This window comes from Chlamydotis macqueenii, chromosome 6 (assembly GCF_036417535.1).
Source record: "Chlamydotis macqueenii isolate bChlMac1 chromosome 6, bChlMac1.mat, whole genome shotgun sequence".
Classification (NCBI taxonomy): domain Eukaryota; kingdom Metazoa; phylum Chordata; class Aves; order Otidiformes; family Otididae; genus Chlamydotis; species Chlamydotis macqueenii.
Window position 1 is genome coordinate 34,236,654 of NC_141561.1, and position 127,946 is coordinate 34,364,599.

The 127,946-nt window shown below is 39.2% G+C and overlaps 3 protein-coding genes across 9 annotated transcripts; 2 read left to right on the forward strand and 1 right to left on the reverse strand.

The window, feature by feature from the left end:
- The first annotated feature begins 6,715 nt into the window (after nt 1-6,715).
- On the forward strand, nt 6,716-54,209 carry HIBCH (3-hydroxyisobutyryl-CoA hydrolase). Its single transcript, XM_086750473.1, has 14 exons — nt 6,716-6,765; nt 7,722-7,764; nt 8,515-8,655; nt 10,086-10,170; nt 11,080-11,160; nt 13,230-13,282; nt 30,852-30,930; nt 35,613-35,758; nt 36,685-36,771; nt 38,768-38,826; nt 39,599-39,680; nt 45,483-45,602; nt 46,821-46,854; nt 51,891-54,209. Exons 1-14 carry the CDS (start codon nt 6,734-6,736, stop codon nt 52,004-52,006), a joined length of 1,158 nt encoding a protein of 385 aa, XP_086606599.1. The 5' UTR covers nt 6,716-6,733; the 3' UTR covers nt 52,007-54,209.
- Nucleotides 54,210-57,561: 3,352 nt separating this feature from the next.
- AKAP19 (A-kinase anchoring protein 19) lies at nt 57,562-90,869 on the reverse strand. 7 transcript variants are annotated; one of them, XM_086750474.1, is made up of 8 exons: nt 90,742-90,859; nt 87,467-87,515; nt 79,509-79,585; nt 73,141-73,180; nt 71,115-71,189; nt 62,285-62,357; nt 61,587-61,663; nt 57,562-58,083 (listed from the first exon to the last, which is right to left on the reverse strand). In XM_086750474.1, exon 8 carries the CDS (start codon nt 57,915-57,917, stop codon nt 57,657-57,659), a length of 261 nt encoding a protein of 86 aa, XP_086606600.1. In that variant the 5' UTR covers nt 57,918-58,083; nt 61,587-61,663; nt 62,285-62,357; nt 71,115-71,189; nt 73,141-73,180; nt 79,509-79,585; nt 87,467-87,515; nt 90,742-90,859; the 3' UTR covers nt 57,562-57,656. The 7 variants fall into 7 exon arrangements, with proteins under 7 accessions (XP_086606600.1, XP_086606603.1, XP_086606604.1 ...); XM_086750477.1 differs by lacking the exon at nt 87,467-87,515 and having other exon boundaries at nt 90,742-90,869; XM_086750478.1 differs by lacking the exons at nt 79,509-79,585; nt 87,467-87,515; nt 90,742-90,859 and adding an exon at nt 75,978-76,081.
- MSTN (myostatin) lies at nt 90,603-98,332 on the forward strand. The gene is made up of 3 exons (XM_010130065.2): nt 90,603-91,081; nt 93,549-93,922; nt 96,170-98,332. The coding sequence occupies exons 1-3, from the start codon at nt 90,709-90,711 to the stop codon at nt 96,548-96,550; spliced, it is 1,128 nt and encodes a 375-aa protein (XP_010128367.1). The 5' UTR covers nt 90,603-90,708; the 3' UTR covers nt 96,551-98,332.
- The last annotated feature ends 29,614 nt before the right edge of the window (nt 98,333-127,946 follow it).

Here is a 127,946-nt window from a genome sequence, read left to right on the forward strand (position 1 = left end):
AAAGCTACTAATTAGCATCAAATGCTTTTGTGCTTAATTCACTATGATTTTGACTGAAACAAATTGAGGTAGCTAGGTGTTCACTACAACCCCTGGGAAGGAAATGTTCATATCAGATGGTTCAAGACCAAAGTGTGTGCCATTCCAGCTGAACAACAGAAAACAGGGAGGCCAACAGGAACGTTGCATACAGGACTGAGCTCCTAAAATAAAGTTTTAATGATTCTAAATGTTTGGGTTTTGTTTTTTTTTTTTCCCTGCATCTGGAATAATATCATTCCAGCACAATAGATCATATGAGGAAAATTTCAGGCTAACAGCAGTTGGCAAGGTAAGCATATAATCTGCATTTAAAATCTGATGTGTATTCATTGATATAAAAGGTATGAAAAGCACTACCTTTAAAATTAACTGAACCAATGCTAAATGCGAGGTAGAATTACAAGCGGGCCAATAGCGCTTCAAAATGCTACTGACAAAGGAATTACTGCAATGTTTTAAAGTAAATCAGTCAAGTGACATGAACTTACTATTTGGAATATTGTTCCTCCCTCAGGGTGGGTATGTAATTCCAGTAGATGATAATTATGAGTTACATAAGATTCAGTGGAAGGTTATAATGATATATTTAAAATATTAATCACCATTCAGAAATAAGACTTCTAAAACATCAAGATAATTAGTTCCATTAAGGTTGCATCTCCATTGATACTGCTCTAGCTCTTGCTAACAGAAGTCCATCAGCTGATCTTTCTGTTGTGTCACATGCAAATGTATTAATTAGGCTTATTCATAACTTCCTTTGTTTCTGAGCTGATCGGTGTAAGGAATTATGCCTACATTTCTCATTCCTACTCTAGGGTAAAATCTCCAAAGCTACAAGAGACAGATAGGCTGGCAGGGGGTAGGGAGTGAAGTCAGTGAGCCCAGTTCCCTACTGCATTGTACCTGTGCAGTCCTGGACTGTGAAATGGGTCTGGCAAACCGCTATGCCTCGACTGGAAGGTAAGTTGTGTTGTGACAGGATTTCACACTCCAGTGTGCACTCCTTTGCCATGAAGAAAGTCACTTCACAGGGCTAAAACCATTTAAATATCAGGTTTGAGGTTTCTACAACTGGGAGAAATTTACATGCCCTATGCTATATCTTTTAAAAATCTCCTATACTTTGAGGGTCAAATTTCATTAATTGGCTGTTACTGCATCTCTTTGAATTATTCAAACCACATCCTGATAAAAGATTCTGTATCAGTAATATAAATGGAAAGTCTGATGCTGGTGAGAAATCTAGTCAAAATCAATTTATGGGTAGAGTTTTGGATTGAGAAGAATGCATGTAACTAAGTCAAGTTAGGACAAATTTTATCAGGATTATATATTGTAAAACCTGTATTCCAGATAGCTAAGTCAAACCAAGTTAGAACCTGAAAGCTGCTCTGCACCCTTGGTTCTTGGAGTCTATCAGATATATTTCTTAAAAAACAGCAGTACCACTTTGCACTCTATACCACTACTCTTACAATTCTATTTTCCTATACTAGTTTCACTGCTATTTTCATGTAATACCAGCAAAGCACCTCAAAAAAACCATCCCGTTAACATAAATAAGCTTGGATTTAATTCCTTATAGAAGCACAAATTTAGAGTAAATCTTGAATTAACTGATATTCTGGGATAGTGCTATTTCAAGAGGTTCAACAGGGATGGTATTTTGCAACACGGACCCACACTGTGTGAAAACCAGAGCCTTTTTCTCTTCCTACATAAGGCAGCTCTGACTCTCACAGAATAAAGCACAAACATAATGAGCAGAACAAGAGACACAATGACACAATGGGATGCAATATTATTTGCTAGCAGACTCCTGAAGTCTTGTAGGCAAGCTTCCTTGAGTGAGGAGTGCTGGCTGCCACTGTACCATCACTTGCACTACCAGGGGAAAAGAAATTCAGTTTCATTCTTTCTAGACCTGGGAAACTCAACCTTAAGAATTAATGATACACCCAAAGACATCCTCAGCAGTAAGATATCCCAGGGTTTTTTTTTTTGGTCCACTAGAAGTAACTGTCCTACCAACAGAAAATTCACTTTCCTCTGGCCCCGTTCCCACACATACTCCCTACAGTTATTTCCACCCACGCTACAGCTCTTTTTAACTGTGTCTGAAAAGCTGAGAGAGAGAGAGAAATGTGCTGCTGCTGCTAGTGCTCCTCCTCCTCAGGTGGGCGGGTTGGTAGCTGGTCAGTTTTCTGCAGCATTTCTCATTGCTGGATGCGTGGGAGGCCGAGAGCAGGAAGGGAAAGAAGCGGTGCTCTTAGGAAGGGAGGCATATCAAAGCAAGTGGGAAGCAAACAGCCCCTTCCCACTTGCACATGTGCAATTAGATGGAAATGAAAAACTAACACAATAGATCTGCAAGCAGAGCTTTTCAAGTGGTGGTCCTAAAAGGTATCAAACAGCTTGGGTCTCAAAGCCAAACTCAGGGGTGACCAGATCTCTAGAAAGACAGCATTTTTCGCCCACGAGGAACAGACCTGTGGGGAGGGAAAGGGGACGGGAAGAGGGCGTTCCTTACAGTTATGGTTTTGTACGTAGGTGGAGGGTGGTTCAAGGGGAGGAGTGACAGATTGCTTGTAGCAGCAGGGAAGAAAGATGTAGGAGGGTGTTTGCCCAGGGTCCTGTCTAACCTAGGGGGTACTGGGAGTGTATATGCAGCGTGAGTGGTATGTCTAAGCCAGGCTGGTGGGAGGAGAGCAACCCACTGGTGGATGGACCTTGCTTGAAGCCTCTTCTGGCCTCATCAACACGGCAGCATCTGCAGCAGCACCCAGCCACCCCCACACTTTCCCTGGTGCCCTCTGAGGCCAAAAGAAAATGGAAGCTACTTCAGTCACACTGTTTCATTATGGATTTGCTGTCATCCTTTTCCAAACACTTCAAGTTCCCCACTGATAAGCTGCAAAGTAACTGATAAAAAAAGAACAAAAAAAGTGGGTTTTTCCCCCCGCCCCCCTCACACACTTTCTTGTTACAGGAGAAATTCACTACTGCATGCCATTAGCTGTGCCCCCATCCCAAATCTAAGACTTCAGGTGTTACATGGATGTGTTAATCTGAAAAGTCTCTGACTAAAAGCCCTGGGGAAGGCACTCTGTTCCCATGGGATTACTCACATTACAGACAAAAGGAAAAATTTGCTTCTCCATATTACATCTGTATTTCCTGTGTTTCAGGCCTTCCCTGCACTGGCCTATTGTTCGAGAGTGGAGAAACAGATTAGTTTCCCACTTGTTCTAAGTCTACTTCTACTCTCACTGAGGTCAAAGGAAGACTCTCCACTGCAGTACTAGATGTCCACGTTGGAGCAAGCAAATTTGAACCCGTGTCATCTGTGGAGGTGTTTTAGAATATTGTCAACTGACACTGGACTAAGAAAAAGCAATTTGAGGACTACTTGTCAGTACAGTAATAACCAGTTAGCAGTGATGAACTGGAAAATTTCCTATTCTGTTCCTCAAGCCTTCATAGACTGCCTTTTCCTTACCTTCACACACTGTAAGGATGCACTTACTACTCACACAAAGAGAAATCAGCTGCTACCTGTTAGACCAGCAGAGGAGAAGATTAATTTTACAGAAAGCCTGGACACGGGAGCACAGGACATGATGCAATACATGTACCATTTATTATCTGATTTTGGTGAACTATACTGGGAGCTCTCAGAGGCAAGTAAGTGAGACATACAAATTAATGATAAATTAGAGGTATATAAATTACAGGTATATAAGTGGCATATAGAATACAGCTGAACTGCTCTTGGAATCCTTCTTGGGAGCACAAGCTCCCACATCCCAAAGTTATATGTTTTTCTGGAAAAGAAACCAAAAAACCCCAGAAACAAAACCTGAAAACATCTGCTCAACTCTAAAGTCCTCCTACAGTCTTAATTTTTTCTGTCTTTCTAAACTTGCTGAACATACTGCCAGGAAATTTCTCCAAGGGGAGGAATTACAACCTGCCTATCCTTCTGGCTATTGCACTTACACTCCCTGAGTTCCTGCCTTGGTTACTAGGGGGGCTGCTCATCCCTAGTATATCCAGTCTCTCTTTGCTAATAGTAATATCATCAATAAACTCCCAGGCTAAAGGTCATCTAATTCCACTTATTCTGATGCAACTCCATTATTTTCACCTTTTCCCTACTTCTACTTATAGAAGTATTTTATTTACTTTTTAGAAAACATTTTCACTTTGATATTCCACTCTGCAGAAAATCGGGTGTGCAGGAGGACTATTAAAAACCAAGATGATATCCGAGTTACTTTTTGGACTGTCTTTTGGTCACTAAATGGCTGTCTGTGAGAAAATGACAGTTTTCTAACACCTACGACTCCCTCACCCTCACCAAACTATAGGTAAATTAAAGCCATCACCAGCATGTTTTAAAATGAAGTGGAATGCTAGGCTGAAGGAAGATGGCTCTTCTGTCACCACTCCTTCTTCTTGAAACCAACTTAAAAAAAATGGAGGGTGGGACGAATTTAAACATTAAGCATAAATTCAGTGTCAGCATTGTGGAAAGAAATCAGTAGCTGTTGCAAGACAATGCTTGCTGTTACTTCTTTATTTACAAATTAGCAGGCCACACTCTTGTTCTATGGGTCTACACCGTTATTTATACTGAAGCTGGGGGGAATAGATGGGGAGGAACAGATTAAAATCAGCATAAGTAAAAGATGAACCAGACCACTGACTTCTATTTTGGACTCTAGAAACAGACATCCTATGTAATCATGTCCCGGTCACAGCCTTGCCCATGTGTACCACGTGCAGGTAGAATTTATTAATATTTCCAGGGGTTTCAAACAGCCTCCACCTGCTTTTACCCAAGGTTAGCTTCCACACGCAGATTTCTTCATTTCCACAATGACACTAACAAAAAGATTACCCTACAGTAAGGTTCTGTTCATATTCGAGTGAGAAATGTATAGACTTTCAGACATAGGATACAAAGTACAGAAGTATAATCCAATGTCTGGATAAGAGATGCAGTTATCTCATCCCCAGAAATAATAATTAGAAAGAAATAATCTAAGTAAGGGTCCAGATTTGGCAGCTGTGATAATTTGGTGTCATTTAGACTCGTTTAGATTTAATTGCATGGTACTTGCTGTAAAACAGCATATAGGGCTGTATATACTCAAGATGACACTAATAGGCGGCATCTTCGATGATAATCTGCAGGTAAAAGTTTGATAGTCTGGATTGCCTAATGAATTCTGCAATTAATTAGTTCACAGTAGGCAGTCTCCCAATGCCTGCAAAAGCATGTCATGTCCTGTTCTCAGTTATTTTTTGGTGACAGTGTACAAGACTGAAAACTGCATAATACAGAAACGTTCTGTCTTTTTTGTGTCTATTTAGTTTGATTAAGATTTTTACAACCAAACTTAATATACCCTGAGGGTTACTGCAGCGGAAATGCCAATACAGATGATGCTGCTATAAGCAGGAGCTGAATCATTTATTGAAATGAAGAGCAAGGTTGCCCTCTGGGGACTCGTCTAGAAATGCTTCTGAGAACTGGTTTTTTTTTGTTCTAGCTACAAGGTTTTAAGATTTTTTTTTTTAAAAATACAAATGTCAATCAAGACAGCCAGTGCTAAGAACTTGCTACATTGAGAGGAGATGAAGCTACATTTCTACCTAATGCCCTGTATTGTCATGTACTCCATGGTTCATTACACTTTTTGGTGTCAGTCTCATGCTGGTACGTGTCAGCCTAAAAAATGCATGGAATACTGTGACTTAGTTACTGAAATAAAAGTGAATTTAGTACTATGGACTCCTAATGTGATGGCAATAAATTCTCAAGTGCCTTAGACTTCTATTTTTTTTTTTTAAAGGCTATTTTCCCAGTTGCAATTTCTGAGTATTTACACTGAACACATGCCACATTTGAGCTCACAGTTCAGGTCCTAGCTACTGTCAGGGCAGTAACCTGGGGCAGTTAGGTGCTTAATACCTGTATTTACCTTCTAGGATAAGCAGGTTTTGGTGGGATGTTACATCAGAGCAGCTCCTTAACCCCAGCTCACTAATCTGTGTGTGCGAGGCCAGCACAGGTGTGGCTACAGGTGTAAGGGATTATGAGAAACAAGATTAGAAATTAAGAAACCAGCTTTGCTGCTGAAAACAATACGTGGTCAAGATGCAGTTTCAGTCCACAAAGTTTGGCTTGTAATTTGGAAATGCTGCTTTCTCCACCTTGGACGGCAACTAGTGTGGCTTATGTTATCGTTACATATGGCATCATTTGCTTCAAGGATGAAGGAACCGCCTCACCTCACGTCCTCACACCTCCTGGCCTCATCCGGGATGAGGGAGCAGCACCCCTTCGGCCCAGATCCTGTCAAGGTAAGGAAAACCCTTCACGCCACGACCCTGCAAAGGGCCTGCAGCCTTGCTTACAAACCCCTCGCCGGCGTCCAGCTGACCTTCTGCCTTTTGTTAGTCGCTACGTTGACTGGAAGAGGGGCTGTTTGAAGGGGGGAGGCCTGGGGGCGAGCAGGCCGCCGGGGCGCGACGGGCCGCTTTCCCGCACCGGGCCGGTTGAAGGGAAAATGGAGCCCGCGCATGCGCTCTACCCCCCCCCCCCCCCCCCCCCCCCCAAGCTCTCGGCTGACACCCCACCGTACCGGTTTACCCGATGACGGCGATCGACCGCGCCGTCATGGCGGCCCGGGTGCTGTGGCCGCTGCCCAGGTAACGGGAAAGCCTTTTCCCTGTACACCTCCCCCCGCTCCCCGTCCTCCGCCTCTGAGCCGCTTTAAATGGCGGCGGGGCGGCCGCGCCCGCAGCAGGGAGCGATGCGGCTGGAAGGGCCTCTAATGCCGGGGTCTGTAACCCCCTGGGACCGGTATAAAATATAATTTAGGCCGAGATTAGCCAGGCCTAGATTAGCTTTTCCACTTTAAAACGTACTTAAAAGCGATTTTAGGACACCGGGATGTTAGCATGTAACGTTAATTGGGTGTGTTTTGTGCTCTTAAGTAGCTGAAAGAGAAAAGTTGCTCATTAACGCTGTCACAAGCGAGCTGTTTGAAGTCCAGCAAATGCTGCTAACTGCCTTCCTCAACAGAGTACAGTAGCAATTAATAAACCGCAGCCTCGTGGCTTAAATTGAGTCACAATTCACAAAATGTCGCAGCATGGGTATCTCCTCTGAGCCCTGTCCAAGCTGTTACACAAACCCTATGTAAATATACATACACACAAGGACATGAGAGCAGGTTTGGACATGATGGAAGCTTTGGAAATGCACAGGTTTTTTATGAGATAATTAAAAAAAAAATGCCAGTATTTAAATGTCCAGAAAAAGGCAGTAAATCCGTAAAAGACACGCACTGCTAAGTATCAAACATATCCCTCCAAACTCTGTGTCTTATTATTTCCAGGTTCTTCTAACTTGAAGTTGAACACATAGAAAACATTAGTAGTTGGCATTGGTATCTGCTGTCTATTTACTAGTAAGGAAAAAAGTTTCCAACTGTTTTGATATAAAGATCGTACTCTAATTTTACTTGATTTTAAAAGGGAGAGTGTAAAACAATTGTGTTCAGAAATTTTTCTGACAAAGCTTTACTTAATTCAGCAGTCATATTTGGGGATTATGTAGCTGGCTTATGGTTTTAGCTATCTTCTTAATATTTCTTTTTCAGGCTGAAGCCATTTAACAGACTGCAAGTAATATTACAACATCTGGTAAGAACAGCATCTCGTTTGACTGACTTGGAAGCTTTTAGGACTCTTAACTCCCCTGAGACAGACAGTACATGTGACTTCTAATGTGTCTGCTCACAGTGGTTCTGAATGTCATCATTTATTGCTCAGGCATAACATTGCCCATGTCTTTGAGCACTTTGTTACAAATTTCTATTATACTGTAGTTTAAAGTTTAGTTATTTTGGCCTTATCTACTTTTACAGTTAGTTTCTATGTTAGTGTCTCTATATTCCTTAAATATCATTCAACTGTGAGTTTGAAACCAACCTGAAAATAGTTTAGTGATTTGTTCTCTACTGTTAAAAAGTTACTTACAAAGCAATGGGTATGTTTGGTTTTACAGTGTAAAACTGCCAGTAGGGACACATGGAACTGTCATTGTTGTAATTGTTGCAGGTATTTTCAGAATGTCAAGTCTTAAAGAACTATGGTTTTGTGTTTTCTTTAAAATGAACTCAAATGTCATTGTCAAAGAATGTGCGGCTCAAAAACTTGTCTGAAGGTTATTACTCTGAAAGACTCAAACAAAGTAGTTCCAAAAGAACTGTTTAGGAAATGTAAATAAATCTTGAAGTACAGTGAGAAAGCCTTCGCATACAATTCCAAAACCCATGTTTTATGTTTTTAGTGTGTTTTAAGAATATATTTTCATAATTACTCTTGTAAGTGTGTTACTCAAGGTATCTAACTGATGACACTTGCTTTGTTTATTTGTTTTTGCATGTACAGAAAATGTCTAAGCATACAGATTCAACAGCTGAAGTGTTGTTGGAAAAGAGAGGAGGTGCAGGAATAATAACTTTGAATAGACCCAAGGCTCTCAATGCACTAACTTTTTCTATGATCCAACAAATTTATCCACAAATAAAGGTTAGTAGCTCTGCTTCTACCCATCCACTATACTTACATTATCCAAACCCCATTTTAAAATTCAGTGTGACTCTTCTTAGTGTATCAATTTAAAAAGAGTGAAAGTCTGCGTGAGTGCATTTGCCAATCAGCCCAGATTTATAGCATGGGAAGAAACAGACAGTTTTGAGCACGTTTGACGTGTCTTCTCCTCTTTCTAAGAAACAAGCTGTCAGACAAAGTTAAGTTCAGCATCTGGATAGATAAGAGAGACCCATATTGCAGCCAGGACTGAATTACAACCAAACAATTCTCAGAGTTTATATGTTCCTTTTGGCAACTGGTCAGTTGGCATGCACGAATTCCAAGCTATACAGTGGTGTTGCCACTTGATTGGGTGCATGTTTTGCAGAGAGGCTGTGTGGCTGAAATAAAAGGTACAAGTCATTAGGAAGCAAAGTGTCAGTTCTTAAAGAAGGTGGCATTTCAGTGTCATTCCTTAAAGAACTTTATGGATTTGCAAGCATTGTTTCTACAAGCTAGTGAAGTAATGTGAAATTTTAAGCATGCAAATAGTCTTTTTTTAACGTTTATCATAGGCACAAAGTCAAACTTATTAGATGCCAGTCTTTCTTGGATAGTTGCCTGCCTTTTGGTATTTTGGTAGGCAGTTGTGTTGCAAATTTATGCATTCTCTGAAGAACAGTTAATGAAAAAAAAAAAATTTGCAGTGCTGAGTACCAGGCTTTATTTGAAGCACAACCTTTAAAGGTAGCGTAATTTTAAGTGCAGTTGCTGGTATACAGAAATGACTTGTCTCTCTTTTGTCTGGGTACTCTTACTTAAATAAGGAATACATAAGCGTAGTTTAAGGTGAAAAACAAAGCCTGCAAAAGGCAACATTTTCTCAATGTGGTTGCACCACTGCTGGAGTCTTGTACTAGTGTCTCCAGTCTTTGTACCTAGCAAAACATCTGTGCACAAATTGATTTGATGTAGTCCTTGACTAGCATTGGTTGCAGTCATTTTGACAAAATCCATCAATAATTTAAATGCTGTTTTTCTTGCCATGCATCTTAGCTTTACACTTTTATGATTTTATGTTGTTATATCTTCCCTATTGCCAGCTTTCTGCCCCAGCATTGTGTTCCCATTGAGGTTTGTTTCAGGCCCCGTTCTAGGGAGTGCTACCTTCAGAGACTGGGAGCTCTGTGCAGGCATTTTTCTGAAGTACGTGAGGCAGCTTTGCTGATCTCTGGTGTTAAGATTGAATAGGACACAGGACTGGCAGGAAGGCATTTAACTCTGAAACTTCAGTTTAAGACAAACTATTTTAAGTATGATTTTATTTGCTTTTTTGAAAAAGTAAAATAAGAACTTTATACAGGATACAGAGAAAGCACTTTTTGCACAGACTTTAGTCTTATATGGAAACATTTACTTCTTTTTAGACTTGGGAGCAAGATCCTGAAACTTTTCTAATAATTATAAAGGGAACTGGAGGAAAAGCTTTTTGTGCTGGGGGTGACATCAGAGGTAAGGACGGTAGTCACTTAAACATTTGACATACCCTTGGCAGTTATTACTTTGTGCTAATTTCCTTTATTTACAGTGACTCAGGTAAATGGAGGTTTGCTACACAACAGTTGAGAGATCAGTTGTTTTGACTTCTTCTAACACCTTGATGTGCAGATGCTGTGTGAGTTTTTTGTCAGGAGACAGCTTCTGAAACATTATATAAAAGAGTAAAAATTGATTTTTTTGTGAATAACTCGTAATAGCAGCTAGTTATTCCTGGGAAGAAAGCATTCTTGTCTCTACCACTTTCTTCCCAGATTTTCATTACTGGCAACTTCCTTACAAGAAATTGGAAAGGTCCTAATAGGTAGCTCTGTTACTACTGGGTAATTTGTGTCTGATGTTGGAGATGGCTAGATACAGAGCTGACAATGATGATCAGTGTATCTGTGATTATTTTGTAACTATAAATTGTAGGAAGTCTCCAAACTGTGAAAATTAGCAGTTGTTTTAAATTTTAGGTAAACAGGGAGCACAGACTATTGTTAAATTATGCCCTAATTGGCTTCTTATTTTTAGTATTCAGAGTCTTCAGTACAGTCAGTTTTAAGTGGCTGTTCATATATCAATATGAAATATCACAAACAAGACTACTAGACATTAGGAGGGGTTCCATAGTGTAGAAAATGGACTGCACTCTCTCAAGAAGTGTGTGACAAAGTATCCAGCATAATAGAATTTACTCAAATTTGAAATTTTGTATTCCTATTTAAGTTTGAGCAAGTTTTCTTAAATAAAATGAAGCAGAATTAAGATGCTGTTTGATTGCTGAAGGAAAAGAACTGTTATCACGTGATATTAAATTTTTTACCTGTTATTGTATTTTCTATTGAACTTGTTATCTTTGGAATTTTTATTTGTCTTAAGTCATTGCAGATGCAGGAAAAGTTGGAGATAAACTGACAAAAGATTTCTTCAGAGAAGAATATATCCTGAACAATGCGATTGGTATGTTTTAATAGCAAGTTCTGAAGTCATACGGTTTTCGTAATAGTGGCTTTGAATGTAAATTCACTTTCTTTCTTTGCTAATATATAAAAGACTGCAATAACATAATAGAAGTAGTAATTTTTTTTTTTTAACCAGGTTCAATACCAGTAGTGTAACGTATTTAATTTTTATACCTTGCATGCAGAATTTGTTTCTTTAGTTTAAGCTGTTACAATAGCTACCTTATCCTATCCCATTGTTCTGGGTAGTTAGATTTGTGCTATGGGTTAATTACATTGATGCAGTTCTGCACTAAGTATCATTGAGCTACCTCAAAGGGGACCCGAGATAAAAATAGATGCACATAAAATCATTAATATTTAGTCAGAAAGCAGAAAATCAACTTATGTTAAAGCTTTGCATTTAAATAAGCTGCATAAATGAATACTCAGGCTAGGAGTTAACTGCCTTAGTTCATTGCAAAGAACCTGGGAGTATGTGGTCTTAAAGTAAATAACAGCAGAGACACCGAGTAAAATTTACTAGGGTAAAGGGTATTAACAAGGGATATTAATTCTTTAGGGTGAAAGTCAAGAGTTGAATGTTTTGGTGAGAAGAAACTTCTTCAAACATACTTTGATTGAACACAGTTTGAGTTTTTAGACAAAGTATCCAATGTTAGTCACTACAAGAGGAGAGGTAAACCTGTTGTGTATCAACCTAGGTTGACAGAAGAGCATAGTTATTAGAGTAAGAGTAATTTCTGAAAAGTTGTTTTTACTTTGTTTGACAGGGTTTCCAGTTTTAGTATGTTTGCCATGTACCTTTCTTGCCTTCATCAAGAAAAATAACTTAAGGTTTCATGTACTTGAAAAAAATAGTATTACTGCGACAGTTGAACTAGATGATCGTTGTAGGTCCCTTCCAACCAACAATTCTAGTATATTCAAATATTGCAAGGGTATACACTTTAAATGTTTGAGTTTTCTTTAATTATTACAGTGTTCTATGTCTATAATGCATCTAATTACAAAACCTGGATTTTTCATATCTTCAGTATGATTGTATTAATTTAAGCCTGAGATTTCTGCCAAAAAGATCTATTTATTTCTTATATCTTAAATTTTACAACTTAAAAATACACAGAGGGGCTGCTTTCACAGCATTTGCTATTGATTGGAAAAGCATGCTCCTAGAGAAATTCAGTGCAAAGGCTAGCATCTAAAGCTCATGCATTAGCTTATATGTTAATGTAAGAACAAAGTTAAAAATGCAATTCTGTTGTATTTTCTGACTACTACTTTGAAGGGTTGAACCACCTTTTAAAATAGTTCTTTTTTTAAACAAGGATCTATAGTTGCTGCAGAAAAGCTAGCAACATGGTTGCAGCAGATGCCTCTGGCAGCAATCTGACTGAACTTTTATGTCTGACATGAAAACACTGAGTGTGAGGCAGCTGTTTCACAGTGAACTTCTGAATCTTTCCATGAATGGTAATTGAAAGTATCATGCCTCCTGAAGGCCCCAACAGATAAAATTGACAGGTAAAACTGCGGTGCTCTAGGACATTATGATCTCGACCTACTTGAGCCACATTCAGCATTGCAAAATGCAACGGAGTTGGCAAGACAGAACAAGTTTGCATTGCAGTAGTTTATAGTCACATTTTGGCTGAAACCTATCAATGCATCTTTTTAGTAAAGTACTGGAGCGCTGGTACACACTCTGTGCTATTAATCCACGTTGTGTTAATCCAAAGGGAAACTGTTACATTCTAACATCCTACAAAGCTGTTTATAATAGCCAGATGTGGCTAAATTGTCAGGTACACGCAAAGCAAACAACCTGACATTTGATGGTTGTTTAATGTTCTTTTACAACACTCAGAATGCAGTAAGTCAGTAACTAGCCTTTCTTTTCATTGCTTAAGAATTACATGAAATACCTCCATTATAAGTTAATATTTTACCATTTCTTTTCTGTTGCTCTTGCTAAAGACAGACATGGAGAAATGTGTCATCTATACCGTTAGTTACAGGTCTGGTTTTTTTGAATAACATGTACAATTTTTTTAATGTTTCTTACAGGCACTTGCAAGAAGCCATATGTGGCACTTATTGATGGCATTACAATGGGAGGGGTAGGTTCAATACCTTGGTGTGATACCTCATGTAATTTGTTTTAAAGTAATGTAATATTCTGTACTTGAGTTGAGTGAAGTGCACACATGGCATTTCAGGCATTTCAACTCAAAAACATCATAATCTTACTTGTCATGGTAGATTACTAATCTTCTTAGTGCTTCTGCTGTTCTTTGATAGCTAGTGCAACTGCTTTCTCTGAGGGTCTGGCAATTGTGTTAAGAAAAAAGAGCAGAATCCTGTCACTGTAGGAAACACCCCTCACAAAGGTTTTCAGAATACTGAAGTGTGAGTTTGTAGATCGTACAAGAGTTGAAAAGAATTTTCAACTCAAATTGTATTAAAAAATAGAACGATATAAAAATACAATTAAAGGACAACTCTCTGAAAAATTGCAGAAATAGAATTCTAAGCTATAGTTTAACAGACATTCATGAGTTCTGTTTTTTTTTTTTTTCCAACAAATAATCTAGAAAATCATTTACTTTCTCACCTCTGCAGTACTCCTAAAACGTAAGCTATAAGATCCCGATTCTCTCCTGCTCCCCTAAGGCTGCACCTTATTACTAAAGCAACATGGAGAAGACTCCAGCACATTGCTAGTTATACTCAGTGCTAATAATTGTTTCAGCGTTTGTTGGCTCTCAGCACCACGGGTAGGTGGTTAAAAGGGCAATACCATGCTTTTCTACATACTAAAACACTATTCTCTTCAGTTTGACATCTGTTGGATATATTTGCATCATATCAGGGAGTAGAATGCAATAATCTTTAGTTATTTTGCGCAATGAGTTTGACAGTGAAGTCGGTCTGCCATATTGTTATTTAGATGTATATTGTTTTCTTGCACGTCAGTGTAATATGGGTGTACAGTCTATTTAAATTAAGTCAAAGACAGGATGCAAGAAGTTGGACACTTCATGATCCATCACCTGTCATGACTCTTTTCCATCTTCCCTTGCACATTTCATCTGTTTTGGTTGTGGTTGTTTTCAGCTTGTGATCAAAACATGTGATAGCTCTCTTCCCTATTGCTTCTCTGCTATCAGGCCCCAAAGATCTCTGCTAGATTACCATCTCCTCCCGCCCCAGTCTAATAGATATAAATTGTTTCCAGCATAAAGAGGACTAAGTTTGTGGCTCTTCTTGCAGAACAAGGTTTTTGTTGAACATAGGAGACCTGAAGGTTTGTGGATAACAGACAGGGAGTCCATTTATTTTAGGGAGTTTTGAATAATAGCATGGATAGCTACGCCCAGCAGCTGATGTCTTTTTAGAGATCTTACAGATTGCTCATAATAATTCTGGCCTAAGCAGGCATAGAATTTTGTTCTTTGAAAGGAAAGTATGTTTTTGGACTGAGAAGAGCATAATGAAGTCACATGATCCTGCATTACTAAGATTCTTTATTAGTTCCTTTTCTTCTAAAGAGCTTTTAAAAGACAGCAGTTACCGAAACTTTAGTTGGATACGCAAATTTTAGTATAGGATACCCAAATTTCAGCAGGACCCTAACAGAGTTTAACAGCCATTAGAATTTGAATGACAACTTGCTTGCTTGTACTCAGATGATACTAGTAGCAGTTATCTTTAGCTGGGGGTAGAGGACTAGATTTTGATAGAGCAAGTATGCAACCTAACTTAGGGGAACAAGCAGGTAGGTCTCAAGCTTCAGACTACTTTTAAACTTTTTTTTTTTAACCTTGAGTGCTGTTTAATTTGCACTTGTTAATACAGCTGCAGTTTACTCTTGAGATAATGTCCTTCCTACAGGAGCGCGTGTTTTCATCAACACTTTTTTTTTTTTTTCCTCTCTCTCATTGGCAGTACATGGAAATATCCACTGCTGATTTAACACAGGAAGTCAGCAGTACTTTTACTCAACATTGATTAATTTTTGTGTATGAGTTTTGTGTTAGTTTTGAGTTGTCTTCTATGCTCTTCCATTCAGCCACCTCCCCTGTCTGTAAGATTTGTTTTGATTCCTCCAAATAGACCAGTGCTTACATAGGAAAAGTGCCTTAGCTGTCATCTTTCCCCCACCCTCTTCTCTCACCATTTGCAGCACTGAGAGCCCTATCACAACTGACCTTAACCAAAGTTAAGGCTTGTAGCAGCTGTTTTTTATTTCTAATTTCTATTTAGTTTCTATCGAACAAATAGGTTCACTGCAGTGGGATTTTATAGTGTAAAACCACTACAAGAGCCCTTGAACTTGTCATGGTCATATAGTTATCTTTTTCCGCTTGCTGTATGGACGTACTCTGTGCTACTGTAATTATTCACTAGACCTGCATTCATACAAAGGAATTATTCTATTAATGGTATAATTAGATGCTTTGTTTTAAATCACTCAGATGCTAGGACCTATGTTTTTCACACTATCAGGCCGTATTTAATCTATATCATATGCTCAAGATCTGGCTATCTTAGTCCCTACCAATGGGAGCTAGAAACATTTGTCACTTAAAAACTACAGTAAATACCTTTACAAAAAATTTACATTCAAGCCCTTGGGTTTAGAAGCAAGTGGTTTTATCTTGGGCTTAAAAATGAAGGGATCCCTCTTAAACACTGCAATTTCACTATAGAATGAAAATGCAAGCAACTCAATCTCAACCTTGCTCAAAAAAGCAGCACTAGTCACGTGGAATGCTCTGTTATTCTAATTTAAAATAAATTAAAAATCGCACAGTGTATTAGAAACTCAGTTATTATGCGCTTAGGTAGTAAAAGTTGCTCCTGATGCACAAGTACCAGATTTGTGATGGTAAAACTTGGGTTTGTATCAAAAAAATGAAATGGTTCCACTTCAGCATTGTTGGCTGAAGGCTGGTAGATGCCTTTATTCAGAGCTTAATTAGCCAACAGATGGGGCTGTGGAGCTTGTTTTCTGCACCACCTTCTGTATACTCTTGTAGTCTATCCAAAACTGACACTCAATACAAATGTATCTTTTCATCTTTTTGTACTTATTCAGAGCAGTGGGTTCAAGTGACAATTATGTCTGATGAAGCAAAAATGACTGCATTTTATTAAAAAATAGTGGAACAAGTTACAAATACCACATTCACTGCTAGAGGGTGTATACTGCTGAAGGCCACACTGGGCACATACTCTCGTGTTGGTAGAAAGTGCTATATAATTTATTTTAGTTGACTTCTGTCCATAGATTTTTATTTCCTTGAAATTAAATACCTGAACTGTAGACAAGAAATGCAGAGTATTTAAATGTACTATTATTTTTTTTAAATATTATTGTCTGTAAATGAGGTCCTAAACTAGGACTTCTTGGTTCTAGAAAAATCCCAATCTTTTCCTGAGTTCTTTGGAGATGCATAGAAGTATGTTTTATAAGCTCTGTCTAAAGCTATGGCTTTAAATAGGGCTTTGGCACAAAATGTGTTACAGTGCCAGATATTCTCCCTGACAGACTAAAAGGATTAATAAAAACGTATTTTAAACATGTTTCAGAGCCAAATAAAGTACACTAGACAGATTTAAGTAGTGAATTTCAGATTATTTGACTTAGAATTCAAGGTGAATCATAGAATAGAATCATAGAATGGTTAGGGTTGGAAGGGACCTTCAAAGGTCATCTAGTCCAACCCCCCTGCAAGGAGCAGGGACATCCCTGACTAGATCAGGTTGCTCAGAGCCTCATCCAACCTGGCCTTGAATGTTTCCAGAGATGGGGCCTCCACCACCTTTCTGGGCAACCTGTTCCAGTGTTCTATAACTCGCATCGTAAAAAATTTTTTCCTAATTTCTAATCTAAATCTACCCCCCTCTATTTTAAAACCATTACCTCTCGTCCTATTGCAACAGGCCCTACTAAACAGCCTCTCCCCATCTTTCTTGTAGGCCCCCTTGAGGTACTGGAAGACCGCTATCAGGTCTCCCCAGAGCCTCCTCTTCTCCAGGCTGAACAGCCCCAACTCTCTCAGCCTGGCCTCATAAGAGAGGTGCTCCAGCCCTCTGATCATCTTCGTGGCCCTCCTCTCCAACTGGTCCATGTCCTTCTTGTGTTGGGGGCTCCAGAACTGGACACAGTACTCCAGGTGGGGTCTCACCAGGGCAGAGTAGAGGGATAGAACAGATAACAGCATATTGGACAGCAAAAAAGAAAAGGAATACAGGGCATAGACTTTGGAAATTAATGATGTAGTCCACTACGCTAACTTTGTGTAAAGCGTACTTAGAACTTTAGTGGCATATTGCCAAAGCAGAAGTATATCCTTTTCAGGATCCAAAGGCCATTGCTTTTAGTTTAGGGAGGAATCTGCAATAGCACGTACAAAGTACTGTCTTGCTTAGTATCACATCCTAGAGCATGCATAATTTAGAAGCTTCCTGAGCTAGGCTTTTTTTTCCAGAACCACTGTGCTTTATTTCAGAACCATCCCTTGGATTCTAGGGCCCAGTCTGTCAGAGCAATAGCAGTATGCAGTACTGACTGCTTCATTCTCTCCTCAGTAGAGAGGGACCTCGGGTATACGTCCCGGGAGTATAAGAAGACAACCTGTTAATTGGGTCTTTAGGTTCTTGAGTGGTTTTCCGTTAGTTTTATCAACACGCCTAACAGTACAGCTTTTTAGGCAAAAGATTTTACTTAAACTGAGAGTCTATGTCTAAGTTACTTATGTAGAGTATCTTTAAGGTGAGTATTAGAGAGCAGAATTTTTTAAAGTACCGTTTGAGTCTCTGTTAGTCACTCACGTAGTAATGTCAAAGATGTTAAGATTTAGACTTACAGAAGCATAGAACCAAGAGGAGCCTCAGGATTATTCTTTTGCACTTGAAGTAGGGTTAATATGGCTAGATGATTGCTTAGCAGATTTTCACCTAATGCATTCAGAACTCTCCAACATCAGGAATTCTGTTTTTTTTTTCTAGATATCTCACCTGAGTGCTTAATTATTCTTTCAAGTTAAGATTCCCTAGTTACTAATTTAAGTCTTTAGTATGTGTAATCAATATATTCCTATCTTAGAGAGCTGTGGCTAAGACCATTTTGAGATACTTGCATTCCTTGCTCCCAGCCATCTCTCTTTAATGGGGATAAGGATAGTTATTCAGGCTTTACTATAGATTAAGTCTCTCGGTCTTCTTACAGTCCTCTGGAATCTCTCCAGTTTGCCTACTTTATAGTTCATTACCAGAGATAAGACAATATTTCAGCTGGAGGACTCATCAGCACCAAGTAGAGCAGAATAATTATCCCCCCTATATTTCACAGCTATTCTGTCACAAATAGCTCATGTAAATAGCAGCCTCTCAAAGCATCAGGTGCTAGGAGGCCACCACTTCTAGTTATTTTTAAAGCTATTACTCTTACCTCTTTTCTCCTTGCATAACATAAACTTTCATTGTGGTACATGTCTGTATCACTTACCTTTTATCAATTTTTAAAATCTTCTTCCTTGAACAGAACTTGTTTGTCAAAGAGTTTGAAGTGTTTGTCTTGTGAAGCTACCCTTCTCCTCAAAGACTACAAAAAATATTACTCATTTCCTCCTTGAAGAGACCTGAGTGCCCTATGAGCTGGCATTGCCTTTATAGCTCCCCCACAGCACTCTGATTAGGCTTCCCATGTGTATCAAATCTAGGCTGAGTGGGTATGCGTCAGCCCCTTGGTGCCTGCTGTAGCCTGATACCTTAAGTACTTCTTTTTACCACAGCATTGCATTATTATTTGTATTAAGTTCATGGTTGCTATAAACGCCTGAAAAATGTATAGACATTTATTCCATAGAAAACATACTTGTAATCTGTGCACTTTTTCTTGAGTGTAGTTCTTTTCATTTCATTAGTTTCTATCCGATCTCCAAAGTGAGATGGTTTTGAATTCTGATCTTGACCTTCAAAGCATTTGCCTTCCCAAAAAGTAATCTGTAAATTATAGAAATTCTTGTTATTTCATCATCCAAGCAGATAATGAAAATACCAAATAAAACGTCATTAATGATTGGCTTCTGTATGACTTTGGCTAGGGTGCCCTGAGAGCAGTTTGATTGCAATCTGCTGGTAACTCTTTGTATACTTGCTGATGATTGTACCCTCCATTTCATAGCAATATTGTCGAGGCTATGTTTCCCTTGTTTGTTCATGAGAGGAAATGATGCTGTGTATGGGGAAGCATCAGAGACATCGCAGTTCAAATCGGGGGGCTATGGTAGGGGTTCCAGAGAAACAGATGCAGCCAAATTCCAGAACCTACTCTATGGTTCGACATATTCTTTCTCTTGACGGTGTTTCCTTTCTGCACGACAGATTCAGACTTCCTGTGTCTTTTTATGTTGCAGTAGAAGAGTGACCTGAGTACCCACCATTTAGCTTTACTTCTTTTTTCTGTGTGTGTTAATATCACCTCATTTTCAGCAAAAGATTCCAGAGGCTGACATTTTTAGAAGAATCTGACTTTCCTTGTAAATCAGATCTCAGGACCTGATATGTAGGTCTTTAAGGCAGAAATTTGCTTAGCTGAAGTTTGCATCTTTCTTCTGTAATTATTCTCTGTTTTGTCATGTAAAGTCCATTTGTCTTAGTAAGGGTTTAAGAAGAACTTGACTTTTGGGGAAGGATGGCATTTTAACCCTCTTCAGGAAAAAGTGGAGCACTGCTTTGTTTTTAGCTTTTACTCTGCTTTGATCAATAAAGACTTGCCAAAATGTTAATTCTTAATTCTTTGGAAGGAGTGTGCAGTGTTTTATTTCGATTTTAATCTGGCATATTTGTGAAATTTTGCCTCACAACATTCTGAAAATGTTTTATGATTATAAAAGTTTGTTCAGTAATGTTTTGTACATTTCCAGTGTTAACTCTTTGTAATGACATTCTGAGAGCTATGGGGAAAGACTTGATAGGGATTTACATCAGATGTGTATTTTTTCTTGGTAGCAAACTTCTTCAGTAGGTGAAAGTAAATGCCTGACATGCAAAAATATTAGATTAACTGCAAGTGCTAATGAAATCAATCAGCAGTTTTTAAAAACAGTTTATAGAAAATGGTCCCTTGTGCTTTTATGTGTGTTTAGAGATGTTTGCTGCCAAGAAATGCATGTTGGCATGTCACAGTAGGAGTTGGCCTGCTTCCCATGGTTGCTCTGTATGGAAAAAAACATATTCACTTTTTTCTTAGCTGTTTGAGGTTCTTGTGTGGAATAAATAGCTAAAAGCTGTGAAGGAGTTTGCTCCAAAAGTATCATAGAAAGTTGTTGTCTTTTTTCAGGAATCAGTATTTTTAATAGAAATCATTCTCAATCACAGAAATAAGAAGAATTATGTGAAAAGAAGGCCAGTTCCTAAAATGAAGGAATTTCTTACAAGAACTGGTGAAGTCAATTTTCAGGAGTATTTATTTTCAGGAGTCTTTTTACACTTTGTACTGCTTGCATATAATTTAAGCTGTAATTTTTTTTTCTAATGCTTATTTTAATAGAAAAAACATCTCAAAAGTTTTCCAATTCAATATTCAAAATATCAGCTGCATCTCTCATTTTTCTAAACTACTTAAATTCAAATGTTATCGAGGGGAAGATGTTCAATCAATATTTTGTTTACTTAATGTATTGTTTATTTGTTCACATGTCTGTATATTACCTTACGTTACATATGGCCTATATGTGAGTGGTCTGGCAGATCTGGACCACATTCATCAAAGAAAATGAGGGCTTAGATATACAGTACAAGTTTTAAGAGAGTTTACTGAGACTAAAAAAGTAATTTACAGTGAACACTTTACAACAGCTAACTTAATATGATGTTTTCTTGAACAGTGTTGTTAGAGGCTTGCTACAGGTACCATGGGGATTCTACCAATATAGTTACAAATGTCTGAAGTTAACACCTTAGCAGTTCTTATTACATTGATATTTCTTATCAAGTAAATTGGTAGTGATGTCATAAACGGCCTGTGTGTTATACATTTTAGTCAATAGAATTTCAGTACACAAAGGAGCTGGCGTTGAGCAATAGCTGTCCTTATCCTGTCCCATTTTTATCCAGATTGTATGGCTATAATTTCGCTACCAACATATATGTAAAATTTCTGGTATACATCTGCAAATAACGTATTTTTTTCCTTATTTCTTCCAAAACATGTTTTAAAAAGTGAACATCACTGTTGAATTTAAATTACATATTTGTAAAATGGATTTATTTGGGTTTTTGATTGCCTGATATTCTGTAGTCAGGACCAAAGCAGCATAAGGAGAACCACACTTTTCTTACTGCTGCAGATAAAAAACACAAATAAAAATCTTTATTCCCAGGCTTCACAAGTTAGGCTCCAAGTTACAACTAGCTGGACTGCTGCAGTAGGTGGGAGGAGGAAAGGGAGAGAACGTCTTAAAGATTCAGTGGTCCGCAGCCTGAATCTGCCTACTACCAAAACCAGATCCCAGTGATGTAAAAGCAGAAGAGAAGGGTCTCCTGTTGCTCTCTGTACCATTTATCAGCGTGGACATCTGCGTAGACAGAGTGTTTCTTTCTGAGCAACTTGCGTGGCATTGCTATATTCTCTTGCAGGCTAGTGAAACAAAATCATTGTGAACGTAACACTTGATGTTCGCCTATTCTTTTCCATTAAAAAAAAGTATTTAAATAGAAGTTGTGAACCTTTATCTAAAACCAAAGTTAAAATCTTGTAAACCATTGAATATTGGCATTTCAATATGTTTATTTGAAGTGACTGAAGCCTGAAAGAGGAAGGTGGGAAGTGTAAAGACAACCAACTGCTTTAGTTCCTCATGATCTCACTTGAACTATGAGCTGTTAATAGAGAATCTGTGAAAAAAGAAGCCGGACAAATAATATAGCCTGCAGCAATTGCAGCTGCTATGTAAATGTTTAAAATAGGTCTCTTCTGATATTCCTCAGCATATAAAATACAATGTGGGGGGAACTCCTCATTTTCCTCCACATTGTAATGTGTCTTTCCATCTGGTTTTAAAAATTATTTATTTATTTGCTTTTAGGATGTATTAATATAAATTCTGTGCATATAGCTTTTATACAGAGGTGTAGGCAGCAGCATTTGAGGCTAACATTAAAAAACTAGGAAACACTAGAATTAACCATATCTGTAAAATCTCACATTTTTTGCCCACTTGTGATACAATTTTTAATTAGAGGAATGTTCAGTCATGAAGTGCACAGGTGGATATTGCTCACACAACAAACAGCTATTCATTTGTTGTTTAATGTGTGGTGCAAAATTTATTGCAAACTATAGAAATTATGCTTATTAGTTATTAATATACCTATATACATACGTGCTTTGGGTGACTAACTGCAGCATGTAAAAGTTAACAAAAAACTATTATTTTGCATAGCACAGCTGTTCTATAATGTAATTGACATTATTACCCCTTTAACCTTTTTTTATAGCTAGGAAACTGGAACTTAGACATGTAAGTGCTTCTTGGGACCTCTCCTGATTCTTCTTTTCTTCCTTTTTGTAAATATGTCATGCCTCTTGTCAGTCGTCGTGCTCTGAAACTTGAACATCTTTGGGTTTGTTTTAATTTATGCTCTAAAATCTGCTCTGAAGTAAAAGTAATTGTCATACTAAACCTAGATAAGCTGCTTTCCGATTCTCTCTCTTCCTGTCCCCCCTCTCTCCCTCCCTCCCTCTGGAAACTCAAGCCTGCGTACCACATAGAAGCTTGTGGCCCATTTTGTTGCCAGTTCTTCAAAGCTGAAGGCAGCGTTTACTGTAAAATAGAATACAGATTTTGCAAGTAGTTATTTATTGTACTTTGAAACAAATCTTTGAGATTGACTTGTGTACCACTTAGCTGTTGTATACAGGATGTGGAAAACAATGCTGAGGCAGTACTAAGAAAGCATTCCCTGTTTGCTGATATTTACCATCTGGCAAGCTGGTCTGCAGGCTAAGCTCCTGCGTATGATCCTAGGGACAAATGGTGCACTTCATTTTGTAGCTAATCGGACTATAATATCAGCAGCTCTTGACATAAAAAAAAATAACCACTGAATGTTCAATGATTTGCATGTGATCTTATTCCCCAAAGGGCTTATCATAAAGCACTGTCTTGAAAACAAGTACTTTAAATTACAGGTCAGTACTGGTGTAGTAAGTAAAACTCTTTTCCCCTCTGTCTCCCAAATCTACAATGACTGGGTTGTTTAATGTACGTTACGGAAAGGAATAGATGACAGTATTTTACACCCAGAAAAGAAAGGCAGACTTCCTTAACATACATTTTACAGACGTCGGTATTATAAAATCATACTGCGTTTAGTATTTTAGAATGACAGAATAAGTGTTTGCCTTTCTGTGCGATGTAATGACATACAGATCACATCCTAAAGCAAACATCACTTGTCTGCTCTGAGACTGAAGTTGAAGTTTTAAGTTTTACTTTCCAGATTTTTTTTTTTTTTTTCTGAAACCTGGGTATGTTTAAAGGAGGTTTTGTTTGTGGCTTTATGGAAAGCTTTCCTACCCCTGCAGTATTGGCTGTCATTGCAGAGATTTTTGCAAGCTTCTGCACCGATTTGTTTTTTCCATTTAACATCAGACTCTTTCTTGTTAAAAGTTCCACTATTTTTCTCTAATTCTGGACCTTCATGTAGATGCCTAGTCTCATACTGAGAGTTATCTCATCATTTTCCTCCTCTTCCCTTTATTATAGATCAAGGAAAAAAGTTCTGAAGAGAATGATCTTTGCCTGCTTCTCCATCCTTTCATATTTCTACTATTTCTTCTCATTTCCAGAAGAATTTGAATGCTCATTTTCTCCTTGAGTTAGTCTTAATCTGTTTTATACTTTTAAAGCATTTTTTCCTGAGAAATAGAACATCATTACAAAATCCCCTCAATTCACTCCTGTCATCCCAAATAACCATGCCCCTGTTTAAATAAACTTCTGTTGCATGGGCTGGTCTTTAAGAACCAGAAGTTCTTAAAGTTGAGTTCTTGAGTTTAAGAAAAAACTCAAAAGCTTAGTTATGTGTTGATGCAAGTTGCTGAAATGGGTTCCCTCCCACTTGCCTGCCTTCCCTTCAGCCATTAAGATATGGTGAGTTGGACATACAATTTTCTCACAGTAGCTGTATTTTTGGGTAATAGAGAGGGACAAAGGGACAGAGCTTGTCTTCCAGAATTTTAGAAATAATAAAACTCCCACGATTATTGTCCTTTCCTGAACATAGAATCATTTAGGCTGGAAAAGACCCTTAAGATCACTGAGTCCAACCATAAACCTGGCACTGCCCAGTCCACCACTAAAACATGTCCCTAAGTGCCACATCTACACATCTTTTAAGTACCTCCAGGGATGGTGACTCAACCACTTCCCTGGGCAGCCTGTTCCAGTGGTGCTTGACAAGTCTTTCGGTGAAGAATTTTTGCCTAATATCCAATCTAAACCTCTCCTGGTGCAACTTGAGGCCATTTTCTCTTGTCCTATTGCTTGTTACTGACTGACACCCAGCTCGCTACAGCCTCCTGTAGTGGTAGTGTTAGAGAGCGATAAGGTCTCAGCCTCAGCCTCCTTTTCTCCAGGCTAAACAACCCCAGTTCCTTCAGCCACTCCTCATAAGACTTGTGCTCTAGACCCTTCACCAGCTTCGTTGCCCTTCCTTGGACACGCTCCAGCACCTCAATGTCTGTTTTGTAGCAAGGGGCTCAAAACTGAACACAGTATTCAAGGTGTGGCCTCACCAGTGCCGATTAAAGGGGGACGATCACTTCCCTAGTCCTGCTGGCCACACTATTTCTGACGCATATGTATGTGTAGGGAAACACTGGGGAACAACACTGGGGAAAAAAGAATGCTTTCTATTTAACACAAGAAAAGTTTAATTGGCTAGTAACTAATTACTGTTGCTATATGCTTTTCAGATCTAAGTCCTCTTACATCTTATCTTTTCTTTTTGTTGCAGCAGAAGTCTTTGTGTCCATGAAAAGTTCTGCTTCCTCTGACATGAGAGAGTATTTGATAACAAATGTAGCTGACTCTTGCAGCCAGGAAGTTTTGTAGGCTTACTAAATGTGAGTCTTAGAAAGTACTTTTACAGTAGTGAAAAAAACCCGAAGAAAACATTCTTAATTCTGAAAATAAGTGATTTCAGAAAATTCTGAGTAATTAGAAGCAATCCTTGGTTGAAGTTTTTATGTTTGTGTCATGGTTGTCAAGCCACAGTGTCTGTGTGCCAGACTGGAGCATGAGACCAAACCGTTCAACCTGCTGCTTTTTGCCTTGGAGAAGCCAACATATATGGAAAGGGAGGACATGAAACTGCAGGCACTCAATCCCTGCTGCAGAGGCACGTGTTTAACTGCCACGGCAGCTTCTGTATGGCCCACCACTCATATGGGTGCTCACCATCAGAATACTGGATCAGTCTCTGCAGATTATGCAGGGAAAAAATATGGCTCTTGCAGATAACTACCCCAATAAAAATGGCTTGAAATAATTTAAAAGTTTTGGCTAGTGGTAGAAAAATCAAAACAGGGCTTTAAAAAGTTAAATTCAAATTCTGTTGAAAAAGGACACTCATTGTAGCAGCATTGGTAGACAGAGTGGTCTATGTAATTTTTTTTCCAAGATCCAATTTAAGAAGAACCTGACCTAAATGAATACTGTTAATATATTTGGATCAAATTTGTTTAAATAATTAGGGGTCAGGAGAACAGGTAATGCTGGTAGTTCATCAAATAAGATTTTCAGAAATTGGTGTTTTTAATATTATGTTTGACTCTATGGTGAAGATAGAAGTATACTTTTGAAAACATGACTGGAATGGGCTGTGTCACTGATTTGTGCCACAAAGCATCAGAGTATTCATCAAATATTGGTCATTAATCATAGCACAAGCTTTCTTGCATTTTTGGCACTAGGCTGTAAGGAAAATACTTAACATCAGGCATTATTACAGATAATATATCTCCAGTCAGCTCGTTGTGCTTCTGTATGTGTGTTGAAATTTAGACTGTGAATCTCTAATATGTAATCAGTATGTGAAAATTAATATTTTATATTTAAATTATATTACATTAATATTTTGTGTTTTAAAATGCCATACCAAATGATTGAAAAGTTCACAAAAAGCACTAGGTTTTTAATAATATTTTTTAAAATAGTTCTATAAAGTTGTCTATATGTCATCAGTCCAAATTGATCTGTTGTGCTGCATTGATCTGGTTCACTAAGTCATCTTGGCTGTTAGTATCTACAGATAAAAATGGATGATACTCTTTGCAGTGGTCCATAACATTAATGATAAACAAAGATTAATTTTGATTCAGTTTAAGATTTGCTGTGTCTGGATGCAGGGGGCAATGCTCTTACATCAGTGATTTTTGATCTAACATAGCTGTAAACTCCTGCTGCTTCCTGAATAATTCCACTTGCTTACTTTGCCAACTAATTCCTTTGAGAACATTTTTGCTGCACCTTGGCCATTTTTACACATTTGTATTCAGATATATTTGCCCCTTATTGTGTTATGCTCAGTTTGTTGATTGCCACATTTCTTTTGTGGTTCTAGCCCTACCAAGAACTGTATTCTCATGCAGTTAAAAATGAGTGTAATTATTGGGTGTGAACTGTTACAACAGGACTTCCACTGCAGACAATATTAATATTGATATTATCATAAAATTGCTGGCTTGAACAGCTAAAAATTCTTTATCAGCTTAGTGAAGATGATACAAGCAACATTCCTGGAGGGCCTTTTCTGGTTGCATTTCTTTTATTCTGTGAGTTATGCTTTCCTAGGCAGCGATTCCTTTACAGTCTGAGTTAGGTTATTTAGTAAATAGACAAGTGTGATTTGTGGTTTTGCTGTGACACAGATCTACTTTTCTGTATGTGGACAGATGTTCACGTATGTCATTCAGAACCAGAATTTTTATTTTACTCTGTATGGTTCTCTGTTGTGATGGCCCTTAATAACTCCCCTAGAGGTGATGACTTCTCTGATTTACTAATATGGGTCATTCTCAATTTAAGATAATACAGCCTCCTGGCTACAGCTTAACTTTTAAGATTTATAGTAGCTGTATTCCATTTCTCCATCTATCAGTAATTTGCACATTGTTTTTCAGTAGAAGAATACTTTTAGTAAGGTTCTGTATTCATTGTGAGGAAAAAAAAATGAAAATCAATGATAAATTTTCTCTACACAGTCACATAATGACTTTTCAAATACAGCATTGAGCAGGAAATCATGTGTATGGGAAGTAAAATTCATATTCTCTACTGGCTTTTTCCGAAGCTTGTAGATAAATTCAGACCAAATTGCCTATAATATTATGTGTTGTGCTGAGTCTAATAGTCAAGTTGTAACACGCTGTTTTTAAGATTAATATCTTAATACCCATGTAGTAAAAAAATCTGTAATTTGTAACAAAACATCTTCATAGCCAATCTGGGTGCAGTAATATGTTGTCAGACCACCATTTCTGCTCTTATCTATGTTTTTGATTAATTCCTAGATAAAGCCTACAGAAAGATTGTTTAAGTTGATTGCTTGTTAATTTCTTAACTCTGTAATTTCTAGTCTCTTTCTTTAAGTATCCTTTACAAAATTCAGATATCCAGCTGTCAATGGAAAAAAAAAGTATCATGCCAGTATTAAGATAAACTGTCTGAATTAAAAACCAAGCCTGATTCACCATAGAAATTTATTATCCTGGAAAAGTCTGAAGGAAGACATTAGCTTTATATATATTTGAAGATCATCAAAGGTAGGGTTCTGACAGTGCCGGATATAGTGTATTTTAATAAAGGACATTATAACATCAAGACTTGTTTGTGTAAATGCTGCGACTATGTGGTGAAGTGAACACAGCCCAACTGCAGATATTTTAATAGTGTGAAGGGCCTCTTAGGTGGGACTCTAGCTATGTAAGATTAAGTTAAATTAAAAAAAAAAAAACAAAACTAAATCCAGAAATGGAGGAGGAATGCATTTAGACTTCTGGCTGGAAGAGTTTGTTCTGTACAGAGGACACTATTAAACTGACAAGCATCTGTCCCCTATATTAGATGGAGAAGGTTAAACACATACAGCTAGTGTGCTAAAATAACCATTTGGGAGGTTACAAATAAACATACGAAAGCATATGATCAGCAGTTTGATAAATTACTGGGGTTTGTACCTTCAAGGTGTTAACTCATTTTTTTCTCCTAATTTTATCTTAGTGTTGGATTATTTAGAAATTATCTTCAAAGAAGCAAGGACATATTTGCACCATTTTCTTCATAACGGATAAGAAGAAAATACAGTTTTAGTCTCTTAAATATACATCTGAAATTAAGCTCTTATCTGTACTATAAAAGTTGAAGGCTATCTAGAAAACAAATCCAATTATGGTTTAAGCACTTGAGAAAGTGAAATCTGATTTAATTATTTCTTCCAAAAGAAAATTACCTCTTTCAACTTTTTATTATTAAAACGCTATGGTTATTTTTATCATTTGAAAAAAGAACAAGCTTGGAAGAGAAGCTCTCTCCATGGAGTTCACACTCGAGTCTTTGTTACTTAACACTCAAGCTGAAAATTTGATAGTATTTGTATTCTTAGATATGGGATTAGAAAAAAATTAATTTAAGCATTAGAAAGAACAAAATGGGTATGATTTTTAAAAAATTTTGTTATGTTTATAAAAAGGTCATTATTGCAGAACATGCATAAAAATAACAGCAGAAATATTGTGCTTTGTCTTACTGTAGGAAAGGCTTTGCCCAATGCAGTGAAAATATGCTGTTATGATATTAAAAAAAAGTTGGAAGTGATGAAGTCACATTTCCATTTAACTTAAGAGTTCTAGAGCTGGTTTAGGAGTGAACGTAGCTTTACATGTTGTTTTGCATTTGCAACAGAACTAAATAGAGGGCCATTGCCCTTGCTGCTGCTCAGATGAGATCTACAGCCTCTGACCAGTCCTCAAGTGAAAAGACTGAAGGACAGATAAGGGAAAAGACATAAGATTGTACTCTATGCAGATAAAGTTCAGGTATTTGCTCAGATCCCATTTGCCTCCTTGAAACAGCAATACTTCATGTGTATAAATTTGTCTTAGTCTCTGGATATAAAATCAAGTATGATAACCAGTTCCCTTAAGTGTTCATTTCTCAAGAAATTAGATTGGAAACTTAAAAACTTCATACATCTGTATTAAAACCTGAGACTGGCAGATACTCATTTTACAGAAAAAAACTTGAAGATATTTTCAAATTTAGTCATGTATCACCCTAATGGAATAAGCAGTGACAATTAATTTCTTGCTGGGCAAGACATTTCTGAAGATGTTTCTGAAGACTTGTAGCCTTAGTTGGGTAAAATGCCATTTTTCTAGTATCTAAATAACTAGAAACGTTATTTAAAAATCTATTACGTCTTCGTTAGACACTGACTTCTGTTGGCCAATGATATTTAAGATTTCTTGGTATTAATAGAAAAATTTGATGGATAGGAGGACTAAACAAAATGAAATTTAATATTGAGGAAAGTAAGCAAGCTAAACAGTGGAAAGGAAGAGCGAAAATATTTGAATGAAAAAACTTGTTCTGAAATATTCAGTAGAGGGTTTTGTCTCCAGGTAGGATCTAACACGCATTGACATGTATCATCTAGATAAGCTCTGAGAAGTGAGACTTCTTTACCCAGTAAAATTGTACCCAGTAATCCAAATATTCTTGGATTACTTCAAATATTATTAGTAATTTTGTCAGATATCTACTTCTTTTACAATTTGTCAGTTTGCTTATTGAACATTTCTTTACATTAAATTAATTTTGTGTGAACTGAAAATGTGTATTTTGGGGGGGTGGGAGGGGTGCGTGCTGCTGCTCACTGCCTAGATCAGAAAATACGTGATAAGACAACACCAGGAGCTCTCCTGCTCTCAAGGGAAGTGTCTCATCAGGAAGGACTGCTAGAGAAGAGGGCTAGATACTTAGAAGCGTGAATTCTATTTCTGACTTGGAGAACAAAAGTCCTCAGGTTAAATAAGTGAGTTTCTAACTACATGCTTTGAATTTTAATCAATAATGCTGAAGGCTTTTCCTGCTTAAAATACTTCTGTGTATTGTTAAAGTAGGTAATTATCGCATTCTAAGAGTAGTTTATTACTTTTAAAAGTCCTATAATTACAACTTTGTGCAATTCCTGTGTATTCCAGAAGTACTGGCTTTTTTTTTTGTTGGTTGTTTGAAGTATATGCAAAAATAATACTTGGGGTAACATTAGCAAAAGGATGTCAGCTCCCTTAGTAGTCTAATGGAGAAAATGGGGTAACTTGTTTCTATTCTTGCTGTCACTCATGGGGTTTTTGAAGTTAATCTCCGTATGACTCATCAATGTTTTAAAGCATAGAATGCTATTTCAGCCAAATCATAAAGGTAATATGATGCTTTATTAGTGTTTGAACCATAAAAGGCCTTTTAATATTTTGTTGAGATGTGCATGGTAAATCTAACACTATTTCATTGTAAAGCAAAGCAAGAGGTATGTTATATAGGATTATGGTTGTGGTTATTTTTACCAGTAATTTTATAACTGTGTCCTTTGCTTGTGCTCCATGCATAGGGAGTTGGCGTCTCAGTCCATGGACATTTCCGAGTTGCTACAGAAAAGACACTTTTTGCAATGCCGGAAACAGCAATAGGTAAGTATTTTAACAGCTTATCACACGTTAACACGTTTAAAGTTACACTGTGTAATCAGGATGAAATGTCTTTGAAAGCAGTGGCGGTAATGAAAGAAAATCTTTAAAAAAGGAATTGGAGATGACCATATATGCAAAGTATTCTGTATTAAATTAATTGAAACTTATCTGTATTCAGGGAAGTTGATCATTGAGGTTCTTAACCTGGGGTTTACTGTGGAGACTGACACAAAGACTGTCAGGAAGTGGATCTGAGGATTTAATTCTTTGCTACAGATGTAAGCAGATAAAGTGTGAAGATCCCAGTGCAGTATGTCAGCTTTACATTTGGAAGTCAGTGAGTCAAACTGGCTGTACTACAAGCTGATCTGCCATGTTAATGAGACAGATTTGGAAATTTCAGCTTTTCTTGTAGATTATTAATGTAGACTCATTACGATTGTGTACAGATTGTGTGCGGGCAAGATCAGAGTATCATCTTTTTTTTTTTTTTAATGGCAAGGCAGCTGAAGGATGATTGCAGTTGTTCTTACCTCTATGTCCTCAAGCAGGGAGCTGAGGCTAGTCTGTCATATGCGGGCCTGTTGAACACATTTGTTCACAATAGAGAACCTTCTCTGGTGGTTAAAGAGTTTTAATGGCACCAGATATGGTGCTATTAGGTTCAGTCTTAGTTTCACCTCAAAGAAGTAGTTGTAAAGAGTAATGACCATTATTTTCTTAAAATAATTTCCAAACAGTTACATATGTTGCCACTAAGAAATAATGTAAAAAAAAAGCAAGACTCAGTTCTGAAAATAAAATAAAAGTTGTAATATTCTGCTTTTGTTGAGAGTATTTTAAGTACAATAATGTCATTACAACTGCAGTTAAAATGCACGCTTAGCTAATGATTGGGTTTTTGTAGTGCCCTCTGTTAGTAATGCTTAGAAGGTCTAGCATTTTTCATATTTTTAAAGGTGTCTTACACATACTATCTATTGTTATTGCTATCCAGCCTGTATGAAACATTTCATAAGACTTATTCTGAAATTCTTAAAATATTAAATGAGCTGTGAGTGTTAAGTCAAGTAAAAAATATTAAACTCCCCAAGTATAAGCAAGCTCATTATCATTTTAACTCCTGAAAAAAATATTGGATCAATTCTTGCTAGCTGATAAACGTCATGTAATTTTTCTTAACAAATAAGTTTCGGATGAGAAAAACAAAACTATTACAGCCCTCCAAATGTTTTTCTCTGCTGAAAGAAAACTTAGTAAACTAAATAGCTCAAGCATTAATACAACCTGAATTTCCTAATCTCCTGAAGTTCATAATCAGTTGTTGTACAAGAAAACCATTTGCAGGAAACTTTTTTAAAATTAAACTAAATAGAGATGTTCTCTGGCATATGAAATTATTCAAATAATAAAGACACCTTCTTTGCTTTCTTCTTCAAAGGTAAATATATGTATAATCTTACATTAACAAAAATTATGTACTTTCCGTACATTTCTTGTGTTGACAAGGACTTAGTTAAACCAAAATAGACTGTGAAGACATGTAAAGGAAAAGCTTAGAGGTTGCTTAGGAAAGAAAGTAATTAAAACCCTTTTAGGATCAATTAGAAATAAAAACACTGTAATCTGTTTGGATTTAAGGGCTTAGCTGTTTTGATCTCTGTGGTGTCTAGCTGTCTAGATATTGTATTAATTGGCTTTTTCATATGTTCACTTATTTCAGTAGGCATTACACCTTTTCTGTGAAATGAAAACAAAGCGTTCATTCAGCTGCTACATTTTCACACAATTATTCTGCCTTTATACACCACCATAAATAAAAGGATATAGATAGATATGCCACTTTGCAAATAGAAATAAAAGGCAGTTCTAGATTGTAGGAGTTTGAAGCTGACATAGATAAGATAAAGCCCTGGAAAGCAGCTTAGGTGTAGGAGGGTATGGAAAAATCACTGGTGAGAACAAAAGATGAAAGTATATTGTAAGAGGTGGGCTTTAAGGTGATGTTGTAATAATAATGGACACTTTCTTGTATATCCCTTTAAGTTTTTGCTTTTTGTAAGTCATTTACTAATAAATCTCCAACCACCTCTGCAAGATAAGGTAGGAATGGAGAAGTGCTACCTTTATCTTGTGCTTGGCAACTGCAGAGTTTCACAGTTGGGATTACAGCGAAGTGTGCTGCATCTGTCTCGGAGCACAAACTGCAAGTCAGCATAGGCTTTTAACCTGATCAGCCCAGCAGACATTCAATTCTTCTCTTATTTAAGTATAGATTTGAGAAATAATTGGTAAATTCTATCAAAATGGAAAAAAAATTAGTATATGGAATACGTTAAGAGATATCCAGTAGCAAGCAGAAACATATGGGAAGCATTATTGAGAAAATTAAGAGGAATATGTAGAACGGGGATTAGAGAAGTAAAATTATAAGAAGAACGGAAGACAGGGATCTTGAAAAGGATACAATAGAAGATATAGCAGACTATGTTTATGCAACCAAGTAAATTTAAAATGGATTAGTTACACCTTCCGTAGTCCTGTTTGCAAATTCCGTAATAATTAAAGAAACCTTCATTCAGTTTAGTTTTATTCACCTTTAAGCAACTTAAGCTAATGAACTTCAGTTTATTTAGAACCAGTTTCCCTGTGTATGGCCATGTGGAAGGGCCAGAAAGATCCCAATAGGAAGATGACTTTTCCTCTGGAAACTTACTGGAGCATGGGGAGAATAGTACTTCAGCATCGGTATTTTAAGTACAGCAAAGAGGAAAAGGTTGTTGCTGTTGCAGTCCTGGTGGATGGGGAGAATAATGTAATTGTCTTTTTTCTTTGGAGGGCATTTGTAAGAGAAGTTTCATTTTTAAACGAGAGGGTTTTTTTGCAGTAGTAGGAAATCTAAGGGGAGACAGATGAATAGAAACATAAAACTAAGTGACAGTCCTGGCATCAACATTGCAGATAGGATGGCTCAAACTGAGAAAGTAAAATGCAGAGTAGACTATTCAGAATTTGAGTACAGATGAAAAAGAAGATAAGTGATGAATTGGGGTTAATACAGCTTAGGGCTTTTAAAGGGGGCCAACAAGACCTTCAGCATTTTGGGACAAGAGCGGTATGTCTCAGTAGCCTGTGGGATGAGGAATAAATCAGTTAATGGCAACACACACGTCAGCGAGAATGGGACTAGAATATTACAACTATAACTCTTAGCAAGTGGTTCCTAAAACAACTTGTGATGTATTAGAGGCAGCAGAACTAAGGGAGGACCAAGAGGGAACTAGAGGAGAAGCTAAGACATGGCTGAGAACATAACGCAATGATGAACTTTAAACATTATTGAGGAGAGGAAAACACTGAAGAGGAGAACACTTTCTTTCTGAAAGACACATCCCCTTGATTTAATCCAATGGAGAGGAATATTCAGGGACCACTAATTTCCCACATCTTAAAATACTCATAATAGGGTCTTTCTATAATATATACATTGACTCTTTTGTGACTGAAAGCAATTACTTGTGAATGAAAAGTTACCACCTTCTATCAGAATCCCGTTTAAACTCCTTACGTACATCTTAATATTCCCAGTTAATATCTCTGATTTGGCAAGAGTTTTCCGAGTTTCTTATTGGTCATTTGTAATCTTTTAAGTGTATTTTCATGTTTCATTATTCTCTCAAAATGAAAAAAAACCAACACCAAACCTTTACCTTCTTCAAAAGACCTTCCGTTTCATGAGTGCCCCATTGGTGATTATTTCAAAGTAGTAACTGGATGCTGCTTCTTTCCATTTCTGAGATTGATACCAGCTAAGCTTAAGTTTTCTTAAGCTTAAGTATGTTAAAAGTTACAAAACATGTTTGAATTTATTCTGTAGGTAATTAGTGTATATATAACAGAATAAGGTACATATTGACAAAGCAATTACTTTAAATATTTAAACTTTGACAAAAGTACTTTTGTGTTTTTCAATTACCACTTTAAAAAGTCTTACAAATTTTATTCACAGCTTTGAATTTTTAAAATTATCGTACTCTGTAGATTTAAAAACAATATAATTGTAAGACAGTCACTAAACTGGAAAGTTTTCTCATTTTTTTTTTAATTACATAGTTAGTCATAGTCCTATCAAAGAGCCAGATATTAGGTCAGCATCTTGTGCCTCCACTTTCAGGAAGACCCTGACAATATTGTTGATCTCTTAATGAATTCTCAGCCTCAAAATTTGTTCAAACTTAGGTGTGCAAGAGGCACTTCATCATTGTTTGATGTTTTTATTGTAATAAGAGATTTCAGAGAAAAAGCAGCAGAATTTGAACAAATTATTTCACGGTTCTTTTTGTCTCTTCTGTTTTCTGCTGAGAGCACGCTTGATTCTTCAGGCATCTAAAAATGTCTCAAGTTGTTGGCAAATAGAATGAACACTATTGTCTGGTATATGTTTGTAAATTATGTGCCAGTGGAAAGGATACAATTTGGAAGGTGTTCAAGAGTTTGCTTTTAGGAAAGGTTTTGATGACAGAGGAATGTCAAACCAAGTCAAGATGAAACCTGGGCAAGAGAGCTGTGCCTAAAGTGAGGGAGATGGAAGCGAGATAAGAAGAAATAGTTACTAAGTTACATGCATGATTAGGACAAGTTCTTCTCCCTTCACAGTTTTTGTTTTGTTTTGTTTATTACAGGCCTTTTTCCTGATGTAGGTGGAGGATATTTCTTGCCAAGACTATCAGGAAAGATTGGTTATTACCTTGCACTAACAGGATTTAGGCTGAAAGGAAGAGATGTACTGAAAGCTGGCATCGCTACACATTTTGTAGACTCAGAAAAGGTAAGCTGCTAACCAGTGCTAGCAAGAGCGCAGCCTACAACCGTAATGACAAGTCTGAGCTGTGTAGCACGCCAATATACTCTGGGAAACCTGAGTGCGTGCAGAGGCGCAGTTGTATTAGCTGGCCATGCACTGTGAACAGGGATCGTAAGATACTCTCAAGCTGTCGTTGTAACACTTGCCAGCTAGTGACAGCTTTGCTTGGAAGAGGGAGCAAATGTTGCTGTTTTCATGATTCTGCTGTTGAAGGGCATGATTTACTGAGAATAATTGATGTTGCTTGAAAAATTTTACAATTTAGACAATGGTGTCGGAAATCAGAGACTATTCATACAACTGGAAAGTTTTTAATCTAAGTCACACCCAATTAATGTGTTCTTTGTCAGTCTCCTTAACAGATATCCTATTTGTTTCTTACAGTGGCTGTAAGAAAGTGTAAAAATTAGTGTATTTTATAAAGACAGAGTCATAACGTTCCAGTAACTTGCATGGACTTCAGTGAAGGAAAAACAATGACTTGCTTTCCTTTTCGGTGTGAAGACCCATGACTGTCATTGTGGAACTGGTTAGATACTATTTTGAGCATAGCATGGTTGCCAGGCTCCTGCTCTTTCCTCTCAGACTGTTGTAGGCTGGCTTTACCTGCTGCAGCTGCAGCGCTGCACTGGGGGTCTGCTTAGGAAGCAGAATTCTTTGCTGATCACAGCAGACATAGTTAAATCCAGATGGTTCAACACTGAAAAGTGAACTCTGGCTCCTTCCATTGTTTGCTTGGTAGCTCTTTAAGATCTGTTTGAAAGTTGAGGGGTGGGGGCTAGGGGAGTATTTACATACATATATACTATATAGTGCTATTACCATAGCAGTAATAATTCAAGAAGTACATTTTATTTTACGTACTTTTAATTAAATCTTATTTTTAATAGCTACCTGCCTTAGAGAAAGACCTGATAGCACTGAAATCTCCTTCAACAGAAAACATTGCAGACTTGTTGAACTCTTACCACATGAAGGTAATCTGATCAGTGACTGCAATCAAGCAGAATTGTTAAATATATGTAAATACAAGTTCTTTTTTATCCATGCTATTGATCATTTGTTTTATGGTTAAAAAATAATGAGTTTCCAAACTCTTTGTACTCTAGAAAATACTAATTTGTAGCACTAATGCCTACAGTGGTCAAAATTAAAATTTAAAAGTCTTTCTTCACTTTTTATTCATTTTGAATACCCCTCAAATTCCTATTGTGATCAGCTCTCTCTCTTTCTATGTGTGTATGGAAGTTTCCAGCCAGTAGCATGTTCATGCAGAAAATACATTGCTGCTTAATTTTTCCCCTGTTACTCTTGGATTTCTAACATGCTTTGCAGAAGGCAAAATAGACAGCCACTAGCAGACTGGGAGTTGTACGCGATAGCAAGTGCAGTCTGGGGAGTTAGCCTGGAATTCAGGGATTCTGACAAACACAAAAGACAAGAATAGAACTGCTGGCCTAGTCCAGAGGCTGCAGAAGTTATAGTACCAGTTGTTTAATGCTACACTGCTCACTTGGAAGTGGATGTTATATTTCCATCCCAGAAGCTTTATCGACCTGAAGAAATATTTTGCTAGCTTGATGCATTTGATGTAAATTTTAGCATTATTTTGATGCAGACCACCTGCAGTCCAGATTTGAAGCCTGAATGTAAAGCCTCGGGTTGTTGTCTTAATTTCTTAAATATTTTATATGTTTGTAACCTTGAAATAATTGAAATACTGTGAATAAGCACAGCAGTTATCAATAGGATAAGTACTATCAGAGAGCAGATACGTTGTAGGGAAAGCACCTGAGGACTTAAAGCAGGATTTTCAAGGGGAGAAAGGTGCTGTTCTTCCAGTGGACAAACCCATAGTTCTCTGGTGATTTTGGAGGTGAATATAACCATATTGAGAACACATAATTAGTATTTGTATTAGCCCCTGTCTTACAGTGGGCATGAAAATAAAAGGTTTTGGCTTTACATTCAGTTTATTCAGGGCTATTTTGGCTGTTTTGATGAGCATTGTAATTTTATTTCGAAAGAAAGGAAACTTCCGGAGTCAAACCAGGATTCACTGTATTCAGCCAATCCAAGTATTACTCCCCAGTTGTTTGGCTTTAAGATGAGTAGTGTCTGCTCCTGTTATTTCTGTTTTGGAACACCTATGTTTATATATAAAGAGTAATTAGAAAAACAAATGTGATAAGCTAGTTTACATAGTAGCACTGAATATTTTGGCAAAATAGAAAGCTATGAAATAGGAGTGATTATATGTTGCAGTGTACTGTTTTACAAGATGACATTGAATGGGACAGGAAGCTGTGTATTTTTAGTTCCCAGAACTGAAATGACAGCAAACCTTTCTCTGCTTCAGCTGCTGTTACTGAAACATCTGCTTATCCTCTAAATCCCTTAATGCCAGAAGATGTGAAACGTTTGACAGCCTTTCCACATAAGGCCAATAGATCTTTCACACTCTTCAGTTGTGTAAATGAAATTTTGTAAAATGACAGAGAAAAGATAAGGAAGAAAAATGCTTTTTTGTTTTGTTTGTTTAAAAAAAAAAAAGCCATATACATACCTGTATATTTTTTAAGAAAAATCAAACTTTTTTTTTTAATTAAGCATTCTCAGGTTTTTGAGTAGATTTATCTACACTGGCAGTCTTAGTGTCTTTGATAGAAGTGTGTTGATAGAATAGTCATGATTACTTGTGTGTAAGATCACCATCCCGTGAAATATGCATACGTAGTAGCTCAGAGCAAGCACTGCGTTATGAGGTACATCTTTTACATTCACAAGATACAGTGATGTGTTCATTCATACATACTGCAAAATTGTAATTCCTTAAAAGGGTCACTGTCTTATGAATATTAAGTGCTCATTTATGACACTATATTTCTGTAACGCAAGTCACTGAAATTTTTCAGTATTAATAAGCTTTTCAGTCTAGAATAACCAAATAAAATATATTTACTTTTTTAATAGAGCAAAGTTGATCAAGAAAAGGAGTTTGTACTTGATGAACATATGGAGAAGATTAACAGGTATTCAGCAGTCTTTCTTTTTTATTCTTTTAAATAGAAAACATGAAGTTAAATCCAGTAACAGTATCAGTGTTCCACAAATAAGGTGATAGAAATGACATTCAAGTCAGTAATTGAAACTTTTTTGTCTTTAGGGAGCTTTATCTGAAGCTCATTAAATATTTCACTCATCACTATACTAAGTACTTGAGCATATTTGCCCTATTCATACACTATTCTATTAAGCAACTATGGCACATTAAAATAAACAGTTTCTATAGAAGTTGGATGGTGATTCCTTAGAGTAATTGTTCAGTTGTGCAGGAAACATTATGTAGTGCATTTATACTCATTGGTATAAGGCCATTTCAAAGATTGTTTGGAACTTCTGTGTATCAGAAAGGGAAGGAGAAGTAAGTGAGAGTGGTAAGAAGCAGCTAAGAATCTTGGAAAAGGGATGGCAGTAACTAAATTTAGAGATGAAAGAGGTTGACACCAGCTATCAGCTCCATTCTATGGTTTGAAGATTTGATGCGTTATAAAAATACAGATAAGCCTGATGGTACTCTGGATAAATATCAGAGTTTGTAAGTGAGGTTTATTGAAGTGTTTGAGATTTATAAGGGAAGAGATGTCTGATAGCTGAGTTAAAACTGAAGAACAGGGAACACATTCCTAAGAAAAGCAAAATCACCCACTTATGGTCTGTTTCCAATTTCTGTGTTACTAGCACATCACAGGGAAGAGGGAGGCTGAAGCAGTTCATTCATTTATTATGTTTTTTTCCTTTTAGTCTTTTTTCAGCAAATAGTATGGAAGAAATTGTTAAAAAATTAAAGCAAGATGGTTCTCCTTTTGCCATTAAGCAGCTAGAGGTAATGTCCTTTATGTTATTTTTGTTAGAGATTTTAAGTCTAGATCTGTACTTTCTTATCACAGGGCAGATTTTTGTCAGTTTATTAACATAAGTAATACTATCTAACACCAGTAGGACACTGCACTGAGATCCTCAGGTTCTCACATATAGTCCTGTGGGATTGTCAGTAGTTCTGCTCAGATAAGAATATTCCTCTGTAAAACCACAGAGTGTGAATACTATCATATGTTGCATACAATTATAATCCAGTAAAAAACCAAAACCACACAACATCAAACTCCCTTTCCCCTTCTCCATGATCAGAGGGTTGTTGGTGACAAAGGTTCTTTTTATAGCTTCTCATTTTATTGCCAAAGCTTGTAATAAAACAGTGACAGATAAGGGTTGTTCATTTTCTTCAATTCCACATATCTCATTTGGGTAAAGAGCAAGCAATTTATCATCACAAACTTTTTTTTTTTAATCTTTTTAATGCATTTCTGAGTGTTGGGTGTAGTCTCTACTCAAAAAGTGTACAGTAATACTACACGTAACACACGCCTCAGCCTCAAAAGCAAGCAGAAACTTACATTCATTTATAAGTAATGTGTGTACTTTCTCTTTTTCCTTTGAAGTATCTGTATTCAGGTGCCTTGTAGAAGTTTGTCTTAGAGTTATTCAAGTATTACTTATAATTGGATCAAACCAACAAAAGGTTATTTTAATTTGGTTACAGCTCACAGAAGAAATCCTGCTCTTCTAATAAAATATCCATAATCTTTGGACTTCCATTTGAGCAGAAGGAATGTAATTTTATAATGTAGTGTCATTAACATTAGGCATCCTGTCCCAGATACACAGCTACATTTTTGGGTTTAGCTTCTAATGAAAGATTTTGTCACTGTAACTCCTTTTTGAGAAAGGAAGATTTAAAATTATCTTTGTGTTGACTAGCGTGCCTAGTACATTGCAAGAAGTTTAGCATATATATTACAAGAGGAAAATTGAATTAAAGAGCAATCAACTTTTTTTTTCTCCTCACTTGTATTCAAGTTTCATTGAATAAAGTAGTCAAATAAACTAGTACCAGAATAATGATTTTATATGTTTGTAGACCTGAATTCTACCATAGGCTACCATCATGGTAAGGCATTTATGTACAGCTTTTCCCAAGTTAATTTCATACCATTTTGTGGCACCTTAAAACATAATCAGACCTAGGGGAACTTTTAAAAATAGCATAGAGCCTTTAAAGGGTGCTTTGTTCAAAATACAATTTCTGCTACAAAAGATGCAAAGAGTCTGTAAACACTTTGTCACTGAAATAGATTAACTACATAGTTTGTTCTGCTACATTTGCTCTGCTTACCCAAACCTGCTCGACTTGCTTCCTTCGTCTGCAGCCTCAGAACTCAGATTTCCTGTATTTTTTTTTAAAGTGACATTAATCTTTGTTGTTTAGGGGGTATATTTGTTTAATATTTTAATTTTAGAACTTAAAACTATGTCATCTAGTTTAAAGTTAGTTTTTGTGTAACTGATTTTTTTTTTTAATTCCTGAAGGAAAAAAAAAGGATCTTTTGTGGCTTCTTCAATTTTTTCATTTCATGTCTTTAATAGGACTTTATAGCAGCTTTTTTTCTTTCACATGATTAGTAAATGAATAACTGTCCTTGGAGTTGACAGAAGTTCCTGAGCAGTTGTCTGTTCTGTTCAAGAGATGAGACTGTGTTAATTTGAGTTGCTTCTGTCCATACAGAAATTTGTGGGAAAAAAAACCCTCCCACCTAACATGTTCTAGCAGGTGCAAGGCTTATTACTGTGAACAAGTACATACGTTTCAGATAAGTTTCTGACAGCACACATTCCGTGCTAAGCAGTAGGATTAAGTAAGCTTGTAGGATCAGATACTTAATTTCTTCTGTGAAAGACCCACAAAACTGAAGAAAACACATTTGTGGGAGAAAAAAAAGTTTAAAAGGGATTCAGGTGTAAATCTGGCTTTCTTGAGGAAATGCTTGCCAGTTAAACTGGAGGTTTTGTTTTACTAGGGAAGCAGAACTGTAATTAAACTTAATTGAAGCTGGAGGAAGAATGGTAGCTTGCACCCTAGTAGCTGAACATTTTACAACACCTGCAGACAGAGTACTGGCCTACTGGCACATTGCTCAGAGAAGCAGAGTTCAAAGAACTGGTTAGAGCAGGGAACACGTAGCAAAACTGTGACAGTCTAAGACTATCAGACATTATTCTTGATAGTTTGCTGACTTGTGTGACGCAAGTCATTTTCCTCATCGGTAGTATCCTAAGTGTACCAAGAGTACATCCCTAGAGGATGGTTTCCTGTCACTTTGTGAAACCAAGGTTTAGTGTCCAGGTACACAAAAAAGAGCATATTCTAATGATGAATACAGAAACTGTGAAGGGTTCAGTAACAGCAATGTGTACACTTATTTTCTTTGTTTTGCTGTATATTTATTATGATATGTATTAGTAAGCTTATGGAATAAGCCTTAATGAAAGTCTAATACAAATACCTTGGTACACCCACACCTTGGATGTACAGCTACCTTTTAGTGTTAATAAAACAGAACTACTAGTTCTGCTGTAATCCAAGCTGTGAGCCACGCTGTCCTAGGTGTCCTGTTCTGCTCAATCAACAGTACTTTCACATGAAAGCCTGCCAAGCACACATGTTTTATCTGATATTGAAGTGGTTTGCATGAATAAGAAGAATGTGAAGTTGTTAAAATTCTACTGGAGAATGGCTTAATTATTTAAGTCACGTTTTGAATCTAGTTACAAAGAGGTAGAAAGCTAGAGTACTAACACACTTTCTGAACTCATAGTTAAATATTTTTTTTTAAAAAAATCTTTTACTTTATATCATTACTTTGTTTTCAGTATTTACACAAGCCAAAAAGCTTTTATCTGAGTGAAAGAAGTACCACTTCTAATTGGATGAAGTAAGCATGTGGGGTCAAAACCTGAAAAGCATCCAGTGTTTGACTTTGTTTTCACATCGTGCTTTCTTACAGCTTTTTTTTTTTGTCAGGACAGTGCACCTTCTGGGCACTGATACTTCATAATTTAATAGCCTTCATTGATACTGAATGAATTCCAGTGTAGTGTGCAGGACACTGCAGAAACTAAGAATTACAAGACACCTTGTCCAGATCTACTGGTCAGGCTGGGATGCAGACACTAGCTCCTGAAACTTTAAATGGGTTTGCAACAAGTGGGTGAGACAGATTACAGGAGTGAAGCTGGATGGTATCTCTGTAGTGTTTACTTCAAGTAAAGATGCATTCTAAAACTCTGTTAACAGACCAGGAAGAAAGATATATCTGTCCTTAAGCAGCTTTCCAGTGATGCTTTGGCTAGATGCTGCTATTTTGTCAAAGCTCATCCAGAACCATTGTTCCATGCAGACAAACAAATGCTTTGGTGTCTCAGAAAGTAAGTGATGGGTGTCTCCATCTATTGCAAGGGAAGTGATACACTGCACCTCTGGGAGGGTTTTGGGGTTTTTTTTGGTTTTGTTTTTTTGGTTTTTTTTGTTTTTTTTTTTGTTTGTTTGTTTGTTTTAACTTAAAGAAAGCCTCCCTCAAGGACCTTAAGCAGCTCAGGTCAGAAACTTTAGTCTGCAAGAGATGCAGCCACTATTCCAACTGTTACTCTTGTAGGGTGCTCCACTGAGTCAGGGCTACTTAATTTGGTCACTTTCTGGTAATTACTGTATTGGAATTCAGACCTATTGCAAATTCAGCTTGTAGCTTTCAGGATCAATCATTATGTTGAAATCAAGATGGTCTCAAAGATACTGGAATACATCAAGTACTTCTATGAAGACTTCTTGCGTTTTAGTACTCCCCACTTCAGCCTATCCTATCTCCTTTTCAGGCTTGTTCCCTAGCACCAATCCCCTCCTCCTCTTTGTACAGAGAAATTATTTATAGATACACTGGTGACTCATTTTTCTGCAATTACACCTACCCATTTTCTTTCCTTGTTCCTCTTCCTTCAGCCTGATTTATGGCAGTGCCTCCTCCACCTTCAGCCTCATTGATATGCCAAGATAAGGCAGCTGCTGGATGCACTAGACTAAATAAGTTTTCAGATCTTCCCCATTTCAGTGCTTTCTTTGACCAGAAAGAACTTGCCATTACTATTTCACCTGGGGAACCATCTGGTTGTGCTGTGCATACTGTTTAAACCTGGTCTGAGCAAAGACTTTCTAATCGAGATGACAGAATGTGAAACTGAGAAGGGAAAAGGTCCAGTCAAAGGTAAAGCCGGCAAGAGCACATTACGGCAAGTAAGGCTACAGTTCAGAGTTGTTCCCCATCTCAGACCTACATAGTGATGTAATTAGAGGTATAGCTGGTTTCTTTATCTGCTGAAAGGCAGCTCGTTGAAACTCAGAAACCTTGACAGTTTGAGCCAGCGTTAGTTCTTTCTAAACCAGCTTCTCTCTGAAGCAAAGTGGTCAACATGCACATAACAGAATGACAAAACCAGTGCTTTTAAGGTACAATTGCACAGCCTCCTGCTTGTGTAGCAGTTTCATGTTTTCTAGCTTAACTAAGCAAAATGGGTCACTGCTGTATCAGCTGGTGTCTGGAGAGGGATGAAGAGTATTTGAGAGCCAGAAAAAAATGTTAGTGTTGATGGCTGGAAACCTGCCGTTTCAGTCTGGGTAGGGAATCTAATGTCTGCAATGAAAATAATGTAAAGAGGCAAATCTTACCATCTGCTGCTTTTCAGTAGTGGTAAAAATGTCCTAATTAACACAAAATATCTATTGTACTGTGAATAATACAGAGCTTTTAGTTGGGTTTACAGGGAAAGAAGAGTCTTGTTTAGAGTTAAGAAAAAAAGATCACCAACAGCAAGACTTAGCTTCTTTCCCACACAACCCTGAAAGCTTTGAAGCTCAGTTCTGTTTTCTTGACTATGTTTTTGTCTTTCTCCCCACCTCCCCGTACTGTTTCCTGGCATGCTGCTAATTGAACAATAGTCACGAGAGCCAGATTTACAGCATTTATTTGTGTGCCTTAAACAGAGCCTGTCTGTTGCATAATATTTATAGCCTGTAGCTCTGTCAAAAGGAGGCAGGCAAGACCTCCAGGCAGGCAAGACCTCAGAAGAGCAGTGTAGGGCTAAATTACTGCAGTATCTGTTGATCCCAGACAAGAAGCCTGGACAAATATGCATTCATGTTTGATTTCTTTTAATATTTTTTTCTTCCACAATTTTCTTCTTAGTATATTATCTAATCTTTGCAGATGATCATAAAGCAACTACTTAAAGTTTGTTGCTAATCTCGCTATTATTACCTTACTACTCTGACTATTGTGCCAAATAAAACTTAAATGCTATACAATACTAATGTCAGCTACAATATCAGTAACATCTTGGAGCAATTCAGACTATATATTTATATATAGTATTAAAAAAAATGAAGTACAATTGCTTGTAACACTCACCCTCACTTCTCGAAAGAATCTGTTTGTGAATGGCTTTCAGATTCTCTGGCTAGTAGTAATTTGATAATAGATGATGTGACCATAGGAGTTCTAGGCTTTCCACAAGTGATGGCATACATCCCAGAGATCTCGCTGATAAAAACGTATGCAAGTAAGTTCATTTAGTGTGACAGCATGGTGGGAGGGAGCAGGAGGAATAGGTATCACAAGTGAGCTCAGGGAGAAGAGTGCCGTCGTTTACTTCATAAAGTTTTTTGCATAAAAATGCAAAAGACAGACTTACAAATGTATCTCAATTGAAGAGTAAAAATAATTGTTAATGTCTTCCTCAGACTATTAGTAAGATGTCACCCACATCCTTAAAGATAACTCTCAGACAGCTCAGAGAAGGAGCTTCCATGAGCTTACAAGACGTACTCACAATGGAATACAGACTGAGCCAGGCGTGCATGGTAAGCAAGCAGCTGAGCCCCTTGTCTCTTTCCAGCCACAGAAGGGTAGCAAGTCTGTCAAAGACTAGATTTTATATAAGCTACATCAAGGGCTCACAATGTATAGGTTTTAATTTTCAGTATCTTCATTGTGTGTTTCTTAGGCTGTCACTTTCTTTTTTGCAGTTCCATGTCTTTATGTGCAACTTGAAGGAGACTACAGTAATGGTGGTCAGATGGGAATGGTACAGGGCTGTTAAGAAAACTCTGCTAGTGTTACAGTGTGGAGAGTTTTGTATTTGGACAATAAGTTTAAAACTCCAGTGTTTTAAACAGACTTCCTATTTCAATTACTTAGTCCTCAGTGCCTCAGCAGAAGGATGCGAATAATTATATAATATCACTGGCTTTCAGGAGTGCTGTGATAAATTTCTTAAAGAAAACAAGATATTTTAGTACTATTTGTAGTAAGAGCTGAGTACTTGAATAACATATGAGGAAGCGATCCTTTCGGTAGAACAGTTGCTAACTGAATTATCTGAACAAATTCCTCAAACCTTCTCCACGACATCCTTATTATTTTAAAATGAGATTTTGTGTATCTGATTAAGTTATTTGTGATAGTTGAAGTAAATGCTTTTAAAAAAAAACAAATTAAAAAAACACAAAACTATGAGTGAAAAATGTATCTACTTCTGATATGTTGTAGTGCCTGATGGTATCCTTGCCATGTCTTTCCTGAAACTAGTATTGTTGCTCCATGGCTAGTGAAGCATCCTGAGGGATTTAAATGCTATGTTTATCTCTATTAAAAAAAAAACAAAAAACAACAAAACCAAAACAACTGGATGTTTCCAGAACTCCATTTAACTGCAAAGTGCTCCATGTATGCAGAATATATCAGAGTTCCTGAAAACTGGCCTTTCTCTGAAGAATTTCAAATCCTACACACCTTAGCCCCCATCATGCAAAACTCTAGAAAATATCTAGGAGATGTAACACAGAGAAAGGGCTAGCACTGCATAAAAGTTGGCTGATGAACTACAGTTCAGACTGATTTTATGAGCTGTGGCTGCATGTAAGCAAGAGGATATAGAGCTCTTTAATAAGTAAAAGGTGAGAACAGTACAAGTGGGATTTAACCAAATCTTAAGAAATTGCATTTCAAGCAGAAGTGGGATGGGCAAAGATGGGATAAATAGAATCTGTCATGTTACAGCTTGGTTTTTTGTCTTTCAGAGAGGCCGTGACTTCTACGAAGGGGTTCGAGCAGGTAAGCATGCACACCAGAAGCATTTCTCCAACTCAATAATATGCAAACTCACTGTCCTGTTGCTTTCCTGGAGGTTAAGAAAAGTGCATGTAGCAACATCCCAGAGAACATGTCCCAGCTTGCTACAGTTTTTGCTTATTGGACTCCTGGTATGGCCAACATTTATTATTTGTTTGAAAGCGTAACAGCCATGTTGTTTCCTTTATGTAATCTCAGTTTCCTAAGGTTATCTATCCACCTGGTGATACAGCACCATGGAACAGTTTCACTAGTTCAGTGCAAAAGTTCAAAATACATTTAATGCTGACAGTAGTGAGTAGCTACGTGTGTCATTTCTGTGTCCAGATTTAGTGTTGCCACATGGCTGGTTCTGCCAGCTATAAGATGTTTTAAGACTCAAAGTCAAGAAAAACTATTTGCCTAGAATATTCTTAGAATGGAGACTACTTTCACCCATGTCCAAAATGTCTCTGTATAAATGTGTTTTACTACTAAAAAACTATAAATGTAAACTTAATGTTAAATAATTCAGTATTTTAAGGCAATAGTCAAGACAGGTAGTGGTAAAAGCAGAGCAGCAGCTCAGCAAGTTCATCTAGGGGACAGACTTAGATTCTGTCCTTGATTCTACTGCTGATTCACTATGCAGTTTGTCAAACCCAATGTCACATCTGTTAGAAACTGTGGTAATTATTTATGTACTGTTCAGCACAAGATGAAACAAAGCAGAGGCATTTTCTTTTTCCAGGGAGCTTACGGTACAAGACATTTGTATGAATAACACTTTGGGGCTGAGGGAACCTGGTTTTTAATTCACACAGTTATGTACTCGAGTACGTATTATCACTTATTCCTCATTTTTTTCCATCTGTCTTTATAAAGTACTTTAAAATCCACTTGAGTAGTGGATATTAGTTTGAGTGTTCACTATTAGTAATACTCTATTAGATAGCCTGGGGTGAGAGATGCAAAGTTTGTTTGTACAGCATGGGAAGAGTTTCTGATTATGATTAATTAATCTTCAGTACTTACTAGCAGAGACCCCTTTGAGGAGTTTACCACACATGTTGAGAAGTACATGGTTTTCATTGTGTTGGTAATGGGGACAAAGTCACCTTAAAAAGAATATTCCTAGAATATATTCTGAATCACCATATAAACTGCTGAAATGTAGTTATTCAGGAAGTGACAAACTCAAAGTCTGAGAGTCAAATGAACGCCAAACCAAATTCTCACTTGTAACTCACAAGGCCATTAAACCATCTGGGGATGCGGTAGAGGACAAAGGCACATCACTTGTCAGTATGGCCAGTAAATTACACAAACAAACTGCTTGTAAAGAAAGAGGCTGCAAGAACAGCAGTTGGGAAGCTTCTTTTACTTAGGATGATGTAGCAAAGGCTTAACTCTGTCAAGGGTAGAAAAAACCCACCAGAGATCCAGCTGCACCAAGGGGATTGCTAAAAATAATAATTTGTTCTTGAAGCACTTTTGCTCTCTGCTTACTGCATATATCATGTTCTCAGATTTGTCTTCTTAAAATTGTTTAAAAGTGGTGCAGAATCTGACTCAAAATCATTTTTGTAGTTGTGTCTAATCTCAAAATCATTATCCAACAATGTGCTGAGCATCCTTTTTAATGGGAACTAAGATTAAGTACTTCATAGGATCAACCGTAGCAAATGAAAATGAAAATTATAAAACTGTTAATTCAAGTATTAGCTTTTTCTTTATTAAAACATTACATCTCAAGCATTTAAGAGTCAGCTGTTGACCGTGTCTACCGCAAGAGGATCTACCACAAAGTAAAGTTAGATACAATAATCAGATTTTAGGTTTTGAAGATTTTTTTTTTTTCCCCAGCAGCAATGGCCATTGGTCAGGTTTTAATAACAGCTTTTATCTGCTTCAAACCATCATTTTAATAGGCATGCTAGGGAAGTATTTTGTTTAAAAGCTTTTTAAACCTACTTTGACCTAAGGTCAAGATTTCATTTTTCTTTTAGCCAGTTTTCTTTCAACTGGACTAAAAATCTGCTGGCAAACAGTCTTCCCTGTTTGACTTTTGTGATCGGAGCCAAAAAGCCAAAACCCTTAAAGCATAAAAGAGATCATATTTCATCAACATTTTCCCATATAATGGTAAATATGGTCTTTGAACACTTCCGGTATCCATTTTTAACCTTAGTGTATAGAATAATACATAAACTAAGAAAGGCACAGCTCTGGGTAATTTCCAAGAACTTTGGTTTTTAATTCTTACTGCATAAAAGAAGTGGTCATTTTGGAGTCAGTGCTCAAACACATCCAGGTAGACTACAATCTCAGCAGTATCAGGGGCTAAAAATCTGTTAAATTAGCCTCCTAAGTATTTGTGCAGGAATATACACTTCAAATGGAATTGTAAAGGCCTCCTACATCTTGCTGATCCTGCAAAGATCTTATTTCTGCGTGGCTTCTGCCCTCTCTCCTGCAGTGCTAGCAGCTGGCAGGTGTGAGCCTTACCCTGGGCGCTCAGACCCCCTGCAGTCAGTGACTGGGTAGAGATTTCATTGCAGCTAACAGAATTCCAGCTGCTTGGAAGTATCAGCGTTTTGACTCTGCTCAGTGAAACTAAGCAATAGAACGATAACTGAAGTCTGGTAAAGTCACTGCCACTGGACAGAGGAGTTTTGGAATTTTTTTTTAAAAGGTAGAAACCACAAGAACAAACCCTTAACACAATGTCTATGTTCAGTTACTTTTATCTTAATGAATTTCCCTTGGCCTACCTTAGAAGTCTTCAGAATTTTATTCTGTTCTTGTAGTGATCGATGCTCAAGCTGGAGAAATACAAAATGCAGAGAAGTTAATGCAGATATTTTCACCAGACTATTAGAAAATAAGTATTTTAACTCATACAAGATGAAAGATGTCATTGGAGAGCCCAATGTGATAATTCAATTTATCCACCAGAGTAAAACTAGTCACAGATCCAAACAGAAAAATTAAGTTGATTACACAGTAGTGCCATAGAGTGGAGAATTAGTAGCAATTACTACTGTATTTCAGAGTTGAAGCTGTAGTAGCATACGCATGGACTTCCCCCCCCCCCCCATTTAAAGCATCTCTAGTCAGTCTCTTGTCTTTTGTGACTAACAGTTAAGGTCATTTGGGCCAGACTGTGAACTTCAACTGAACTTGAAGAAAATCATAAGTACTACTACGATGGAGTAAATGTTACTGATTTGGGACAATTATGTATTTTAACCCAAACATTTAAAAATAACTTGCAAGATCATAACTTTCAGTAAGTTACTCAAGTAAGCTAGTAAAATCAATCTTTTACACACATTTATTAGCACATTTATTTTAAAGAATTGCCCACATAGATTCTGCTCTCTGTGGAATTGCGGCTTGTATCTATATAATGGGTTCCTTTTCAAGATTAGTGTTTATTTGTATCCAAGGAGTCCTTAGTCCTGTATTTGCAGGTAAATGGATGCAGGGCTCTGATTCTCCTTTGTCCTTGGAGATGCAAGCTAAAGAGTTGCGGTGCCTGTAAACCTTCAGCTATGGAAATATTAATTAGTACACTAGTCATTTGAAAGGGAAAAGTTAAAAAGAAGTTTTCAAGTCAGATTTTTTTTTTACCACAAACTGCCATAATACCTGTCTTTTGATAAGACACAATCTTTAGGTGGGCATTCTTTGCACTGAACTTAAAATCGAACTCCTTTGCACATTTCTTACTCTGGATGGTTCTAGTTTGGTCACCAAGAGTGACATCTGTTCAGAAAGATACAACAACTTACCAAAAAACCCAGCTGTTATTCTTCAAAATATCTGATTTCTGTGGGTGTCTTCTGTCCACACCTTCAGAATCATCCTACTCCAGAGTTTTTATCAGAAAGAAAGAACAAACAAACAAATTCTGTTCTCAGCAGAAGAACTCAAAAGGTGCTTCCTGCCTGCCCTCCCTTATGTGCAGTGAGCCGTGTTGGTTGGGAGATCTGCCAGGACACAGGTGCACCTCCAGATCAGGTGCTGACACCACACATCTGAAGGGAATGTGTGTTGACGAGGGATGTTGGGTAGTCAGTGCGTCCTAGAGAGCCACAGTTACTACAGCTGTCCTTTTTTAAATGATAAAAATGTCATGTTTTGAATAGTACCTTTATGGATTTTTTTGGGGTCAGAAATGTGCTCGGAAGGATGCTCTGGAATTCCATTCATATTGGTAATTTTTACACACAAATAAACTCTCTTGTCTTATTATTGTTTGCTAGTGCAGCTGTTCTTGCTGACATGCCTTCAACATTCCTGTGATACTAGGAATGCTTTTTGAGAATTGATATTTTCTTGCTACACTTCTACATGCGATTCATTCACTGGTGATTTTTTTTATCTTCAGTGATGTGTGTTTCCCAGGATACAACGTAAGATATACACACTAAGATTATACAAATCTTCACAGTCCAATCTACATAGGTCTGCAGTATCTGTCAGTATTTACAAATAAATATTATTGATTTTCCCACAAAGATACTCTGCTTTACTCTTTCCTCATTAGCTATTTCATTGTTAGATTATATGATGTGTTTAAATTAGCTCTAGGCATTTAACGCCTACTTTGAGTCATCTCGTATACTCTACAAAGGGTCAGATTTTGCACAGAGACGTGAAAGCCCTTGTCCAAAAGGAGCATCACACATACCCTTCCCAGTTTTGCATGAAAAAGCAGAAGACAGGCAAGATCGTGGGTCTAACAGAAAGCACTAATTTCAGGTCTGTTCCTTCAAAGCTTGGGCTGCTTCTGAAGTGATCCACCATTCCTTGTATCACCAGGCAGCTCCTAGATATGTCTCTAGACAAGTCACAACTCTGGAATTTTTATTAGAGTAGAAATGTTTATGTTACAAAACCTCCATCTTCTCCAGAGCATATTGATTTTTCACCCCCATGTATTCACTGTAGTTGTCTTCTTGTAATTGGAAGTCATCTTAATTACAGAAAGTTTACAAGTAACTTTTATGTTTTTTTACTCCACCTGACAGTGCTGATTGACAAAGACCAGTCCCCCAGATGGAAGCCAGCTGCCCTAGAAGAAGTCAGTGATGAATTTGTGGACGATTGTTTTAAGCCGTTGGGAAACAATGATCTTAAGTTGTGAAGATCAAGCCTATTGACATCTTACACATCTGTGTAATTCTCTGATACAAAAATTAATAGTAGTGTGAGAAAGTTTGCGACTCTTTTAGCTAGCCTGAGATTTGTAAGTCTAATTTTTTGCATTCAGGAACATTCTCTTTTGTTATGCTGCCATAATGACAAAATAATAATCTCTCTGGTTATTAAGGAGAAAATTACTTCAAAGGAAATTGTTATTTTTACTGCTTTACACAATGACTAACGTAATTTTTTGCATCAGCTCTTAGTTTAGGAGGAACCTTTGGGGGAGACAGCATAGTTAAGGGATGACCTAAGAAGCAAGAAGTCAGGAGACCTTTATGTTCTTGGCTCTGTCACTGATACGTTAAGTTGGGATTGTGCCTCAGATTTTTCTCTATACAATGAAAATAAAATATACTTACCACTTTAAAACAGTCAGAGCTCCAAGGGAAAATGCCAAACATGCTAAATCCATGGTGTTAAGTAGTCTTTTAAATAAAAGGTCAGACTGACACATTATTAGTGTGAGAGCAAGAAATTGTTCTATTGATTTAACATCTGGTCAGTATTCAGTCTTGCTATGCGATGGAGACGTTGTGTCATACGTCATGATGTTGCCGGAGCCTAGAGCACACTTCTGTTTGCTTGTAAAACCAAGTTTTAAAATGCCTTTAAATTGGATTGAACTGCATAATTAGTTTTTCATTATTTCAGAAATTGCTAGTTTTTCCTGGTCTTACCGAAATAGCCGTCTCAGACCTCCTTCTGCACGCCAAGCAGCACATTTCCTGTTGATGTTAGTGATTGTCTTGTGATTGTAGTGGTAGAGGTCGGGCTGGCCCTAATACTGCGCGTGGGCTGGAGTTTATCCATACCCACGAGTCTGGGTTCCCCTTTGCTTATGACCATGGACATCCTGTCTGCTGGGTGGAAAATTTGTGAAAAGCAGGGGGAAGACAGCTGTATGTACTAAAGATAACAAACAGGGGAAAACATGAAGTGTCTGCTGCTACATGGATTGTATCGGTTTTTAACACAATAGCCTAACAAATGTACGTATTGGGATCAAAATTTAAATATACATCCAAAAAACTGGTTGTATGTGCATTAAAGGTTGCTGGTTTCTGATACTAATAATATTTGAAGTTATATTACGTAACCAGAGCCCTTTGATAACAGTATTTTTGGGGGGTTAAAATTAATTTTTCTGTTGTGCATGCAACACATAGCTACTGATCTTTGTTCAGCATTAAGACTGCTTGCTTTTTTGTGGTTATTCAAATCATATATCCGTATCTCTTCCTACTTGGTTCCACAGTTACAGGCAGGTCACAAATACACAATTTGGCTTCTCTGAAGATGAAACACTGAAACTAAAGGAAGAAAACTTTCGTTCAGATAACATAGCCAGTAATCAGTACTGGGGAATCAAAAAGTCAGAGCTACCGCAGAACTGTTACCCAGTTTTCAACACTGAGCGGTTTTTATTAACAACAATAATGGTCTGCACGGGCTTCAGGCTCCTTCCTTCCTAGAAGCTGGTACCTGGAAACTAAGTCCAGGAGATTCAGGCATCAAGGTGAACTGCTAGACTGACTTTCAGAGAATTACAGGTGAGCAAAGTGGACTGCAAAATCAAGAAGAAATGGCACCTTTGTCAGTAGAATGTTTAAGATAAAGTTGTGAAATTTTCAGCTGCCAGTTAATGTTACCATGTATATATTTGTTATGAGACAGTCCCAGAGTTTATTTTCAAAAGTAGTTGAGAGATTTCATTATAACTTTTAGAGTAACTTCTGAAAATATGACTTGAATTTCTACCTCATGCTGATTCTGTAAGAAATGTAAACTTACCCCCTTCTTTTTAAAATTTTGTATATGTTTTAGATTCTTAAATAATGGCAATTTTTAAATTTTTTTTTTTAAACTGGTTTCATTCCATCATTTTTGTTCAAAGGAGCATTCTTCAGCAACTACATTTGATGAAAAAAACAGAGTAATCTCCAGGGAGTAGGGATCATGCCTTCTCTGATTGAAAAGGACTTACAACATTTTAGCAAGAGTATACTTCTGAATCCGTAAACTTTGACTTGCATAATCATTTGCTTCCAAAATTCCTATGAACAGGAATTATCCCAAGCTCATGGTAACAAGACCCTGTCCAATCTATGCATTTTTAATCAAATAAAAGTCTTACAAGCAGACGGTAAGTTTAATTTTATTTGGTCCACAAGAAAATATTTTCCAGAAAAAAAAAATATTGTAAAAATATATTGTAGTGCGTTTTATTTGGGAATATTGATGTGTCTTACTCCAGAAGTGTCTGTTTTACAAAGCTGTGCTGCAGTTAATGTGTTTTGAACCATTATTAGAATATCAATATTAGAATTAGTCACATAGTACCCACTCAGACTATACTTACGCTTCCTAGAGAAAATATAAAGCAGATGTATTTTTAACTCCTAAATAGAAGTAAATGGTTTTGCGGAGTATGCCAGTCCCATACTGGGGTGCCTTCATTATACAAAATCACGTCAAAGAACCAGTGGCAACTTAGCTGGAAAGCCACTCTAAGTGGCTGTATAAGACTATAGCATAGTTTAGAGTAAACAAATGTGATTTTATTTAGGTAAAGAAGCCTTTGTTTTTGTTATTATTATATATTAATAGTGTACCTATTAAAAATACAGCCAAATTCTGGAGAGAGAGCTCCTTTGATCTCTCACCAGACTGTAGTATTGAACAGATTTTTTTTTAATTTTTATTAAGGGTAAGTGCATTATTTATTAAGTGTCCTGTAGAAGAGATTCTTTTTCTGGTGAGAAGCTGTCTCCCTGTTGTTTGTAAGCTTGTTTGCTTTCCATTTGCTGCGTGCTTTCCCCCAAAGTGCCAATGTCATAGAAAGCACCATAAACCAGCTGGAATTGCACTTCGGGCCGTATTGAAGCTGCTGTGATCTGCAAGCAGGAACGAGGGCAGACGTGCTTTGTGGCTGCAGGTAAGCGACTGCTTGGACGTAACACGCAGCAGGCGATCCAGTCGCTGTCGCGTTATGGGTGACACCCCGGGCAAGCAGTGCAGCCGGCCCACGCAGCCAGCGCTCCAAGTAGCAGCTCGCTGTGATGCACGTTTAATTATACCCTGGTAACTTTCTCTTTGAGGAAATTTTGAGCGCTTATCAGTTCAGATGCTACGACTTCGCTTTAGGCTATTTTCCCTTATAATTCTGCCTGCTGTTGGATTGTGCAGTGGCAGCCTGCCACTGGAGAAGCTGCTTCCAAAAGTGCATCTGATATTCCGGCTCCAGAAGATTATCAGATGCTAAGGCTGTATCTAAAGAAAGGATTTGAGAAGTTGCAACAGCAAGGACTGCAGGACCTGACTCCCCACGGCAGCCACCACGGTTCAAGGTACAAGGCAGATCTACCTCAACGCCCTCTTTCAGCGAGTGCAGTTTTGTATCTGGCGCTCACCTACACCCACCTCACTGACAAATAACGTCCATGCAGCCTGGGCCTTTTGGTTTTTAATTACTGTCTTTGGCAGCGTTAACATTCTTGAGCCAAGACTAATGTTACAAAAGGTTGGCCTTTTTGTAATAAAGCATTATTTTATCTATAATAAGAATAGGAATCTTTTTTAATACTGTGGTGGAAGCAATATCCAATTAATATGTACTGATCTGCTCAGCGTTCTGTTTTGCTTTTTTAATTCACCCTAGTGTATGGCATGGAGTGTTTTTAGGGCAAATTTAGGGTATGACCTAATGTTTTACATGTTTTAGACCTTCAAGGAATGTCACTGTTAGCAGCAGAATTTAAATGGGCCGTAATACCTTAGTCCCACTTTACATATGGCTTCAGAGAAGAGTACGTTACTTCAAAGACTACGACATTACAACAGAGGCAGATTTTGTTCCCTTTTTCAGCAAATGCCCGAGAACACTCTTAGTAGCAAGGTCTGGTCTGGTCAGTGTGAATTAATGGCAAGCTTGGCGCTGTGCTACAAAAAAAGCATTTTTCACCTTTTGCTCTTGATACAACCACTTCCCCGATAAGGTGAATTTCAAATAACTGAGTTTGTGTCACAATGTCTGCAAAACAGCTCAATTCATAGACTGTCGTATGTCTGAGAATAAGCTAAAAATAACGATTGACATGGGCCTCTTTCTACTTGCTTACCATTACTTGAAAATCATGTTTTGTTTCATTTACTAGAACGACATGTTCCTTTTAAAAATAGTAACAGTTTTGCCAGTATGGAAAGCATTTTTCTACGAAATGAAAACATAAAATGGAAAGCACTTTTATCTAGGAATAAAGCCTACGTCTTTTAAACCAGCTGTAACAGAAAAAGGAACAAGCCCATGCTAAAACCCCAAGCTTTAAGATGACTACGATTAATTCACCCCCTTCTTGATCTCTCAAATGCTAGTTATGAGTACAGCAGGTCAGGCTGCAAGTCCTGGAGACGCAGGCTGCAGCGTGTGGATACGTGCTAGATAAAATCAGTGAAGAACGTAGCCCCTTCGCTTCGGGCCTATGGCTTATTCAGTGCTCTGCTCAGACTTCAGGTTCCTGCAGCTCATACTTGCATTGCCATACATATTTGACCGACGGGTAAGCGATAACCCTACAGAAGCTGAAGGAAGGCGTGTTAATTTGGAGTGAAATTTTAATGTAATGCTGCCATAGTTCCCATGAAACAAATAGTCTTAAAATGTTCCTGCACCTTTGAAGGTTCATTCCACTAGTTAGCATCAGTAGTTTTTGGACATCTGTCTGGGTTACAGTAAAAAAAATGAAAACTCCCCGAAACCAGCACCCTAACACACCCCAAAAAACCAAATAGCTTTGGTCTGAACGCAGTGATCAGATGTAATCTAACTGTTGCACTGTAGGATCTGAGAGTAGCCTTCATGCATTTACAGAAGCCAGAGAATCTGTTAATTAGAATGGACTGTTTATCGCTATTGTCATGTTTCTCACTGGTTCACTTCAGAACGGAAGGTGAATGGTGTCATAATCCACATGGTTCCCTGAATACTGCTTGGTTTTATAAAACGCTTCTCATCACCTTCATTATTTTGTGGTTTACAGATTTCGTCAGGTCAAAGAATCAAAGGTAAAACGTACGACAGCAGTTACCTTTGCTAAACGTAGACCTTGGTTTCACTTAAGCAAAACGTGGACAAATTTACGAAGCATCGAGAGTTCTTCTCTTTTCACCTGCAAACAGGCCGCTGATTTTTTTTTTTTATGCAGTACATAAAAATAATCCATCCTTTGTTGTTAAGCATCTTTGGAGCCTCTGTGGCAGTGCTGGTACAGTTGCAGGGCCGCCACATTGTTCTCATCCTCTTTTTTTAACACCGATTTCTGATCACATTCAACACATACAGAGAGAGAATGTACTCAACATACGGCTGATAACAAATGACACTTGATTAGTAGATTCTACCGTAATCCAGTTAAGTTTCTGAGCAATACAGATTAAAACGCAAATTTTTTCAGCCTCTCCTTGCAAACACATTCATACAGTGGCATTATGCTGAGGTCACAGCTCATTTTACTTTATTTGCACTAGTACCACATACAGACTGCTCAGCAGGCAGGGCGCTCACTGTGAGGACCGTCCTTGCCAGCCAGGGCTCAGGGCACATCACTTTCAATAAAAGGGATGTCGCTATATTTGCTTTCAGTCACTGCCCACTGTTTCACCGCCTGATCAAGAATCTCACGGGAGAGACGGTGTGCATAGTCTAGCACGGTGCTTGATGGACCCTTCTCATCCGCCTTCCCTGCTATCAGTGGTGATTTCTCCCCAGTGCATCCTTTGTCGCCTGCCTGGATCTTTTCATCCTGGATAGCATTTGAACCTCGTAAGGCATCCTTGGATTTGACGCATCCCATGGTACATTTGAAAACGCAGCTGCAAAATTCAGTTCAACAGCATGTTTTGATAACTTGGAAATGGTTTCCTTGTTTGATGCACAGTGTTGCTGCTTCTTGCCAGTGGTTCCAGTGATGTTCAAAGAACAGAAGGTCTCCCTTGGTGCTTCTTTACTTCTGAAGGAATCTGTCAAAACAGTGTTTCATATAAACGCAATAAATAGTTTGCCATTCTCAGTGAGCTGAAAGGAAGGCTCAATTCACTACAGACACTTGTAGAAGCAACTTTAATAAATCTCTGCATAGCGTGCGTAAAATGTTTCTATCAGTAACATCCATCTACTACAAGCAGGCAAAGTTTGACCTGAATTCAAGCTGCCTTTGAATGCAATTCCCGGTGCGTGATGTCAACCAGCTAGGAATGTCTTGGGGGGAGGGAATCTGTTTCTTCCAGAAGGACAATTGCAGTGCTATTTTCCTGAATCGGTAAACAAATACAGTTTAACTCCAGTGCCTGCTGCTACTAAAAAAAATAAAACCCCAAACCACCCCACAGAAGCACCACACAGCCACCACCTAACCAGAGCCTTGTGTCATGGCTGGTGTACACCCTTTGGGCAGGAGTGACGCTAACTCTTGGTGTCATTCTGCGGTTGCTCAAGGAGGCTTGAGCATGCAGTCACAAGAAGTTATTTATGAGAAACAAGAGCTGCTTTTTGGTTTTTCCTCCTCAAGAGGTTAGAGAAAGCAGCAGCAGACTGCTGTGCTCAAGGCTGGTCCGACAGAGCTAGAGCACCATTCCTCCTAAAGCAGGATGGCGCTAGATCTAGAGAAAGGCGAGTGAGGAACAGAACACCTGGCAGGGTCCTTTTGTCAAGAATCAGACTTGGCCAGCCCCAAATTCTGGTATATGTTGTTTATTAGCCTACAAAGCTGTTTCTCAGGCTACTTTCTCTATATAGGCACAGCGCAACCTCATGATGCGCCTGACTTTGCTTGGCATGAACTTACCCACTTAACGGAGTTAACAGACTGCCAGCCAAAATAAAGACTGTGCCGCACAGAAACCAACTGTTCCCTACAGCTTCCCCCGATGACGTTGTACTAAGGTCAGCCAAAGTTAAAGATTTTTTTTTGTAAATAGCCTTTGAAAACATAATCATGGGAAAGATGCTAAGCCTTATTTATTTGCTTTATATACTGGGGGAAAGAGGGGCTCCAGTCCAGTAACCTGATCTTAGGCAAATATTTGCAGAGGAAATAAACCCCATTTCCAGGCAGATGGTGCTTCACAGGTAGGATGGGACTTCCCCAGACCAGCAGCTGCCTCATGAGAACCAGGTTCACGGTGCTAAGCTGCTCTCCTCTTTCTGCTAGTTCATAAAAAACATCACTACCTGTTCAGAAAACAGCCTGTAGGACTGGAGTGCCAGCACTCAGAAGTGGTGGTTGGTGTTCCTGGCAGAAAGTCAGACCTAAAGGGCTTTGAAACCACAAAGTACACACAAACATTTTCATACCTTCAGCTTTGTAGCTGAACATTTCAGTGTTTTAGAGAAATGTTTGTAAATCATGTTAATAACATTCAGTACGCTTCTTTTGTGCGTAATGACACGCTGGAGCATGTCCCAGTGTATTTTAAGAGTAGGCAGTATAGTTAACGAGCCTGTGACATAAACCCTTACCCAACACAGAGGAGAGCTAAGCTATCTGTGAGATTTTTATTGTAACAACTTGTTATTAAAGGAGTAAAAGGAAGGATTCCCTTCACTGCACAAGAAACCACATTTATCCCTACAGAGGTTTATGAAAAGCCCGTGAGCTTCATACCCATGTCTATCAGCTACATGCTCTGATGAAAGTTACAACGCTTACAGAACACGCGTACAGACCACAGGCCGAGGAGATGCCCGAAAGCAATTCAGACAGCTGAATAATTCAGAACTTTCTAATAGTAATATCTTGTGCGTGTCTAGTTTCAATATTTACCATTAATAAAACATTAATAAAAACAGTTTCCACTTGCTCTTCTGGACAAATGGACAGCTCGAAGTATCGATTATGGCAAAGAACAACTAATGGCATCTGTAACCCAGCAGGTTCGGGTGCCACCCGAACGCTGCGGCCTTTACGCCACCAAGGCAATACACAAGCTTCACTGGCAGGCACGCAGGTATGCTGTCTAATCCCTTCTCACTACACTACTGGTAACAATTACAAGTTTTAGATTAGATCTCTGGCCTCATTAGGCTTAGCCAGAACTGTAAACATTGTAGATTTAAACCTCAGATTCCCCAACCATACAAAGGCTCTACGTCACAGTTGATACAACAATGTATTTTATCAGCATTTCATCCCTGACGCTTATATTTAATGACTATTCAGATTTGGATTTTTTTTTAATCTAAGTTTGCAGCCATATTCTTTTACATGCTATCCTTTTTTTTCACTTTTAAAAAGTCTCTTAAATGGCAGCCAGCTTTAATTAGTATTTTATCATTGTTTTAAGATGTTTCTATCCTACAGCTGGAGATTTCCTTTCCTCTTCTGTTCGGGGGCACCAACAGATGAGCTAGTGCCTAGCAGAAAGGAGGGAACGTGAGCAGAGGGAGGACAAACATCCCCTAAAGCATGTAGGGAGAAACTCCCTAGGTCAGCATCTTCCTCTGTGAGATCTGCCTCTGTTCCCATCTTCTTACGTCAGGCTAAATCAAATGTTTGTCTGACTATCCTACACAGAGGGAGGGGCGGGCTATAAAACTTCTGGATAGCAAGGCATGCATGACAACTAAATTGTTCCAAATTGATTACTAGTTGAGCTTAAAAGCAAAGTTATTGACCCCAGTTTAAATTCTTGACACTTGCTCATTTCATTATTGACAGAGCGCAGTACTTTCCAAGTCACTGCAGTAAGTTTTGTAGTTTGCCCGCTCTACTTGAGTTAATAATTGTTGGCATATAAATGTTCGCAAACAAAGCTGCCCTCAACCTTCTGGCTGCTTTCTTGTTTTTCTGACAACCATTACTTGCACATACATGGTGAAGCGCTGTTTAAATCCTCTCCAGAGTGTTAAGTTCTGGCAGGGATTTTAACATCTCTAGCTTTCCTCACAATGCTCACACACTCAGAGGGTCGCGAGGGGAAGCTCATTTTGCTCCCAACACGACGTTTCATTCAGTAACTGTACCAGGCAAAACCGTCTGGTAGGAGCCTGTTTCTTCCAGTGTCCAAGCTCTCAGCTGTTGCCAGTTTTGCCTCAGAAACCACTGCATAGATGGTTCGAGGCTCAGGCCAAAACCTCCGCAGATGCCGTTCCCCACGGGACAAGCTGCCGTGCTTCACTGCGGGGAGAAGTTAGGGAGCTGCAATCTGCTCCGTTACGCTGTCAACCTGGAGTTAAAACAGCACCATCACAAACTTTAACGTATCTTCTCTTCTTAAAGACTGATTTTACAGTTAGTGAAATGTTGATTGAATTAATCTTAAGAATACGGATTCCTCGTTGTGCTCTATTTCAATGGACACATGGTCAATGTGCCCTCAAATACCTCACTCACCTTCAATGATGTACATGCTGTGCATTGTTTTAAGAACAGTCCTGAAAAGAACTGATTCCCTTCCATATCCCTGGAACTGGAAGTTCAGAGAGAGATGACATTGAGGGAGTCACACCACACAGCTGAACTCACCTTGCCTGAGAGGGCCAAGCCGCCTCTTTGCCAGCCTGGCCAGCTGTATCCTGCCAGGGTCAGTTAACTTCTGATCACTGAAGGAAACAAAACAATGCCTGCAATTCACTAGTATACTTCATAAAATACAGGAAAAAAACATTAATAGCATAACTGCAATTTTATTTAGATAAGTAAGACTTCTTAAGGTATTAAAAATAGCAATAAGAAATAATAATAAGAAATAATAATAATAAGAAGAAATAATTACAGAAGGATTCATGCAAGCTATCCAGAAATAAGGGGTTTCATATGCCTCTCTGGAATACGTCTTCATCATATGAAGACAGGCATAAGAGCAAAAGCGTTGCTGTTAGGCAACATCTCTAGCTACCAGTTCCTGCCCCCGTTTGAACGATTTCCATCCACAAGACCTCTGAAAAAGTCTCCTTGAAGTTCAATGCTATACTGCAAGGAATCACTTTCTATCACTCCCTGCTATAACAGTCACTGGATTAAAAATAAGTCATGCTTTTCAAAATAGCTTAGTGCAGCTTTGCCCAGTTGAACACAGCAGGTAATTTCTGCTGTGACAGAGCCAGGCTCCTCACCTTCCAAACCTTTAGGTTCAAATACGACTCCTCAAAACCCTCCTCCAGCCAGGGATGCTTTTAGTTTTTTCCTCAGTATCCACGACGGAAGCTCAGTATGCTACTTACCAAGAACGTCTCTGCTTTTAGCTAGTTGTCCCAGTTGTCCCAGTATGGCACAGACAGCTTCACAACTGGGACTCTGCAAAGGGAACCAATAAATAAAACTTGGCACTTGTGACGATCTCAAAGTTACATATTACCACCAAGTGAGATGAATGTTGTAGTGCTGGCCTCGCAGAAGTCTGCTTGCCTGTTCTCCCGCAGTGTTTGACTTTGCCAAAGGTAAAAGGATGATACAGCACTAAAGAAATCAGATAGAATGGCAGGCCATAACAATTTATGTGCCGCACCAAATCCTGGGTGTACGACAGGGCCACTGCTTGGGCAAGCGGCTCCGGTACTCTATGCAGAATGCCAGCCTCCTTCCACAGCAAGTCCAGTTAAGGAAGATTTCAGCAAGGACACAGGAACGGTAACAAACCAGCATCTGGAGCGCCCCATCTTTTGCCTAAGCTTAAAACTTTGCCCCCGTTTTCCCTTCTCCCTCTCAGAGCTTCTGCTGAGACCTGGACCTTTATCATCCGAGCGCACATGGAGAACAGTCAGATAATCACAGTGCCGTCATTATCCTGGAAACAATACACATTACTCTGTAACAAAGACATTCAAACTCAAGGCAGGTGACCCAACTGATGTAACAGCAGAGGTAAACGAAACAGCATTTGGGCATCTGGACTTCTGAACTGCGCCTAATCGCGTTCAGTATTTACACCCTCTGTGTAATAATGGAGAGAAACAGAAACCCAGAACATCCTATGCCTGCCTTTCCCCTCCCTAACAAGGTGGGATGTTATTCAGGAGGACACATGATATTATGCTTATGCATGTTCTGCGGCTTGAACAGAGCAGCGGCACATCAGAGGGATGAATCATTCACTCGGCGCACAGCATCACCTCCATCGCTGCAGGGCTCGGAGGCTCGCCGTGCAGAGCAGCCCCAGGCAGGGGCTCTCAAAGCAGTCCGGTCCACCAGTTTTAATTCCTGCCTCTCTCAACATCCAGTTTTCTGCAAATCCTACAGAGGAGATGCGCTGTAGTAACATTTATTATAAAGTCTCCTAATCACAGGAAAAGGAAGTTTTAAAAACCTAGTGTTACTTTAAGACAAGCACGATGCCCAAGATCCAGTTACCCCGGGCAATCACTGAAATACCTGAATACCCCAAAACAACTCGGGCAATGAAGAACAAAATTGGAGCCCTCGTTCCTTGCAGAGCCATCCTCTCCCTCTCCTGTTGCTTTCTGCCAACGAGAGATAAGAGCTACAGACTGGGAAGGGCTGGATGCAGGAACCACAAACAACTGCTGTGCAGGATTAGCATGCAAGTGAAAGTCTCCTGATTATCTGTCTCAGGGTACCCGCTGGAATTTCAAAGCCCTGGGTTTCTCCCTGCCATGGCCAGAACTGATAAAACTTTTGCAGGCTTCTAAGCCAGTTTGTAACTGAATGGGCAAACAACACACTCACTTCCAGAACCCAGCAGGACCTCTAGCTTACTCTAAGCTAGGAAACCTCTAGCTTACTTTAAAAGGCTTTGCGGTAAGAGGACAATTGATGTAGGAAGCAAAGGTGAAGCACGGCAAGGAACCTATAGGTGAAAATACCGGTAGTTCAGAACACAGCAGTGCCGGCAGGTAGAGTCCTCAGCCACAAGGTTAGTTTTCCTCCAGGAAAAAATGTCTTGTTAAAAGCAAAGAATGCTTGTGTGCTTGGTAGCTGTCTGATTTCATGAAAGTAAAAACTGTACCCAGTCAGCCTGTCCTGAAATCCTCCCTCCAGTACAGTGGTTTATTTACCAGAATCACACGCAGCTTGAAGAGCAGCCTGAAAGCAAGAGGGGACTTCTTGCTGAGGACTTCCTACAGGTTCTGCGCTCATTTTAACTTTGGTTGTCCAAGCCAAGTGTACGTGCTACTATTTTCTCCAAATTTGGACAGAAATATGTACAACATATTAATTCTGCTTGATTTTTCAATGCCTGGTGGTTTTTTCCCCCAACATCCCAGAAGACAAGTAAGCAAACTCTTACTTAAGACTCCCTGCCAGACCACGGACGAGGGAGAACATTAACTTAACCTACTCCCACACAAGCAAGAGTGGGATGCCTACTGTTGATCAAAGCCTGTTTTCTAGGTGAGTAACAGTGGACCAACGCAATTTCCTTAGCAAGTGAGGCCCCAGAGCAAGGCTGTAGAAGAAAGGGCACGAAGAAGATGCAGATCTTCTCAGAAACTCCATCTGCAGGAAGTTTAACCAAGGTTTAAGGAACCCAGTGACAGAAATTACAGAGGAACGCCTTTGTTCAGAGGAAGGAAAAGCTAATGGTCGTAGAGGAGATCTGAAACTCCAAGAACCCAAATGCAAAATAATGCTCAAAACTGTTGAGTGAACAGAAACAAAATATAAGAAATGGATATAAAGCTTATAACGCAGGTGTACACCTGTTTCCTTGCTCTGCGTAACATGGAAAGATATGGGTTCAACACATCTTTCAGCAAAGCCCACAGTTCTTGCAATTTTCAGCCCAGCTGAAGAGCTGCAAATCTATAGCTTGAAGAAGACCTCCACAAACCTTTTCCCCACAGCAGCGGAAAATACAAGGCATTCTACCAAAGGGTGTCAGAGACACTGGCCAAGTCCCATAATACCAGGGTTAGACTGCTCTAAAGCACGGCACTGAGTTCAAACCAAGCAGCTTGTTGGTTTCTTACAATGCCATGACACTGTTTTGAATGAATTAGAGCGGAAACTGGTATTTTCCTGTATATACCACAAAACTTCCATCCCAACAAGTCAATCATGAAGTCACACCCCACCTATTAACAGCCCACATTCAGGAACACGTTTAAAACATCAAGCTGCTTATGCTCGTGCTAAAGCTTGGGATCTAGCCTTGTTTATGAAGGTGTATCACTGTCCTCTGCGGGTGCCAGCCAAAGATAGGCTGCTGCAGACAATGAATGGGGATGCACGAATCTTCACGAGCAAGAAAGTCCCTGCTGCTGTTATCCCTGGCTGCTGCCCAGCCCGGGGATCCTGCCAGCGAGAACTGATGAGCAGCAGCAGGTAAAACAGTGGATCAGTATCTCAGTCTGACAGGGTCGCGTTTTATTGTGGTATCTATCACAAGATCCAACTGCGAACACATGGAGCCGCAGATCACAAGGTACGAATGAGGTACGTTGGTTTGCTTTGCGATGTCCTTACGAAGGCAAAGGCCCCACTGGAGTAACACAAACGAAAGTCAGAGGGAAGGAGATGGCCAGGATCTGCCTAAAATCAACCAGAGAAGAGTACAGGAAAAGCACCACACAACTCCATTCTGTTCTTTACTCTCCCTATACAGAAGCCAATTGTAAAACTGGGAATCAGAATTAGGGATGCAACAGAAGACCCATTTTTCCACGGCTTACATAGGAATACGCAGGAAAACACAGCCCCACGTTCTAAAATCACAATTGCGTTACTAATGCTTGGCAGAAATCAGCTGAGGAGTAAGAGAACAAAGTGAGGAGTTAACGACCAGATGCTCCAGCTCCACGAAAGCTGCCCAGAATTGCAACGAAGAACTGCGTCAGCCTTAAAAAATCACTCTGTCTCACGGCTCTCCCCCAGTATTTGTTTTGCTGAATTTCATCCCTCCCAGCGTGCCAGCTCCTACTTCTAACGGAGCTGCTGCCTTCACACCCGAGAAGCGGGGCGGCCAGCAGCCAGGCGAGGCAGCCGTGCCCCACGCAGCCTGGCAGCACTGCCTGCTGTCCCCCCTCAAGACCCTGCCCACGGAACCACCTCGGCCCCAGACACACAAGCGTCGCAAGGCTCTACCCAACCCCCTGCGCGACGTGTATAAACCAAAGTGATTTTAAGGAAGAAATTTTCTCAGCAGAACATCGTGTTCACAAGAAAACTAATTTGTATGTACTTGAAGGTTAAAAATGCCACTTTGCTAAGACTATAGTATAAATCCCTGTATTTTTTCCTTTTTTTTTAAATGACTATATTTAGAAACCTAATTTGGACTCCTAGTTCCTGAACTACGAGAAAGCATGAGATGTTTTTAAATGTTTTACAATTTTTGCCATGGCTGATCTTACACTCCTAAACCTGTATTTCACCATGTGCTAGACCAAGGTAACCTTCCCCGGATGGGTTTGTGCTGAAGCTGGGAGAAGGTACCCATGGCAGAGCAGGGGCAGATGAGGAACCCTCCCGCCACCTTGGCCAGCACATCCAGTGGTCTCACGCCTTCCCCACACAACTTACGGAGAAGCAGCCACGCCGTTTACCTTCCCCCTCGGCATCACTCACATCGCTTTACACGGTACTACCCCTTCCCAGGCGATCCCACAGGCTGCCCAGCCGGAGCAGCACCTCTGTTTTGAAGACTCTGTTGCTCGCAACCTTGATTGGAATCATGGAATCATAGAACTGTTCGGGTTGGAAGGGACCTGTAAAGGCCATCAGTCCAACCCCCCTGCAAGGAGCAGGGACATCTCCAACCAGATCAGGTTGCTCAGAGCCTCGTCCAGCCTGGCCTTGAACGTTTCCAGGGATGGGGCATCCACCACCTCTCTGGGCAACCTGTTCCAGTGCTCCACCACCCTCAGTGTTAAAAATTTTTTCCTAATATCTAATCTGAATCTACCTCCCTCTGTTTTCACACCATTACCCCTTGCACTGTCACAACAGGCCCTGCTAAAGAGTTTCTCCCCGTCCTTCCTGTAGGCCCCCCCTAGGTACTGGATGGCCGCTATAAGGTCTCCCCAAAAGAGTAAAGGTGTCACCACCGCCTCTTCTGAACCACCCCACCTCACAGCCCAGCTCTTCCTCCTCTCCTCCTCAGCATGAGCCTACGATGCTGAAGTCCACTCCAGCACACAGCCACGGCTAACCCCACGCGTGACCACGCAGTGCGAGCGGACACAGCCCGTCCCCTCCCCGAACACGGCAGCCAGACACGCCCCACCCCGACCTACCGGCTCGGTGAGGGCCGTTCGGGTGCGAAGGGCCACGTCGCGAGGGCGACCCCGCCGCCGTCCGTGCTCCCGCACAGGGGTGCTGCTCCTTCCCCCGGCGCTGCCTGCTCAGCCCGGCCCTCGTCCCACCGCATCCGGACCCCTGCGTGCCCGCAGGGCGCGAAAACACCCTCACGTTTCGCCCTGACTCCGCTTCGGGCACACGACCCCCGGCGCCCGCCCCTCCGCCCCGCACCGCCATCCCCCGCTCCCTCCCCCGCCCCGGCCCAGCCCCGCGGCGCCGGCACAGGTAACGGCCGGGGAAGGGGAGGGGCCCCGCCGCCGCCGCCGCCACTCACGCCGCTTCCCCGCCGCGCCGCTCCGCGCCGCTCCGCCGCTCTCCGCCCTCCCCGCGGCGGCGCTGGCGCTCCCGAGCGGGGCGGGGCGGGGAGGTGCGGGCCCCCTCCCCGCAACCGCCTGCCCCGCCCCCGCCGGGACCCCCCCGGCCTCAGCGGCGGGGTGCGGCCTCCTACTGAAAATACTTAAAAAAAAAAAAAAAAAAAAAAAAAAAAAGCGAAAAAAGGCAAATCACGCACCCAGGAAACTCACCTCTCACGGGCTTCTCTTGCTTTTAACCGAGGGGACGCGTTTCGCAGGGCAGAGCCGCCCCAGAACACTGAGGGGTGTGGGCACCCCGCGTTCCCCCAAACAGCCACCTGCCGCCGGAGGGGCACCGGGGGTGCTGCGGGGTGACCCCCGCGAGGGAAGCGCTGGGCGCGGCCCGGGGCGAGGCCTGGGCGGTGTTTCTCTTATTTCATCCTGCATCACGCACGGCTACAGGAAAATATTAATTATAGCAAAGCTTTTGAAAAAAATGCCCCCACCCCAAAAGAGAGCTTCTGGAGTGAAGGGGCTGAGCAAACAAAAACTACGTTTTTAATTCTTCTCCACTAAAAGTGATGCTAAAACTGAAAAATACTTCTCAACAGAGGCTGAGCAGAGGCCTCGGGCCGCGCGTCCCTGCCCTCGGGGACCCCGGGACCCCAGCCCTCTCCGGGTGCCGGGCCCGGTGCTGCAGGACGCGGGGGTTGCGCTGGACCCTGGCTTCTCCCTGCGCGTTTAGACAACAGTTTTGCTGTGAGGTAGGCTCCCAAGATATTTCCAGTTAGGCATCGGCCGGCCAAGGAATTCACGGCAACGTTGTCAAAGCCAAGGAAAACACCACCCCGGTAATATTAGTCCAGGAAAACGCTGGTATGGCTGGGGCTGCTGGGTCACGGTCCTTCCATTGCGCTGCGGATACCGAGGCCCAGAGGGGCCGGGAGAGCCGGGGCGAGGCGGGCGCAGGAAAACGCACACCGCATCCCTCTGGCCTCCACCACCCACTCTGTGAGTGGGAAAAGCAAACCTTAGACACAGACATCGGCTCCTGTTCCTCGCACGGAGGACTGGAAAGGCATGGTTGCCTTGCAGGAGAACAGTGGTTTTACTACAATGGTGATTTTAAAACTGTGTACAAACCATTTAAAATAAGAATTTCGTAACTAAATTATTAATATCTTTGTAGCGGTGGCTATTCCAGCCTGGTTTCTAACGCAAGGCTCCACTTTTCACTTCAGCTTTGAGCGCCGTTCCCACCGAGTGACTCTGAGACGTGGGGTGGACACTTTGCAGGCTGCCTTCCCCTGCGTGGCACAGGCTGCAAGAACACCCCCGGCGCCCAATTTCATCACTTCATTACATCGCAACAGGTAATAACCGGGCGGCACTCGCGCACCACTCGCCTCGCCACATCAGGACCCAACAACAAAGTGTTCTGTCTGGGCGGCGGCACGTCGGTGTGATGCAGAGGGGGACAGGGAGTTAAGGAGAGGGAGATCCGTGTGATGGGGATTTCGAGCTGGTATTTATTTCTGGGTGCCAAAACGTGTTTAATATTTTATTAGCTGTGGAGTATGCAAGACAGCTTATTATGCTTGGCTCCAGCAAAGCAGTCAGTCCTTTTAAATGCGGATCATCCCTTTGAAATGGCTACCACTAGGCACGGACCAGGCAGTCGATAAAATATTTAGCTCTTAAAGCATTCAGTGCAAAAGGCTGGGGCTGGACACAGGTGCTGTGATGTTGAAAACCACAATGCCCGAATCTGAAGTACCCCAGCCTCAGCACGGCGGCCTCAGAGGTGCAGCACTCACCTGGAGAGCAAGGCCGTGGGGGATGGATGGTACCCAACCCCCTGCTGGGGCGCAGGAGCCCATGCTGTACACTGAGCCATTTGGGAGGACACAGGCACCAAAGCCTTTCCTGGGACTCAGTTTCCCAGCTCGTGCTGCCTCTTGCACCCCTCTCCCCAGTTTGTGCGTCTGAAAACAAAAAGCAGTGCATGCTCTGGAGTTGACTTGGCACTGCCCAGATAGCTGGGCCATCAGTCCTGCACTCCAGCAAACGCCGGCTCAGACTTTCCCCGCCTTTCTTTCAGAAAGCAAAGGAAAAAACAATTATTTTTCCCAAGCGGTGCTTAAGTTAATATAAGAACCCACTGACGTGGGATGTGGCATTCAGAAAGGGCTACAAGATGCCATGGAGGAGTGATGGGTCTGTCCACATCCAACCACCAACTCGGTCCCTAGTCATCCGTTGCTGGCTGAACCACTTCCTACGTGCTCCATTTCTCAATTTTTTTTTTTTTTAAATATTTATGCATAGACCTGTATTAAAGAGGGTATTACCGAGGCACATATTTCTAATTCAGTTGAACAGTTCAAGAAGGGAAGATGTGACAAGTCGTCTTTGCCACAGCAGCTTCCCTCCCCACATGCCCGCGGTCACGTGGTGACTTTACAAAATCTATTTATACGTGCAGTATTCCACTAACTGTATGGGCTGGAAAATGTTACGCAGTCTGAAAAGAATCAATATAGGGTCTGAAGAGCTAAAAAACTCCAAAGTTTTCTCATCGACTAAAATCTCCTAATAATCCAAAAGCCTTAAAGTTTTACCTGACATGCTCTGGTTGCTTTGCAAGAAGATACTTTGGTAGAGTTTCAAAACAACCCATGATACAAAGGTCTGCTTCACTACAACAACCAGTTTTATAGGCTAAGTAACCGCCTTCTAAATAAATGCTCTATTTTCAAAAACTTCATTGATGGGAAAGATGTTCCCACCCTCAGCTACGGATTTCTCCTCTCTTTTTAAACTAATTCTTTATGCATTGCTCTCATATTCTGCGCACAGCTGAGATTTACCAAAGCCTTTTCTCAGAGCTCATATTTTCTGAAAATATTTCCTTGATGTCTGCAACCAGATTGATTAAAAGGAAGGACAAGTATGATTAGAGTGTGCCCAAGCACAGGCCACAGAAATCACTCAGGGCTGTCCTAGTTTTCAACTCAGTTACTACAAAAGTACATTGCTGTGGCGATTGCACGTTTGCTCCAAACCTTAGGGCACAACATTGATTTCTAGATCACGATTATTTTTGGAACATCCCATCCTCCTGCTGTCAAAAAAGGGTTTGATAGTTTTTAACTTTTAAGTTTAGAACATAAATGTAAACTCTAATTCCACTTTCTTTTAAGAAGAGATCCTGAATATTTAAAATATAATGTTTAACCCATTGCTATTAGTTTGATTTTTTTTTTTTTGTGCATATACTGCTAGGGCTCAAATGAGAAAAGCAACAGGAACCATCAGTGTATTCACTGAACTCCATACACGTTAACGCATCGCCGGCACTATGTGAGAATAGCTGACTGTTACTATCAGTCTTTGTAATGATCACAGAGACCTGGTTTCTCCAAAAAAAAAAAATGTGTGAAATACCCTGTTCAGCAGCAGAACTTGAAGGATGTGTGCTCAGTTTCACTCACGTACTTACACATCAGGGTGTGCAGCAGCACTTCAGTGGGTAGGGGCTGAGTTGCAGTGATTAATTTCATCCAGTCACCAACACCTGTATGAAAACATTTGGAGCTATTTAAGCCACCATAGTTGCCAACTTTTCTGTGATGGAACAACATTATTTACTTAGAATTTGTCTGGATACTTACAAATGTGCTGAAAAGTTAACGATGACAGATTGTTACACTACAAAGGCACTCTGCCCAATTAAAATGAGATGTAATGTATGGGTATTAATTCTTTTCTCCCATATAACGACTGTACTTATCAGTAATAAAGAAGAAGAAGAGATGTGATAAAATAAAGGACATGTTTCTATACAGCACAATTTTTTAGCCAATTGAATGTAATACTTGTTGGATTCTTTTGTTTCAATGGGCAGTAGCCTTTAATCTAGAAATTAATAGAAGGTTTGCAGTGAAAGTCTATTTGGGCAATTTTAGGAATCTTTAAAACAAAATTTAATTCACTAAATGCATCTTGGCTGTTTGATAAAACCTGTAATATTGTCAAGAAGTTATATCATGCCGCATCTCGTTGAAATACTGCTAAAAGGACCCCATTAGGAAAACGTGCTGGTGTTTTTTGTAGAACAGAGAGCACAAAGTTGGCAAGAAAACATTAAGTCAGAAGGGGCCTGTGGAAGCTTTTATCCGCTGTTTTCTGCAAGGTAAGTCCTGAAAATGCTTTCCTTATTTCTGTTTTTAAGTCAGAAACCTGATGCATGTTTGTAGTAAATCTCCTCTTGCCCATTCTCCATCAGTTTTGTACATCTCTCATCTTATACCTTTGTTTAGCACATTTATCAAGAAACATTGATAAGACAGAGTAAATATTAAACGCTGAAAAACGTAGCTATCTACCACAGGTTCCATCTTTTTTAGAATCGTTACAATAGAAAAAGACACTTTCAAGGTAGCCCACATGTAGTGAGGTAAAAGCAGGACCCAAGTCTGGCCTAAGGTTACAGAGGAAAAAGACTTTAGGACTGAAGGAGGACACTGTATAGAACGTTAACTCTGTAAGAGAAAGAATGGGATTAATTGACATTTGGATTATTAGTCACACCAGATACAAGTGCATCTTTCCTTGCTTCCTTCCAAAACCTGAGATACCTTTGTAACATGGACCCTTATTTTATATGCACCATACTCTACAAGCATAACTAGAAGAAAAAAATGTTTTTAAGCTAAAACAACAAAAATTACTAAAAATTCAATACTTTTGTGACTGATATGAAGTAGTTTCACCTTGCTGGATTCTCCTGGCTTGCTCTAAAGCTCAAAGATAGTTATATTTTAAGAGCCTAATGCTCCTGGGGCTCTTCAAGTTGCATGTCCTTCAACAGGGAGCAGCGCTGACTCCCTGGGATGCTCTAAATTACCCCCACTCCCCAAGGGCGGTGCAGTCAGTGTCACTGAGTAAAGGCAGAGCAAAGACACCTGAGGAATTCAGAAGCAGCCAAGAAATCTTTAAAAACAATTCTGAGTATTAATTCTCATTCGAGATGACAATTTTCCAGACTAGTAGAATTTCTTCCAGTGGGAGGATGTTGACCGTTTCAGCTAATGAAGACTCGTGGGCTGTGAGCCCTGACCTGGGCTTTGTGCTAGCAGAGGAGCAAACCCAGGGAGTTACAGACGCTGACCTCGAGTCCATGGCTCCTCTTGGTGCCACAGCAATGACCGGGAATTTTTTAAGAAACCTTTCTAAATGACGGCTCCTTCTGTGGTGCATCACCAAAGCAGCACTGCATGTTCATCATGAAGGAAAACTGAAATGACAGCAATAAAAACTTCCCGGGAGCTTTGGGGAAAGAGGCAGCTATACCTTTTGCTTCAGTCTATATATGAAACCAGAGATTGTGTTTGGCAGAAAGTCAGCAGTGAGTCCGAACATACGCTGTCCATGAGAGGCAGCGTGGACACACGGCTTCAGCCATCCTGCTGTCTGGCGGCAGCGCAGGCGTGGTTTGCAAGCAGCCTGTGCAGCCAGGCACTTACCTCCTTGTCAACGGAGACCATCCTGACCCCATCTGCAGTACTACAAAACAAAACAGAAAAATAGTAAACACCAAATACTATTTACATTTTTGCTAATAAAGCAGTATATGAGTCAGAAAAATACTCATAATTTATGTGCAAGTCCTCTTTTCTTTATGATTTTCTCTATATCAGCAGTAAAACACGAGGCACAGGAGGACAGGCAAACCGCAGCCATGAAAGCACCAGGCAGCAGCGCGGCGAGGGGATTAACCAAACATGAGGCATTAGAATATTGCAAAGAGGATCAAAAGAGATTTGCGACTGAAAAGCCACCCACCAGAATTACAGTCAGCTGAGAAGCTAGGCAGACAGAAAGTGAGTAAATCTTTTAAATTTAGATCTCTCCTAGAATAAACTCCAATTTTGGGATGCGCACTGCAATACATCTCATCAGGCTTCTCTGAGACACGAGGCTGCAAACAACGCCATCTTCTTTCTAAACTGGAAATTATAGCTTTGTGACAGTCAAATATTATCTGGCAAAAAAGCAAAATCACATTGAATATGATCACTGATATGCCAAATACTAAGACCCCTGACGATGGCAAGAAAGCGGGAGCCATACAAAAACTGCCACATGAGGGGAAATACTACAGAGAAACAACAGGAATTTGAGGACCCACTCTTAGAATCACAGAACAGTTTGGGTTGGAAGGGACCCTAAAGATCATCACGTTCCAACCCTCTGTCGTGAGCAGGGACACCTTCCTATAACATTCCTTTTTCCAAAATAAAAAACGCTCCCAGGATTCCAAATACACAAGATATTAAAATAAAAGATTAAATGGGAAATTGATTCTAAGCAGACATAAAGACACACATCGCTGCAGATGCAGCTGTGGATCTGCAGAGCAGCGACATGCTAAGACCCTGCTCCTCCCAATCTTGCAAGATCTGTAAATTGTCTTTCCTTCAACCCTAAGCCTCCCCGCCTTCCTTCTATCTTCTCCAGATGCAGCAGGAGCCCATCAGGAGGCCGCCAAAGACTCACCCTGCGGTGCAGTCTGAACTGGGCAGTGCTAATGAATGAACTGGGCAGGAAAACTGGCTCCTTTTGAGCACAGAGCAAATGGATTTTCAAATAGGAAATGAGCCAGAGGATGCCTTAAAAAAAGGCTGGGTACATCCCTCAGAGTCTGTGCTAGGGCAAAGACAAAGAACTGAAGGATACGGATGCTGAGGACGCGCATCCCTCAGGGAGATTTATGGGTGACTGAATCAGAGCTATTGCTGCTGAAGACTCTTTCGTTTCCCTAAATTGCCTTGCTGGCCAAGACCAAACTCTATGTAGTTTCTCTCCTACACCAACGTCACCTTTTGCAGCACAAATGTCAAATAAATTTTTTTTAAAGTCACAAAATGACTTCAGCTGTCACTGAAATGAGAAGATAAATTTGAAATTAATTTTCAAAAGAGTCTAATTTACTGACAAAGAACTGTCATAATGTTTACCTCACATAATAAATATTTTGATATCTACAGATATTATCCAATATCGTCTTATCTGGGCTACTATCCAATATTAGATATCCTTTCCACTGTATCAAGAGATTTTCGGCTGCATAATCCTAAAATCTGAACTCTTGTACACAGTGAAATTTATGGCAGTACATAGATCAAACGGCAAGATGCAATAAACATTTTTTTTGGAGGTAATAAATAGAAGTACTATCTATAACCACACTATGGCAAAGGAGAAAATAAGAAAATTAATTTAATTCATAGTATGTTTAGACCCCAATACCCTAACTTTGCAGTTTGATTTCAGGAGGAAAAATTAACTTTCAACATGGTACAAGTAATTTGTCTTGGAGAAAAAAAAAAAAAGACTGTCTTGAGGACATCATGAGCAGCGCACAACAACTCAGTTGAAATAAACGTTAGTTCTGAATGGCTTGTATAACAGTTACTCTGCACTGAGAGATTCAACAGAGCATGGGCGCATGTTACAGGGGCACTTTGAGGATATGGACTAGTGTTCTGCTTTCAAGCCTCAGTTTTCCCAGTTTCTAGTTAATGTGATATCCATTCCTACCTTAAATATAGCAGTGGAAAGAACATTTTAGTTGGAAGACCAAGTTAGACACCATAAGGTTGCTACACATTTATTTCATTAAAGAAGGGCTTTGAAATAAAGCTAATTTTGATCGCATGTAGAAAGGTTTTTAAGTCTGGAAAGACTCAAAATATTTGATCTGATAAAATGCATGATTTGAAACAACCCATTGAAGCTTATGATCAGCTACTGCTCAAAAAATTAACAATTGAGCTGCTATGCCACCAGCATATGATTTGATCTAGTAAAGATTTTGTAGAATAAAAGTTGGGACAGGATAAATCCAGGATTAAGTGGTCAGTGTTAATTCAGATCTTGTGTTCACCTCAGATGGGTGGTGGGTAGGCTTTTAAGTTCAGGACTGGCAGGGACTGCTGGGCTGAGCTAGGGCCTGAGCTCAGGGAAAGACAGATGGCAGAGCAAAAATTCATGTCCAGAAGTACACTGCCAAAATGCACTGAGAGGCGATGCCTAAGCATTGGCCTACAAATAGGGTTTAGACTGGAAAAAACTTGGGCAAAATCAAATTTATTGTGGCCTACCAAAAAACCCCCAAAGCTAGAGATTTCGCCACTGGAAGTTTGATGGTGGTAGTTCCAATCTCCGGCCATTTCCCAGTAAGTGTTGGCTTGCAAAACTGCACATCGCAGTTGGCATTAACTGATGCTGCCTTTGATCTCTGAGAAGAAACGTGCATGAGAAAAACCGTCATAAAGTAGTATGAGAGAATTAAACCTACCTGGCTCAGCCTTTGGCTGTTATAGAGCACGTTTTTCAGGAAGCATCAGACATCCTGTATCACGTCAGTTTGGGATGTAGTCCCAAGTTTCAACAAGGTATCATACGTAGATGGATAACTTTGTACATGCACACACATATATATAGTTTTGTACACAAATAATCTGCAATGATCCAATAGCTCATAAGCCTAAGAGTTGCCTTGCACTTAGTTTCAGCACAACGTTATATGGTTAAGTTTTCTGATTTGATCAAGTAGTTGATACAGGAAAGGCCATGTAATCTCAGGGAGACAAATAGATCACCAAAAATCCAGCACGGCCATCCTATCCAAGTGGTCTGACAACAAAACTACAGCTTAATATTGGAAATTCCCTCCTACTCATTTGAGTAACTTTTCATTCTCCTTCTGGCTCTCCTTTCTTCCCCTCGCCCCCAGATCTGCTTTTTGATGTCTGAATTAAACATTGTTCATCTCACATAGTTCAAAGTTCAAGATCCTGCTTGTATGCAACCCAGCATCTTACTAGCTGGAAAAATGTAGTCAAATACAGATGCTGTGATGAGAAGCCAACAACTGGATGTGATTTCCACAGCAAAACATGTGTCACTTAGCTCCAAAACAAGCCTGCATTTAGTGAACTAAAGGAGTCGTTCAGTGCCTCGGCCGAGAGCTCACAAACACACACGGCCTGACAAATTCTTTTCAGCGAGCGTCAGTAGTACCCACAGACAGACGGGCATTTCAAGCCTCAGTTCTTCTGAATCAGAGAGGATGAATCAGGATGAACAGTTCCAGCCAAACAAGAATATTGAGTATTTTTGTCTATCTGATCTATGAACAGCATTCACTTAGTATCAGTAATTAAGCAACTGATTAATGTCTGTAACCTGTGTCTTAACACAGCATCGCTTTGCGAGGTGCAGGCAATTGGGCAGGTAAATAGCTGCTTGCATCAGCAGAAAGAATAAGGTCTCTTATTTAACAATTAGTCCTCTTGCTGCTATTGGTATTGGATGAGAAATTGATTTGTCCAAGGTCACCCAAGCAACCTGGAGAATAGAAAAAGCTCCTTCCGTTTGTCATAGTCACTCCTTACAGCAAGATTTTGTATAATGAAGAGGTGAATTAATATCTGCATGCGTGAGTGACAGAATTACCACTTACTTCAGGACAGCCAAGACCTAAGTTTTAAGATTTTGAAACCAAATGTTTCCTCATTGCCCAAACTGACTCTTTCAGCTTTGCCAGTCATGGTTTTCTACGCTGAAAGAATGATCTCTCTATTATTTTTAATAACCCATAAAAAAGAGGGGTTTAAGATTATTTTTTTCTAAAGTCTTTTGACACAGTTGATTTAAAATACACTAGATAGAAAGCTACTATAAGTACAAATAACTTCAATTGAAGATGGAGCTGGTGAATTTACTTCCAAAATTCCCTGCACACTTAAAATTCAAACACCCTATTTCAAACACACTGACGGCAGCGATAAATTAATTACCTGTATTAGCAAATACAATGTATTATTTCATGGCTATCATACACACTTTTATCACATCATACTGTCATGATATTTTTTTGATGTTCATATAATGACATAGTTCAGCACCTTTTTAACTTGAGGAAAAATTGAGAAACATCCCTGGCTTGGAAGATGCTTGTTTGGAAATAATTTTGCAACACTACCCCTCTCAGGAGAGGCAGCAAAAATATCTCTTCTATCGTCTTACAAGAGTAGCCTGTGAGCCACGTTAATCATCTCAGACTGAAATTTATAACAACATATGGAAGACTTGCTTCACTATTATTAGAAGTTGCAAATTTCATGTGTGTTCTTCAACTAACGTACGGTTCACTTCTGCTTTGAACGTCATACCCCAAGCAATAAGTGCTATAACGGGTCATTTGCATTCAGGAAATTATTTTTGGAAGAAGCTCCTGCCTGATGCAAAAGGGCAAAGGCCACTGGAATGTAAAGTCAAGAATGGACTTCTCTTAGGGCTTGATCCACACAGCCAGTCTGTATGATCTTTTAAATCAGTTTCAAAGGACTGTGACATGCTGCCTTTGGAATATTTGGTCTTTGGTGATATTTTGCCAGGGTTTATTAGTATGTGCTCATGGCTTTGTGCATGGGCTTGTTAGAGAATGGAACTGCACAGAAGATTTGGTTTCTTCAGCCAGCACTGTGACTTTTTTTGGGTCTTTATTATGCTTCAAATTTAGTATAGTTATTTCATTCTTTGAAAGTAGAAAGGTACTTCATGCTATAAAATCTCTGCATTTGACTCTGTCAGTATTATAGGTATGAATAAATAATATTATTTAAAAAATTACATCTCTTTGGATATTGATGCAACTTCTTTGTTCTCCCTTGCAGAAAAGTGGAAGTAAGATTTTGCTGCTTTATTTTTTTTTCCCCTATGGATCCATGGTGTTAGAAATGTTTACATGGGCAAGTTGATAAACGTTGCACTGCAAGTCACCACAATAGCATCCACACCCCCCCCCCCGCATCCCCAGAATGAAGACTCCAAAGACTCAGCGCTGCAGCGGTCATGAAAACACACTTTGGAAGATTCTCAGCCGCTTCTCAGAGTCGTCACAGAGTGTTAAGTCAAGTGAACAAAGTCTGTTTATTTAAGCTCTGAAACTTTTTTTCTCTTTTTCTTTAAATATACTTCTGCTGCTCCTACACTCATGCATACAGCAGATGGAAAGTAAATTTATTCTAACTTGGTTCCTGAATGCTGAGCTATGTAGCAGGCAGGATCAGAGGCAGCGATGCATACACTGGGTGTATTCTACACCACTGGGTAGTAGTACAAATAATGTTAGCTTGTCCTTTTACCTTGTAAGGAAAGGTAGATTTACGATCTCACCTAGAAAATCAAAGTCTATGTGATACAATCTCACCTTTGAGAAGTTTTGGGTTCTTACATTTGAGGAATGTAACTGATTAAAGTATTCGGTATTGTAATTATCACCCCAGTAAACTCAAGTGCAGTATTTAAAACTATTGTATGATTTAAAAAAACTTAATAATACATTGCTTAGGCAAATTTAACCTGTGCAAATTTCTTTTTGTATGCAGGAAACTTCCACGTCATGGAAGTAGCCAGAATCACCCAAAGTGGAACAATTTAGTGTTGCTTTTAAGAGCCACAGTTCTCATGAGGTTTGACCATATCTAAACTGGAAGTGCTTTGGGAAAAATACTTTCATTTCACCTTCCAGGCAGACATATAGAGCAAACAAATCCATTGGGATTACTGAACACACAGTCAGCCAGAAGGAAGAACTGAATTACTTGCAAAGCTTATAGAGTTTTATGTTTATTATACTTTTAAATTTTTATTTTTTTATTTATTTTTTTTTTTTAGTTTTAGGAGTGCCACAGTGAATAGCTCAATTAAAAACTTCTGTTCAACGTGCAGGTGGTTTTTGTAACTTACAAGTACTGCTGTGCAGAATGGGTAAATATAAGACAACTATAGTTTATCTACAGCTGTGTAATTGATATGTTACCTTGCCTGAAGTATTGTAGACATGTGCAGGATATCATTGATCAGTCCATCTTAAAACAAACTCCTCACAGAGTAAGCCTAGAGAAGGGAAACAAAAATGATACAGGGCTGAAATACTATTATTGAAAAAGTGGAACTATTTACTATAGAAAAGAAAGAACATGATAAATTAACTAAAATTATGTATGGAACAGAGGAGGCAGATAAGAAATTGCTGTTTTCTAGTTCTCATAGAAAAAGTACAATAGACAATACAAAGAGAAATAAAGAAGGAAATGCCATAGTGATAAAAAAAAGAAAAAAAAAAAGAAATATCTTTACACAATACATAATTGGCCCACAGGAGATGCTACCTTCATAATGGATTCAGAACACCTAGAATTACTGAAATGCGCACCTGAAAGTTTGGAAAGGATTTTTGATCTCGCGCTTTGACACTGAAGCTAGTCCTTAGCAGAGTTCAAGGTGGAGAGCTGTGAGGTGCAGGTCATTTTGCAGGCTTCCTGAGATTTCTTGGGGATTATAAAATTTCCTAGTGCCCACAATTTTGGTAAAGAAAGGGAATTTTACAGCAGACATGAAGGACCTGGTTATATGTTAAATATATGCATGTTATGGCTGATTTCACAGCCTCAACCAAAACTGTTGGATTATTAATTAAACAGGAGAAACCAGAAAAGGACATATTTCACAGAAGACACAGCTTAATGTCAGTTTCACTGAAAAATGAAAGAAATTGGTGAAAACCAGAGGAGAGAACGGAAAGACAAGTGGGTGGAACAGGGATTCAAGAAACACAGTTTGCATTCCCTGTAGCTGCCTTTCCCTTTACACCTCTGGGTACAGCCATGTGAAGGTGATGAAAAGGATACCCATAAACATTAAGGAACCAGCTATTACTAAGCACAGAAAGAGAAATTAACTGACTGTTAATGCTTAGGATGCTGAATGGCTGAATTAGATCCAAGAATATAACCCTGAGAGTCAACAACGAAGAATATTTAGAAGATATTTGCATTATGTCTTTACAACAGCAGAGAAAGCTTACCAGGCTTGTTTGAATTGGAACGAAAATAACCCGAATTCCTGGGTCCTGACTGATATTGTCATGTGGATGCAAAACCTGCTCTGGAGGCGTGCAGCTCCCTCTGACATGCACAGAACTGTCCCGAGCCCCATTAGCTTTCTTATTGATTACTGCTCGTTAACCAGAGTTGTGTTTTATTGTGGTTCCCTATTAAAACACCCGCTCTTCCTCTCATCATTTGTAGAATGCCAAAAGCAGCTTTCCAAAAAAACCCCAAACCGAACCCTCAAACCCACACTATTTTATAACGACTGCTGCTACGGCAATTTGAGAACAGAAGATCTGGATGCAAACTGTGACAGATATTTCAACTTTGCTGTGGGAGGCAAAGGAATCAGCAAAGTGGCTCCCAAGGCAAAGTGCAGACCTGTACCTCATCACAGGAGGAAATCTGTCCTGTCTCAAATTAAAGCTTGAATAACACAATTCAGGCTCGGGCCATTGCTGGAAGACTGAGAAATATTTGTTTACCATCACCACAGTCTGTGGCTGGGAGAAGAGGAGCCACCGTTCCTGTACTAATATCCCTGGAAACATTCAAGGCCAGGTTGGACAGGGCTCTGAGCAACCTGATCTGGTTGGAGATGTCCCCGCTCCTTGCAGGGGGGGTTGGACTGGATGGCCTTTACAGGTCCCTTCCCACCCAAACCATTCCATGATTCTGTTTCAAAACATGTTTGTTTGTGTATTCAATATCACTCACACTAGAGGCTACGAAACTGGCTATCAGTTTTCCTCTTTTTGTTACACTTTAGTAGTGCTGAATGGCTGAAAGAGAAAACTAAATTTAACCTGATATAGTAATGCTCAGATAATAAGCTGCTAATTTGATTGATGATTTCAATAATCTAATTAATAGATTCGATTATTAATTTATATAAATATCAGCTGACACCAAATCTTAACCCAAAGTGCAAGAAGATAGATCTGTCGCTAAATAATTAGCATTTCCTAGTGCAACATTCTTCCTATATGAACCACAAATACACATTTCATAGAGTTCCAAATACATACTGAAGTAAGTAATTCCTTCTTATTATTCTGTTAGATCTTATTTCTGATAAGAAACGTGTACCATCCGTCGTGTAGCACAATTCTGGAGAGCATTTATTGACATTGTGGTCCTCCTAGCTAATGCCTGATTGATTGACGTGAGGGAAGGGCTATACAGGCAGGCAGGCTCTTTCATTAAGCCAACCAGCGTAGTAAGTAACAATGAGCAAGCTTTTGAGCAGAGAACCTACTCTTTTGGTTGAATGTCTAATTAAAACCTTTATACATATGTACACACACCCCTCCATTAATACATACATACAAACACAGTATTTTTAACACAATTTAGGATCCAGTGAAGCGATTTCTCTCTACAAAGTTATTACCACACTCCTTTCTCAGAGTTATTGATATAAATCATTAGTTACATCAATCAAACTTTAGAATTAGCCAACTGTACAATTCAATAGTTATTAATTCATTTTCCTTTGTTCTAGACGCTTTGGATAAAATGACAAAATACTTCAATTTCTTAACATTGAGCTACTTTGATAATTTATAGAAAGTATAACAAAGTTATTTGATACAGTCAATTTTATTTCCATTTTGCTTAGCATTCCTAATTGTACCACACAACTCTTAATCAATGTGTGCTAGAAAGCCTTAAAGGTTTGGTCAAACTATTGTATTTTTAATTGATCATAAACTTGGGTGTTGTATGCAGCAAGACACTTTTTTTCCCTACTTGTTAAAACTTCGGAAGCAGTCGTGAACTACTGCATGAAGTTCCTCAGATTTGTGTACTCAGAATATCCTGGTACAAAGTTCACTTGACATAGAGAAAGCTTTGTGTAGTTATCGCAAAATCAGTAGCATACAAATAACTCTACGTCTGTTAATCTGGGTATCCTAGGAATATTTTTTCTATTAACTCTTCCAGATGTACTCAGTAAAAGGCATTTTCTAGCTGTCGTTAACAAAAGCTAACATTATCCCAAAACATTATACCTTAAAACTAAACTCTGAAGCAACATCTGCTGTAATATTTCAGATCTATTATATGAATTATGTTTTGCGAGCATCCTTGCAATTATTTGCATAGTCAATAAAGAATATGAAATCTGTACATCATTTCCATGAGTATAGGCCCATCGATACAATGATAGTCAGGCTCTTTGCTACTAGACTACAAAGAGTTAATTCCTAAGTGGTTTTATATATCTGTAGAATGATAGATGGGGTTTGAAAGTCTTCTGCTGAAAGTAAAGGAAAAAAAAGTCAGTCAATTCTTCTGTGGTTTATCCTTGTTTCTCATCAATCAGTTGGCTGATGCTGCCAATTAGCAGGCTCATGGGAGAGAAAAGCTCGCAAGTCTCAAGAAAAAAAAAAGGCAATACAAAAGCAAACTTGTAAATTTTTAAAGCATCAGCCTTTAAATTGTGAGGAACTGGAAGTGTCTGCTAAAGGAGCCAGAGACAATTCCCAAGAGGAAAGGGCAGTAAAGCTAATGCTTTAGCCAGTGTAGGCTGCTTTCCTTCAGTTGATGCTCTTATGCGATGCTTCATAATGGAGCTCATAAATACGAAACATCTTTATTACATTGAACAGGAGCAAACAACAAATAAAGACATATATATATATATATATAAAAAGGAGGAGTAAAAGCTGTGTTTCTTCTTCCCTTGGATGCCCCAACACCGTTGAACGGTTGCATTAGTTATGTGAAAATCCTCTAAAGGTACCTCATTTATTACAATACTTATCATTTATGTTGTTCTTCTCCAAATGAGAGTCAAAACCATTGAGAAGTTTTACTCAGTCTCTGGTCTGCTCTTCATCTTCTAAAAACCTACAGCAGCTCATATGATCTCCTGTCTCTGCATTAGTTTTCACAGGGTTTTCACAGATACCACCTGATTCTTTGGGGGCCTTACTTTAATAGAAGAAGCTTCATCAGAAGCTACATCCTTTTGTGCCTGCTTTTTTGCCATTATACACTTCTGTTATTAAATGACTTTGAAAGCTTTAATATGTTATATGTTATAATCAAAAGTTACTTGTTTTGGTTAGAGTATTTACAAGAAATGTCTTACAAATTCCGGAGCTGTTCTGACTTTTGAAATCTTTGTGAAATAATGACATTGTATTATTATCAGAAGTATTACAGTGTGACTGATTATGTCCCACCTTAAAAGGAGTTCAGTATATGTGTTGCCACTGGAGATGCACACTGCAGGAACAATGTGCCAGGCTTGCAATCCCAAAAAACTGGTTTTATTTTAACCATTAGAATTCAATGTATTTATGAATTCACTGTCCCAAATGCTAAGAGTTCTAGAAGACTTTACTTAAAAGCTAGCTCCTCCACTTACAAAAATCAGAAGAGGAAAGAGCAGCTGTTCTTACCCCTGCACATCATGATATTGCTGTGATTTTTCTTATCGCTGATTGAGAAGTGGGTACCAGGGGCCACAGGTCGCTCCCACTCAGCCTGTATCTATATTCAGTAGAGGCAAAACCACGGAGCAGGACGAAAGCAAAGGAGGCACACGGGCCGTAAGGAGGGCAGCAGAGGGATAGCTTGAGATGAGGAGCCAAATCTATCCTGCATATAGCTATCTTTTGATCAAAAAAGTTAATTAGTGCAGTCCATTATAGCACGGAGCAAGATTAAGCAGAGTCAAATGCACTGCATTTTACAAAACTGCATTATTTCTGGTTTTGTCAAGAATATCTGTTAAACTCATCATGTACTTAAAATTAAAAAAAAAAAAAAAAAAAAAAAAGAAAAAAAAAAGAAAAGAAGGGGAAAAAAGAAAAAGACTCTTGGAGCTGCGGCCCTCCTTTCCCAGCGGATGCCGTTCCCGAACAACCCAGCAGAGGACAGGCGGCTCATACCAAATGACTGACCTCAGGCTGCAAATCCCCTTCCAAGAGCCGTGCCTTGGAGAAAATATAAGCATTCTCCTAGCTAGGAATACCCAGATGAAGTATTTGGGTGTTTCAAGCGCTTTGATTGTGCAAATGCAGAAGGGAAACCTCTCCAAATACAGTAACAGCTCCTTAGAGGAATTCCAGGTTTCCCATCAGCGATGCTGCGTCTGACACAGCTATTTTAAAAGATGTTGGAGATGAGTGTCAGGAATTCTGAGTAAGAGCATAAAAGCTAGAACTGTAAAGAAAAAAACCACCATCCTGTAACAAGGGTAGAGCCCTTAGAATTAAACAAGTATTTAACAGGGCTCTTTTCTAAGATTTATTTTATAGACACCATAGCGAAGGCTGAAGAATAAAATTCTGACTTCAAAAGAACTCAAAAAACTGGCAGCTTTCACTATAATTGCATCTTTCCTTAAATGTGTTTAAGGAGCCTAATGGAAATACATTTACCTGTTTCTAATGTTAATTTCCATTAGTGTATCTGGTTGGTTCTGCAGTAACATGTACTGGAATACATAGGAGAGGAAAAAAGCCATGGGGCATTGGTGGCCTGCTCCACACGTACAGTTATGCAGAGCAACATAAAAGCTGCATGCAGGAAAGAGGTGCCAGAAGGGCAAGGGTAACCCAGAAGCTGAAGGGGACCCCGTATGACTTCCCTGAAGCCTACATGCAGCAGCATCTCCTGGGGAAGCCGAGAGGTGCATCATGGTCTGAAATGGCTACAGCAACTGTTTTGCCACCAGTTTTTCCTGTTTCACCCATTTTATCCATCACATGCTCACATACCATGGCTTGTGAGAAGCTCCTTAGCTGTCTCCCACAGCTCCTGAGTGGAGGAAATCCTCTGCCAGACAGAGTGATGTTTTGTCCTGGAACTCAAACTGCAGGCACAGACCCGAGTACACCTTGGGTGAGATCTCTCAAAATCCCAAATCCCCGAACATTGTGGTTTTCCTGGGAAAACAACCTGACAGCAGGAGTCGAGAAGGAGTTGCGGCATACTCCACGCAGACGCCGGTGTACCAGCACATCCATACCCTGCACCGTGCATGCTCTTCTCCTATGTGAAATTTGCTCTCCAATAGCTGGAACTCAAAACTGGTGAAAACAAGACAAACTTATTTCTTTTTTTTGGGAAGTGGAAGGAATTAAATGTATGTACCATCAAGATAAAGAAACAAAGTTGGCTTCCAGTAGCTGATACAGCATTATGTCCTGAAGGTTACGTATGACTACTTTTGCATGAAAAAAAAAAGTTTCTTAGAGGACAAACTGTTTCAGGGCATTAGTTACAGAGCAAGAATTCATCCTACTTACAGCCTTCATATTTTAGTTCATGGTAATGAATTTAATTTTAAAAGCAGTTACTTTTGCCTTACAGTATCTGCAGCTTTAGCTTACATAACTTGATTGAGATGATATTTTCGTAGGCTTTTTGTTATTGCAAGATTTCTTTCCAGGTGTTTTATAGATATGACCTTATATCTACTTTGAGGTTCAAAGTCATGCATTTGTCTTGCGATTCAGGTGAGTTAAGACAGCTGAGCTCACAGTTAAGCACTTGAAACACCCTAACTCCATTGCATTCAATTATATGCCTGAATTTTTCTATTAAAACTTAACTGTTCCTACCAAAATTACTTCACAAACATTATTCCTAGCTTATTGCAGCTAAGTTTAGAGATTACTCCGGTCCAAAAATATTTTAAATGGAATCTTCTATCCCTTTCAACATGCTATTCCAGAAATCAGGCTTTCTGCTGACAAAAGTGAGAGAAAAGGTGACTCAAAGAATATCTGCCCTGGCGGCTCAGGAGAAATGTTGTATCTTCCTTATAAGACAGACCAGGGAGAGAAGCCAGCTTGTTCAGAGGTAGGACTTGGCATCAATGTAAACAGCAATCGCAGATTTACAGTGCATTTTACACCACCTGTTTTTTTTTTTCTTCAAGTTCTACCTTCTGAAGTGAATAAATTCTGGGAACTATTTCACTTAACTTAAACAGCAGAAAAAAAGAAGAGCTAATTTCTGGTCCTGTAGGCTGTAAGGAAGTGTTTGGAAATGCTGCCCACAACAGGATGAAAGTGTCCGATTTCTGGTAGGGTTATAACCCGCGTCCCTCTCCTTCCCTGCCACGAGAGCAGCTCCTTCGTACCCTGGTAACTCTCCCTTTTCTCAGAAATGTCCTGGTTCCCTTCCACGTCCACTTGGTCCACTCCCAAAAACCAGCTCAAATCCCATCCTGCTCACTGTCTATTTTTTCTGGGTTGCTGGCCTGGCAGGGGCTGACACACTGTAGACAGTCCAAAGCTATCAGAGTGCTGACTAACGAGGAGGAAGCACAAGCTGATTGGCTCATTAGAGGCTGCCAAAAAGGATGGGTAATGGTTGGGCTCCGTTTGCCTTCTCCTCAGGGAGGGCATTAGTAATCTCCTTTTCCTCCACACAGTCACTGTTTTTCCATAAAACTCACAGTAACACATTGTCTTTGAAACCTCTATATCTGTCAGATTTGTAGGGGGTGGGTTTGGGATTGTTTTCCTTTTTTTTTTTTTTTTTTTTTTAATTGGTTTTCCAATGAGTGCAAAAGCTCCTGGTGGAAGGGAGAAAGGAGAGGAGAAATTGACAGGTAGACAGATGTGTGTCTTTTTCCTTTAGAAAGGAACATTCTCACATTGCTTGATTTTGGGGGCCTGAGCCATGATCTTTGAATAGTTAGGATTGGGAATATTATTCACTATTGGCAGGCACAGCGGGTAGAATGACACAAATCCCAAAGATAATATTAAAATGCCATAAAGTTCACTAAGATGTGCATTTCATTTTTAACTCTTCTTTAGTTTTGCTGGTGGTAATATGTTACGGGGTTTTTTTTAATTATTTTTTTCCAAATAAATTCTTGGAACAACTTTTAGCTGATCATGTTATCACTTACTTTTCTCACCTCTGTCACCTGCTTCTGTAGTCATCACTTTCCAAAAATACTACAATGAAAGTCAGAAAGAAAAATAATTTGCATATTATATTATTATTATTATTAAAGAAATTAGATACTTCAACAGCTCCCGATCAAGCACAACACTTTAAGCTCTCTTAAAATTTTTCCAGTCTCATAGAAAAGAGACAGACAGCAACAACAAAAGAAGAGGAGAAAGGTATTCTACTAACAGCCTAGAGTTATTCAGAGTCAGTGGATTTAAAATGCATTTTATGAGGGAAATGGAAAAATATTGCTCTTTGTTACGCAGTTGCTGGTGAATTCTGGGTCCCTTTTCTCACCCTTGGTGGGCAACCCCTGTGCCACCACGTCAGCAGCCATTGCTGCTTCCTACTTCTAAAGAATGAGCAGAGGCACGGCGCTCAGCAGGATCTGTTTGCCCCTACGTGTCACCTTGGGGGCTGAGAGCAAGCTCAGCTCTTGCCTGGAGCTCTCTGGGGTTTCAGGCTTACAAGAGAGGACTTTGGTCCTGCACTCAAACAAATGCCTTATGGAGGGGAATAATGGGGCCCTTTTTTTTTTTGCAGATTAATGGAGTTGTTGCAGAAGATTGGAAAAAAGAAAATAATTGAAGCTCTGCAGGCTCATGGCAGGCCATGGTCAGAGTGGGAAGACCTTGGTGGAGGAGGAGCAGGCCAGGTACCAGTGTGGCCACTGAGCACAGGGCAAGCTGCTGCAGAGCCCATTCAGAGGAGTCACGGTGCTGGGGGCATTGCTTTGCCGAGCACTTGTCTTGTCCCCTCTCCAACACGAGTGGCTTGCAGCTGTGGTCTGCCAGAGCATATAATTACTCTGATATTAATGACTGCATCATTATTTCCACCTGTTCACTGATGGATCATTATTCTCTTTAAAACTGTCTCTAGTGTCAACCTGGTACCTAGCAAGGCTTCCACGCAGGGGTAGATTCCCTTTTATATCAAACTGGTTACATCATTCTGGTTGAAAATAAAAAAATAATAAATTATTGCTTTATAATGACATTCACTGTCACAACAGTAAACAAACAAACAAAAATCCCCCAACCTAAACCCCAACAAAATTCACCAAGAGGGTCAGTGCTTTTCAGAAAGCTTCTTACTGTGAATCATCCTATGCATCTTCCATAAAAAAAAATACATTTCCAGCACTTGAAGTGCACTAAATTCTGTTTAAAATCTGGTACAGGCATGGCAGGCAGGCTCCACTGCAAACTCAGATCTTTCCTGACTTCCAGCTCCAGTGAACCACGAGCCCATTTGTGCGACCACATGTTGAGCGTAGCTACACCAGTATCTGGTGTAAATAGCTACAGAGGCAAACTGCTTGCCCTAAACGCGGATTGTGGCTGAAATCAGAATGCCAGGGTCTGACCCAAAAGCCATAGGCCTGGACTGTGCAATTGTGATACTTCTATCACTTGCATCCAATTTACACCAGGGCAGGACAATGAATTTCAATTGAATACTCACGATTTACGTCACTGGTCATGAGCTGAACATTAGATTCAGTTCTGTGCTATGCAATGAATTTGCATGCCCTGGAGAGGTGGTACAAAATAATATGAGTGACCAGACAGGAAAAACAAGCTCTTTGAAAGTTCTGTCCCACATCTTTCCATATACCAATGTTTTTCCTACATGAACATATGCAAAAAAACCCTGTTTGCCACATTTTAAAGTGTGCTCAGAATGGAAAAAGAAGAGAAACTCAGTGAAAAACTGACAATTCAGTCTTAACTTAGATAGGCAAACTTTGGCATATTGCATGAAATTCCAGGATTTCCCTTTGCTGTAATATACAGATTCCAAACATACAAATGTGTACTATACGCACAAATGGCAGGGTTTCTCTTTGCTGTAATATACAGCCTATGCTGACCAGTAGCCCCCAGCGCCCCCACCTCCCCAGCTAAGTGTGAATTCCATAACTCTTACTAACAGCACACCAAATGTGAACTACATGGCTGTAAGATTTTATAAGCCATACCCTGTAAGTATAAAATCACATGTAGATTTATCTCTCTTATGCAGAAAGCATATTAAAACTCCAATATTAAAGATATAAGCAGGATATAGAGAACTTACAAGTATTTTAGTAGAAAGCAACATAAAGGACAGAAAGGTATCACTTAAGCTGGCATAATAGACACATTTTGAACAGAAATAAAAGATTACATGGAAAAAGAAGGTATATTCAGAGCAGAGATTTAAATGTTTTAAGTCTTTTAATGCTCTCACTAATAATGGAAAAAGCAAGCTGGACTATTCCTGTGTAATATTAGAGCGATTAGCTAAAGATATTCCTTAAAAATACCTTTGCTGCTGAAGTTCTCTTGATATTTAATTTACTGCCCAGGATTCAGCTCAGCTGGTGACAGTATGAAGAGGGGACAGACTCATTTTTCATAACTGATTGTTAATTCAGTAAAGGATTTGTTCTGTGGCTTTTGATACATACTAAAGGGACAAACAAATAAGATGGGCATTTACACAGAGTCATATATGCACAAAATCTTCATTACTGCTTTAGCTAGTACCTAGCAGGCAAACCCATTAAGGATTTCCGAGATATGAACTGCTGAATGTATTTTAGTTGTTGAATAACATCAATTAGTGCTGTTTGCAATGCATTTCTAAAGTATTTTTTTCCTTTCTGCTAACTGTAATCCCTCTGGGATTTTATTTTAAATAGCACGAACTTTCAAGTCAAAAAGACCGGTAGAAGCCTAAAGCAAGTTTAGAGGGAGGTCTGTCGTGATTCATAGTACAAGCACACGGTTGGTATATGTTTCAGAATGACAGTGCTGTCTTTCAGAACTGCTGCCCGCAATACTTGGAAATATATCCTTTCAGTACGCCAAGGCATATCCTCTGCGAAGCACCCAGATAAATCAGTTCACCCTTGGCTGTAACTAAACGCTGTCTAGTGACTTGTGATCGACAGGGCTTTACCCTCTGACAGCCAGATTCATTGTTGGGACAGCAACCAATCGTCGGGTTTGACGACATGAGCCTAATCAAAGTTGGAGTATAAAAAGCCCCCTTGGAATATATAAGGTACACCAGTGTGGCAAGCTGTCTCTCAGATTGCATTTCTTTCACGGATCTGTTTAGTACTAAAAGGAAAAGGGAAAGGGGGAGGGGGGGAAGAAAAAAAAAAAAAAAAAAAGGGAAAAAAGCTGCACTGAATGCGAGATCATGCAAAAGCTAGCGATCTATGTTTATATTTACCTGGTCATGCTGATTTCAGTTGATCTGGTGGCTCTTGATGATAGAGGTCAGCCTTCAGAGAACGCTGAAAAAGATGGACTGTGCAATGCTTGTATGTGGAGACAGAATACAAAATCTTCCAGAATAGAAGCCATAAAAATTCAAATCCTCAGCAAACTGCGTCTGGAACAAGCTCCTAACATTAGCAGGGATGTTATTAAACAACTTTTACCCAAAGCTCCTCCACTACAGGAACTGATTGATCAGTACGACGTCCAGAGAGACGACAGTAGCGATGGCTCTTTGGAAGATGATGACTATCATGCCACCACCGAAACGATTATCACAATGCCTACGGAGTGTAAGTAACCCTGCTGCTTTCGCCTCCCACCGCTCCTCCGAGAGAGTTGTCTCCCCGCTGTAGAGCCACGCAACTCCTCCTCGGGTTCTCCCAACAGGCTGCTGGCTGAAGTCTGCTAGAGGGAGGGAGGAGAGCGTTATTTCTAAAGAATGCGAGCCAGGTTCAGATGACCGTGTGGCGATCCTTTGTTTTATGGTTCGCTTTTCGGCTCCTTATAACCTGTACGCCCTGTAGCGCTTAGGATTTGCCCGTTGCCTTAGAAAGCGAAGGGAGACCTGCAGTTTACCGGAGTCCGGTATCTGCGGTACTCAGGGCGCTGCCTATCACAAATACGAGGTACAAGTGCAGAGAACGAGATAACTGTATTTTTCTGAGGGAGATTTTGCTGCCCAGTATTTTTAGAAGCAATAGCAATCAGCAGAAATACAGCTCGGAGCACTAGACCTACCGAACTGCAACATGTTATAGCAAGTATAGAGTTAAATTCTTGCTCCTTTGCTGATCCCATAAACTAGCACCACCCACCTCTGAGTTAAAACTATATATTTAAAGGGAATATGCGTGTAACGGATTTAAGTGTTAAAATGTCCATGCTATAGCAATCAGCCCCAGTAGTCATGCCAAGGAAGAATACAGGCATTTACTGAATGAGAAGATTCTGAGTTATCTTCCGAGTGCTAAACATCTGCTACGGCTCCTATCAAGTATCTTTTGCACGGCTAATACTATAGTATCTTATGTTCTTCATCAGCTAAAGTATTTGGCTATGGCAGCTGTTTTTTTTAAATAACACTTACCAATATGATGTCAAAAAGGAAAAAGATGTCAGGACATATAAGGCATGTTAGCAGCTACAGATATCGTTACAATACATGCACTGGAATAACATATCAGCTGCTCTAGCCAGCTAAAAATGTACGTGTCGATGAAAAAGTAGCTTTATCTGTAGAATTTTTTCACTTACTTATTAATAAAAGATGCATACTTAATAGCACTGTATTGTAGCAGCCTTATCACAAAGTTGAGGTCTGCCAACAGTTTTATTCCAGCCTATTATGACCAAGGCTTTATAACTATTTTTCATTAAACTGTTAATATAATTACAATGACTGAAGAAAAGCCATTGCACTTCATTGATCTGAATTCATTTCCTGCTTTTTATGAAAAGCCCTTGAACTATTTCAAATGCACTAAGGAGACAGGTATCTTAAGTGGAGAGATTTATGAATGCCAAAGCCCCGCACCGCTGAAGATCAGTGTTACCCATTTTATCCTGGCATGGAAAGACACAGCCATGACTAGGTGTGACAGCTGCATCATAGGCTGTCAATAGCAGGAAGGAGGAACGAGGCACTGCACGTGACTTTCCTATAATATTGTTCAAACAAAAAGAAAACAAAATTAACCTTAGATTAATACCCTTTTGGTTATTTGTTTGTTTTTTTTTTCCACTGAAAAAAGAAAGTAAAGTGTTCATGTAGTTTGCCCAGGGCTATGTCTGTCTGTACAACGTGTAGGACACTAAGCTTGTTGAGTAAATCAGAAATGATTGGATCACGACATAGAGGACAAAGGGTAATGGTTTCAAAATAGAGGGAGATAGATTTAGATTAGATATTAGGAAAAAATTTTCTACATCAAGTGTGGTGGAGCACTGGAACAGGTTGCCCAGAGAGGTGGTGGATGCCCCATCCCTGGAAATGTTCAAGGCCAGGTTGGACGGGGCTCTGAGCAACCTGAACTGGTTGGAGATGTCCCTGCTCTTTGCAGGGGACTTGGAGTGGATGGCCTTTACAGGTCCCTTCCAACCCTAACCATTCTATGATTCTGTGACTCTATACAGGCTGCATCAGCTTACGCAAAGTTGCTGTTCTGCGTGCCTTATGAGGGTCCTCAGGAGCTGAGGAGCAGAAGCAAGTTGGCAGTAGTTACTGAGAAGTGGAATAGGCTGCACCCTCTCCCCAGGTGGTTTTTGTTTGAGGAAAAGTCTGTTTTGCAGCTGTGCAGGTCAGCCCACAGCTCTGGTATTAACAGTCAGCACCCCAAGCACACAGAGAACCACAAAGGTCCTTCACAGCCTGCATTTCTGCTGATTGCCTGTCATTTCCAAATTTCAGCCTGAGCACACCTCCACTCTCCTTGGCCTAGGGAGCACAAGGCACCAGCTAGAGTTATTCAGAAAATGATGAGCCAGACCACATTTTAGCCTGTTTACAAATAGTCATCTGTTCTGTGTCACATGATGCTGGTTGAGGTGATAGAATAATGATTTTGTTGACATCCTTAAATTTGCTGTAAAGCGTAAAACACAGAAAATTAATTAAGTTACATCCACTTTGTTACTGTTTATAACATTGTAAGACTTCTTACACGGTCAAAAAAATAAATTTTTTTAAAAATCGGGTTTATATATGCATATTTCTTTTTGTTCCCTGTTCAGTAATCTATTCTTTCCATTCATTTATAGCTGATTTTCTTGTACAAATGGAGGGAAAACCAAAATGTTGCTTCTTTAAGTTTAGCTCTAAAATACAATATAACAAAGTAGTAAAGGCACAATTGTGGATATACTTGAGGCAAGTCCAAAAACCTACAACAGTGTTTGTGCAGATCCTGAGACTTATTAAACCCATGAAAGACGGTACAAGATACACTGGAATTCGATCTTTGAAACTTGACATGAACCCAGGCACTGGTATTTGGCAGAGTATTGATGTGAAGACAGTGTTGCAAAATTGGCTCAAACAGCCTGAATCGAATTTAGGCATCGAAATAAAAGCTTTTGATGAGAATGGACGAGATCTTGCTGTAACTTTCCCAGGACCAGGTGAAGATGGATTGGTAAGTTTATTTAGAAAAATGCCATTTAATTATCTTACATTTTATTGGGAAGCATTTAAGTTGTGTTTTAAGGATAAAATGGAAGCATTTTTTAGGAAAGATAAGAGTTCTGTATAGCCAATTCTTTCTCTGCTCTCCGATTGTGTCAAAATCAATATCATTCCTGTGCCTCTGTTTCCCTATTTGAAAAATTGAAACAAATTGCAGTACTTCAGAGGGATGTTGAGAGGCATTAACTGGAAAACGTTTCAGTAATTATTGATGGATGGTACTATAAAAGCAGCATTGTTTTCAAATTTGAGAGCAAACACTGCTTAATAAGCAGTTATTTTACATAAAGCTAAAAGAATAGTTGTTAGATTCTTTCATTGACAGGAAAGTTGCCTCTGATATTGCTGAGAAAGTGAGGGAGTTTCTCCCCGTTCTGTATACCTGTATTTTCTATTAACAACAGCAAGACTTATCTATGTTTATGAAGGTGAGAACAAATCTTCATAATGTTAAACTGTGTATGTGATAAAGTGCATCAATCCACTTACTAGAAATGTTTGAATAGAGAAATTCTGCTTGATTCAAAAAATGGGTCATAGTGAAGATAACGAATAAAATAACTATCTGGTTTATTTTTGCAAGTATAGATGAACAAGTTAAGTCTGAAGTGTATTGGTTAAACTACAGTATTCTGCTTGTTATTTGTTTTTGCAAATCACTGATCATCTACAACCTATAAAAACTCCTGAACTTATCACAGCTGAAACAATCACAACCAAGAAATCTCTCCTTTTGAATAAATAATATTATTTTGCTTTTACTCCTATGCAGTAAATCAATGTTTATGTAGCTACGTAACATTTAACTTCATAGTAGTATAATGCACTTAAAAGAACTTAAAGAAAAAACTCTTGATATCTTAATTGTAGAAACGGTATAGATGTGTATCTCAAAATACTTTGATCAGCCCAGCTGGATATTGCGATATGGAATGTCCTCACCACCTGCATCCATTCAAGTACCCAACACTGCATTTTCACATGTGGATAACCCTTGGTTGTCATCATCTGTAAAAACAAACCAATTCAGCAGCAGGGCACGGTTAGATGCATGGCTGATAACGGGAGAGGAAATTTCTCTTCCCTTGGGCTCCTCTCCTGCAGCTCCCGGTACAGGGATGCTCCTCTCACCAAGCCCCTCCTCATATAGTTTACCTTTGGGAGGAGCATCTCCAGCAGCTGGACAATTTGCAGCCCTAAAGGTGGGCCTCTTGGAGGGGACAAACCCATGTAACAAAGTTGGCCGGGCAGTTATTTACTCCTAAAGAACGGTCTTCCTTCTTGGGATAGCCTGGTCAGTGCCAAACCGACACACGAGTCTGAAATCACTGCATGGAAGAGGGGAAACCTCCAGAAACTTTTTCAAACTTGTGACTGCAAATGTTGCAATTTCTTTCTATTCTCAGTTAGTGACCACGGAAACACACCTTTGAGAGGAGGCATGTGGCTCGGAGGCCTGCCAAAAATACATTCCTGGCCACAGGACTCTTTACGGAGTCAAAATATTAGCTGCCCCTCCAAATTCAGTATGGCAAGTTCAGCTCTCTGGCAGAGGGGAAAGCTGTGAAGCACAAGTAACCTGTCCCAGCAGATGAAACACCCATTTCTACTGCTGTTGCAGTCATTCAAGAACAACAGCAATTGCGGAGCAAATTTTGTCCAGTCCTTGGACTGGACAAGAAGCCTTCCTTGATATCCAGAAAGCCTGCACTGAATATGATTTTAATGGAGGGAATTTTAGAAGGACTCGCAAAGAGGAGACCAACACCAGTCGGTCCTCCCCTTTGAAAGTTTCTAGAGTTCTTCTATGGAAAAAAAAGTAGCTCTTATTGTGGGGTTTAGTACAAAGAGACAAACCCCACAGCTAAAGTAAAAATCCACCATCCTGAAAATTTCTGAATCATTCTTTTAGCAGTTAACAGAAATGATGCTAGCACTAAGATGATGGTGATTTCAGGAAATGCTGGTCCTCAGCATGAAAAAGAGGAATAACCCTTGAGCAGGGTTCAAACATAGCAGAGATTTGGAGGAGGACAAAGTTCTCCAAAGGGTGTAACCTCAGAAACACTTGCAAATATTATTTGAGAATATTGACTTGATACAATACAGCTATGTCTGAAATATTATATATTTGCATGGTTTTACTGGACTTAGGCTTATCTTGGTAACACTTCTGATTCCTTTTCTCTCCTCACAGAACCCATTTTTAGAGGTCAGAGTAACAGACACACCTAAACGGTCCCGCAGAGATTTTGGCCTCGACTGTGATGAGCACTCAACAGAATCCCGATGCTGTCGCTACCCACTGACAGTGGATTTTGAAGCTTTTGGATGGGACTGGATTATCGCACCTAAAAGATACAAAGCCAATTACTGCTCTGGAGAATGTGAATTTGTATTTTTACAAAAATACCCGCACACTCACCTCGTACACCAAGCAAACCCCAGAGGTTCAGCAGGCCCTTGCTGCACGCCCACCAAAATGTCCCCCATAAACATGTTGTACTTCAACGGGAAAGAACAAATAATATACGGCAAGATACCGGCTATGGTTGTAGATCGCTGCGGGTGCTCATGAGATCGCCGTGAGATCCACCGCTTCGTAAATTGTGGAAGCTACCAAAAAAAAAAAAAGTTATACCCCCTCACCAGTCTTTGAAACTGTGAAGTTATGTACACTAGGCATTGCCGACATCCTATATGCTGTATGATAGGCTATCGCACAGATTTAGTGCTGCACCAACTACAGAACGTGAACTAAAGGACGATACGGTTACCTAACGGCTGGCTTTGAGCCAGCGAAAAAGAAAAGCTACAATCAAAATCACTGGATTTAATACATGAAGTTCTTACATTGTGAGGGAATCAATATTCAGTCATGCAGATGCAAATTTATATGCAGATTTCAATACACTTGGTAATCAAAAGCAAGCTCCTTCCCATCTGAGGATGGAAGGAGCTGGCTTTTCTTCACAGCTTCACTTAACATTGTATCTACAGGAAAATATATACTGGTAACATATACACCACTACTCAACACCACTAGAATCATCCTTAAACACTTGAATATATAGTGCAGAATTGTGAAACGTATCAGAAGAAATTCCACAGAAATGGACAAATCCTGAAATTAGGGATGGCATATTGTATTTAGCGTGTTTCCATTCCTTTTTCTCATTAGTGTGTTAGTAATCAATGGCAATGGTGCTACGTAAGCAAGCTGAGTAAATAGAGAGATAGTTATCTAAGTGAAAGAATTTAGAAGAATAATGAATTTGTCCTATCCTCAGGTACACTATTCAACATTCGCAAGAAATAGCTATTTTTTAAATGAAAGGGAATAGTTTTCTAGATGTAGTAAAACAAAAGGCAGCAGAGAAAGCTAACATTCAAATCATAATCCCACATTATAACCTGCCTTTGCAACATTACCGTTTGCACTATGATAAACCAATGCAAATAGTTGGTTGCTACAGATGTTGTTTAAAAAACCACTTTGATATAACTGACTTGTGTAATATGTATGCATCAATATTTTGTAAATAAATGTTTATTTTTTAATCGCTGTTGGTATATGTTCATCGCAAGAAAAGAATTACTTTAACCTGTACTTTAGTTTAATAAATAAAACCAATATTCTCTTCAGAATATAATTCCCTGGATTTTAACACAAATAACATGTAGGAACAATGCAACAATGTAAACCATATGTTGATAATTATACTACATTTTATATGTTTTTTACATTGGTATGAGCCATCTGTGACAAATGGTGGGTGTTGACATGTTTATAAGGTTCTTTGGGTTACTGTTTTTATGGTCATTTTGATCCACAACTGAATTTCTGTATTTTGAATGTTATGTCCATAAATAGTGATGATACCAGTAAAGATTGCTATTAAATGCATTTTATTATATTTAAAAGTTTGTAGCAAAGTATTATCTTTATTTGAGTAAACATAATACATGGATTCCCACACAAATTCTGTATCTTTTCGTTATGGTAAAAAATTGTTAATTGAAATTAAAACCAATCTGTTTACTATAAAGTCTATTTCACTGCACATGTGAAATACAAGTGATAAAACTGGTGTTTGTCACAACACCACAATCACTGTTAAAACATCTTCATGTTAGTATGATACACATCTTTGTTATATTCCAGAACTCAGTTTTGAATTTTCCTTTGTGTAAAACCACTCTAGAATTGCAAAAATGCTTTATTTTCTTTCCCTTTCTCTTTTATATATTTTCTGCCTAGATAGTAGTATTTTGTATTGAGTTTTCTAATTTTTTTATTTGTATGTAAGGACATTAAAATTTAAAGTTTGAGCAATGAGGTTTGAAACTTAAAGGCAAACCTATTTCCTACAATTCCTTTTGAATGATTAGGAGTTCTGCTAAAGCTGCGCCTGACCATCAAGCAGATGTTCAGCTTCTCCTGACAGAGTTCATCAGAGCAGGTCTCTGGGGCCCTTAAATACACACTTCAATTTAGTTTCCCACAAAACATAACCAGAGTAAATAACAGATAATTTAAAAACTCTTAGAATACGGAGTCTTGGTGTAGCAACAAGAAGTAAAAATGCAATGCAATTCCTTCCTCTCCAAAAACCAAGGTTACAGAATTCAGGGAGAAATCCCCAGTTCGTTGAAGTTAACAGCAAAGCTTCCACTGGCTTTTAAGGCACACCAGCATTTCGCCCTTTGACTTTTAACTCGTGACATTCAGGCACCAGATAGTCCCATCCTGCTCGTATGAACTATCAATAGTATCTCTCTGCACGAGGCATACCAAAAGCCTCTTACACTTTTCGGAGACTTCAAATGAGCGCCCCTCGTATACCGTGCAGTCAGACCTTTGCTGCCTTTAACGGTGTCAGTTCGTATAGCAACAGCCACAGAGACGCAGCAGCATAGATGGCAAACAAAATATATTCCCAGTCTGCACCAAAGTCCTGTTATGACACCTGCATGATTAATTTTACTTCTGATAGCTAAACTAAAGGTAATGCAAATTCAGTTACCCCCATTATAAGTTACACCATTGGCTCCCTACTAATGACTGTACCCTGCACAAATGGGATGCACAAATGATGGAGTTTTTTTTTGCTGGTATCTGGGGGGGGGGAACCAAACAACAAACCAAACAAAAACAAACCAAAAAACGAAATAATAAGAATTCCCAGAAGAATCTACTCCAATCAGCATTCCATCCTGATGTTCAGATAAATTTTATTCCGTGGACATTTAATGCAGCATGCGCCCTTCATATTTTGCCAAACTTGAAATTATTGTAGAGCAGTCCTGGCTCCCATGTTTTTGATACTGACCTCGCAGCTGCTCAAGAAACATGCACCACTCTTTGGTCTTGTTGATTTTAGCTGATGAAAGATTCATAATAATGAGTTTATTGGCAATCAATTTGAGATGTCAATGATTCATTCAGTTCTTATTGTTACATCCTTACCTTTCCAACGCTCAGGTCCTAGACAGATCCTAGACATTTCAGCAGCATCTGTGAGTGCTTCATGCGTCACTCAAATCTCACTGTTAAGCTTCGAAGCTCCGTACCCAGAAAGATGAAAATAGGCAGCAAGGGATAATTTCTGGGAAATAACCAGCCCCATTTCCTTCCCTGGTATTGTAAGAACCCCATGGGAACAACACAGGTAGAATTCAGCTTCCCAAGGTAGCGTTCAAGTGCCCTGAGATGCATGCACATGCCTACAACGGGGCAGTCCCAATTTTGCTTCAGCTCTTCCTCTTGGCACTACCACTCAGCCCCTCCCCTCCCAACATGAGCCAGTTCCTCTGCCAGTGCTACTCCACCTCTACCTCTTACCCAGTTCCAGTACACTGCGGTTCAAGCAGTGCTTCCCCTCCCTTTTTCATGGCATCTCCCACTCCACCCCAGCCCATGTCCATCCCCAGCTCCAGGCAGGCTCCACGTTCTGCCCCGCGGCGCCTTTGGCAGGGGGAGCAGCCCCTCTGCCAAATTGCCCTCCTGCCCCTTAGCCAGGTCCAACGCATCCTGCTTCTGCTGAATGCTACAGGGGAAGCCTTCCAATATGCTTAAATGGAGCCTTTGGGGAATTTAACAGCTGACGCAGAAGTCATCACCACTAAGCATATGTGAACCAAAATTTTTGACAGATGTACTGTTTTGCTAAATATGAGCAGATTTCCAAGGAACAACTAAAGGCCAAATCCGTTCACAGCTTCAGGTAGCTTTTCCTCAATTCTGTAAAGTTCAGGTTTGGTTTTTGTGGTTGTTCATTGGTCTTTTGGGGTTTTTTGGTAGGTTTTTTTGGGTGGTTTCTTTTTTAATCAAGGAGATTATTGAATTGACTCATTCTTGGATGTGAATGAGCTCTTTTGGCTAAATATCTCAAAAAAGAAATCAGCCTGAGAATAGGCTTGGACAGTTCAGTCCAGGCAGTCACATTATGTTAAAGTTACAGCAAGACAAAGCAGGGTATTTTAATGTGAAAAACTGGATGGACCAAGTTAAAAACCAAATGATCGCACCTCTGCTTATAAATTTAGTGAATAATAATTCAAAAAAGTTAGGAAACAGTATGTTACAGAAGGCACTAACTAGAAGCTTTACACGACAAATTTGTTTCAAAACAACACTGTACCTATGTAATTCAGCAAAAATGTCAGGAAGAAACTTAGTTATCCATTTTAACTGACCCAAGTCAGCCGTGTGCTTGCACTTCAGCTTCATCCCAACAATGTTTTCTACAGTATGTAGATATCTATACATTGATTTTATACCAAGGCACAGGGCAAAGAACCACTCAGTAAATTACTAATGTGACTGCATCTGCTTCTCTATGTAATCTTGCCCTGTAAGCAGTAAGACCGTAACTCTCCCTTGAAATGCACATGTAGTATGCTTCAGTCCATAAAAATAAGATGTTAACAAGCTCTGTAAACATGAAGGGGCCAATTCTCTCTCCTGTTTAGTTTATAAAAGCCCTGACGAGAAAGGATCTAGGGCTACAGGCCAACTTCTGCATCTGAATAGGCAAGAAGTACAGCTCTGTTCGCTCTTGGCTATTTCTAAATAATCACAAAATAAGTGATAGTGCCAGCACCCACTGAAGCAATGTTATGAGGGGAAAAAAAAAAAAAAAGCAATGGAGAAGTGCAAACGTTCAGTTCATTCAACAGTGAACTACTGCAAATAATTACTAGGTGTATTGATAAATGAAGCAGAATCATTGTCTTTGGTGGTGGGTGAACTTGAGGTATGAAGAACCATTACAATGGATATTCTACTGTCTGTTTCTCAGTACTCCCAAAATATAGATGACAACAAGCCTTGAACCACTCTGTAGATGAGGTGACAAGATCAGCAATGAGCTTTGCAGCATTTTGTGTGTAAATCTGGCTGACCTTCACCTGCCTTGACTGCTAAGGCTTTCTGAGGCTACAGGGAAGACCGTTCCTTTTCTTTAGGAGTGGACATAATTCACACAGTCCGTGCTTTCAAAATAGTAGTTTTCAGAGAAAATAAAATAGCTTAGCGTCCACGAGTCAACCTGTGATGCATCAGTTCTTAACCTAGAGGCTATTTGCACTCTAAATCTAATTGTGCATCCAGAGTAACCAGTGACCCTAAAAGCTATTACCTTTTCTCCTCACAGAAATGCCTTTCAGTACAAGTCAAAAATCAAATTTAATTTCAAGCCTGTCACTTTTCCATTATATTTACTGTACTACCTTGAATCCTTAATAGTAAAGCCATTCCCTCTTCAAAATTTGAAAGGATTCAGCTCGAATGAAACCTTCCTGCGGAAAGGCAGAGGGACAAGCCCTGGACCAGCACTGTCTGCTACTCCTGATGAGTGCTGTATGACCTTTGGGTGAGAGCTGGTTAGGATCTCTGGTTAGGAAAGCATAATAATGTTCGTTTTTGGCAGGAAATGCATCTTATATTCCATGTTTCACCAGTAAAATTAACAAGAGCCCTTAAAGATTATGATGGTATGGGCGAGAGTATCCAGGAAAGCATTATGGAGGCATTACTCAGTAGACATCTTCCAAAAAACTTTAAAAAGGCAGTTTGGGAGATAACTGCAATACAAACAGAACAATATACTGAAATTATGTAAGGTGTAACATTCATTGTAAAGCAGTCATGTGCAAAGGGTGGTCTGCTTCTATGTATTTCAAGGAACTGAGCATAACGTAAAAATTGGTATTTAAGGAGCTAAATAATTTGATGGGATATAACCAAGACATCTTCCCAAATCCAGGACGATACTGGAGGCATTTGCTAAACTTTGATTTCTCCTACTACAAGAATGCTTAAACTGAAAAGGTCTGATCTTTGCTAAGATTAAAAGATGTTTTAAAGCAAATCTAACTTAATCATAATCTGTTGCATCATAGTCTGAATATGGAGCAATCCAAAACATAATTACTCAAATCTTGGCTAATAGCTTGCAGTTAAGATTGTTCGATTCATGTACTCTTCTTGCAGAAGTACAGTCAAAATTTTTATTTTCCTCAATAAGCAATTACCTTCCCAACCAAGCAAAAGCATTAGGGAGGTAGCGCTGCAAATTGAATGCCATAGAACGCTCTGAAATAACGCTCTTTCTTAAGCATCACACACAACAGCCTGCAGCAAGGACTTTCTTTGTGCTTTAGCATCTGCACCTTTGAATTAGAGGTTCATTCTGATTTCAGTCAAACAGCAGTCTGCCCTCCTACTGACATTTTTGTCATCACTTTTCATGTTGTTATTAATCAAGTTCGGTAAAGGCTGACATATGAAACAGCAAAACTGAACACCTGGCTGTCACACATTATAGCATCGGGTTGCAGCTTTGCCTCGCGCGTGGCGCCAGGTGGTCGCCGCAGCGGAGGAGCAGGAGGCACGTCAAACGCATGCCTTCGGGCTGAGCTCAGCTGCCTACTGTATGCTGCTGTCATGTGGGCTAGCACAGCCTAGGTGCTAGTCCAGGGAACAAAAAAAAAAAAAAAAAAAAAGAATAATAAAGGCCATTGCTTTGCTGCTCTAGGTGACACCTAGCACAATACGCCAAAGCTTCACCTGACTAGGTGGGCAGTTGTATTGCTCGCCTGTCGCAGTATGGAACAATAAATCCCATAGGATTCCAGTAATGATCACTGTATGCCCACAGGTACCCAACAGCACAGGTTACTCCAACTAACAACAGCATAACTTCATCATAATGGAGTATTTTCCTTCTAGACAGGAATTATTCTAAGGACACATTAGAACAGGGCTCTTCCCCAGTGCAGAAGCATTCCTCAGAAGCTATATCACAATACGCAGACACAGCATCAGGATTTTATATGCTGGCTTGCAGTCACATCTCATGGATTTGAGTCCTTACAACGTTATGTATCAACAGTTTCTAAAAAAATTCAATAAATCATACAAATCAAATCTATTTAAGTTGGGCTTTTTTTTTTTTTTTTTTCCTACCTGGCAGATAGGTTCTATTCAGATAGAACATCACCTTTATAAAGATGCTATTTCCCTAGGGAGACAGAAAAGGCAGTGACCTCTTTTGAGCCCACTGTGTTGTCTCTGAAAAATTCTCAGGCTACTCTCCTCACCTGTTAGTTGTTAGCTTTTATGTACAACTTGTGGCTTACTCATCTATTAATCCACTCTTTTGTACCAATGTCTTCATTTCAGTTTTCAAATATCTTATCAAAACTGGAAATGTTATCAAAGCATCCTCACAGATTTCTCTTCTGATTTCTAAGCAGATTTTACCTTTCTCGTTCCCAAACAACCATCTCAACTTTCCTTATCAACCAACTCAGATCTCAAGTTGTAGTTATCACAAAAATGTAGTCGCCTTTGGGCTTAACATCATCTTAGGTTTCTTTGCATGTCAAAAATTTTATCTGCTAATCGAACCCTCTTCTTCCTTAAGCTCCATCTTTGCTCATGGAAACATTCATAGTAGAGTTAAAAAAAGTGCAGAGAAATTTTCAGATTCCAGGGAAAAAAGTATTCAGAAAAACCCCTAGCCTTTTTTTTTTTCTTAGTCTATGTTTAAAAATAGCAGTCTTAGGAACATTGCAGGGAAAAAAATGGTATTTTTCAGTAAAAGACGTTTTCCATATTAACCACTGGTGAATAAGATATTTATTGGTGACTTTTTTATTACCTATTCTGTCATCATATGTAATGAGCAATAGTGAATTACTTTCTACTGTTTCTTATTTCAGAACACAAGTTTTAGGCAGCAAGATATGGGTCTAGTAAGAAATTCTACACAGACCTGTGCCTTTTACCACCATTTTCTTCTGGTGACAGTGATATTCCTTACTTTTATCTGTGTACTTGTATTAAGACCACTGGCCTCTACCAAACGCCTCAGAAATCTCTAGCAGTCCATGATGCCCACTTCTTTACATCTCCCACCTCAATTGTACAAGATCTCATTTGACTACATCTGCATTAATTGTTACTACCACATAATCATATGTGCCAGTCCTCTTTCTTTTTTTTTTTCTTTTTTTTTTGAGTGGATCTCAAAACAAACTATGCCTACAGAAGGCACAGCACAGGCCTCGGTATCTGTTGTTTGGATTAGATATTGCTAAACTTCAGATCTTTAGCTGAAAAAGAACCAAAAATTGGTTCCACAGATTTCTCTCAACTGTGATTGAAAAGGAGCTTAGTTAGAACAAAATGCGATTACTCGGTTTTGGCCATGCAGCCCTCATGAGGCATTTCCAGATCCGCTCCCACGGACCCTAACTCTGGTTCGGAAGCCAATTGTTCCTTGGCAGCATTGCCATGGATGTCACACAGAGATTTAGCAACACCTTCTCCACCAGCTTACAGCAAACACCGATGCCTTCAGTACACCCACAGCCTCCTTACACCACAATTTGTAAGTTATCCTTGTTAGATCCTGCCCATTACAATGACAGGAAGGGTGGGGATGCTGTGTCAGTTGAGACTGAGTGCTTCTAACCATACCCGATCATGTATTTTCACAATAAAAAGTTAAAGCTTCTTGTAAGTCGAATATGCAGTTACAGATTAGATATACATACCTGAGCTAGGCAAAATCTACATGATGCAAGAGCAATAGTCAAGATGCAGCAGCAAAGAGTTGGATGTACGCCTGAAAGTCAGCTGCCCAGGATGAAGCACGTGAGCTTCTCTCACTAGAGCTGGTGAGGTTGAATCCGCCTGGGCTGATCTGACACCACTCCACAAGCCTCACAGTTTTTTCTTTCTATTTGTTCACAGAGATACAAAACTATCCCTGTTGTAGAAGGCACAGTACCAAAGGCAAGACAACATGGTTAGTACTTTAGCAGCAAGGAAGCCAGGTCTCAAAAGCCATCTTCATGCCCAGATGTGCCATCATGTGCAGACAAGGACCTGACATCCCCATATGTATTTGACCTATGTAGTTTCTGCACAGTTCTAGAAGTGACACCAACTCCTACATGGTTTATTAAAAAAAAATAATTAAAGTTTCATTTAAACAGTTAAAGACAACTGTATTTGTACAAGGCTTATACATGCAGAACAAAGCTCTCTTCTGACAGGGAGAAGTAGCAAGCATGCTGTAAACGACTGAGGCTCCGCAGCTGACTGCACGGCTGGTTGCAGGCAAGGCTTTGGTTGCTGTGACGACAGGACCCTCTTAGAGGGCAAGCACTACTGGGGAGAGGTCTATCTGACAAAGCAGCCAAGAGCATCTTTGCCCACAGGCTCGCAAACCAGTAAGCAGAGTTTTAAACAGGTTATTCGAAGGGTGCAGCCCAAGCCCCTAGTGAGTGTGGGAACAGGGGAAGCACGCAGGGGTGGTACTGCCCTCGAGCAAGCTGCAGAACCCTCAAGTCCATCTCTAGTGCCCAGACACAACACCATACGGGAAACAGGCAGGAGGATTAGGATTCTCCAAGTATTTGCAGAGCCACTGAGATTAAAGAGATGTCTCCCTTGTTGGGAGACATCATGGTGGGTGTCTGCTATGGAACATCTAATCACGAAATGAGGAAGACTCTTTTAAAGAACTAGATGAAACTGCATGGTCACAGGTTAACACAGGGCCTTTAACCACCCCAGCACCTGCTAGAAGGGCAACACAGCACGGCACCAGCCATCCTAGGGATTTCTGGAGGGTGTTGGAGACAGGTGTGGGATGGGCTGCATGAGAGTGACTCTCTGCTGACTCTGCTACTCACACCTAGATAGGAATGTGCTGACTGAGGATACCTGATGTAGCAACTACAAGACGCTGGGGCAAGGGAAATGAGAGAGGCAAAATAACAGAAGAGCAGCCATGGGCTTCTGGCTTGTTTCAGCAGCTGGAAGGTGGGGTCTTGGTGGAAAGCTTCCCTGAAAGGCAAAGGGGTCAAGGAGAGCTCACCGATCCCCAAGGACAACCTCTGTACAACCTGGGAATGGTCCCACCTGATGTGCAGAAAGGGACGTTTCCTTTAGATAAGAGACACTAGTATCTGTGCAGATAGCAAAAAAAGAAGATAACCACATAAAGTAAAAGTTGACTTAACATTTTGACAGCTGTTTCTTTAGCTGCAACCTTTCTCAGTCCTTTTTGCAAACTCAAGGAGGCAGAACTGATGTTTCAAGTCAGCAAAATGACTTAAAACCTTTTCTTTCAGAGTATTGTTTTATGTGTGCATCACCTGTTCAAGAATGCTATACAAATTGAAACATCATAAAACTGGAAAATTGAAATAGAAACAGATAAGCTCAAAGGGAATTATTTCAAGAATGATCTTCTGTCCCTTTCTTGAGGCAAAGCATTGAGTTTTCATGTCTAGAGCAGTTACTATCCATCTACGCAAGTATGACACAATGACAACAGAAAGCCAAAATCAGGCAGTTGTCATTCTGTGAAAGCACCCCTTGCACTTCACGGTGTTGCCTCTATAACCTTTACCGCTATCAGACCTTTTATTTCACATTTGGTCAATAACAGTACCAACATTAGATATATTTCACTGAAGAGAATTTCAGTAAATGTTTCCAAAGTTACTGAAGATATGTAGGCATCCATAGCCAAGGTCAAATTTTATTCTATAAAAGCCAAATACTTATCATAACAAAATGAAAAACCAAAAAACAACCAAATCACACACCAAAACCCGAAGCAAAGCACAGCTTCATCAACCCTTGCTTTCCTAAAAGCTTGTGAATCTTTGGCAAAAATCAAGGTTGTGTGGTATTAACATGAAAATAAGAGTCAAATACCTTGAATTGCCAATGTTTTTTATTATTACTGAAATGATGACAGAAAAGTAAGAGTTTACTGTATCTGAGAAGCCCCTGTTCCACTGATAGTCCTACTGTGCTCAAGGCATCTGCCTCCAAAGTTCTTGCATTCAATAGAGTAAAACATTTTACATTCTATACAAAATGCAAGTTTTCAAATATCCTACAGATAGTATCCAGAAGGTCATGTGAAAAAAAAGTATAATAAATTCATGAGATAACTGATTGCCATCTTACACTTAAAATTACTGTTTCTCCAAGATCAGGCAAACACTATCTCAAACACAATGTTATTTTGGAGAATAAGTAACTTGGTAACTATTCCTCTGTGACTTGAGAAGGTGACATATTCATGGATCAGAATCTTCAAAAGTCTTCTGGCATTAATATTCTCTCTCTACTGTAAATTACAGGAGAGGGATACAGTGGATTAATATTTTACAGAAGACATGCCTGAAAATCCCTTTTCAACCCAAACTTTGACAACCTGACAACATTTAAAGAGTAAATTAAAAATAGACATTTTATACAGTAAAGTCTAACACACAGGTGCCACTCACAAGCATCTACTTTTCTGTGTCAGGATCCACAACTGCCTAAGTCTTGTTAACCCTAACACCAAATCTGTCCTACAAAGATACAACTACATAACACAAAATTATTTTGTTTCTCCTTCCCTTTCACCTAACTGCATTGTGCTGCCGCTGTTTTTTGGATGGTTTTTTTTTGTTGTTTGTTTGGTTTTTTTTGGATGGGGGGTTGGTGGCTTGGTTTTTTTTTTGTGGTGGGTTTTTCTGTTGTTTGTTTTGTGTGTGTGTTTGGTTTTTTTTTAAACACAGGGGAAGCCTTCTAAATTCTGTGTTTCTTTTCTCCTGGATGAATGCGCTCTCAAGCTATAAGATAATTCTGCTAAAGCACTACTACCTAACATGCAATAAGCAATTATATATTACATGGGGCAAGAAGAGAATGGTATAGAATCATTCACCAGGTGAGAGGAGGAATAATATTTTCATTCTTTGCTCCAGTCAATTTTTAAGTCTTCTCTCACTGTTCATCGGTGGTCTAGGTCATGAGACTTCCAACAAGACCCCACTCTGTGAGCTGTGTGGGCTTAAGATAGTAAAGAATGTTTTGTAATTTTGTTTTAATTTTTTTTAACTCTTCTAGTGAATTTTTTTTAAGTTTAATTATCTTCTTTAGTGATTTTTAAAAAAAATTTTTATGTTTTACAATAATGCTTGGCCAGCATGAATAACTGGAAGAGTTATTGTCATTATTATAAAAAAAAAGTCATTCTTTCTTTTGTCTGTCCAGATGGTCGTACTTAAGCAAACAGTAAAACAATGAATAAAACCCCTTTGGACTCAATGACAAAATCACAGACTGGAATCTGAACTTCATGACCATTATTTCATAAGTGAGATGAAAGTCTTCAATTCCAGATTTCAGTTGTGCTAAAATACTCAAGCTATCTTTATTCTAGACACGTGGAAAGAATGTAAAAGCATATTGCCATTACAGGGGCTTGCTTTAGCGCACTACAGAGATTACTAGAAATAAACGTATTTCATCCCAGGAGTTTAGTGGGGAATACCAAGAAATCTACATGGGTAATTGAACGGAAACACACTAACATTTATTTGACCTGCTATTCAGAAACCAGGAGTCTAGATTTCTCGTTTGAGTTCTTTGTATACCTGTTCTCCGCCAGCTTTCCTTTGGCCTTGGGTACACTTGTTAACAAAAAATGAAGTTTCATTCACTCTTGCTGTCAATAAGATAGTGGAATTTGGCTGTTAAAAGTTGAGATTTCTAGTTGGATATTTTAAATGCTTTTTTATATTTCAAATATTTGGAATTAAAGGGAAGTCTGACTGCACATAAACCTCAGGGCGGGGAAGTGGTTTTAGCATGAAACTTCAACTTCAGCATTATTCCATAGTCTCCTTCCAGCTTAAGAGTTCAACCAAGAGTAAGCTATAACTTATATTAAATTTTTCTTAGAGAGCAAAATTCTATCGGTTTTACTCTTGCGATGTTCAATGCACTAAGAGACCTTATTCTGAGATTGTTGACCAAGCACCCCTCAAGAACTACAGAAGATTTTTCTCAGCTACTGCGCAGCCTCATTCATCAGTGCAGGGCTTGCTCTAAAAGTGGAAGAATAATGAACTCATGTTCACATTTCCCTGAATAGCTCTATACCAATGGAAAAATTAGAAAGACTCATTTTAGAGTTGAAATAGGTATTGTGAGATAATTATGATAATGTATATTTGTCACTCAAGTCACATTTGCACTAAAACTGTATATCATATAGTAGAACAATTACTCCAGTTGCATATTTCAAGGATATATTTTTTATATCATTGTGAGCATGACCTCCCATTGCCACAGACCAGGTTACACATGCACTTTGACCGAAGGGACACGATACTCTGTTGTCTTCTGTGCCACTGTTCAAAAACTCCAGACTACTGCCAGATGCTAAAAGCAGACTTCATGCTCTGTACTAGTGATCATAGAGCCACATGAAGTTTGGTGCAAGGAAACAGACACAATTTCAGATAATTCACAGATGATTTAACAGTATTATTCTCTCTACCAGCAATAGTTCTAATAATTTCCTCACTGAAAACTAAAACCACTAGATACCCAGATTCTGATACATATCTAGAATATTTGTAAATTACTTATTTATAAACTCCATCCTTTCTAAATACGTCATATACAAATGTGTCATCATCACAAGATGGCACTAATGAAAAGAACCTTAATGAACAAGTGAATTGTAAAAGAGCTTGTCTTTCCAGCTGAAGATTTCAGAATGAAATTATAACAGTTCTATAGCAACAGCACAGTCACTTAAAAAGTCATACTGAAGATTTTTCCATTCATCTCATGAGGACACCCTGCATGAAATGCTGAGGTCTGGAAACGTACCTCTGGCTACGGTAGCTGTTCTTAACCCCATCATTAACATTAATTAGAAGCGGCATTAATTAGAAGCGGTGTGTTACTCTAATTCACACTTGGATTCCCAGCTAACTTTTAAAATAAAACCATGCAAAAATCTACCTTCAAGATTAAATCATATAAACATTTGAAACTATCATGCCCATAGGATGGTGAAAGGTAGGTTAAAAGCTAATACATGCTCTAGACTTAATTTTTTAGAGTGACATGCTTTTGGGCGACTGTGACACAAACAGCCTCTCACCTTCCTGCAGTTTCTGGTGATACACACAATAGGTTTCCCAGGATAACTGTACCTCCTCTTGCCCTGCAACAGGTAAGTCAGTAATCACTCCTAAAACTAAAGAAAACATTTGTGCATACAGAAGATTCTGTGCTAATTAACTACATCCCAAAACATTACCACTCCTGTTGGTACACGGTAAAATGAAGAAGCAATATAAAGGAAGATTGAGAAAAGTTACTTTGAATAGATTTGAAAACCATTAAGCAGTGTCAGCAAAACCTAACTACTACTGAGCTGTCTTATCTTCAGGAGAGTGGAGAACAGACAACAAAGAAATTATCCTTCCAGAATGCATTAAAATATTGGTGCTGAAAAAATGCCATCAAGAAGTGCATACAGCTTTTAAAGCTTGTGTGATAGTAGGTATGTGCACATATGTGAACATTTCAGAGCAAAGAAGTTGTAAACTGCAGCACAGTGACTTAAACATCTTAGGAACGTATCTGCAATGCCAGTTATGATATAACTTCATAATACTGCAAAGTTATGAAAACGCTAAAGAAATAAAAATGAAGTTTCCCAGCTTTTAATGTACATCCTACAGCATATTTAAGATTCGTCAGCTTTGACTGGCTCTGTGCTCCTTGACTAACTTAGGTTCCCTGCTGAATGCACATACTGCTGTCGCAGAATGCTCCTACATTGCTGGATGCCTTTGAGAAAAAAGAAAATCCCTACCATAGAACTGAGTGAGAAACTTAAAAAATCTTAAGCATATCAGTGAGGATACACCAATAATGGAAATACAATGTTTGCTTTTGAAAATACTATTCCAGAAGGTGAATTGGCTCCAAGAGCAGTAGGAAACTGCAATACTCTAAAACAATTTTTTTTTCCTCCTCCCTCCACATCAATATAGTTTACAATAGCGTACCTATTCCACAGGGGCAAAGTATCGGTGTGCAATGGGGACCCCATCTGTGGAAGTCCAATTTCGAATCAAGTAACCTGAACTAAGTCAGAACTGGGGCAAGCCCAATACTTCACCTCGAAGCAACACATCTACTCTGCACATACCAGTGCAAAGATTCCCCCAGGAATTTCACTGTCTCTAAACATTCCTTTGCCATTTAGATAAAAACCTGCCAGGGTGTTTTCTCTGAGACTTCACATCACCCCAAAGGAATGCTGTCGACACCTAATCTCGTGGCACGGAGCGCCAAACATTTTACAATCTGTCTGTTTCTCTGAAGCTGTTTGTCACCAAGCGATTACTATCCTATATTCAACTGGAAATTCAATTTCCATCCCCAGAGCTAAAAACTCTCAAGTACTAAAAAAAATCCCACTGCTTCAAGAGCATCGTCACAAGCGGCTTACTAATAGCAGAGGTTTAGAGCTACTTGTCAAGACAACAAATTGCAAATGCTCCTTCAGAATAAAACATCACTGAAGGGCTATTCCAGAATGACCTCTGCAGGTGGACACTTGTTTTTAGGACAAAATGCACTTTAATTCTGGAAGAATTAATCCTCTCAAATGTAACATACAGAAGAAAGGGGAAAATACCTAGAAAATATGAATCACTCCTTGACAGGAGAAGAATGGATAACACATCATCGTAATCATCAACCCCATGACCTACAGAAAGAGGAGCCATGAAACACAAGAGGTTTTTTTTCCACTGTTGCCAGTTTCTTCACCTTGCCCCAAGACCTTAATACAGCGTTTAGCAATTCTTGCCTTTCCAGAAAGACACCCACAATTTCTTTTATGTCGAGCTCCAATGGACTCTCAACAGTGATCTGCTGCTTTTAGCTTTTCTTCATTTAATATCTACCATGGTTGCTTTGGGAGAGCCACGACCCAGGGAAATCCGCTGTTCTGGGGAGTGCAGGGTTGGGAAATTGAGAGACCTGCAGCTTCCAGCACAAGGTCACCGCTGCTATGACACCTCCCAGGCTTCATGGACTGGTCAGGTACAGAAGTTATTTAAATACATTTAACTCAGAAGAAATTTGCACAATTTTCTCACTACACCCTGTACATTAATGAAGACATGATGGTAAAAACAAAGCATGAATTTTTAAGTTAAGACCAAAAAGCTGCAGTTTCCCGAAATGAAATGACTTGAAAGAGATCACAGTTTTGCTATGTAAGTACAAAACTCTAGTAAACATGGTTTTTCCTCATCCTGCCAAAAGGTTGTTGAAAAAGGATGTAGAGTAGCAGGAAGCAGAGATTTTTGGGATTCTGCAGGCATCCATGCGTTACTCTAAATCTGTTCCTGTAATGGAAAGCCTTCCTAGTGAAAGGAGACACCTGCTTTTCCGTAGCACGCATTTCCCCTATGGGCCATGAATAATCTGATACACTTCAGCAGTGGTTTTCATCCTTCTGAATCCAGCAGTAATCCAATTTAAAGTACAGAACGGATTTTCCAAGGTAATAAATTATATCTATTATTAACATAAGATTTTTAGACAAATTTGTCTTTACAAAATTAACTAGTTTTCTAAATACCTGGATAATTGGTCAATACTGTCTCTTTTGGCATCCTGCTTTCTCAATATTGACGTTACACTATTCAAGCTGAAATACAACTCAGAAACAAAGCAACATAATATACTGAATTAATTACGTTTGATACGTTCACATTGTTCTAACATTGAACCAAATATTTCAAAACAGCTGGGAAACTAAAAACATTGGTGGAAAGCTAAACCACATTTTAGTACTGGCACATTAATGTATTTCCCAAGTCCAGAAGTCCGAGGCTGGAAGAAATACTTAATGTAAAGGACTCTCCCTACTTAAAGTTTTAAACTGAGTGGTCCTGTTCAAGTTTGTTTATGCATGCTATACTGAATGAGAAATAATAATCCTCAGTAAGCTAGTGATGCCTTTGCTTTCTTGCTCTCCTTCTAGCCTCAGGAATATTAGTCTTTGCTGCGCAGGTTTTTTTTTAAGACATGCAGATGTTAGATGAATATAGATAGATGCTTTGAATATAAGGCAGTGACAGCAAGAAGCTAAGTCAATGTTATGATTGCATCAAAATTGAATGTGTTTCCAGGCACCTGTAGCATGAACCTAGCAAATCCAAGAAAGGCAGTTTGGAAAAAAAAAAAAAAAATACAACAGTCTAGCAATTGTCACTAGACGTCCTGAATTAGGGACTGCAGTTCTCCTGTAAGTTTATGCAGCACCTACAGCAGAGTCCTAGTGCTGTAACAGCAACACTGGGAAACAATCATGAGCTGGTATCAGAGCGTCCTGGTGAGCGGTGCATTTCCAAAGGCCACTGGCCACCTCAGAGAGCAGCAGCAGTGACAAGTTCAGGAGTAAGGCCTTCTATAGTTGTAGCTCAGGACTTTAACTGATACAGGTTTTAAAAAAACAAAACAAAACAAACAAAAAAAAACTCCAAAAACCTGAAAATTCAATCAGCAGCTCAGAGCTTTTTCGAAGGGTTTCCACAAACATACACTCATTTACAAAAAAAAAAAAAAATTTCCTTTTTGTAAAGCTTTTTGCAAAGCCTATTTGATGAGTTTATTTTAGTATCATTTTACATGGCTATGTTCACTTCAGCAGCACAGAACGGATAATGAAAATCATTCAATATCATTGCCTTTCCAGCTGTAGTTCTAGCTGAAATATTAAGCTATCACATAACAGTGGCAGCTCTCCAGGCAGGGAAAAAAATGTTTTGCACCTGTTTACAAATGTATTTAGTCATTATTCATCATTACCTTGACTCTATATCTGATTAAATACATTCACGCCACACTTGCTTTCCTCTACGACCGCTTCAATTCCCTCTTACAGTCAAGCTTAAATCTTTGCTTTCTAAACAACAGGGAGCCCCAAATGCACCTGCCATTTTATTTTCCTGCATCAGTTCAATCTTCTGTGATTTAAAGAAATCCTTACATGCATTCATTCAACATTTCCTTGAAGATCTTTGAAGCTACTCATCTGCCAGCCTGCGTCAAACATAGTTGAACAACCTTCTCTTAGATCATAGAATGGTAGGGATCTGTAAAGCCCATCCAGTCCAACCCCCCTGCAAGGAACAGGGACATCTCCAACCAGATCAGATTGCTCAGAGCCCCGTCCAACCTGGCCTTGAACGTTTCCAGGGATGGGACATCTGCCACCTCTCAGAGCAACCTGTGCCAGTGCTCCACCACCCTCAGTGTAAAAATTTTTTTCTGAATATCTAATCTAAATCTACCTCCCTCTATTTTGAAACCATTACCCCTTGCCCTATCAGAATAGGCCCTGCTGAAGAGTTTCTCCCCATCTTTCCTGTAGGCCTCCTTGAGGTATGGAAGGCCACAGAAAGCGCATCACTGAAGATCATAATTTGCTACTAATCTTACTCCTCAGCTTCAGTAGCTCACACCAGCATCCTTCCAAGTACAAGCAGGGAGGCGAACAGCATTTTTACTTACACAAGCACTGACCAGTCCTTCTTCTCATTTTTAGAATTACTGTTGCTCTAAGACGTTTCAGTCAGGCTTGAATGATTTTGAAAGAGTTATGCAACTTGGGAATTGAAATCAAAAGCACAAACCAAACATGATGACAATATTTAGTTGTTTTGGAGCTATAATATGATGTAAGGAACTACTGGGAAAATTTAAAATGAATATAGTTCCTCTGCTGAACTTTGTCCAAGCTACTGACATCACTGCTAAAACAAAAAAAATATAGGAGGTTATTTGAGGAGCAAATAGGACCATAAGGAAAATGTATGAGTTTCACTATACCAAGACTCTAATTAATATCACTTACCAGTGACAGTCAAAGTATTTTCCCTTAATTTGTCAGATTGCCTCCTGTTCTTAAGGAATGTGATAAAGAGTTATACTTGTATAGGAACAGATCTTGAAAATGTTCTGCCCACAAAGATCTGCGTAAGCTGCGTGTTTGCTATATGCCTGGAAACAGATTTTCTTGGAATAAGTATTCCTTTAGGTGTGACTGTACTTTGTTTGCCCTCCTTATTTCTTTATAAGGGTGGCAAAGCCTTAACTGCACTTCAGCAGCGTTGGTGGGTTAGGTTTGCTTTTTTTTTTTTTTTTTAAACCAATACTTCAGAGTTTTTAATCTACACTTCTTCAGCTAACTGGGATGGGTGGGGCAGGTGTCAGAATGAGGATCATTGCAACTATACACAAATTTACTTTGAAGGGATATACATAAGAAATTTATACAAAATGAAATGTATTCCCCAAGCGATTGCCCACACGGACTCTCACCTCTCAAAGGTATATTGAGCTTCAGGACAGAAAAGTGCTCTTAGTTGAAGAGTGAGGAGAACAGACTGTCAATCCTTCCTACGACTCTGCATCTATAGGTAAAGGAAATTAATGCAGGAATCTAACTCTAAACAACAATACCTAGGAGGAAAAAAATAAAAATTAAAAAAAAAAAAAAAAAAAAAAAAGAGACAAGGCACTGCTGTAGTTCCTAGGGAAGCAGCAGGGACTATCTAAGCCTCAGAGGAACAGGGCTTTAATATGTTCCTTGTTATTTGATAGCTAGTCTTAATATAGTTAGAAGAGTCTGAAGCAGATGAAGGGTGGCTTTATCAAGACAGCATTGATAAAACCTACTGCTTTTATGGAGCAGGCACAAAGACATGGACAGTGTGGAAAAAGTCTAGGAAACAATGTAAACGATTCATTTTTCTCTATATTAAACCATAAAAACTTTTTCACATAGGAAGTGTGAAATTCAGCATGGTCCAGAATAAAACATGGGCTTTGAGAGGAAAAACAGAAGAGAAATCATTTGGTTGTGTTGCAACTCAAACTACCTTTTTACAAAAACTTGCAAACATAACTAAATCTTATTGGAGCTTAGGATATGAGAGATTTTCCACAAGATCCTTTCCATATTGTCTCTTCTGGCTGAAGCAACAGCCATACAGAAGGCTACACTAATTTAAAATTCCCAGTATTGGGTAGGTGATTTCTCAGCATGGGTTCAATGGCACAATGGACAAGTGAGGCTCCTTACAAGTTCCCAGCCTCTGATCATGCCATGGCTTCGCAGAGGGCAGCCATTGGAAGCACATGATGGTGTGCCATCCAAAAGGACATGGACAGCAGGGACTCTGTCCTACACCTACACTGATCAGAAGGAAAAAAAAAAAAACAACAAAAAAAACCAAACAAAAAAAACCCCCCAAAAACTAACAACCAAAAAACTCCACATCCCAGAAAACCCAGGGAAAAAAAAAACAAAAAAAATCTGCCACTGAATGGAAGATGAAAAACTGTTCAGGGAACATTTCCTGTTGGTGCTCCATAGGACAGAATCAAGAGATAACAGCATTGCTAAAATGGATTTGGTGCCACAACAGCCTGTGAAGGCAAGAACAGGACCATTAAGGAGATTATCAGATCTGAGGGCAAGGCAGCCCACAATATTCTTTCCAGCAGGGAACGTGAAATACTGGAAAAGTGGATTAGAGAAGGTGAAGTGATTGAAGCTGCTTATCTTTAGTTCTTCAGATACAAAGGTGAAGAGCATATGCACAGGGCAGGTGGTGGCAGCACTGTTTGAAATAATCAAACCCTATATCTGCAGGACTCACACACAAAACTATATTAGCACACATACCAACACAAGAAATTTCATTTTTCCAGAATGAAGTGTGCATTACTATACATTATATATACGTTCTCTCGATATGTTTTTACTTATTTCAAATTATACCTTCAGCTCCTGGTGTCCAAGAGCATCACACCACTCTTCGTCAGTCACACAGACTTTCCACATTTTCCTGAAGCCACGTGTAAGCTGGAAGCCTAAGAGCAGATGCAAGGAGATACACACCCCCACAACAGACTGTTGTGTTGCAGGAACAAACTGGAGAGTATACAGAGGATGCTTCAGTAACCGAGTGATTTATCACATATCTACAACCTAAGGCAAAATGGACGATTGAGGCATCTGAAAATAGCAAGTAGAGGATAAATTCAAATTTATTAATGCCTTAAAAAAAAAAAAGAAAGAAAAATCAAGGCTAAAGTTAGATCGTTGGGTCACCAGTTAAGGAAAAAAGATAGATACTCTAAAGAAGATGAAGTGGTAGAATAACTTTTTAACAAGATGATGAAAGAGTAGGCAAACTTTGCTCAATATCCCCAAGTCTGTGAGGAATTCTGAAGAGCCTCGAAGATGAGGCAAAGGGCTGGGTTTCTAAGGGAACCAACAAGAGAAATTTAAATATGAGAACATTTTGAGGAAGTCACATATACAGCTCATCATCTTGATAAAAAATTTAAAGGAAGAAAGAAAACCCCAGATCCTACAGCACCTCATAGTGTGAGGAGTAAACAGGGAAACAGCATGAGAGAACCCTGAATGGTGACATCTCTGCGTCAGCCGTTCTCTTCAGATGATTTTCTCAGTCCAGTAACTCTGCCAAGGCAAACAGGGAAGGTGGTACAACATGAAACTGGTGCAGGTGTCTGGTTTTGCTCCCGGGCAGACGCAAGCCATACAACGGCAGCTGACAGCCCTTCACCAGTCATAGGCTTCATCTGAAGTCACAGATTGACTCCAGGCTGGCAAAGGGGGGAAAGGAACCCCCCAAAGTCATCCCCCGCTGTGCATGAATCAGCACAAGAGCCAGAAGAGCTGCAGGGGGTGGAAAGGGAGGCCGTGGATGCGGCCACGTGAGGAGCCCTCACCAAACTCCTGCTCCCACTTCTGCTGTTAAGGGCTCAGCCCGTAGCTGCTGCTTGCCCTTGGTGGAAAGTTAAAACGGCAGAGTGGGAAGAAACAAGAAAGTTTTGCATTATGCTGTTATTTGCGGTGCCAGCAACAGCCAAAACAGATTAGTCGGTGTCCAAATTCATGAGCACGTGCTTCAGAGCCAGCTTCCCAGTTGTTCACCATTTATCTACCCCTCATCTCCTCCTAAGAGAGCGTTAACTGTTTCAAAACTTGAGTAAGTCACTCTCAAATTATTTATCTCAATTTCAGTTAAAGTGAGTATTCCTGGTATGACTGGTTTCCCCAAGAGCACAACAAAATTTTTGTGTCTCCACAACCAAGTTAACAAAATAGTTGTAAAAAACCAGAATTTAGAGACATCATTAAAGACAACGTCCCGTAATGATGAACTTTTGGAGTATGTACAGATACTGCTACAGTTTCACTCCAATGAATGGCAATAATAATCCACCCTTCTGGGTAGACTACACAATCTCCTAAGTATGAGGAGGTTGGGGCTCAGGGAAAAACTGCTTTAATGGTTTCTTTGAAATTTCTAAAGTATGTTTCCCACATTGACTAGGTCAGTAGTACTGAAAATTATTTTTAAAAAAAAAAACAACCCAACTTAATGCAAATCCACTGAACTGAATTTTGTACAGATGTTAGACTATTTAATTATCAGACTGTGTCTTTAATTACATGCAACCACAAAAGGGAATTTTTGAGTTTGGAGTGCTAAAGAGACAAATTGAGAAAGAAGAAAAATGGTATCAATGACGGAAAAAAAGGAAGACATAGGTAGAAAATTGCAGAACAGAAAAAAACCAACCTTTTTCTTTCAACCTTAAATATGAAAACTTCTACTGAGTCCTATAAAATTGAATTTATAGTTCAACAAAAAGGCATTCCTAATGAAATGAAAGTTGTTAATGAGAATAATGAGTGTGGGGGGTGGGAAGGGAAAAAACTTTAAATGGAGAGTTTAAAAAAAAAAAACAAAACCAAAAACAAACAAACAAAAAAAACACCAAAACCAAAACAAACCAGACAGTTGTGGGTAACAAAAGAGTAAGAGATAGTGAGAAAACCATGCATGAGTAGAAGAGCACATTTCTTGTTTCCAGAGAGAGAGGATGCAAGAAGCAGCAGCAGCAAAAAAAAAAAAAAAACAAAGAAGGAAAGAAGGAGAGAATTTACTGGAAAAGAACAAAGTCTTATAGCTTGGGGGAGGTCCGGGGGAGACAGGGAGCACAAACAGCAGAGACTGTTTGCTGAAAGAATAGAAAATCAGAATTTAAAAGAATTAAAAATATAGATAAATACATTGTTCTTTGATATTGATTTCTGAAAAAAAAAATTGATACTTACATTACTGGAAAACAGACTCTTAAAAAGTTATACCACAGTGTCAGGTAAAGAAAAAAAGGATGTAAAACAAGAAAAGCTAGAAAGATCACAAATGCACAAAATTATGGGGTATACATCTCCACAATATCTAGCTATGAATCATCTTCCATTACAATAAGTCCTTTGCTGCCCTGTTGGATCAGATTATATTTACCTTAAAATATTATTCAATAAAAGAAATGTTCCTATAGTATTAAAATATATGTTTGTTTGTTTTTTCTGCATGAAAGTTTCCAGGAATTTGTGTCTCATCTTGTAAACAGAAGCTAGTACAAAACATAAAAGGATGCTAATTTGCCAAAGCTCAAACAAATAAAATAATATAAACACTTTAGGATGCTTAAAAGACATGAGTGCATGTGAAAGTTGATGAGAAGAGAGACTCCATCGCTCCTGTGCCTGTTAGGAGACCATCAGCATGAGTAAAGCTATTTATATTTACTTACACAAAAACTCATTAAAAATAACACATGTCCTTCAGTAACAGAACTTCAAACTCAAATTTAAACTGCATTGGTAATGTTAACTATAAAGGATCATAAGAGAAATGCTTCCTAGCACAGCTGTATTTTATGCAAATATTTACTATTATATATTGCAATTGAAAAAGCACATTCTTAAAGGTTACAGTGCTAAAACTGTACAAATGGCTTATTTCAATTCTAAATGGCAGACTGTTTTTAAGTAAGAATATGTGTGAATTCATCACAGGCAAGAGAACTAAGTTTTCTATTCCAAGTTAAAAATCTATTAAAGCCACACTGAGTGGGATTACATAGGTGTAATTCATATTAACATCTGGCTAAGTAGTTAGTACAGGCTCCTTTCGAAGCAACAAGCAGTAGAGCACATTGAGCTAAATTTAGTGTCAAATATTTAAGTAAATTTATTTCCGCTTTCATCACAGGACAAAAAGAAAAAGAAAGGTATCTTATGTTCACAAGAGTGTAGTTTTGTCACTGAAACACAAGGAAAGACCTTGCAAGGACATTTTAAGCTTTCAAAGTTATTGTACAATAGTAGATGGATTTTTATTTTTTTAATTTTTTTTTTTTACATGAAGAAGAGTGTTTTTGTTGTTTGAGTTGGTTGGTTTTGCTTTTTTAGCCTTCCTCAGAAGCAGTGTCAAGGTGCTTTGAAGTCTGTACTGGCTCAGAAGGTGACGCTAAGAATCCCCGCAGGAGCTCAAATACCGCATGGGATTCACTTGCGTGGGGTCATATATTGATTTTTGCCATTTGGGACTGGAAATACATCTCTTGTGCTACCAGACAAGTCACCTGCAAAATCTCCAGCTTTCCCTGCAGCATGGTGAGTAGCTTAGACCACTATGAAAGATCTCACTTAGCTGGTGAGTATATAATGGCACAGAGGAGCAGCGATCTGTTTCTACCTGCAGCCTATGTGCTGATGCTCTAGGAGAGACATAGCTGACCTAAACTAATATCTAGGCTTGACACTAATACCAAGTGAAATGCAACGGCCTGTCACACACAATGGATCAGACTGAGGGATCTCATGATATAAAAGTTTAGTTCGTTCAGGTGAGTGTCTGTACAGTATGAGTGACTCCATGAGTGATGAGAAAAATTAACGTTCAGTTAAACACAAAGACGTCCCCCACCATCGCTTTATCCTATTTGTAGGGCAGAGACACGACAAGCAAATCCCATATTGAGAGAACATTGTATTTGAAGTCTCTCTGTATTTGGCACATAACAGATATTCCCTTACTATCTTGTTAAACATTGAGTACTAACTCCATATCTGGCTGCTTATAGGCAACATTTAAATTTACATATAATTTGTCTGCTTTCTATTAGTAAGCAATATCTTTAATCTAAAAATGTGTGGTTTTGTAATAAAAGGCATTTCTGTTATAAGAAGTGGTAGAAAAAGAGTAACTTGTAGAGCATGAACTTTCAGATGCTGCTCTTAAGGTTACAAGGGAATGCCTAAGCAGAGGGAACATAGCATCTATCTGCGTATATATGTACACTTCAATATGTACTTCAACTGAGGCAAAAACCACATTAGCCTTACTAATGTGTTCTAGTTTATGTTCTTCCTATTTTGTAACGGAAGAAAAGCCTGCCTGTATTTGTAGTTTGGTCTGTTACTTCATCTAGCTAAAAACCCCTGGGAAGAAGCTCAACAAGGACGGAGAACAGTTGTTGATACTGCCTCATTCCAGGTCCATTGCACACAGTTCGCATGCATTCAGAGCTCAGATTAACCTAGTCCATTTTAAACAGCAGATAATTTTAAAAAATTAAGCGTCATAAATTCCATTTCATCCAAAGGGCTCTTAAAATGCTTTATAGACTCTATGCACAGATCACTCCATCAGTCACCGAGAGCAAGTACCTCAGGGATGAAATGCAACAACTGTTCCACGGGGCACGGCATCGGAGAGGAAGTGAGGAATACCAGCACATCGAATTGCAATTGCAGGGGGAATTTAGGTAGGAAGAATGCAATTACCCTGCTTGGAGCCCGGCCAGACCACGGGGGTTAACATCTTATAAAGAGCCCTATAAGAATTTTAACAACCCCTAGCGCTCAGGACCTTTTAATTTATATTAGCCCCCAGGAGCAAGGCTAACAGCCCTGCTCAACTGGTTTCGTATGCTGCTACAGGAAGCAGGGAAAAATCAACTTCTAGTTGTTCCCGGCAGTTTCCACCCCACTACTAAGCAGACTAACACTACTTAGCGTGCAATATCTGATGAAAATGCAGCAGAAGGCAACATGAGTGAAAGCTGCAATGAATCTGAGCGATTCTTACCAATCCTTTAAAAGCTGTACAAGAGGAAAATGCTTCCTACTCCAGTGCGTCCCCAGTCCTCATAAAGAGAGCACTCAAGATCTTCTCAGCAGGTATAACAACAGATAAATACTACAAAGATACACAGATAGGAAGATGGCACCAGAAGTACCTATTTCCTCTCTAAGAGCATGAACAGGAAAATGAAGCATGTTTCTTTCAATATGAAACAAGCAATTTTCACCAACGACACTTATTAATATAGCTCATGTTTGTAGATATATGTGTGTGCATTTTAATTCTTTTTGCTTAAGTAAGACTGAAAGCTAAAAGCAACAATGAAAGTAAGAAAGATGAGCAGGTAGGAAGAAATATAAGCATGCAGCTCATCTTACTCTTCTCCCACTGTCACCTTTAAGCAATTAAAAAAAAAAAAAAGAGTAGACTTGCTTCCAAGTTGCCTTCCTCCAAAATAAAATATCAAGTGAGGCTATAATGGAGCATAACTTTTCACTCTCATTGAACTGAAAGCATTTGGAGCAAATTCCAGGAGACTGCCAAATATTCTTTGAAATTGTTTACATTATGTATCCATACCCCACAGAAGTATCTCATTTCTTCAAGTAGGTTACACACAATTCAGAGCCATTTAACCTCTTTACCATAGTCTAACATAGTACACCACAGATATTTTTATTCCATTGTTTTTAAACTTCTGAATGTCTACAGGGGTGCATTTGATTTGCCTTTGGTTAATTTATTTTGTTCACATCGGACACGCGTAATTATAAAAGTATCATGGCAATCCGTATTATTTTCTCTGAAAGACTCTTACTTGTTCCATCTTATAACCAGAATTACTCATTAAGATGGAAAAAACTGTGAAAGAAGAAACAATGAAAGGCTCCTCCAAACCAAGCAAAGCAGAGCATTTTGGGTTGTAAATATTCCTTGGCCACAGTAGAGATGCTGTATATCACATGGACAAGGCTGCCGCTGCAGGAGCTTTGTGATTCATGCTAATAAGAAAAGCCACCTTGACGATCAGAAGACAAAGGACAGAAGAGTTCAGTACTGATGCACATTTCGAACATTAGGTTTAAGTTTCACAGGAAATACCCAAGACCAGTGGTTACAGGAATCTCACAGTGCTGGTACGTATCTGGGAGTCTTCACTGGAGAGATGTCAGTCAGAGGCACAAATCACTTAGGAGTGATTTGTACCACACGGTTTGATCCCAGGTCTTACCAGCTCTCCCTCTGTGCTCTGGTGAAGAGTCCCTGCTTTTTAAAGGGCATTCACAGACAGGTGCTTTAACCACAAAAACACTTTTGACAAAGCACATCATTCAGTCTTTTATGCAAGACCATCATGCAAGAGTGCTCCGTATCATTGCAGCTATGAGGGAGAACTCCTCTGGCTACAAACGCGTGTTAAGCAGATCTCAGCACTGGATTGGTGTGATCCTCTCCTCCTCAAACAGCTCTGGTACATTTTTCAAGAGCTGAGTGTGTGTTTAGGAGCCTATTTCTTCACTGACTTTCACAATGAAATGAGCTTTTCCGAGTCCCTAAGAACCAGAATTTGAAAAGCATTTCGCCACGTACAAAGTTTTCACGTGCTCTTCCCTCATTGACTGCTGAACATTTAGGACAATGAATCTGTGTGTCCTTACTATGTTCAAAGACAACTAAAACCAACAGTGCAAGGTCTTTGAAAGGCCACAAAAGGCAGAAATTCATACTTCATTAACTTAGAACTTGTTACAGAAGACACAGACCTACTTTGCTGAGTTCATTCCATGGAAACTGATCTGAATAGGTAGGTTACTTTTATGGATAATGTCTGTCTTTTTGGCCATATAAAGAATTGGTCTAAGTCATAAACTCATTTCTTGTCCATATCTACTATGTAGAGATCATGTCAGCCTGTTGGCAAATAATAGCCAACAGCAGTGACTCGAGAAGTGAATTTATTCCTTCATAAGAATCACACTGTGCAAATTATCATATCCGTAAGTTAATCTCATGCTTTCACGTTTTACTTGACTAAACAGTGTCACAGGAGCAAATTTTGTCCTTGTGATGACTAGAAGTGCTATCCCCCTCCAACACCTGTACGGAGGAGACCTGTGCTCGCATCTATTGCTTTCAAGCCATTCGTGCCTCACCTTAAATACAGAAAATGCATCACAAGTAAAGAAAATGCTATGCAGGTAAAGACAAAATACAAAAACTCCTATGCAAACAACTCCAGGTGGGATTTATGAGTTCCAACTAGGCTCCCATGCAGAAGACAGCTAGTAAGTCTTCCTACGATCACGAAATGGATCACTAAAATAAAACTGATTAGAAAATATAGCCAAACTCACTCTTGCTGAAGAGGCTTAAACTGCAGAAATAGCTATGCTATTGAAAGAGAAGTAAAATCTTTTTCAAACCAGGAAAAAAAAAAACAAACAGCACTTGTGTGACTTGCAGGGTCAGCATTGTTAATTTATAGCAAGGCCACGGCACACTGAGGACGCTTTTTGTATTTCTCCAAATACATACTATCATCCAGATGCTGCGCACTGTGTCACGTACACACAATAATTAAACAACATGAACAACTTCATCTAGTTGTTTGCTACGACATATTAAAAAATAATAAAACCCAGCAGTTTTTAGGTTAAATGGAAGGTGGGGAAAAACAAGGACTGTATTTTGCCTGATCAGTTAAAGTGAACAAAAGTGGCCATGTATCTTAACACCTGGGAAAAGTCAGGGCATGCACAGCTGGCCGCGAGCTGGTCACACATTCCTGAGGTTACAATTACAACCAGTGTTCTCAAACCAGGCTCACTGACAAGCAGTTGCAGATGGCCAAAACGCTTATGTATGGAAATAGCTTTACTCAGCAAAATCTTAGAAAAATAACGTATCAATAGGAACACTTGTATATGTAGATACAGCACTTTCTCAGCGATGTTTCCTTCAGTTAGCCCACAGGTCATGTCATATAAACTGAAAACAGGAAATCATTTGTGCTGCACATCATATATCTCATTTGGTACCAGCATATCATTTTCCCCAACCAGTAGACTTCCAGTGTAGCTAAAGTGGGGGAACACTATCAGCGGGGTCAGTTCTGTTCCCAGATCTGCCAACAGCCAGCTATGTGTCCAGTCCTCTTTTCGCTATGCCAGTTTAATTAGGGGACAAACGGGCATCATATGACTCTCATTTGTGTGTACAACTTCATGTTTCTGACACTTGGATGGACAGCAACAAACACTTTAAAGTATCATTTTATAATCTCTGTAAGTAACACGAGAAAAAAAAAGGTACTTGTGCTTTCTCTCTCGACTAATGGCATTTTAAAAAAATACACCTATGTGCAAACTTCTTTGATGCTTGCTGAAACATCAAAATTCAAACATGGCAAAAACTAAAAGAATTTCCTGTTTAGAGATGAGAATATTACATGAAGCATTTAGTTATTTGCAAAATAATCCTTGCAGGATACTTTAATGATGAGGTGATCACGATCGGGACATTTTTTGTGATGCTGAAAGCACGGACACTTAATACAGAATAAAGGACAACAGTTACTACTGTGTTAAAACACAGGAGAAAAAAAATATTTACACACAACATATAATAGGTTTTTAATTAATAGTTTTCAAACTCCTGAGTGTTTGGCAAAATCCATAACAGAAACGATAGAGTAGAAATTATCAGACTTCATACGAACATGGCCAGAGTCAGCAATCAGGGCAGAAGCATCAACTGAAATTTAAACGAGGGCACTGATTTCTATTTGCACCACGAAGTGAACCTTCTTTCATAAGAAAAGAATTACCATCTTTTCCAGAGAGAATATGCAAATATTGCATCAAGATGTGAACAGAACATTTTAATTGCTAAATTTTCTCAATAAAACCCACAGTAGAACAAATATACAAGAGTATTGCTTATGCTTGCTATCCCCTGGTGCAAGAGCCCTGTTACTGTCACTAGTGCAGACCAACAGACGAAGCAAGACCAAAAGGTCACTATGGTTTTAATTTACTATTTGCTATAAAACTTGTACCTTAAACTGACTTTGTGTATGTTTTTCAGATATTATGAAGTCAACAAGTCACAGGTTAGGTTACAAATCACTCAGTGTAAACTCCTATTAATATTTTGACCCAAACCAGCCCAAAGTAGAGAAGACCTCTCCAGAGCTTCTGGCTGTCCATGTTACTAGGCCTTACTCTGGACTCCTTGAGACAGAGAAATCTTCCTCAATGAAGATTAGGGAATTTTGCCATGGTAAAGAGTGCAAGATCAGACCTATTGTATAGCAGTCACCATAACATTCTCTTAAAAGTGTTAGTTTTTACACAACACTTCAATTCATTATTAAAAATGTTTGTAAATAAAATAATAAACATGGCTCCTAATTTTATAGGTTAGTATAAGTGAATATGCCTAAAGTGTCTTGAAAGAGAATTAGCAGAGAGGTAGATAGGGACTTGCATATTCCCTTCTGTATATTGAGCTTTTCAAAGATTATTTTATTCAGCTTGTAATTACCAGCACAAATGCTGATTCTAAATATATCTGCTGAACTCTAAATGACTTCTGTTTATAGAAATAGGACATAACAACCTATTAAATCTTCCTTACAACAAACTGCGCTATGCCAAAATACTTGCTCCAGATTTTTGAGCTACAGTTAAAAGACTTAGACTTGCAACAAGAAAAAAACAGGCAAGAGTTATTATTGCAACATATTTTATCATTTAAGCCTTTCCTTAGATGGACTTGATTTTAGTCTTATTAACTCTGTGTCCACACAGGTTAAAAGAAAAGAAAAAATACAGTGGTGCTTGAAATCTTCATTACTTTACATGATTAAAGAATTCAACACAACACTGTTGCTATAGAGCATCCAAATAAATTCAGAAGAAAGAGGACACAATCATGAAAAACTGCATAACTTTTGATGACTCAGAATAGTAGAGAGTCAGAAATTATAGAAATTATACAGTCCTGAGGACTTCACAAGGAGTTTCTATGATTCTATGAGTTCATAATTAGGCAAGAATTAACTGTTCCCACTGATTAACCGTTAGCTTCATGCTCATTACAGAAAAAAATGCAGCAGTGGAAGCTGAGTTGCAGAATTTGTTTTTTTCTCCCCCTGTAACCTCTGCATCCAGCGGAAGGCTGCTTGAGCTGTTCCTTCAGTTTCCATGATCTCCAAGTGCTTGGTGCACTATTAGGTGTTTTCAGGTTCTACAGTAAAGCTTACTAATTCTGTAAAACATTAGAATTCTAGGAGGCCAGTATCCATTTTATTGCTGTTATAGTAGATGCATAATCACATTTTCTTATTTGCAAACATAGACCAAATTTGAAGTTTCAAACTCACACTTCCCAAAGGAGCCGGCAGCATTTTCAGTTGCTCAAAGGCTGTCGTAAATAAAGCACAGAAGTTACGGCTCTCCTAAATGGCAATTGGATTTCTGGCAAACAGTTCTGGAAAAGAAGATTTTGAAGCTGAATGTGAAGCTTTAAGTACAGCAATTAAGGAAATGTTCTTGTGGGAGAAG

What these genes read in the sequence shown, in the direction of transcription:
- HIBCH (XM_086750473.1), top strand. Translation starts at nt 6,734, where the DNA reads ATGGCGGCCCGGGTGCTGTGGCCGCTGCCCAG. An exon ending in TATCCTGAACAATGCGATTG is followed by an intron (nt 11,161 to 13,229) that starts GTATGTTTTAAT and finishes TGTTTCTTACAG; the next exon opens with GCACTTGCAAGAAGCCATAT. An exon ending in ATTTTGTAGACTCAGAAAAG is followed by an intron (nt 35,759 to 36,684) that starts GTAAGCTGCTAA and finishes TATTTTTAATAG; the next exon opens with CTACCTGCCTTAGAGAAAGA.
- AKAP19 (XM_086750477.1), bottom strand. Translation starts at nt 57,917, where the DNA reads ATGGGATGCGTCAAATCCAAGGATGCCTTACGAGGTTCAAATGCTATC.
- MSTN (XM_010130065.2), top strand. Translation starts at nt 90,709, where the DNA reads ATGCAAAAGCTAGCGATCTATGTTTATATTTACCTGGTCATGCTGATT. An exon ending in TATCACAATGCCTACGGAGT is followed by an intron (nt 91,082 to 93,548) that starts GTAAGTAACCCT and finishes ATTCATTTATAG; the next exon opens with CTGATTTTCTTGTACAAATG. An exon ending in GACCAGGTGAAGATGGATTG is followed by an intron (nt 93,923 to 96,169) that starts GTAAGTTTATTT and finishes CTCTCCTCACAG; the next exon opens with AACCCATTTTTAGAGGTCAG.